The following is a 144179-nucleotide window of genomic DNA, read 5'->3' as shown; positions in this document are numbered from 1 at the left end:
CATATGTATGTCTGGAGAATTTCCCACCATGATGATTCTTAGTGGGAAGTAGAGCTCCCTTCATGATGTAAAATGTGGAAGTGCTAGCTACTTGCTTTCCCAGTCTCCTCTGCAGCTAGTGCTTGGCATTTAGAGGGATACACTACACTTGGTTTGAGGAGCCAGAGACACAAAGACACAGAAGCAATGGAGAAGCCCAATCTGGTGTTAGTGGCCATAGAGGCAGCAATAGTCAGTCTCTGGGGCAGCCCAGGCAGGAGAGCCAGTGGCTGTGCCTAGCATCAGGTGTGAAGTTTTAGCAGGGTTAAAGGGGAGGCTGAAGGGTCTGACATTCTGTGGTTGGGTCATCAGGGTCCTTACCAGACTAGCCCTGTGCTTCTGCCACCCTGATGGCCATTCTCCTTCTCCAGCCTTCCCAGCAATTCTGAAAACTCTCCAGTGTCTATTTCACTGATTCCCCTTCTGCCAAAATCTACCAGAGTTTGTTTCTGTTGCTTGCATTTATGAATTCCAACTGGTGGAAGTTTCCTTGTGTGGAGTGCATCCAAGCTTCACAAGAAACCAGAAAACAGTTAGGGTCCACAGCAGCCATTCTCTGCCTCCCACTCTGATATCTGTTTCTTCCACTCTTTCAGCACATATGCCGTGTCCTTCTCCGTCTCTTTGTCTTAATTCATGAGAAGGTAGCTGTAATCTATTGGTTTGGAAGCACCCACTCTGAGGCCAGAATGCTTGGATTTGAATCCCAGATATATTGCTTTCTAACTGTGAGGCTTTGGTCAAGTTACTGCACCTCTTTCCTGTTCTGTACAGGGAAGATTCTCTGGAGTAAGAAATGGCAACCCATTCCAGTATTCTTGCCTGGAAAATTCCATGGACAGACAAGTCTGGAGGGCTACAGTCTGCACAGTCAAAGAGCCGGACACGACAGAGCGACTGAACACATACACACACACAGTGATCATAGTAGGGGTCTTATTATTTTGAGGACTAAATAAGATAATATATGTACAGCCCTTCCTAAACTACTTGGCTCATAATAGTCATCAATAATTGTTGCTATTGTTATCTTCACCAGCAGCATTATTATCTTCACCAGCAGCACTATTATCATTATCATGATTTGAAGGTCTTATGGTGACTAATTAGAGCAGATGTTATAAATTCCAGTGCCAAAAGGAGCCAGGCAGGCAACAGGAATAAGTGGCATGGATGTGCAATAACACACTGGGGCAAAGTGAGGACTATGGAATATGGAAGAGCATGTGTCCATCTAGAGGGAACTGCCACTTCTCTACAGCAGCCGTTTATTGCTGCATGGAATGTGAACCCAGTGATGCCAAACTTCCACTATTTCAAGAGAAGCCAGAGATCCAGATTTTTATTGGAAACGATGTTTCTAATATTAAAAAACAAAAACACTATGCGGGCTATGTTGCTTCTGCTGCTACTGCTAAGTCACTTCAGTTGTGTCCGACTCTGTGCGACCCCATAGACAGAAGCCCACCAGGCTCCCCTGTCCCTGGGATTCTCCAGGCAGGAACACTGGAGTGGGTTGCCATGACCTCCTCCAGAGGATCTTCCTGACCCAGGGATTGAACCCAAGTCTCTAATGTCTCCTGCAGTTGCATGCGGGTTCTTTACCACTGGCGCTACCTGGAAAGCACGCTATACAGGACATAAACACTATACGGGAAAAATAAGACCACCCCAGGGTCATTATGGGCTGTTGATGCCAGTGTGTGTTTTAAATACAAATCTCTGGGCTCAGTTGAAATTCTCAGGGAGAGAATCTGGTTGCGTTGGCTTTAGTCCACTGACTCCATCAACTATGGCCATGGTCCACTGCTTACCCAGCAGGGAATGTGGTGAGAACTCTCTGAGAAGCAGGTGTGGGCAAGCATGTGGTGATGAGCACATTTCAGAGAAGAGAAGCAGGGATAAGGATGTTCCCCCAAGAGCTGCTTCTCTGTGGATGACAGAGACACTGAAGGCAAATGTATCAGAAATGTGATAAACCCCAGTGACTGCAAATAAGCTTGGTAGACTGCAAATAAGATGGTAGCTTATTTATCTTACGTAAAAATGTGTCTGAAAGAAGCAGAATAAAGCTGGTAGAAAGGCTCAGATAGAGCCACATGATTCCAGATTCCTTCCACTTTTCCATACCTCCATCTCAGCTTGTTGGCTTTCATTTTGAAGCTTGTTACCTCATGGCTGCAAGATGGCTGCAGCTGTGACCATCATGACTGTGTTACAGGCAGAGAGAAAAGGAGTCAAGAAGTGAGGGACAGCTGTCATGTAGGGATTTCCCACAAACACCCAGCATATTTCTTCTTCCGTCTCGTTGGCCAGAACTGACTCACATACCCTTATCTAGCCACAAAGATATTATGAAGGTGAATATTTTTAGCTTGATACATTGCTGCTGCTGCGGCTAAGTTGCTTCAGTCGTGTCCAACTCTATGCGACCCCATAGACGGCAGCCCACCAGGCTCCCCTGTCCCTGGGATTCTCCAGGCAAGAACACTGGAGTGGGTTGCCATTTCCTTCTCCAATGCATGAAAGTGAATAGTGAAAGTGAAGTCACTCAGTCATGTCCAACTCCTAGCGACCCCATGGACTGCAGCCTACCAGGCTCCTCTGTCCATGGGATTTTCCAAGCAAGGGTACTAGAGTGGGGTGCCATTGCCTTCTCCGCAGCCCCAAACAATATCAGGGTTCTGTTAATTAGAAACAAGGAGAAAATAGACCTCAGGTAGGCAATCAGCAACCTCTGCCCCCTCCTCAGAATAGGTATTATGGACCAGACCTTGGCTGAGCATTGGACACAACAGGCTGATTGCCACAGCCTGCTTGGCAGAAAGCTACAGAAGTGGTTGTGAAACCCAGCACAGCTGGGCTGGTTCCAAAGTATGAAAATCAGCCTCTGGTTCCTCGTAGCTCCTCTAGGCCTCCCATCCTTCCTGACCCCTCCTTGGCCCTCCTGCTGTCGGTGTGGCCCCACCAGGGCCCAGGCATGGTGGGAAGAATGTGTGATTAACACCAGTAGCAGTTTCAGGAGGCACCCAAGAGACATTCTAGAGAGAAATATGTAACTGGCGCATCTGGTTTATAATGTATATTAATCCCTGACATGTAATTTGAGTAATATATGTAAAGCAAAAAGTCCAAGTGCTGATTTAGGAGCCTTGTTATTACCCTGTCAGCAGAATTCATGTTCTATTTGCACAGTGCTCTGGGTCCAGCATCTCATCGAGGGCAGCAGGAAGGAGAAGGCTTTCTGATGGATGCCAGCTGATGGCAGAGGCCTCCCGCTGATGGGGCTGGGGCATCAGTCAAGTGCTTGGAGCCCGTAGGAAGGTTGGCAGGAGCTCTTCTTGGCAAGGAGTACTGTGGAACTAGACCAAGTTACAGTTGGAGCTTGGGGCAGATCCATCCCCACCCCTCAAAAAGGAAGAAGCCTAGAAAACTGAGGGCCTTGGGGGTTCAAAACCAGCTCTGCCACTATCTCACCATGTGAATTTGCATAAGTGGCTTCAGCTGTTTGAGCCTCAATTTCCCCCTTTGCAAATAGGAATCATAATAGCACTTATTTAACAGGATTGTTGTGACATTTAAATAAAAACAAAAAATGACAATAAACCAACCAAGTATTGAGCTAATGCTCTGGGCCAGTTAATACTGTGGGCCAGTAATATTCCAAGTGTATTACCTGTATGATCTCATTGAATCCTCACAGCAACCTCATGAGGTAGATACTATTATGACTTTCAATTTACAGTTGAAGAAAATGAAGCTCAGAGAGGTGAAATAACTTGCTCAAGGGCACACAGCTAGTAGGATTCAAACCCAGGCAGTCTGGCCCCTAAGTAAGGCCTTCGAGATGCTTTAACACGGTGCTCTGTTTTGTGTGAAGCACAAAGCAAAGGGTGATTCTTGAGAGTTCTGTGGTAGTCCAAGTGCTTAGGACTTGGCACTTTCACTGCTGTGGCCATGGGTTCTATCCCTGGTCAAGGAAATAAGATCTTGCAAGCTGTGTGGCCAAGAAAAAAAAAAAAGAAAAGTAGGGGGAGTGTAATTCTCTAGACTGTGACCCTCAGTAGATCTTCCTATGATGATGGAAATATTTTCTAATTCTGTGGTGTTGGATACAGTGGCCACTAGCCACAGACGGCTGTTGAGCATTTGAAATGTGGCTAGCTTGATTAAAGATCTGAATTTTAATTGAATTTAATTTTAATTAGTTTAAATTTACTCATTTGCGGCTAGTGGCTACCGTGTGGGACATGTGGTTCTAGGCTCCCCCACCTACTCTCCATCCTGTTGGAGGGGTTTAACCCCTTACATCTGTTAGAAGCACAGGGAGATTAGTGGCTTGCTAGATAGGAGTCCAATCATAGGCTTGATTGGAGCCATAAGCCGAAAAAGGAGGTGACAGTTCAGTTCTTTCCAGTGCCAATTAGAACATGCTCTGGGCATCACCATTCAGAATTCTGCTCCTTTAAGAGAATGGGGGCTCAAGGGAGTTCCCTGGAAGACCAGTGGTTAGCACTAGTGCTTCCACTGCAGGGGTCACAGGTTTTATCCCTGATTTGGGAACTAAGATCCCACATGTCTGGTGGCACAGCTGAAGAAAAAAAAAGGAGAGAGAGAAAATGGGGGCTCAAGATCCCAAGCCTTTCCGAGAACCCCTTAGCTGTAAGCTCCAGGGTCCTAGACACTGCCTCAGTCAGTAAGATTATTTGACAGAACTGGTCCCTACCCTCCTGGAATTGGCAGTCTAGCAGGGGAGAAGGTTATTAAGCAAATGACCACTCAATTAATCATTTAAAAACAATTAATTAAACTCACACCTGAGTGTATGCCAATGTCACAAGGGATAAAATGGCAGTTAGTCAACAGAGAGCAATTAATTGTGTATGGGACTTTAGGAGATGGATGGGTCAGGAAAGCCCCCAAGGGCAGAGAACCTTGAATTTGGTCTTAAGGAGTTGGAGACTGTAAGAATGATGTACACCGGAAGGGCATTCCAGGCAGAAGGAACAGCATGGGCAAAGGCACAGAGGTGTGACAGTACTTCCAGTATTCAGATAAAAAGAACATCATGATTCAAGGGGTGGTGAGAGAGGATGAGCCTGGGCAGATCAGCTGGGAATCACGTTGTGAAATGTCTTCAGTGTCATGCTGGGCTGCTGTTCCTAATCCTGTGGGTGAAAAACTTTTCTAAGTGGGGGCCAACAGATTCGTTTTAAGAGGCAGGTTATGGGACTTCCCTGTTGTTCCAGTGGTTAAGACTCCGAACCTCCAGAGCTTCCAATGCAGAGAGTGTAGGTGCAATCCCTGGTCGGGGAAATAAAATCTCACATGCCGTGCTGTGCAGCCAAAAGATTAAAAAAAAAAAAAAAAGCCCATAGGGACTTCCCTGGAGATCTAGCGTATAAGAATCTGCCTGTCAATGCAGGGGACATGGGATCGATCCCTAGTCCAGGAAGATCACACATACCATGGGGAAACTGAGCCTGTGTGCCACAATTACTGAGCCCAAGTGCTGCAACTACTGAAGCTTTCGCACCCTGGAGCCCATGCTCCGCAACAAGAGAAACCACTATAATAAGAAGCCCGCAAACCACAAAAAAGACCCAGCACAACCAAAAATAGATAAATAAATAAAATTATAAAAAAGAAAACCCCACAAAAGGTAGATTATGCAGCATTGAAGAGTGTGCTATTGAAGAATTCTGCTATTCTCTAGCCAGGTTAAGTCTTTCTGGCTTTTTCAAGTCTCCCTGTGGTCCCTCTAAATCCACTCTCCATACGGCAGCTAGAAGAATCTTTTTTTGTTGTTTGTTTTTCTTGTTTTTCACATGGCTCAAAAGCTGAAAAGGCCAACATTATCAAAATGGATATACTTCTCCCACCTCCTCCCTTCTGCACCCTCCTCTCCCTACCCTCGGGGATTCCTCAGGGAATCACTTGAATTAATTTTGTATGTATCCTTCCAGATTTCTCTATGCAAGCAAACACTCTCTTCTGATCCTTTTTTTCTTTTGCTTAACAGGGAGATCTTATTACAACAGTAAAGGAAACTATTCCATTCTCTCTCTCGTTTAACACAAAACATTCATAGGTACACATGCAAGTATAAGAAATAATACTGAAAGATTCCATGTACCATTTATCCAGTTTCCCCAAATGGTAACATCCTGCAAAACTGTGGTGTGAAACCACCACCAGCATATGGACACTGACGCAGTCAATGTGCAGAACAGTTCCATCCCCACAAGGATCTTGTGTGTTGCCCTTTACAACCACACCACCTCCCCCTCCTTGTCTTTCCTTGCTCCTGGCAACCACTATTCTGTTTCACACATCTACAATTTTGTCATCTGAAGAATGCTATACAAATAGAATCATACAGTATGTAACCTTTTTGGGCTGACCTTTTAACTCAGCCTAATTCCCAGAGGTTCATCCCGGTCATTGCGTGCATCAACAGTCTGATCCTTCGCTGACTAGTATGCCATGACATGGACACACCACAGCTTCTTCTTTTTTGACTATTCACCCACTGAAAGACATCCGGGCTGTTTCTAGTGTGGGACTCTTCCAAACAGTTTGGATTGTATGATAATTGTATATTTAGTTTTGTAAGCAACTACCAAAACAATTTTCAGAGTAGCTGTACCACTTTACATTTCTACCAACAACGTTGATCTGATTTCTCTGCACCCTAACCAGAATTTGCCATTATCACTTTTCTTTTTTTTAATCTTTATTTTTTCAGTTTTTATTTTTGGCTCTGCTGGGTCTTCATCACTATGTGTGGGCTTTTTCTAGCTGCAGTGAGTGGGGACTACTTTCTAGTTGCAATGTGAGGGCTTCTCATTGCAGTGGCTTCTCTTATTGTGGAGCACAGGCTCTAGGCGCATGGACTTCAGTAGTGGGCTCAGTACTTGTGACCCATGGGCTTAGTTACCCTGAAGCACGTTGAATCTTCCCAGACCGGGGATTGAACCTGCATCATTGGCTGGCAGATTCTTAACCACTGGACCACACAGGGAAGTCCACTATTTTTCATTTTAGCTATTCTGATAGGCATGTCTTATTACAGTTTTGACTTACAATTCCCCATGGCTAATGATGTTGAACATCTTTCATGTACTTATTTGCCGTCTGTTTATCTTCTTCGGTGAAATGTCTTTTGCCCATTTCCTAACTGGATTTTTTTTCAATGTTGAGGATTGAAATTCTTATGTATTCTGCATAATCCCTTGTCAGATATGTGAATTGCAACAATTTTCTCCCAGTCTGTAGCTTGTGCCTTCATCTTCTTAGCAAGGTCTTTCCCAGAGCAAGTTTTTAATAAGTCCAGTTTATCTATTTTACCTTTTATGAATCATGCTGTTAGTGTCACATCTAAGATCTCTTTGCTTTGCTCTAGACTCCTGTATTAGTTTGGAAGGGCTGTCACAACAAAGTATCACAGACTGAGTGATTTAAACAATAGAAATTTATTCACAATTCCAGAGGCTAAAGGTATGAGATCAAGGTGTTGGTAGGATTCATTTCTTTTGAGGATTCTCTCCTTGACTCATAGATGGCCTTCTTGTGTCTTCACATATGTGAGCCTGTGTCCTAATCTCCTCTTCTTGTAAGGACTTCAGTTGTATTAAATTAGGACTTATCTTAATGACCTCTTCTAGGGGTTGCTCTTGAAGCCCTGAGCCACTGTGCAAGATGTTTGACTACCCTGAATCTGCCACTCTATAAGGAAGTCCAAGCAATGTAGAGGCGCTATATGTAGGTGCTGTGGTCAAGAGTCCTTACTGATTCCAGCCTTTAAATAATCCCAGTCCAACTCAAACATACTTTTAGCCTTGCCTAACCCTGGTGCTGGGAAAGACTGAAGGCAAAAGAAGAGGGTGGCAGAGGATGAGACAGTGACTGACTCAATGGACATAAATTTTAGCGAACTTCAGAAGATGGAGAAGGACAGGGAAGCCTGGTGTGCTGTAGTGCATGGAGTCACAAAGAGTCAGACACAACTTAACAACTGAACAACAACTTATATTTCTGTTAATCTATTTTTTTGTTTAAATATGTCTTTAAAGAAGAATACTTCGAAGTGTTTTTCTTATGCATATTATAAACAAGTGCTTCTGAAATTTAAAATCATGCTCTTTCACATATCATGAAAAATCATCTCGTGACCCACAAGGGTACATCCCACCTTCTGGGAATCACCGTGCTAAGCTTTTCTGCTGATCACAATGGTCTCTTCTAACTTTTACATTTGAGAATTTATGAAGTTCTCTTTCCCAAGTTGGTGCTGAAAAGTTGCCCTGGGTGGGAGGGATCCTGCTCTCTGAAGGAGTTCACAAACTTTATTCCTGTGTAGAGCTTTGGGACAATTAACATTCATGAGAGATGACTCAAGTCAGGAGCCATGAAGGGTCTATGAATTTGCCCTACCTACAAGCGGTGAAGCTAGACTGCTTCCTAGGTGCTAGGAGAAAGCAAGAGTCCTCGGGCAGAGCCAGGACTGCTGTACTTACAGATTAAGTGTAGCCAGACAGTCAGGCTTACTCTGATTCCCCATGTCTCCCAAGGCCCAAGGAAGTGATACAGGTGGGCCTGCACACACAGGTAAGTTCTGTTACAGGGGAGACTACTGAGCTTGGAGAACCTACCACTTTTATCATCAACAGTAACGAGTCAACTCTTTGGGGAAGAAATTATTTCACTCTCTAAGGTTGCTTCCTACAAACACAATCCTAAGAAATGGCCTGGGTAGAGGGCAGTCAGCACCTTGCATTCTTCGCATATCCAGCAAGAATATGCATGGAGGCATAGGGCCAACAGTGGGTTGCCTCTCCCAACAAACCACATCCATGGATATGCTGGCTTCAAACTCCATGAGCTGGGTCAGATAGGCGAAATTGGGCTGTGAGGTCCCAGGGCTAAAACTCCATCATTCTCTCCCCAACTCGATTCCACTTCCACCAGTAATAATAAAAGGTAAAAGGGTCACTCATGTCAGGAGTTTAAATTTTGTTAGTAAAATAACCCAAATGTCGCCAGTCTTCACTAGTTTTCCAGTTCAAGGGAAATCACACAATGCGTTATATCCATTAGCTATTGCACTGGTAATACCACAGAACTATCAACCTCAAACTCTAGGTGCGATGAAACAGCATTTGGTTTGGGGTTTTGAGTTTCTTGGTAGCTGGGTGACTCTGCCCCATGTTTTTCTCTTTCTCCTCCTTGAACCAGTGGGTTAACCAGAACAGGATTTTCTCCTGATGATGGCTGAATTGTAAGAGAGGGTGTCCAGCTGCACAAGTACACCTCAAACCCTTTGGCCACAGCAAGTCTCATGGCCAAGCCCAAAGCCAAGGGGTAAAGAACTATACTCCATTCATGGAGGTAGAGGGAAAGGGAAGAGATACTACTGAAAACAGTCAATCTTTTCATGTATCAAAAGCCCATGGTGTCTCTTCTCAGCATTTTTTACTCATATAAGACCTCAAACCCTCTTTACAAAGCCTCCTCCATATTTTCCCTTCAATCCCAAAGTATTAAAGAACAATTAAGCCTTAAATGATGACTCTTCACACAATGAACTCCTCCCCTTGCTCCAAGAACAGGGCTTTAGAAAAACTTACACTCATTTTTCTCTATTAACTAACATTTCTTCCCAAGAATAAAAAAAAATAAAATATGGATCCCAAGTTCATTTTTCTAAGCTCCCTCCTCTGCCCACCAGGCTGAGGCCTGCTCTTGGATTGACAAATAACCCCAGTGCTTTATGTTCCAGCTTTTACATGCACATGAGGCCTTCTGTTTGAGAAGCGATATGAATTGTGCCATTCCTCATAGAGAATGGATCTGTTCTAGCTTTTATGGTTATATAAGGTTATAAAAGGTAATAAATTAATTTAGAAATGATTCAGGAAACAGAGAGAGAATAAGAGTCAGAATAATAGCTAAAGTGTATATTTTCTTTGCTGCCTTATAGAGTGAGAGAGAAAACACTGAGGGGCTGGGCATTACAAGGAGGTTAAATAATAAGTACCTGACTCAAGGACTTCCCTGGAGGTTCTGTGGTTGAGAAGCCGCCTTCCAATGCAGGGGATACGGGTTCGATCCCTGGTTGGGGAACTAAGATCCCACATGCCACAGGGCAACTAAGCTCAGCTGTCACAGCTACAGAGAAGCCTGCATGCTGCAATAAACAGCCTGCACACTGAAACAAAGACCCAGCACGACACCCCCCCCAAAAAAAACAGCTATAGACAAAAAATGACCATGATTAGAGAAAATGGATAGAGATAAAAAGAAAGAAAACAGTTTGAAAAAAAAAGTACCTGACTCAAAGAGTGTCGTGTTATAACTCTCTTTTCCTCAAGGCTCTTTTCCCCCTTTATTCCTGGTGTGTGTTTGTGTGTGAGTGTGTGAAAAGAATTACGCAGGGGTATATGTATTCCTAGGAGTCCCCAGAAGGTATTTCCTATGTGCAGTCTCTCTGTGGCTCTTCCTCTCTTGTCCCACCCAGCTCCTGCCTGTGAACATCTGTGGCCTGGAGGCCTTTTGAAGGTTCTTCATCTTTGCTATCACTCAGAATATCTGTGTTAGTCAAAGACTCTTTGTTTGAAGCGATAGAAACTCAACTCTAACTACTTTGAGTGTGAAAAGGGGATGTATTGGCTCACATAACCAAACCATGGACAGTACAGAGTGGAACTGACCCCAGCAAGGACTGGATTTAGACATGCAAACACTGTCAAGCTTTTCTCTCTCTCTTCTCTCTACTGCTCTTTGCTTGTTGGAGTCATTCCTGCCTCTCACAGATGGTCTTTCTCTACTTGGAGGGGAATGTGGCCTCTGGCAACTGCAGCATCATAGCCTTCCAGCTTTAGTAGCTCCTGGAAGATAGAGAACATCTATTTCTCAGCTCTGATAGGAAAAATTCCAGATATCACTAACTGACCTGGCTTGAGTCACATAATCATGGCTCCATTTCCAGAATAAAGATGAGAAGCACTAGGAGGGCCATGGGGAAAATCATTAGGAACCATGAAATCACTTTAAGTCGTGTGAATTATTGTGCTCCTTTTGTTGTTGTTGTTGTTTAATCACTAAGTTGTTGTTTAGTAACTAAGTCATGACTGATTTTGCAGCCCCATGGACTGTAACCTGCCAGGCTCCTATGTCCATGGGATTTTCCAGGCAAGAATACTAGATGGGTTTCCATTTCCTTCTCCAGGGGATCTCCCCGACTCAGGGATTGAACCCATGTCTCCTGCATTGGCAGGCGAGTTCTTTACCACTGAGCTACCAGCTACCCTTTATGCTTCTAATAAGAAATATAAAATTTGTCCCAAGCCTTTTCTCCACTTTGCTCCATAGGAGGTCCATCCGTACAATGACTGGAGGTGGGGTGATCTGACAAAACCTCCCACATAGATGTCCTGTGACCCTGCCATAAAGTCACATACTATTCCAGGAGGCAGCTCCCTCTCACCCCTCTTTGGGAGCTCTCTGAATCTTGTCTCTGTGGGTCAGAGGGTGAGTCAGGTTCAATTCCTCCAGAGCAGCTGGCCTGCGATGTGACACTACACAGCAGTTGCCCACCTTTTTGGAGTAGTGTTGCTGGGGAACATGATCACCCATTGCCCCTGGACTCCGGGAAAGGCTGGTGAGAAGCCAGTTTCACTGCAGTTTTGACCTCATTTAAAGTGTGGGGCATCCTCCTTTGACATGCCTTGGTCTTACAAGCCTCTGGACTTGAAAGTCTTGAGTTCTAGAATTGGCTGTGCCATGCCACTGATCAATTCCCTTCTGTCAGGTCTTGCCTTTCCAAGCTCTCCCCAAGCATATCTGTACTCACTTCTGCACTCAGAAGCCTTAGTGAGCAATGCAAGGTTTTCTGAAGATTAGTTCTGTGTCAAAAAATTGTCACCTAACTGTACATTTACTTATTTTAAATTAGACTAAAGTGTTTTCAACCCTGAATATTCATTGGAAGGACTGATGCTGAAGCTGAAGCTCCGAACCTTGGCCACTTGATGCGAAGAGCTGACTCATTGGAAAAGACACTGATGCTGGGAAAGATTGAAGGCAGGAGGAGAAGGGGACGACAGAGGATGAGATAGTTGGACTCAATGGACATGAGTTTAAGCAAACTCTGGGAGATAGTGAAGGACAGGGAAGCCTGGCATGCTGCAATCCATGATGTCACAAAGAGTTGGACATGACTTGGCGTCTGAACAGAACAACAAAATATTTAAGATATGCATGCATCATATGTTATGATTATCATTAGACCACTAGGGAAGTCCCTGAACTAATATTTTTAATGCACTGATCAAATATCTCTCTTGATAACATGAGATAAAAGAGCTTCTATCATATTTGTTTATTATCTATCATCTCCCAATAAAATATATAATGAAAATGACATTTAAAAAAATATTAAATGGATGATGTCTCAGGGTTCCCTCAGATGCAGATCCTGGGTCCAGATTTGAGACCAACTAGTTTATTTGGTGGTGGGTGGGGGATGATCCCAGGAAGTGCTGATAGTAGAGTGGGGAGTGAGACTGAGAAGGAAAGGCTGCCAATAAAATCAAGTGTGGTCAAATAATTACCACTGAGGTAACTGGAGCCTAATTCCACTGGGGAACTCTGAGAGGCAATTAAGAACACCCCTCAGAGTTATTCTATACAATGGGTGAAGATGCTGGCTGGTCATTGGTTGAAGGGTATTTTTGTGGGCATTACATCAAGTACTACTGCCTTGTCCAGCACCTGTGCCAAGCATGCTCCAGTGGCCAGGTCCTTTGGATTATAGCTGCAGTAATTATCCTTGGAGCATGGCTGGAGTGCTAAGAAGATATGGCTAGGGCTCTGCCAGTTGGCTGCAGTTGGGTTTTCCTTCCCCCAAACCAAGATATCCTAGGGTTTCCACCCTACTGCTAAATCAATGAGGGGTGTGAAGGGTGGTCCACATAGGTCCATGTGCTGTCCCCTGACCTCTTAGGTCACAGTCCAAGGACAGCACAAGGATCCATATGTGTGGACTGGTCAAAACCTATACACTGTCTTGAAAAAAGGAAGGGGGAGAGGCATAGAAAGAGGAACCTTTTACTCAAAAAATACTAACTCATTTGAGACTTTTAAACTGGAAGAGACTAAATTACTATTAATAATCAGGTTCATATTTTGTCTTATTAATAAATAGATGAGGCACAAGAAAATAAAACCTGTCACATAAAAAATAAAGAACCTATACTTTTTTTGTGCCTGTGAGTTGTAGAGGGTAGATTTCCATCCTCGCACAAATACCATCTCCATGAGGACAGGGCCTTTCACCTGCTTTGGTTGTGGTCATATTCATAACTCATAGCACTGTGCCTGGCACATAAAAGATGCTGAACAAATATTTGTTGAATGAACAGGTGTTCTACATTTTCCTATGTGTGGCCCTTTTCCCTGCAAATATTCAAGCCATTTAGTTTCAGTTAGTTTATTGCAGTTTCACCTGGAGCCGGGCAGGAGTGCTGGGTGTTTTCTCTCGGACAATTAAGCACTTTAGTAAAGAGCCAGGGAGTGAGGGGCTGCTCTATGTGCCCCCCACAAGCCCAGCTGGATTCACAGAGGGTGCTGAGGCTGTCAGAGCACTGGCTGGTAACTGATGGCTGGCATGTATCCCTTCAATTTAATGCTCTCTTAATGAATATACTTTGGCCACCTCATGCAAAGAGTTGACTCACTGGAAAAGACTCTGATGCAGGAGGAGAAGGGGACAACAGAGAATGAGATGGCTGGATGGCATCACCAACTCAATGGACATGAGTTTGGGTGAACTCCGATAGTTGGTGATGGACAGGGAGGCCTGGCATGCTGTGATTCATGGGGTCTCAAAGATTTGGACACGACTGTGGTGTTGGAGAAGAATCTTGAGAGTCCCTTGTACCGCAAGGAGATCCAACCAGTCCATTCTAAGGGAGATTGATCCTGGGTGTTCATTGGAAGGACTGATGCTAAAGCTGAAACTGCAATACTTTGGCCACCTCATGCGACGAGTTGACTCACTGGAAAAGACTCTGATGCTGGGAAATGTTGAGGGCGGGAGGAGAAGGGGACGACCGAGAATGAGATGGCTGGATGGCATCACCGACTCTGTGGACATGAGTTTGAGTGAACTCCGGGAGTTGGTGATGGATAGGGAGGCCTGGCGTGCTGTGATTCATGGGGTCACGGAGAGTCGGACACGACTGAGCGACTGAACTGAACTGAACTGAACTGAGTGACTGAACTGAACAGTTAGGTTGTCCTTCACTGCTGATATGTTTCTGTCTCTAAGGCTTATTGCAATCAGGAGTGAACATTGCTCCTCAAACCACTTATGTCCCCACTGTGATGGAGTAGACCGGGATTCCTGGCCCATCGCTGCCCTCTTTTAGTTGGACAAACTTGGGTGAGTTGTGTTTCGTCTCTAAGCCTCAGATTCTTCATCTGGATAAGGCAGCAGCCTTGAGGATAAGTCTAGGCTTTTTTCTCTGCAAAGCCTCGCCTCACAGTGGAAACACATGTGACTCTTCAACATGGCAGGCCACACACTTCTTTACCCACAAGGATTCCCTTCATGATATGGTCTTGAGTTAGGCAGTCCTGGGTCCAAATCCTGGATTCAATTTCACCATCTCTTTTTGGCTGTATGACTATTTTATTTAACTTTATTTTTTAAGATTTTTTAATGTGGACCATTTTTTAAAAAAGTCTTCATTGAGTTTGTTACAACATGGTTTCTGTTTTATGTTTTGGCTTTTTGGCCACGGAGCACGTGGGATCTTAGCTCCTAGACCAGGGATTGAACTTCCACTCCCTGCTTTGGAAGGTGAAGTCTTAACCACTGGACCGCCAGGGAAGTCCCTTGGCTGTACAGCTTTAGGCAAGTCGCTACATGTCTATGAGCTACACACATTTTTTTCTTTGTTTAAAAAACTATTTATTTGGCTGCCTTGGTTGCAGCACGTGGGATCTTTGTTGCATCATGCCTGAACTCTCTAGTTGAGGCACATGGGCTCATAGTTTCAGCTCATAAACTTAGTTATTCCTTGGCATGTGGAATCTTAGTTACCCGACCAGGTATCAAAATTGCATCCCTTGTATTCCTGCTGCTGCTGCTGCTGCGAAGTCGCTTCAGTCGTGTCCGACTCTGTGTGACGCCATAGACGATAGACGGCAGCCCACCAGGCTCCGCCGTCCCTGGGATTCTCCAGGCAAGAACACTGGACTGGGATGCCATTTCCTTCTCCAATGCATGAAAGTGAAAAGTGAAAGTGAAGTCACTCAGTCGTGTCCGACTCTTCTCGACCCCTTGGACTGCAGCCTACCAGGCTCCTCTGTCCATGGGATTTTCCAGGCAAGAGTACTGGGGTGGGTTGCCATTGCCTGCATTCCTAGGAAGATTCTTAAGCCCTGGACTACCAGAGAAGAGCCTCCTGATGAAAGTGAAAGAGGAGAGTGAAAAAGTTGGCTTAAAGCTCAACATTCAGAAAACTAAGATCATGGCATCTGGTCCCATCACTTCATGTCAAATAGATGGGAAAACAGTGGAAACAGTGGCTGACTTTATTTTTCTGGGCTCCAAAATCACTGCAGATGGTTATTGCAGCCATGAAATTAAAAGATGCTTGCTCCTTGGAAGAAAAGCTATGACCAACCTAGACTGCATATTAAAAAGCAGAGACATTACTTTGTCAACAAAGGTCTGTCTAGTCAAGGCTATGGTTTTTCCAGTGGTCATGTATGGATGTGAGAGTTGGACTATAAAGAAAGCTGATCACCGAAGAATTGATGCTTTTGAACCGTGGTGTTGGAGAAGACTCTTGAGAGTCCCTTGTACTGCAAGGAGATCCAACCAGTCCATCCTAAAGGAGATCAGTCCTGGGTGTTCACTGGCAGGACTGATGTTAAAGCTGAAACTCCAATACTTTGGCCACCTGATGGGAAGAGCTGACTCATTTGAAAAGACCCTGATGCTGAGAAAGATTGAGGGCAGGAGGAGAAGGGGAGGACAGAGGATAAGATGGTTCAATGGCATCACTGACTCAATGGACATGGGTTTGGGTGGACTCCAGGGGTTGGTGATAGATAGGGAGGCCTGGCGTGCTGCGGTTCATGGGGTTGCAAAGAGTCGGACACGACTGAGTGACTGAACTAAACTGAACCAGAGAAGTCCCTGCACTCTTTTTTTTTTTTTTTTTAATTAAACACACATACACATGCCAGACACAGTCCCAAGACGGCAGAGTACAAGTCCTGAATCTAGGGCTTGCTAGGTATATGACCTTGCAAATCATTTAATCTCTCTGAATCTGTTTCCTCATCTTTTAAGTGGGAATAAAAGTGTTTTTGTCCAGGGTTGCTGTAAGAAGTAAGTGAGTTAAGATATGTGAAACACTTAGAACTGTGCTAGCAACATAGCAAGCAAGGATAAATGTTTGCTGTGCTAGCAACATAGCAAGCAAGGATAAATGTTTGCTGTTATTATGACTGCCCATCTCGTTGAAACTTTACAACCCACTCTGGGAAGAAGTTTGACTTCCTTCTCTTCTAAACTAAGGGTGATAACACCCACAGCACAAACACCCACTCATGGTTATGATTATGGAAAGTAACACAGGCAAAATAACAATAGCTAATATTTATTATTACAGATATTATATTGTATGAGTCAGAAATGTGCTTGGCAGCAAGTAGCACAGATGAAAATTAACAGTGGCACATACTTTTTATGGAACTTTATTCATTCTCACATGGAAGTCTGGAGGAATCCAGGCTCTTTCTGCTTTCATTCTTTTCAAGTCAGTTTCTGTTCCCAAGATTTCAAGAAGGCTGCTGTACCTCTGTCCATCACATCTGTGTTCCAGGCAGAACATGAAGGTAAGTGCAAAAGGCTGAAGAATATCAGCTGAGTCTGTCTCTTTAAAGAAAAAAGAAGAACTTTTCTGGTAAGTAACATCAAGCGACCCCCACTTGGATATTATTGGCCAGAACTCTATCACCTGCCAGAGACCAGCAGGCTCTGGTAAGGGAGGCATTGGGAGGGAAGATGTGGAATGATTTGCTCCTTACTTAAAGGCCATATTTTAAAGAGGCCAGCCTGTCTATTGTTTTATTAAAAAAAAAAAGAAAACTAATTTGGGGATTTCCCTGGTGGTCCGGTGACTAAGACTAAGGTCCCACGTGCCACAACTAAGACTCAGCACAGCCAAATAAATATTTTTTAAAAACCTAATTTGGAGACCAAGTAGTAAGGTAGAGAGGAGAGACAAGGCTCTGAGGGCTGAGCCAGCGAGAAAGGACACACACACACAACCTTGAGATGACCTTCAAGAGCTTCCTCCATAACCTCGAGCTGTCAGGAGCAGGTGTTCCAAACCTGCCGTCTACTATCATGGGAGTCTCCTCATTCTGTCACATGCACTCCCTTCCCTCCCAGCGAGCATGTCTCAAAGCTGGTGGTCTCACGCCAGTGTGAGTGGGGCCTGAGTTCAGCAGGGCAGCAGGCTGGAGCAGTCTGGAGTAGGGGAAACAGAGCAAGGTTCAGGGAGAGGCAGAGACAGTCACAGCCTGCCAACTCTTCTCTTCTTTCTCTTCCTAACAAAGGGATTTCCTTTGTTCCATTCCAAAGGGAATTTGCTTGAGATACAGAAGATATGGAATCATGTCTTCCAAGAGACCAACCTCAGGGATGATTCTTTTCCGTTTGAGAAGAAGGGCTCTTGTTTTTCATCTTCTTTGTTATCAATAACAATCATTAGAAGACATTACCATTTCTTGAGGAACTTCTATGTGTCGGGGACAATATATACATTATTTCTAGTCTTCCCAGCAAGTGTCAAGGTAAATATAACTTATGCCCATTTTATAGAGGTGCAATTTGGGATTTAGCTTCAGGAGATTGTTCAGTAAGAGACAGGTTTGGGGTTGGAACTGAGTCCTGATTATTTGATTTTTGGTTCTGATGTCAGCAATGACTGAATACTTGGGAGGTCCAGCCTCCTCAGATTTGCCAGCAGGTGCATCCAAAATGAGAAATGTCTTCTCTTCAGGTCTCAGACACCCATATGGGCAAGGATTAAACTTAATACAGTTTTAACCTGTACTAAAGTAGAAATCAAGGTAAGAGCGCTGTAGCCCTAGTTCGGCAACTTTCCTCCTTTCAGTGTACGTGATGTGTGAGTTCCCCTCTCTAGGACTATTGTCCTATCTGTAAAATGGACAAGTGGGACTAAATGTCTCCAAAGGTCAGTTCAGTCCAACCTAACCTGACAGCACTCACTGGGGGTTCCTGTTTGTGCTGGAAGGATGCAAAAGTGGACAAGATAGGCCTCCATCCCCTAGCCAAGCAGAACGCATGCTTTAATAGTTATAAACAAAGGGCAACGAATCTTGGAGTGAATCATTTAGTTTATGCTTAGCAAACGGCAAGTGTGTCTGGCAAAGGAGATAAGATAGGCTTCTTGGAGGAGAGAAATTCTTCTTCCCTTCTCGGACCATACGGTCCCAATGGGCACTGTTATCTCCTTATTCACGCCACCTCCCTATTCATGATAACTGGTTAAAGAGTAGGCACCTGGCTCAAGGTGGGCCAGTCACAGTACCTGGCCCTGCACCCATAGATAACTGGTAAGGATGAGCACCCGTTCATGTTGGACCAATCCAAGTCCTTCCCTTAAGGAAGGCTTAAAATCCTGTCAAGAGCAGAAGCAGAAAGCTTTGGTCTTACTAGTGGAGCAGCTGAGAGTTCTGAGGGCTGAGAGCTGCTGCAGCCAACTGTCCAGCTTTGACGAGGAAAGCTTACACACAGACAAGGACTGGGGAAAGAGTCCTAGTAACATCCAAGTCCCTGATCCCATCATTCAATTCTCTGAGCTTGGTTGTCCGGCCTTCCCATCAGTTCTGGGAGCTCCCCAATACGCTCTTGATAAATTCCTTTTCTCTTTCTGTTAGCCTGAGAACTGAGAACCCTGGCTATATCCTGGGGCTCTGCGGCAATGCTAGTGGGGCTACTCCTCACCCCAGAGGGCTCATTCTCAAGCAGGTGGGCCAGAAGGAGAGTGTCATTCCAGCTGAGAAGTGCATTAGCCTGGGAAGCAGGAATCCCTCCCCGTCACTGAATTTTAGGCAAATCATTGTAACTTTCTGAACTTCAGTTTTCTTATTTGTGAAATGGGACCTGGCATAGAATAGGCACATGTGTGCTAAGTCATTTGTCATGTCTGACTCTGTGCAATGCTATGGACTGCATCCTGCCAGGCTCCTCTGTCCATGGGATTCTCCAGGTAAGAATACTGGAGTAGGTTGCCATGCCCTCCTCCAGGGGATCTTTCTGACCCAGGGATTGAACACATGCCTCTTACATCTCCTGCATTGGCAAGTTCTTTCACCACTAGCACCACTTGGCATAGAATGATGATTCCCAAAGTTGGTTCTGCAACACCCTGTGGAGAGATCACTGTTTAAGGAGGATGGTTGGTGGTTGGGGCAGGGAAGCCTAGAAGGCAGCACTCTGGGTTCCCTGCCCAATCTTCAAACAAAGCCAACTCCCCTTTCTCATTCATTTATGAGGGCTCTGTAGCTTAACAGGTTTAAAGACCCCTGGATAAGATGTCTTTGGAGATCTTTCCTGTTCTACTAGTTTGTGAGTTTATGAGTTATAGGAGAAAGAATAACTTTCACACTGATGATAAAACCATTCTGGGTGTTTTGTTCTATGTCAGGCAGTGAATGCTAAGTGCTCTACATGCATTTATCTTGTTTTAAAAAAATCAGTATAGCAACCCTATGGTGTGGGGAATTTTAAAAAATTATTTATTTACTTGGCTGCACTGAGTCTTAATTGCAGCATGCGGGATCTTTGATCTTTGTTGCAGCATGCGGGATATTGTTCCTTGATCAGGTACTGAACCCAGGCCCCCTGCATGGGGAGCTCAGAGCCTTAGCCACTGGGCCACCAGGGAAGTCCAGGATATAGGGAATTAATTATCCCCACTTTGCAGATAAGAGCCTGGGACTTATTGGTGCAGCCATTATGAAAAACAGTATGGAGGGTCCTCAAAAAACTAAAAACAGGGTTGCCACATGATCCAGCAGTCTCACTCCTGGGCATATATCCAGAGAAAACTACAATTTGAAAAGATATATGCACCCCTATGTTCATAGTAGCACTATTCACAAGATCTGGAAAGAAACTCAATGTCCATTAACAGATAAATGGATAAAGAAGATGTGAGATTTTATATATATTAAAAAGTAAAGGCATTACTTTACTGACAAAGGTCTGTCTAGTCAAAGTTATGGTTTTCCAGTAGTCATGTATGGATGTGAGTTTGGGACGTAGAGAAGGCTGAGTGCCGAAGAACTGATACCTTTGAATTGTGATGCTGGAGAAGATTCTTGAGAGTTCCTTAGACAGCAAAGAGATCAAACCAGTCAATCCTAAAGGAAATCAACCCTGAATATTCATTGGAAGGACTGATGCTAAAGCTCCAATACTTTGGCTACCTGATGCGAAGAGCCAACTCACTGGAGAAGACCCTGATTCTGGGCAAGATTGAAGGCAAAAGGAGAAGAGGGCAGAAGAGGATGAGATGGTTAGATAGCATCACTGCCTCAATAGACATGAATCTGAGCTAACTCTGGTACATAGTGAAGGACAGGGAAGCCTGGTGTGCTGCAGTCCATGTGGTCACAAAGAGTCAGACGTGCTTTAGTGACTGAACAACAACAACAACATATATATATATGAAGGAATATTCAGTTCAGTTCAGTCGCTCAGTCGTGTCCAACTCTTTGCGATCCCATGAATCACAGCCTGCCAAGCCTCAGCCATAAAAAGGAATGAAATAATGCCATTTGCAGCAACATAGATGGACCTAGAGATTATCATACTAAGTGAAGTAAGTCATAAAGAGAAAGACAAGTACCATATGATATTGTTTATATGTAGAATATAAAATATGAAACAAATGAACATACAAAACAGAGACAGACTCACAAATGTAAAGAACAGACTTGTGGTTGCCAATGGGGGTCGGTTGGGGGAGGGAAAGATTGGGAACTTGGGAATAGCAGATGCTAACTATTACATATAGGATGGATAAACAAGGTCCTACAGTATAGCACAGGGAACTCTTTTCAATATTCTGTGATAAACCACAATGAAAAATAATATTAAAAAGAATACATATATGTATAATTGAATCTCTTTGCTGTACAGCTGAAATTAACACAACATTTTAAATCAACTATACTTAAACTTATAAACAATTAAATGAGAGGGGAAAAAAGAACCTGGGACTTGAAAGGTGAAGTAATTTCCTTCAAGTAGTGAATAGGGGTTTGGATCCAAACTGATTAGAAGGTATGAACTGGCAGCCCACAGGCCAAATTCAGCCTTAAGATACGTGTCTTTCGGCCAGCACCATGCTTTTTTTCTTTTTAAAATTTGAATTAGTTTCCAGCATTCAAAAACCAAAAGCTTTTGTGTAAAAACGTGAATTTAGAGCTTATTTTTCTCCTCATACCTGGCAACTGCCCACACTGGGAGCTTATACTCCCACATGAGTTGTAGGTACCTCCTTTAGAAGGGGCATGAACTCCAGGCTTGCTACAGACCCCATGACTCCCGATTATCTTGAACCTGACCACTTTGCTTATTTATGGTGCTTGCCTGGCCCTGTACGTATCTGATCTGGCAACCCCTGTTCTAAACCCAAGCCTGTGTCTGCCTTAATTTCTTCCTTCTTACATCCCTCCATCGCCATCTGTTCCTTCTCCAGGTCCTGCTGACTCTCCTCATCACTTCTCTGTCATCTGCTCCCTCCTCTTCATTCGCCTGCTTTCCTCATCTGCCTTTTTCTTTGCCTCCCACGAAGGCAGAGTCCCTCTACTCTTCCATCCCCTTGAATCCATCTTCCTAATTCAGATCTGGGTCGCTCTACCAATGTCATTGTCAAATCTCTGAAAAAAGATTTGCCCATTCTGGGTGAGCTCAGAGGGCAGAAATTAATTCCAATGGTGGAGACAGGAGGTCATTGACAGCATGAGTTGGGGCTCAGATGGCCCTGGGTTCAAATCTTTGTTCCTTCACCTACCATCTGTGAGACATCGGCCTGCCACATTTCCTCGTCTGTGAGATGGGGACAAAAACAGAACCTAGAGTCAAATCAGATTGCTTTCAAAAGTTCTCCCAACCTTGACACTTCACATTTTAAAGCAACTTCTGCTCAGAACCTTTCAATTATTCCCACTGCCTACAAAGTTGAGTGGAGAAATCTGTTTCTCCAAATACTAGTTCCACCTTCTTTTTAAAATTTATTTATTTATTTGGCTGCACCAGGTCTTAGTTGTGGCCTATGGAATCTTTAGTTGTGGCATGCGGGATCTAGTTCCCTGGCCACTGAACCACCAGGGAAATCTCAGTTTATACCTTGTGTTGCAGAAACCTCAAGCTCTTACATTTCTGCCTTCATACTTGCTAGTCCCTCTGTCTGGAATACCCTCCAGCATTCTGTAAACAAATACCTCATAAAAATCTGAGACATTAATACCTCCACCTGTTGAACCTAACTTATTTGCTTCTGTTAGGAAATCTTTTTCTGTTGTAAGTTAAAAACAAATTCCTACTCAAATTATTCAAACTCTAAAGATACATTGGTGCACAGAAAAGTTCAGAGGTAGGTCAAGCTTCAGGTAGGTCTTTATCAGGTCTCTGGCTCATTTTTTCCAGCAATATTTTCTCCATCCTGCCCTCTTCTGTGTGATGGGTTTTGGTCTCTATTTGACTTCTCTAGTGGTGGCTGTGATGGTTAATTTTTAAAAAAACTTAAAAAAAAGTCTTTACTTGTTACAATATTGCTTGTTTTTTGGATGCAAGACATGTGGGGTCTTATTGGTTCCCCAGCCAGGGATCAAACCCACACCTCCTATATTGGAAGGTGATGTCTTAACCAGGGAAGTCCCTGTGATGGTTAATTTTATATGTTAACTTGATGGGCTAAATTATGCCCAGATAGCTGGTAAAACATTTCTGGGTGTGACTGTGAGGGTGTTTCTGGAAGAGATTAGCATTTCAATTGGTAGGCTAAGTAAAGAAGGGCAATGTGGGTGGGCATCTTACAATCTGTTGAAGCCTGAATAGAACAGAAAGACGGAAGGATGAATTTGCTCCTCTGCTTGAGCTGAGACATCCATTTTCTCTTGCCCAGGACACTGGACATTGGTGCTCCTGGCTCTTGGGCTTCTAGACTTGGACTGAATCATACCATTGACTTTCCTGATTCTCTAGCTTGCAGATGGCAGATCATGGGACTTCTCAAGCCCACGTAACTGCAAACCAATCCCTGTAATAAGTCTCTTCTTCTATATATCTCAACATATCCTATTGGTTCTTTTTCTTTGGAGAACACTAATATAGTGGCTAAGAAAAAATTCTGCCACAACTCTAGGCACCACACTGTTCAGAAGGCAAAAGGTTATCTCATCTTCATGCTTCACCTTTATTAGACAAATGGGGTAGATCTTTAATAATCAGAAGGTAGGCAGTATAGTCGGAGAAGGCAATGGCAAGCCACTCCAGTACTCTTGCCTAGAAAATCCCATGGATGGAGGAGCCTGGTGGGCTGCAGTCCACGGGGTCGCTAAGGGTCAGACAGGACTGAGTGACTTCGCTTTCACTTTTCACTTTCACACATTGGAGAAGGAAATGGCAACCCACTCCAGTGTTCTTGCCTGGAGAATCCCGGGGATGAGGGAGCCTGGTGGGCTTCCGTCTATGGGGTCGCACAGAGTCAGACACGACTGAAGTGACTTAGCAGCAGCAGGCAGTATAGTGACTCAGTGTGAAGGTTCTAAAGTTGGACTCCACCACTCATTAACTGTGTGACCTTGGGAAAGTTAACCTCTTCGCCAGTTTCTGTACAATAGGGATTATAATAGTAACTACCTCATAGGAAGGACTGATGCTGAAGCTGAAACTCCAATACTTTGGCCACCTGATGCGAAGAACGAACTCATTGGAAAAGACCCTGATGCTGGGAAAGATTAAAGGCAGGAGAAGGGGTCGACAGAGGATGAGATGGTTGGATGGCATCACTGATGCAATGGACATGAGTTTGAGTAAGCTCCGGGAGCTGGTGATGGATAGGGAAGCCTGGCGTGCTGCAGTCCATGGGGTTGCAAAGAGTTGGGCTGAACGACTGAACTGAACTGAACATAGGGTTGTTGTGGGAACAAGCTTGAAAAGCACTTAGCAGATTGCCTGGCAACTAGTAAGTGCACCGTGTTAGCTACTGTTGCCAGTATATTTCCTCAGAAACATCTCCCTTTATACGCTAATCTTCAGGGATTCTTCTGGACGACACAGAGTACTCCCAGCATTTGTTGACTTTATAACCATGCATTCAACTAACATTAAATGAGGACCTTTTAGGTTCTGGGGGATGAACAAAACAGACAAAATCCTTGTGGAGATCATGCTGCAGTGAAAGGTAGGGGGTGGGAGAGACAATAAATGTAATATTTCATGTTGTGATAACTGCTACAGAGAAAAATTCACTAAGAAAGGGTGTGCGGAAGTGCAGAGGAGTGGAGTGCTGCTATTTTAAATGTGGGTCATTTCCTCGGGCTTCCCTAAGGAAGTGACATTTGAGCAGAGACCTGAAGGAGGATCCATCCATGCCAGTATCTGGGAAAAGAGCATCTGAGGCAGACACAAGAGCCAGTGCAAAGGACCTAAGGTTAGCAGAATGTTTGGCATGGCCAGAGAACAAGATGGAGGCCAGTGTGGCTGGAATAGAGTGAGATGAGGTGAGAGGAATACAATAGGGGATAAGGCCTGAAGAGTAGGAGGAGGCAGATCACACAGGATTTTATAGGCCATGATCATAATCCTCAGTGCCGGAAGGACACCAGGAGGGAAGATGATGTCGCCAGCACAGAGAAGTTTTATAATTGAGGCCGTGAACAGGAAGGGGTGAGTGCTTCAATTTTCCTGGTGGGGGCTGGTCAGAGAAGACCTCTCAGAGGAGGTCACCCATGAGTTGAGTGTTGAACAGGAGGCATCCAGGCAGAAGGGAAAGAGCAATTCAAGTAGAGAATGTGCTATATCAGAGAGAGCTAAGAGACTGTAGTCTAGTCAAATAAACATGGTAAGGCTAGTACACAGAGAGGGAGGTGAGGCATGAGGGGGCAGCCAGAAACAGAGCAGAGGAGATTGGCAGGGACCAGATTCATTAACTGGTTTTTGATTGACTCATTCATTCCCTCAAGTGTTTTTTGAACACTGGGTTTATGCACTAGATCTAGTGACACAGTGATATACACAACAGTCTAAGATTCCTGACCTCATGGAACTTACCTTCCAGTGCAGAACATGGGCAAAACCATGTAAACTGATCAATAAATGACAAGACTAAGAAATGCCATGAAAGACATGAACAAGAGGCCTGGTTTGGCAAACTAGAGAACATCTTTAAGGTGACTGTTCAGGGAAGATCCTTCTGAGGTTTTTTTTCCAAACTTATTTTTGGGGGGGCTGCACTGGGTCTTAGTCGCTGCATGGGGGATCTTTTGGTGGCAGCATGCGGGAGTTAGTTCCCTGACTAGGGATCAAACTCAGGTCCCTTGCATTGGGAGCACAGAGTCTTAGCCACTGGACCAACAGGGAACTCCCAGGAGGTGATATTTAAGCAGAGACTTGAAGCATAAGAAGAAACCAGAAGTTAGAAGGGGTGGGGGAAGAACACTCTTGGCCTTGGGCTCAGCTGTCTCCATCTCTCTAATTTGATTTCTCTTCCTTCTGAAGCAAGAAACAGAGGTCATTAAACAACACAAGTGTAGCTTTAACTGCTGGTCTGGCAGAATCAGGCAGGATTCATTTCAAACTCTGCTCTGTGCTCAGGATTCCAGTCTCTTAGGCAGGTTCTGGGAGAAGTGATGTGAAAAATCAGTTCAGTCGCTCAGTTGTGTCTAACTCTTTGCAACCCCATGGACTGTAGCACGCTAGGCTTCCCTGTCCATCACCAATTCCCAGAGCCTACTCAAACTCACATCCATCCCATTGGTGATGCCATCCAACCATCTCATCCTCTGTCGTCCCCTTCTCCTCCTGCCTTCAATCTTTCCCAGCATCAGAGTCTTTTCCAATGAGTGGGTCCTTCACATCAGGTGGCCAAAGTATTGGAGCTTCAGCATCAGTCCTTCCAATGAATATTCAGGACTAATTTCCTTTGGGATGGACTGGTTAGATCTCCTTGCAGTCCAAGAGACGCTCAAGGATCTTCTCCAACACCACAGTTCAAAAGCATTAATTCTTTGGCGTTCAGTTCAGTTCAGTCGCTCAGTCGTGTCCGACTCTTAGTGACCCCATGAACCACAGCACGCCAGGCCTCCCTGTCCATCACCAACTCCCGGAGTTCACTCAAACTCATGTCCATCGAGTCGGTGATGCCATCCAGCCATCTCATTCTCTGTCGTCCCCGTCTCCTCCTATCCTCAATCGCTCCCAGCATCAGAGTCTTTTCCAGTGAGTCAACTCGTCGCATGAGGTGGCCAAAGTATTGGAGTTTCAGCTTTAGCATAAGTCCTTCCAATGAACACCCAGGATTGATCTCCTTTAGAATGGACTGGTTGGATCTCCTTGCAGTCCAAGGGACTCTCAAGAGTCTTCTCCAGCACCACAGCTCAAAAGCATCAATTCTTCGGCGATCAGCTTTCTTCACAGTCCAACTCTCACATCCATACACGACCACGGGAAAAACCATAGCCTTGACTAGACAGACCTTGGTTGGCAAAGTAATGTCTCTGCTTTTTAATATGCTATCTAGGTTGGTCATAACTTTCCTTCCAAGGAGCAAGCATCTTTTAATTTCATGGCTGCAATCAGCATCTGCAGTGATTTTGGAGCCCAAAAAATAAAGTCTGACATGGTTTCCACTGTTACTCCATCTATTTCCCAAGAAGTGATGGGACCAGATGCCATGATCTTTGTTTTCTGAATGTTGAGCTTCAAGCCAACCTTTTCACTCTCCTCTTTCACTTTCATCAAGAGGCCTTTGAGTTCCTCTTCACTTTCTGCCATAAGGGTGGTGTCATCTGCATATCTGAGGTTATTGATATTTCTCCCGGCAATCTTGATTCCAGCTTGTGCTTCTTCCAGCCCAGCGTTCCTCATGATGTACTCTGCATATAAGTTAAATAAGCAGGGTGACAATATACAACCTTGACACACTCCGTTTCCTATTTGGAACCAGTCTGTTGTTCCATGTCCAGTTCTAACTGTTGCTTCCTGACCTGCATACAGGTTTCTCAAGAGGCAGGTCAGGTGGTCTGGTATTCCCATCTCTTTCAGAATTTTCCACAGTTTATTGTGATCCACACAGTCAAAGGCTTTGGTATAGTCAATGAAGCAGAAATAGATGTTTTTCTGGAACTCTCTTGCTTTATCTATAATCCAGCGGATGTTGGCAATTTGATCTCTCGTTCCTCTGCCTTTTCTAAAACCTGCTTGAACATCTGGAAGTTCACGATTCACATACTGCTGAATCCTAGCTTGGAGAACTTTGAGCATGACTTTACTAGCGTGTGCGATGAGTGCAATTGTGCGGTAGTTTGAGCATTCTTTGGCATTGCCTTTCTTTGGGATTGGAATGAAGACTGACCTTTTCCAGTCCTGTGGCCACTGCTGAGTTTTCCAAATTTGCTGGCATATTGAGTGCAGCACTTTCACAGCATCATCTTTCAGGATTTGAAATAGCTCAACTGGAATTCCATCACCTCCACTAGCTTTGTTCGTCGTGATGCTCTCTAAGGCCCACTTGACTTCACATTCCAAGAGGTCTGGTTCCAGGTGAGTGATCACGCCATCGTGATTATCTTCATCGTGAACATCTTTCTTGTACAGTACTTCTGTGTATTCTTGCCACCTCTTCTTAATATCTTCTGCTTCTGTTAGGTCCATACCATTTCTGTCCTTTATCGAGCCCATCTTTGCATGAAATGTTCCCTTGATATCTCTAATTTTCTTGAAAAGATCTCTTGTTTTTCCTATTCTGTTGTTTTCCTCTATTTCTTTGCATTGATCGCTGGGGAAGGCTTTCTTATCTCTCCTTGCTATTCTTTGGAACTCTGCATTCAGATGCTTATATCTTTCCTTTCCTCCTTTACTTTTTGCTTCTCTTCTTTTCACAGCTATTTGTAAGGCCTCCTCAGACAGACATTTTGCTTTTTTGCATTTCTTTTCCATGGGGATGGTCTTGGTCCCTGTCTCCTGTACAGTGTCACGAACCTCCATCCAGAGTTCATCAGGCACTCTATCTATCAGATCTAGACCCTTAAATCTATTTCTTACTTCCACTATATAATCATAAGGGATTTGATTTAGGTCATATCTGAATGGTCTAGTGGTTTTCCCTACTTTCTTCAATTTAAGTCTGAATTTGGCAATAAGGAGTTCATGATCTGAGCCACAGTCAGCTCCTGGTCTTGTTTTTGCTAACTGTATACAGCTTCTCCATCTTTGGCTGCAAAGAATATAATCAATCTGATTTCGGTGTTGACCATCTGGTGATGTCCATGTGTAGAGTCTTCTCTTGTGTTGTTGGAAGAGGGTGTTTGCTTCTTTGGCGTTCAGCTTTCTTTATAGTCCAACTCTCACATCCATACATGACTACTGGAAAAACCATAGTTTTGACTAGACAGATCTTTGTTGGTAAAGTAATGTCCCTTTTAATATGCTGTCTAGGTTGGTCATAGCTCTTCTTTCAAAGAGCAAGTGTTTTTTAATTTCATGGCTGCAGTCACCATCAGCAGTGATTTTGGAGACCCCCAAAATAAAGTCTCTCACTGGGATGTGAAAAATACAATCACAGAATCATGAGTCGGACAATGCTTGGAGAATCTTATCTTCCCAGCCTTCAGGGAAGTCTACAGCTGAAGGGCTTACGGTCCTCCCATGCTCTGGGAACCCACCCGGCTGCTCCGTGGAGGTTGCACCACTGATTCAGGTGAGTTTTCGACAGGAGAAATATTCAGGGGGCAGGACAAACATCCAGATCGAGATCCAGTTATAACATTTCCTGCACCCTGGAAAGGGTAAGTTACTGAAATTTAACATTTTTTTTCAGGTGGAAGTGGCACCTCCTCCCGCCCCTCACGGCGGCGTCTCCGCCCAGTCCCAACCAACAGCGTGGACCCTTGGCCCTGTCCGCGCACCAGGCTGCCTTGAAAGTGAAAGGACCTGGCGTTCCTTCCTACTTCGTCTCTTCCGCATCCTCCCGGCACCGCCCACCGGCAACTTGTTTGCGCCCCTTCTCCAGGCTCCGCCCACCTCCAGCCCTCCTCCTGCCCCCCCGCGACCCATCGCCCTCCTTCCGGCTCCTCCTCAAGTGGCCACCTTCGGGTTCCCTCCTCCCGGTTTGGCTTCCGGGCCCGCCTCCTTCGGTCCCGCTTCAGTCTCTCCTCCCTTTAGGCTTTTCTTCAGCCCCCCACCTCCAACACCTTCCCCTAAGGGCCCCTACTTCCCCAAGCTCGCCCGGGCCTCCCTCCACTCTTGACCCCTCCTCTGGGTAGGCCCCGCCCCGCCCACTCCTCCTCTTTTTCATGCCCGGCCTTCCCGGATCTGCGAGGCCGCCACTGCCTTCCATACTTGTCTCGCGCGCCTCTCTTCTCGGCCTTAGCACCCTCTCGGCCCCGCCCCGCCTTACGCTCCGTACTGGTGTAAGAGAGCGTCTCTTCCCGCCCTAGCCCCGCCTCCTCAGGCTCCCACCGCAGGCCTGCCTCCCCGCTAGGCCCCGCCCCGACCCCTCCTTTCTCTTCTCCCCGCCGAAGCTCTGGACCTTTCCAAAGCTGGGTTGAGGGGGTGGGAACAGCAGCTGCGTCTCGGGAGCCAGGCTGTTAGGGCGGGGCTGCGGACGCCGCGCGAGCGTCGCCGGGCTCTGCTCTGGAGACTGAGGCGGGGGCAAGGGGTGGCTGGGCCCAGGCCGGAGCGGCGGGCGGGACCGAGCTGAGAGAAGCCGCTCCGGGCACCCCCACCGCCGCGCGCCTCAGTGGTCCGGGCTAAGGGAAGGACTCGCGGCTGCTGGGCTCGCACCGCTGTCAGTGCGGCTGGGTGCGCGAGCAGCGCGGGCGCAGGGCGGGCTGAGGTGAGAGAAGCCGAGGGGGCCACGGGGGCGACTCCCGCGCGTGTGCTCGGCTCCTCACGCTGCGGCCGGGGCCGCCTTCTTCCTCCCTCCCTCGCTCCCTCCCTTCCGCCCCCGAGTGCGGCGGCACCGCCTCCTTCCGCGCCGCGCGGCTTCCTCCAGACCTCTCAGCGCGGGTGAGTGGGGGCCGCGGGCGTCTCCTTCAAGGTGCGGGGAGGGGGTGCTCCTGGTTCCTTTTCGGTCACCCACCTCTTCGCGCGGGCCTCTGCCTATTTTTAGAAACTCTTTTTTCGGCCCTTCTGGGAGTCCCGGGAGCCGGAGTAACTCCCAGCCCCCTTCCCCCGCACCTTCCCCTCCATTCGGCCCCGCCGCCTTGGGTCGCCGGCCGGGCCCGCCCGCTTCCGCTCCCGGCCGCCCTGGCGTTCCCTGCCCGCCTCCTCTCCGCGGGCCCGGCCTGGGCTAGGAGTTGGCGGGGTGGGCCCGCGCCCGCTCGGAAGTTGGAGTCTTTTGTGCTCGCGTCCCGCCCCGCCCGCCGAGGGGAGGAGGGGGGACTGGAGGCCGCGCCGGGGAGGCCTCGGGCGGGCCCGGCCCCGGCTCCGGCCCAGACCTGGGGCATTTTCCGACTCTCCCTCCCGGGCTGGGTCTGCGGGATCCCCGAGGCGCGCAAAACTGGACCCGCTTGGCTTCCTAAGGACCTGAGCGCCTCCTCGGTCCCCGCCTCTCCCGGTCCTGGGCTCGTGGCACACCTTGGGCTTCTTAGAGGAACAACAGCAGGCCTTCGAGCTGGGGCCGCGCGCTGCACTTCACGCAGCCTTTTCCCGGCCGAGCCTCAGTTTGCCTTTCAGTGGACCGGGAGAAAGAAAGTCGCCTTGCAGGGTATTTTGTGGATTCAGGGAGGAAACCAATGTGTGAGAGAAGTGTTTAATACCAACAGGTAACATTTAACGGACTTGACGCAGGAACTTCGGCAGCTTGTTTCAGAGAATGCTTAAGAAGGCCTTCTGAGGTTGCCCCCATTTACAAAAACAGAAATCAAGCCTCCGAGAGGTTGAAGAATGTATTCCAAATCACAGTGTGTAGCCACCGAAGTGTAAAGCCGTAGTGCTGGTGTCTGTTATTTCTTAGTGTGAGCTTGTGTAATCTCTTAGTGCCGAACGGATTTTGAGTCACATCTTTAGATGAGAGACCTATCTCCGTCCTCCCTGGTTCACGGGCCAGTGTCCACTATGGATGAAATTCCATCCTGGATCTGTGCGAGGTCGGAGGGAAAGGAAGTTCTTACACATTTCTTGCTAATATTGCCCTTTAGAAGTGGATGGATACAGAGGACTCCAGATTTCCAGCACACTAAAGTTCCCTGGGGTTTTTGGCTCAAGGAAGGCGTCGGTCATTTAAAGCAGCGAGGTCCATCTTTTGTTTGTTTATGGCATGTTCCTCCAAATCTTGTCTATTCTATAGTGTTTAAAGGGAGGGGGAGCAGAAAGTGGCTCAAGTCAATTGCTTAGACTCTCCTGTTTTCAACTAGAGATTTATTTCTCTTATTTTCAGATTAGGCCCAGAAGGGTAAAAGTGGACTAAAATTAACTTTGGCAAGTGTTCTAGTTTTCCAGTGTGTTTGATGCCTGGTGTGTAAAAATCAGGCAGGGGTGTTCCTAGGCCAGGTCTTGAGTCTACTGATATTTGCTGTAGTTCTCTGGAGTCTGGAGGATCCCTTTTCCAAGACTGGATTTAAGAGTAGTGGTACATAGGACTGCCAAGGGGTCCTCTCTAGTCTTTTTTTCCTGCCTTTTCCCTCTTTCCCATTAACTGAACCTCGGAAAGAGGAAGTAAGTTGTCTAAATTCACAGACTGCTTTAGTGACAGAATCAGAACTAGGATTTCAGTCTTCTGACTCCCAGTCCAGTAATATTTTTATTTCTACCATAGTTTTCCACCTTTTGAAAGAACACTAAACTAGTTATTCAGGCCTTGAGACCCAGAATCCCGAGTGAAATGAAATCACCAGGAAGTTATTTAGTCCCAACATTAAAAGGAGGCCAGGTTTTGTGCGCTGCAAAACACATCATGCAATATTTGTCCTTTTGTGACTGACAAAGCAGGGACTCTCATAAGTTACCACTTTTGTTACATAGTACTTTCTGTTTTATAGTTCTCTTTTGTAACCATTATCTGATATCATTTCTCATCTAGTTCTGTAAGGTAGCTTTTAGGGTTTGGTTTCTATTTCCTTTTTTACAGCTCTAATTGGGAATTGAAACATAGCAAGGTTTAGGGCACTTGCCTCATTTCAGTTCAGTTCATTTCAGTCCCTCAGTCATGTCCGACTCTTTGCGACCCCATGAATCACAGCACGCCAGGCCTCCCTGTCCATCACCAACTCCCGGAGTTCACTCAGACTCATATCCATCGAGTCAGTGATGCCATCCAGCCATCTCATTCTCTGTTGAACCCTTCTCCTGCCCCCAATCCCTCCCAGCATCAGAGTCTTTTCCAGTGAGTCAACTCTTCGCATGAGGTGGCCAAAGTATTGGAGTTTCAGCTTTAGCCTAACCAAATCAACAAGTGGAGAGGACAGGACATCTCTCCTGGGCAAAGGATTTGATTTGCTGTGGCACCATGAACTTGGCCACTCATTGTGATTCTTTGAGCCTCAGTTTCTTTGTAAACCCTCACAGGGTTGTGTGGGGCCTATGAGAAATGGCTGTGAAAGTGCCTTGTGGCAGTAGGCTAATATTTATTAAGTACTTTCCACGTACTAGTCAGTGGATTAAGGACTTTGTGTGGAGTATCTCATTTAGTTCTCAAGAGCTACTGTGTGAATTAGGTACTATTATTAAACCTGTTTTGCAGAAGAAACAGTTTATATGACATGCTCAGGGTCATGTAATTGATAAGTGCAGACAATATAATTTTAAAGCTGGTATGCTTTTTTTTGGTAAAGGTACACATAAGATAAAATTTTACCATTTCAACCATTTTTACATGTACAGTTCTATGGCATTAAATATATTTACATTGTTGTGTAGCTATCACCATCTGTGTCTAGAACTTTTTCATCTTCTTCAACTGAAACTACATATAAACACTTATTTCCCATTCCTTTCTCCCTCCTAGCAACTATTATTCTATTTTCTGTCTCTGAATTTGACTACTCTTGGTACTTCATATAAATGGAATCATGCAATATTTGTCCTTTTGTGACTGGCAAAGCAGGCACTCTTAGTGCCTCCCTTAAGCCCTGAGTGCTTTGTAAATGCAAAATGATGATTAGGCCTCATCTGCAGTAGGGTGTCGGAGAAGGCAGTGGCACCCCACTCCAGTACTCTTGCCTGGAAAATCCCATGGATGGTGGAGCCTGGTAGGCTGCAGCCCATGGGATCGCTAAGAGTCGGACATGACTGAGCGACTTCCCTTTCACTTTTCACTTTGATGCATTGGAGAAGGAAATGGCACCCCACTCCAGTGTTCTTGCCTGGAGAATCCCAGGGACGAGGGAGTCTGGTGGGCTTCCGTCTATGGGGTCACACAGAATTGGACACCATTGAAGCAATTTAGCAGCAGCAGTAGGGTGTGGCTTGCAGTTCCCCAACAAGAACCCAGGCCTGCTTGTACCCCTTTGGTTAAGCTTCTCTATCCCCTTCCCCCAACTCTGCAGATTAAAGTTCCTTATCACTGAAGCCTTTTTTTTTTGCAGATTTCTGCTTGCCCCTTCTGTATCTTCCAAAGGGAACTCCTGCTTTTGAAATAGAACCCAGGGGACTTCCCAGCGTCTCCTTGTTTGCATCTTCCTTTCTGGCCATCCTGGGTTTGGGCATATGGGGCTGCAGTGATCAAAGATAGCAGTGCTATGACAGCAGCTCAGATCAGAACTACTCAGGATGATTAAATAGATTACCTTTATGAAATGCTCTCTCTCCGTGCCCTCCTCTTTCCATAAAGGCACACAAGAGGGATTAGTTTTTGGGTTTCTAGAGGGTATTTATGGATCCTCCTTGCTTGCAGGTGGTTAAGATGGAATTAAATGCTGCATTTAGTCTTCCAAAATTCCCTTTGGTTTGACTGCTTCTGTGTCTGTGTGTGCTTTGGGGGGTGTGGTGGTAGCATGTGGTGTTTATGTTTGTGAAGTGTAGTTGGAATTTTGTCTTGAAGCCAACAGAGGGTTGGGTTGGGAGGTGTTCCAAAGATGGATAATAGGGCAACAAAAACAGATTTGATCATGTTGTACTTGCCTTAAAAATCTGATGGCCTAATATTGCTTACATATTAAAGCCCAAACCCCTGAGTATGATAATATTAAGTCAGAAAGTACTGAACTGTTTATTGGAGAGAATCTTACAGTTGAGGGACTTAAAGTCATAGACCAGCTGGCCTCCCAGCCAACATTTGAATAGGTTACCTGTTGAGATTCTGTTTCATTGGGAACCTCATTATTGGAAAGTTTTCCATTTACAGAAGTTATTAAGCATCTGCCACACACAGCACTAAGCTTGGGAATTTGGGTGTCTTGGGGAAGACAGGCAAAGAAACAGGCAGTGTGAGAAGTGTTGTGACAGGAACAAGCACCGTCAGATCATGGAGGAAGGAAACTAACCTATCCGTGAATGGTAAGGGTGGGAGTTCCTCGGAGAAATTGTTTAAGCCTAGACTTCAGAGAAAAGACTAAGCCAGGAGGAGAAATCTGGGGAGCTGAGGAGGAGACAGGTAAGACTGTTTTCAGTTCAGTTCAGTCACTCAGACGTGTCCAACTCTTTGCAACCCCATGGACTGCAGGATGCCAGGCTTCCCTGGCCATCACCAACTCCCAGAGCTTGCTCAGACTCATGTCCATCGAATCGGTTGATGCCATCCAACCATCTCATCCTCTGTCATCCCCTACTCCTGCCTTCAATCTTTCCCAGCATCAGGGTCTTTTCTAATGAATCAGTTCTTTGAATCAGATGGTCGAAGTAGTAGGAGCTTTAGCATCAGTCCTTCCAATGAGTATTTAGGACTGATCTCCTTGTAGTCCACGGGAATCTCAAGAGTTCTCCAACAGCACATTTTGAAAGCATCAATTCTTTGGTGCTCAGCTTTCTTTATGGTCCAGCTCTCACATCTGTACACGACTACTGGAAAAACCACAGCTTTGACTAGACGGACCTTTGTTGGCAAAGAAATGTCTCTGCTTTTTAATATGCTGTCTAGGTTGGTCGTAACTTTTCTTCCAAGGAGCAAGTGTCTTTTAATTTCATGTCTGTAGTCACCATCTTCAGTGATTTTGGGGCCCAAGAAAATAAAGTCTTGTTTCCATTGTTTCTGCATATATTTGCCATGATGTGATGGGACCGAATGCCATGATCCTTGTTTTTTTGAATGTTGAATTTTAAGCCAGTGTATCTTTTGGAGAAGTGTTTTCTTTCTTCCTTTCTCTTCCCTTCCCTCCCTTAGGCAGTGGTAGGGGTGTAGAGGTGGAGATAGGGTTTTCACATGAGTGACTGAAAACCTAGTTTTAATTCAATTTTAGCTTTATATATAAAATGTACAACTGGAGGGAGGAAGATGGCAGCGGTAATGTTAGCCTGCTGTCCTGCTGCTGCCCCCTTGGCACTGTGAGGACAATTTGAGACCCACGGTGGGGTGTAGTTCACAGACTCTCAGGACAAGAAAGAAAGGGCAGTGGGTCCGCTGGGAGTCTAGTCGTGGGCCTGCGGATGTCTGGTGTCCTCCCTGGCCACTCATTCAGTGCATGGGGTTGGCCAAGCCCCTTTCCTTCTTATTGCTTCGTGAAATCATCAGAGGGCTGAAGGGTGAGGCCCGGTGACAGAGACAATGTTCTTCTAGTGGGAATAACTGTCGAATAACCTGAGACAGGCATCTGCTCAAGTATTGTTAGTTATCTCTTCTGTTTTTGCAGCCCTTCCATTTTCCTCAGTCTTTCTGTCACTTCATAATGGCCTCCATGTGAATAAATGTGCTCTGCCTCTTGGGAGGAGGGGAGGAAGGATTGGATATTATCCCTAGGTTCTAGTCTGCGTCTCCAAGAAGCCATTCAAACTGTCTGCTTCTCCTGCTCTCTAGGTTGGGGTAGGGGTCAGGAGTTTGTGGTTGAATATTCAGATTTTGTTAGGCTCAGACACATGTATTTCGAGTGTTCCACTGACCGAAGTGCAAATCTGACTGTTCTCCCACCATGCCCAGTGCTGTTCCACTGGGGGAGCGGGGATAGGATTCAGTGGGCTTTTGATATTTGCCAAACTCATGTTAATTGTAATTATCTAATACCCCCTGGATCTCAGTCTTCCTGTCTGTAAAACCCGAGGGTTGGACTGGACAATCTTGGATCATACTTTTACCTCTCAACAGTCTGAATGTCTGGTTTTATGGGAGTAGTTTGAGAATTTATCTCTGAAAGGAGGAAGGGCTTTGTGAGAGTATTGAGAGTATCTCACGGGGTTAAATTCTGGGTTCATAGATATCTTTCAGTATATCAACAGATGGATATTGCTTTTTAGAGTGGACAAATTGCTGAAAAATTGCTTGTGAGATGAATTTACCAAATTATCTGTGTTCCACTATAAACTTGGAGCTGTTATCCCATGGGGCAAACTTGGATCCCATGACTAAAAAGTTATATTTGAAAATGTAGCAAGCTGTTTAAAATCATAGAATAAAAGAAAAGTTGAAAAAACACTAAGATTGCCAAACACAACTAGGACTGGAAAAACACTGGACCAGAAATTTGCATTTCCTTAGAGCTTTGGCTTTATGAGATAACGTCTGCTGAGTTTACCTGGCCCTTAAAATGCCATCTGTAGAGACTGAATAGTTCTGTTTATTTGTCAAGGTAAGAATCATTGCTTTATTCCAAGTAAGTATTCTCATTTAGAGTTGTTGGCCAGGTTTTTGCTTCTAGAGGCATTTATCTGATATTTAGCTATCTCCTGTTTGTTTGTTTTATGAAGGATTTCACTAAGCCTAGTTTAAGATAGTGTTTGCCTGGTTGATCTGTTTTGTCTAGTTTTCCTTTGCAATTCTTTGTGCTAGTGAAAGCAAATGCAGTAGTAGATTTAAAAGAATTGTGTCCATAACTCATTATTTCTCTAGGTCTGCTCTATGTCTGGGTTTCCTTTCTGGAAGGTATGCTCATGCTGCACTGAGAAGTCAAATGTTGTTCTCTGCTTAACACAGACCATATTAAAAGGCTTTGAGACTGTTCTTCCAGATAGCAGTAAGCTGGCTCTGAGAAATGGTGCTCTCAATGTAATAATGATAGCTGTGCCTGAATCAGTTGAACACAAGAATAACTTTTTTCATACCTTGAAGACTCATCCTAAATTGATTTTCACACCAATTAAAATTAACTTTACTAAAATTAGGGTCTTGGGTAGAGTTACCATGATAAGTAGGTTACCTAGCTGCTGTAGCAAGGTTATGTCAGCTGCTTTCCATCCCTAAGTCCAACTATTTGTTCCAGGAATTTGGAGTACCAACTATGAGTTCTTCCTGTGGGGAACATACAAACCAAACAGGACATGATTGCTGCCTTCAGATTACATTCAGATAAATACAGCAGGTCCTAGCTTATAACTTACCTCTGCTGCCTTGGCCTGGATGTTTTGGTTGAGGGTTCAAACTGAAAATAGCAGAATTGATGGATGTAGCTTTAGGCCCGGAGAAGGCAATGGCAAGCCACTCCAGTACTCTTGCCTAGAAAATCCCATGGATGGAGGAGCCTGGTGGGCTGCAGTCCGTGGGGTTGCTAAGGGTCGGACACGATTGAGTGACTTCACTTTCACTTTTCACTTTCATGCATTGAAGAAGGAAATGGCAACCCACTCCAGTGTTCTTGCTTGGAGAATCCCAGGGACGGGGGAGCCTGGTGGGCTGCCGTCTATGGGGTGGCACAGAGTCGGATGTGACTGAAGCGACTGAGCAGCAGCAGCATTGGGCCCAGAGGCCTATTTGACTATCTCGCTTTCAGCGTTTCAGTTTGTTTTTGACCTTCCCTCCCTCTCTTCCTTTCTTCCGCCTGTTATCTAGATTTTCTCCTCTGTTGCTGAGGTGTTTTTCAGCCAGTGTGTAAAGTCAAGAACCTTAGGGTAAGAGGCAACATTGTCCTCCAGATTTGGGGGTGCAGACGTCTGCCTAGTGTGTGCCCTATTCTCACATCAGTTCTTTGACGGTTTCCAGAGTTGATAATGTGTAGCTTCTTATTTAAGGATGAAGAAAATTAAGTTTCAGATTTAATTTTAAGTTTTATATGCAGTTTTAAAATAAGATAGCTCTCTGTTCTGCTTGCAAGTAGAATTGAGGTGTGGTTTCTGGCATTAGTTGTTTTTTGTTTTGATTTTGGCTGCATTGTGCAGCTTGTGGGATCTTAGTTCCCTAACCAGGTATTGAACCCAGGCCTTCAGCAGTAACAGTGAGGAGTCCTCACCACCACACTGTCAGGGAATTCCCATTTGATCCATGTTTGACTTGTTAATTATGACTAATCTGTGGTTTTTGAAACCCATTGCTACTGCCTCTGCCAGCCTTCTTTGAACACTTAGCAGCATGGAGCCCTACGAAATGGAGGAAACATTGAGCTTACCCTATCTTGAAGGGCTCTTCTTCATCTCTTGTCCTTTCCCTCAAAAAAGAAATGTTATTTGGTATGCTGTGTTTTGTTATGATTTCTTCCAAGAATTTAGCATTGCCCGTGAGGTCTGGAAGAAGAGGGAATATGCCTGTGTTCAGTCTCATAGTTTGGGGACAGTATTGAAATCAATTCACCAAACTGTATGGAGCTCACTGAGTGCCCCCCTTGGTGCTGTGAGGGATGTAAATGTGTAACAGTCTCTTGTCTTCAGGGAACCTATGGTCTCTGGGGAGATAAAATAATCATGAAGTTGTAGCTGATAAGACAGTTGGGTTTAGAAGACTAAGATCTTTTGTTTCCTGGGACTAATTAGGTCAGAAAAACTGGAATACATCATTGTCTCCTTTGTGAAACTTCATTTTCTCATCTATTGTTGTTCAGTTGCTAAGCCATGTCTAACTCTTTATGACCCCATAGACTGCTTCACACCAGGCTTCCCTGTCCTTCACTGTCTCCGGAATTTGCTCAAACTCAAGTTCATTGAGTTGGTGATGCTGTCCAACTATTTCATTCTCTGTTGCCCTCTTCTCTTCCTGCCCTCAATCTTTCCCCAGTATCAAGGTCTTTTCCAATGAGTCAGCTCTTTGCATCAGGTGGCCAAAGTATTCAGGATCAGTTGATGAATATTTAGGGTTGGTTTCTTTTAGGATTAACTGCTTTGATCTCCTTGCTGTCTGAGGGACTCCCAAGAGCCTTTTCTAGCACCACAATTCAGAAGCATTTATAAAATAGGGTTAATAATCTATATCTTGCTTTCCTCACAATGTATTGTGAGGAGCAGGTTAGATGTTACTAAAACTGCATTATAAAACCAGATAATACAGTTTATACATGAAGAACCCAAGTTGTTTGTCAGAGGTGATAGGTAAATAGCAGAGTTTTCTATAGAAGAGGAGATCTCTGGACTGGAGTGACCAGGAAGAGTGGTCTGGATCAGCCTTGGGTTGGGAGAAAGAATGCTGGAAGCATTTTAGACAGAGGCAGTGATGGAGCAAAGGACTGTGGGCAGAACTGTTAAGGGGAAACAGTGAGTGTTCTCCAACCACATAATTCAAGTCCATAGAGTTCAGCTTTAGTGGTTATTGACAAGTTTTCAGAGGCAAACCAGATCACACTTATCAGTTGTGCATGAGAAAATTCCTGTTGCTCCGTATCCTTGTCAACACGTAGCATTATCTGTCTTTTTCATTTTTTGTTATTCTGGTCGGTGTGTAGTTACACAAGTGAGTTGTAAGAACCACAGTATGAACTCTTAGCAGTACCATAAAGGGGTAAAGTGATAGGGAAGTTCAGAGGAGAGAGGGATTGCTTCATTTGTGGTGCCTAGGGAACATTATTGGAGAAGCGAGCGTTTATACTGGGCCTTGTAGGATAAAGATAGTGACCGTGTATTATCCAGGACCATCTTAAGTTCTAATATTCCTTCTGGTTGTGCTTATAATATGAAACACCAGTGTTTCTTTGTTTGGGCCAGATGTCCCAGATTACCCAGAAGCAGCACCCAGATACCTTTTCTCACACAGTGCTTCTCTCCTCTTCCCCTTTGTTTCCAGAAAGTATGGTCACAGGTGATTTAGGCTCTGGAGATGGAGAGAGGACACTGTGTGCAATGGGAGCGACTTGAGCAGAAATGGAGATGTGTGACTACTCATAGATCAAGTGGCATCCATATTCATGCTGTTGATCAGAGTGGGGAGGACATGTCCCATAATTTGGAGTGGGTGATACCCTCTCATAGTCTCCTAGAGCAGGTGGAAAAGGTAATAATATTCCTCAGCCAATTTGTATTTAAATTGATAGAAGGATTGGAATGAGCTCTTTGTCTATAATTTTATCATTTCAAGGAAGCAATTAATCCAGCAAACAGTCATACTTGAATTGAAGTATGTTGAAAGAGAGTTTGTCTTCTCTTAAAATATAGGGGGTAGGAAGAAGAGTGCGAAGACCTAAAGAGCTTAGTCTCTCAGCACTCATCTATTACTTGTATATTTGCTCAGGGAAAAATTGCCATTTCTTTGTCAGCCCTTATCCTGCCTGGTGCACCCTAGCTGGGTGTTTATTTTCTATAGTTTTACCAAATCACTTTGAAGGCTGGTGTGAACATTGATCATGTCCTAGAGCCTTTCTTCTTTGTTCTGTCAGCAGATATTAGGAAATGTACCATAAATTACCTGGTTTTGGGAAACAAGGTGGCCCTGCCTGTTCCAGAGAAGCATGTTAAACATTAGTCAGCTCCTGATTCTGTATTAGGTTCTCTGGTATTTGTCAGGAGACACCGGGGATTTTAGAGTTGCCAGTGGGTCATTGACCTGGTCTATCAAGGAGATGTGTCAAATACTTGATTTAAAATCTGGCCTGGGTTCTAGACCTAACTCTGCTGTTTATGTTAACAACAGCTGCCATGATTTGGGTGCCCATTGTATTGAGACACCATATTAGTACCTTGTGTTCGTACTATGTGCTGGACCCTTTGTGTGTATGTTACCTAGCTAATATAAATTTATATATAATCTTAGAGAATTCATATAAGATATTTACATATAAGATTTTAATATATTGTGTATAAATTTTAGATATAATATGTCTAAATATAAAAAATCATTCTCATCTCAACCCTGGAAGTAGGTGCTATTGTTCCTCATCATATAGGTAAGAAACTGAGACACCAGTAGGTTAAGAAATAAGCCCACAGCCATAGTGCTACTAAATGGAGTTGCCAGGATTTAAACCTAACCAAATCTTTATTTTTAATATGGAAAATTTCAAACATATGCCAAGTAGACAGAGTAGGTTAATGAAGCATGTTGTACCTATTATTCAGCTTCGGGAGTTATCTATTCATGGTCAGTATTTCTACTTTTCCTCATCCTGTGCTTTGAAATTTTGCTATCATATTTTGTCCTTAAGTATTTCACAATGTATTCCTTTTTAAAAATTTTTTGAACTTTTTTTTATTGTGGTAAAAAATATATACAATATAAAAGTTACCACTTTAGCCATACAGTGCAGTGGCATTCTGTATGTTCATATCATAGTGCAGCCATCATCACTCCAGATACTTATAAGTTCACTTTTCCCCCTTTATTATTTTTTTAAATATTTTATTTATGTATCTTTGGCTGTGCTGGGTGTTTATTACTGCACAGGCTTTTCTCTAGTTGCAAAGAGCAGGGGCAACTTTCCAATTGTAGCACACGGGCTTCTCATTGTGGTGGCTTCTCTTGTTGCAGGGCATGGACTCTAGGGCACAGGCTCAATAGTTGTGATGCATGGACTTAGTTGCCCTGTAGCATGTGGGATCTTCCCTGATCAGGGATCGAACTCATACCTCCTGCATTGGCAAGTGTATTCTCTACCACTGAGCCACCTGGGAAGCCCTCCCCCCTTTATTTGATGAAGAAACTGGATTGTTTTTCCTGTAGAAATTTTGCTGATTGCCTTATCTGTGGTGTGTTTAATATGTCTCTATACTCTGTATTTCCTGTAAATTGGTGGTTGTATCTAGAGGGCAGTATCTCTTAGAATCCGCATAGCAGCCGTACAAAAATAGACTGAGAAAGGTTGGGTAGTTTGCCCAAGGCCTCACAGCAGCCTTGGATTTCAACAGACCTTCTTGTCTTCAAAGCCTCTGCTCTTTCCTTTTCACCGTTCACCCATTCTGTGACCTTGAGCAAATCATTTTCAGTCCTCTGAGCCTTAGTTTCTTTGTGTGCACTGAGGGCCCTTCCAGGAGTAGCATTCTATGTTCCTGTGACCATTTTAGTGCCCACCATTTGACATTATGATACTGGATGCTGTGGGTGATATTCCTATGAATAACCTTGTTTTCAAGGAGCACATAGTCAACTAGGGACTGAGCACCATAACCTGTTTCAGACATAGAGCCAGTTTTGGCCATTGTGGGGCTATAGGATCATTAATCCCCCTTAGGATTCCTAATTAACTTCCCTGCATCCTGTCTTGCCCTTTTCTAAGCCATGTTTGTCTCTGCCGCCAGGTGCCTTTTCCTAAAAACCATTTTTGTTGTGTTCTCCCTGCTCATAAATCCAGCTTGAGGGATCTGATAAATAAGAAACAAAGTTTTTCCAGCAATAAACCTTCCCTCCTCGGATTGAGTTACTATTTCAAGGGCAGTTAGTCTTTTTTCTTTTCTGTTTGGCAAAGGTGTGTTATTGCTTTTATGGAAATAGAATCTGGAGATGATAGAATAATGATGGAGTGAAGCTTGGGGAATGCCATCTTGATTCAGAGGAGAGCATACATTTAGCATTGTACTGTTTACTTCCAAGGACACCTGACTGTAATGGGGCAATAGTGCTATTTTGCAAAGAAAAGGAACTTTTAGTTGTGGAGTCCAGAGAGAAGTCTTAAAGGTATCCTCTTGAGATACTTTCATCTCATTGCTGAACCTTCATTTTATTGGCTAACCACGTTTTTAAATGAATGTCGTATATAGGAGTGGAGTCCAGCAGAGCAGTATTTTGGGTCTGTAGTAATTTGGGTGGCAGACAGGTGGAACAGGAGTCCAGTTTGATGTACAGCTAATATAGGTAGTAAAGTCAAATTTCAGGAGAAGTATAGTTTAGGGCATTTGTATCATTGGAGTGTCTTGAATATAATAGTTACCCAGGCAAGTTTGGCCTTGGAATACAGAATGAAGCAGGGCAAAGGCTAATAAAGAGTTTTGGCAAGAGAATGTACTGGTCATAGCAAATACCCTCTTCCAATAACACAAGAGAAGACTGCACATGGACATCACCAGATGGTCAATACCCAAATCAGATTGATTATATTCTTTGCAGCCAAAGATGGAGAAGTTCCATACAGTCAGCAAAAACAACAGTGGGAGCTGACTGTGGCACAGATCATGAACTCCTTGTTGCCAAATTCAAACTTAAATTGAAGAAAGTTGGGAAAACCACTAGACCATTCAGGTATGACCTAAATAAATCAAATCCCTTATGATTATACAGTGGAAGTGACAAATATATTCCAGGGATTAGATCTGATAGAGTGCCTGAAGAACTATGGACAGAGGTTCGTGACCTTGTACAGGAGGGAGTGATCAAGACCATCCCCAAGGAAAAAAAATGTAAAAAGGAAAATGGTTGTCTGAGGAGGCCTTACAAATAGCTGTGAACAGGAGAGAATCGAAAGGCAAAGGAGAAAAGGAAAGATAGGCCTATTTGTATGCAGAGTTCCAGAGAATAGCAAGGAGAGGTAAGAAAGCCTTCCTCAGTGATCAATGCAAAGAAATAGAGGAAAACAACAGAATGGCAAGAACTAGAGATCTCTTCAAGAAAATTAGAGATACCAAGGGCAAAGATGGGCTCAATAAAGGACAGAAATGGTATGGACGTAACAGAAGCAGAAGATATTAAGAAGAGGTGGCAAGAATACACAGAAGAACTATACAAAAAAGATCTTCATGACCCAGATAATCACGATGGTGTGATCACCAGCCTAGAGCCAGACACCTGGAATGCCTAGTCAAGTTGGTCTTAGGAAGCATCATTATGAACAGAGCTAGTGGAGGTGATAGAATTCCAGTTGAGCTGTTTCAAATCCAAAAAGATGATGCTGTGAAAGTGCTGCACTCAAAATGCCAGCAAATTTGGAAAACTCAGCAGTGGCCACAGGACTGGAAAATGTCAGTTTTCATTCCAATCCCGAAGAAGGGCAATGCCAAAGAATCCTCAAACTGCTGCACAGTTGCACTCGTCTCATACACTAGTAAAGTAATGCTCAAAATTCTCCAAGTAGTCTTCAACAGTACGTGAACAAGATGTTCAAGCTGGATTTAGAAAAGGCAGAGAAACCAGAGATCAAATTGCCAACATCCACTGGATCATCGAAAAAGCAAGAGAGTTCCAGAAAATAACATCTACTTCTGCTTTATTGACTATGCCAAAGCCTTTGACTGTGTGGATCACCACAAACTGTGGAAAATTCTTCAAGAGAAGGAAATACCAGACCACCTGACCTGCCTCTTGAGAAATCTGTATGCAGGTCAAGAAGCATCAGTTAGGACTGGATGTGGAACAACAGACTCGTTCCTAACAGGGAAAGGAGTATGTCAAGACTGTATATTGTCACCCTGCTCATTTAACTTATATGCAGAGTACATCGTGAGAAACGCTGGGCTGGAAGAAGCACAAGCTGGAATCAAGATTGCCGGGAGAAATATCAATAACCTCAGATATGCAGATGACACCACCCTTATGGCAGAAAGTGAAGAAGAACTAAAGAGCCTCTTCATGAAAGTGAAAGAGGAGAGTGAAAAAGTTGGCTTAAAGCTCAACATTCAGAAAACAAAGTTCATGGCATCTGGTCCCATCACTTCATGGCAAATAGATGGGGAAACAATGGAAATAGCAACAGACTTTATTTTGGGGGGCTCCAAAATCACTGCAGATGGTGATTGCAGCCATGAAATTAAAAGACGCTTACTCTTTGGAAGAAAAGTTATGACCAACCTAGATAGCATATTAAAAAGCAGAGACGTTCCTTTGCCAACAAAAGTCCGTCTAGTCAAGGCTATGGTTTTTCCAGTGGTCATGTATAGATATGAGAGTTGGACTACAAAGAAAACTGAGCGCCAAAGAATTGATGCTTTTGAACTGTGGTGTTGAAGAAGATTCTTGAAATCGGTCCTGAATATTCATTGGAAGAACTGAAGTTTAAGCTGAAGCTCCAATTCTTTGGTTACCTGATGCAAAGAACTGACTCATTTGAAAAGATCCTGATGCTGGGAAAGATTGAGGGCAGGAGGAGAAGGGGACAACAGAGGATGAGATGGTTGAATGGCATCACCAACTCAGTGAACTTGAGTTTGAGTAAACTCTGGGAGTTAGTGATGGACAGGGTGGCCTGGCGTGCTGCAGTCCATGGGTTCGCAAAGAGTCGGACGCGACTGAACTGAACTGAATATATTTTTTAAGTCTTTAAAGAAAATACTTTGACAGTAGATCAAGCCAGAGGAATAAGTGTTAGTTGCTCTGCTGCTGCTAAGTTGCTTCAGTCGTGTCCAACTCTGTGTGACCCCATAGACGGCAGCCCACCAGGCTCTGCCGTCCCTGGAATTCTCCAGGCAAGAATACTGGAGTGTGTTGCCATTTCTTTCTCCAGTGCATGAAAGTGAAAAGTGAAAGTGAAGTCGCTCAGTCAGTCATGTCCGACTCTTTGCGACCCCATGGACTGCAGTCCACCAGGCTCCTCCGTCCATGGGATTCTCCAGGCAAGAGTACTGCAGTGGGGTGCCATTGTCTTCTCCTATATTAAATCCAAATTTGTCTGCACTCCCCAAGGAGGCGGATGGGCGCACGGGGCTGCTGCTGGTACCAAAGCTCTGGTTCCTCTTGGAGTCCAGTCAAAGGAAGTCCACTCTGGGTCCCTTCATGGTCGCCATAAGTGTCAACTAAAAAAGATGTACAGCTTGAGAGCTGTAAGTTTTATCTGCAGCCCGGGAGGCAGCATCTCAGACAGCTTTGTCATGTCCAACTCTTTGGGACCCCGTGGACTGTAGCCCACCAGGCTCCTCTGTCCATTAAATTTTCCAGGCAAGAATACTGGGAGCGGGTAGCCATTTCTTCTCCAGGGGATCTTTGCAACCCAGGGATTGCACTCTGGTCTCCTGCATTGCGAGCGGATTATTTTCTGTCTGATCCACCAGGGACTCCCAAGCCAGAGGAGAAGGCTCTGAAGTCATGAATTGTAAAGCTCAGGATCCAAGTGATTAGGACCCTGGATAACTCCTTGGAAAAAGAGAGGACTCTTAAGTCTTTTCTGTTCTAGATCTTTTCAAAGGATCTTACCTTTTGGATCAGAGTTTGCAGACTGGCAGCATCTTAGATTGTGTCTAGCCTATAGTGTCCAACTCTCACATCCATACATGACCACTGGAAAAACCATAGCCTTGACTAGACAGACCTTTGTTGGCAAAGTAACGTCTCTGCTTTTTAATACGCTATCTAGGTTGGCCATAACTTTCCTTCCAAGGAGTAAGCATCTTTTAATTTCATGGCTGCAGTCACCATCTGCAGTGATTTTGGAGCCCCCCCAAAAAAGTGTGACACTGTTTTCACTGTTTCCCCATCTATTTGCCATGAAGTGATGGGACCGGATGCCATGATCTTACTTTTCTGAATGTTGAGCTTTAAGCCAAATTTTTCACTCCTCTTCACTTTCATGAAGAGGCTCTTTAGTTCTTCTTCACTTTCTGCCATAAGGGTGGTGTCATCTGCATATCTGAGGTTATTGATATTTCTCCCGGCAATCTTGATTCCAGCTTGTGCTTCCTCCAGCCCAGCGTTTCTCATGATGTACTCTGCATATAAGTTAAATAAGCAGGGTGACAATATACAGCCTTGACGTAGTCCTTTTTCTATTTGGAACCAGTCTGTTGTTCCATGTCTAGTTCTAACTGTTGCTTCCTGACCTGCATATAGGTTTCTCAAGAGGCAGGTCAGGTGGTCTGATATTTCCATCTCTTGAAGAATTTTCCACAGTTTGTGGTGATCCACACAGTCAAAGGCTTTGGCGTATTCAATAAAGCAGAAATAGATGTTTTTCTGGAACTCTCTTGCTTTTTCGATAATCCAGTGGATGTTGGCAATTTGATCTCTGGTTCCTCTGCCTTTTCTAAAACCAGCTTGAACATCTGGAAGTTCATGGCTCACGTATTGCTGAAGCCTGGCTTGGAGAATTTTGATCATTACTTTACTAGCGTGTGAGATGAGTGCAATTGTGCGGTAGTTTGGTTTTTCCAGTGGTCATGTATGGATGTGAGAGTTGGACTGTGAAGAAAACTGAGCACTGAAGAATTGATGCTTTTGAACTGTGGTGCTGGAGAAGACTCTTGAGAGTCCCTTGGACTGCAAGGAGATCCAACCAGTCCATCCATCCTAAAGGAGATCTGTCCTGGGTGTTCATTGGAAGGACTGATGCTGAAGCTGAAACTCCAATACTTTGACCACCTCATGCGTAGAGTTGACTCATTGGAAAAGACCCTGATCCTGGGAGGGATTGGGGGCAGGAGGAGAAGGGGATGACAGAGGATGAGATGGTTGGATGGCATCACCGACTCGATGGACATGAGTTTGGGTAAACTCTGGGAGTTGGTGATGGACAGGGAAGCCTGGCATGCTTCGATTCATGGGGTTGCAAAGAGTCGGACACAACAGAGCGACTGAACTGAACTGAGCCTATAGTGTACTTACTATGAGTTGGAACCCCGCCTAGGGGTATTAGGGCTTTCAGTGGAGATACTGTGTATGAGATCAGAGGCCCTGGCATGTGACTCGTTTCTCCTGAAGAGGGAGTAGGACTTTTGAGGAAGTAGCAGGGGCTAGACCCAGATGCTGACCATGAGCATTTTACTGTTTACAGGAGTGGTAAGAGTCCTCAGCTATTCTACAAGGCTTCACTCCCTGAGTCTTCCACCAGGGGCTTCTTATATCATAATTGGTCACATACCATTTTGGCAGAATGCTTGAGTTTATAGAATGATGTTCATCATTTCTCTCTCCCTCATTCCATATTCTGCTTCCTTATTGGCTGTCTCTCTTAGGTAGAGAATATTTATTCTCAAGTTTGTCAAAACCCACACCATTTCCTGTTGTTTCTTTGCTACCCAAGCCCAGTGCCGGTTGCCATTTATCATCAGGCTAGCACTTTTTTCTTTGAAACACTTGGTCAGCTGTACTTATTTTTGCTACCTGCTTGGTCCCTCTGGGCCAACTCAACACTGGATGGAACTCTCTAATTTTGAAGGAACTTCACCCAGTTAAGGGACTAGGTGGATTATCTTCATTTTGCTAGTAACTTTTGGTCCCCCTGACGCCTAGAAAGTCTGTCTCTTGGGTTCTCTTAGGATTTCACAAGGACAGCAAACTCATCAAGGCTCAGTGACCCTTGTCCTTGTAATATTGGCTTTTTTTTTTTTTTGTATCTAACAACTCACAAGCGGGGATGAAATCTGCTGTCTCATGGAAGAAACCACAACATCTAAATACAAAGCACCAGTGTTTTACTTATGAATTAGTTCCTGGTCTTTCCACCGCCACCCCCTGCTAGCTTCAGTGAGAGCAGCTCCTCTGTGTTGAAAGCAGGTGACTTTCTGTGACTGTTCTTGCTGCCTGTTCCCTTTGGTTTCTTGTAATTACTGTAACATCATCATCCAATATGTGGAGCACTATGGTAATTTCCATGACAACTGATCATGATTTCCCAGATAAAGGGAGGAAGCTAATAAGTGTTAGGAACTTGAAAAGGGTATTGGGCTAAGTTTTTATGATGCTAGTAGAATTTGGAACTGGAAAGAACTTTGAGCAGCAACTGCCTAATTAAATCTTCCCCTTTTATAGACAAGGAAACAGGTCTAGAGAAGTTAACTTGCCTTAAGGGGTCCCTCGGTTGTGGAATATACTTGAGATCCTCAGTGTAGTGTTTCTTTGTGCCTCCTGTTCTATATGGCTTCATCCCATTATATACCACTGGACCACGAGCTCCATGAAGGGAGGATCCACACCTATCTTGTTAATTAATGTTTTCCCAGACTATGAACAAAGCTAGTGGAGGTGATGGAATTCCAGTTGAGCTATTTCAAATCCTAAAAGATGATGCTGTGAAAGTGCTGCACTCAATATGCCAGCAAATTTGGAAAACTCAGCAGTGGCCACAGGCCTGGAAAAGTTCAGTTTTCATTCTAATCCCAAAGAAAGGCAATATCAAAGAATTCTCAAACTACCGCACAGTTGCACTCATCTCACATGCTAGTAAAGTCATGCTCAAAATTCTCCAAGCCAGACTTCAGCGATACATGAACCGTGAACTTCCAGATGTTCAAGCTGGTTTTAGAAAAAGCAGAGGAACCAGAGATCAAATTGTCAACATACGCAGGATCATGGAAAAAGCAAGAGAGTTCAAGAAAAACATCTATTTCTGCTTTATTGACAATGCAAAGCCTTTGACTGTGTGGGTCACCACAAACTGGAAAATTCTGAAAGAGATGGGAATACCAGACCACCTGACCTGCCTCTTGAGAAACCTGTATGCAGGTCAGGAAGCAACAGTTAGAACTGGACATGGAACAACAGACTGGTTCCAAATAGAAAAAGGACTACGTCAAGGCTGTACATTGTCACCCTGCTTATTTAACTTATATGCAGAGTACATCGTGAGAAACGCTGGGCTGGAGGAAGCACAAGCTGGAATCAAGATTGCTGGGAGAAATATCAATAACCTCAGATATGCAGATGACACCACCCTTATGGCAGAAAGTGAAGAGGAACTAAAAAGCCTCTTGATGAAAGTGAAAGATGAGAGTGAAAAAGTTCACTTAAAACTCAACATTCAGAAAAGTAAGATCATGGCATCTGGTCCCATCACTTCATGGCAGATAGATGGGGAAACAGTAGGAACAGTGGCTGACTTTATTTTTTGGGCTCCAAAATCACTGCAGATGGTGATTGCAGCCATGAAATTAAAAGACGGTTACTCCTTGGAAGGAAAGTTATGACCAACCTAGACAGCATATTAAAAAGCAGAGACGTTACTTTGCCAACAAAGGTCTGTCTAGTCAAGGCTATGGTTTTTCCAGTGGTCATGTATGGATGTGAGAGTTGGACTATAAAGAAAGCTGAGCACCGAAGAATTGATGCTTTTGAACTGTGGTGCTGGAGAAGACTCTTGAGAGTCCCTTGGACTGCAAGGAGATCCAACCAGTCCATCCTCAAGGAGATCAGTCCTGGGTGTTCATTGGAAGGACTGATGTTGATGCTGAAACTCCAGTATTTTGACCACCTGATGCGAAGAGCTGACTCATTTGAAAAGACCCTGATGCTGGGAAAGATTGAGGGCAGGAGGAGAAGGGGAGGATAGAGATTCAGATGGTTGGATGGCATCACCGACTTGATGGATGTGGGTTTGGGTGGGCTCCAGGAGTTGGTGATGGACAGGGAGGCCTGGCGTGCTGCGGTTCATGGTTGCAGAGTTGGATACGACTGAGTGACTGAACTGAACTGAAGTACTTACCACAGGACCTAAGTATTTTTTAAGTGAATGGATGTACTGTGTTGGAGTTCTCAGACTGGGACGCATGAAATCACGGGATAAGTTTTGGTATGCTCAAATATTTTTTTGTAGCCGGATTAAATATTATTACTCGTTTAAAAGTTTATGCTTATGTTTCATGTTATGAAATGGATGATTGTTGTTGTTTAGTCGCTAAATAGTGTCCAACACTTTTGTGACCCCGTGGACTGTAGCCTGCCAGGCTCCTCTGTGGGATTTCCCAGGCAAGAATAGTGGAGTGGGTTGCCATTTCCTTCTCCAGGGGGTCTTGCTGATCCAGGGATTGAACCCGTGTCTCCTGTATTGGCAAGAAGATTATTTAACACTGAGCCACCAGGGAAGCCCTGAATGGATAATAAGTTAGCATAAATTTTTTAGATTAAGTGAGAAGGCATTAAATAAATTATAGGATTGTAATAGGCCCTTTGACCTTCACCACAGAGGGTCTAGTGTTGCTAGATCTTTGGTATTTTTAAGAGAAGCTAGAAATCTAGTTAGAAAGAAAGAGATCTGATTTTAAATGTTGGCAGTTAACTGTGGTTTTTTTGTTTTGTTTTTTAAACTTGTTTGGGTCAGACAAAACAAATTCTTGGGCCTAAGCATCTTTTTGTGACCTATGAGATAAACAGGTCTGGGCAGGAACAAGTCTTTCATTTCAGTTCAGTCGCTCAGTCGTGTCCGACTCTTGGTGGCCCCATGGACGCCAGGCCTCCCTGTCCATCACCAACTCCCAGAGTTTACTCTTTGGACAGGGCTAAATGGATGATACTGTCAGGGATGGCTGCCGTTCTGAGTCTGGCTTCTTGGCTTCAAACTGGTCATAGCTTGGAGTAGAGAGAATGACGTTAAGACTATCAGATTAGGTTGGGAAAATTCCCACATGAAACATCAGCCTCTGTGGGTAACAGCTTCTGTAATACCTTAGCTCTTGGAGAGCATCACATTTAGTCCCCTTGTTTTTCTGATGAGACTAAAATCCAGAGAATGTAACACAGCTTTCCGCTAGTTTCCTAAGCAGCAAGTCCCCCGCTTCAAACTGCAGACGTTTGTTCGGTGCTTCCTGCCTCATGCTCTGAGGGCATGGACTTGGGGTTTCTGGCATACTTTGGGATCGTTGGTAGAGCTGGGTGAATACCCCTTCTTAGTACAGTGCTATCCTAAGCAAAGGGCGGGTTGAGGTGGCAGTTAGTAATATGCTCAGCCTCATCATGGTGTGGAGGGTCTATTTCTGTTACTAGCATCATGTTGACCTTATTTTTTCTACCTGGAAAGATATAGAGGACAACTCAGCGAAAAAGAGCCTCAGTGCCAAGATAGATCTGTGCCTTCGCTGTCCCTTCCCTTCCTCCTCTTTTACTTCCCTTCCAGCTCTTTCCTCCTTGAGCCCTACTACCTCCCTTCTGTACCCACTTTCTTTTTCTCCCACCGTTGGCCCCTCTCCTCCATGGGAAGTTCTTGTGATGCCACTGCAGTAGGCAGAGCCAGGGATTGGACTTGTTTTTTAGGAGTTTTGGGAGGACTTGCTCTAATGTAGGGCAACTAAATAAGGGAGATTATATGTATTTAAAATATCCCCTCTTCTTCTCCATCTCCACTCCAGGTTGGAAAGGATTAAATTTCAACTGTGGACTTGGCTACAAGGCTCATATAGTCTGGTGCCACCTCACGCTGCTGCCTTCTGTCAGCAGCACAGTGTTTTGACACCCACTGTTTCCCTGTGCTCCTGTTCAGTAGAATGACTTTGTTTTGACTGTTCCCTCTGAGTAGAAACTCTTCATCTCCCTGTCCTCTTTGCCTGAGAAATTCCTACTCATTTTTCATACCAGTTCAAATGCTACCACCTCAGTGAAGCTTTCCCTGGTCACTCCATAAGCAGAGTTAATTTTGATCTTTTCTGTACTTTGCTTGTACTTCCATAGTTGTCCTTTGGTGCTGTGTCACCCCTGAATCTGCTCTCGTTCATGAAATTGAGACCTTGTGGGCCAAGGGACAGTGTGCTATTTATCTCTGTTTCCTTTGTGTCTCTGAAGCAGGCCTGGCACAGGTAGTACTTGCAGAATGAATGACAGAAATATGCGTGGACAGATTCCTGTGGTATAAGGCTGAACGTTAAGTGCTATAGGTGCAATATGACAGAGTGCCCTGGCAGTTTATGGGATTTCTTGAGAGAGAACTTTTTTGAGAGAGAACTTCTGAGAGAAATCTTGGAAACTTCTAAAAGCATTTGACTATTTATTTGAAGACTTAGACTATCAATTGGCAAAGATGGAGGGAAGAACATTCCAGATGGAGGAAATGGTTAGAGGAAAAGCAATGAGGAAGTGCAGAGGTCGGGCTCCACCTACTAATTTCAGTTCAGTTCAGTCGCTCAGTCGTGTCCGACTCTCCGCGACCCCATGAATCACAGCACGCCAGGCCTCCCTGTCCATCACCAACTCCCTGAGTTCACTCAAACTCATGTCCATCGAGTTGGTGATGCCATCCAGCCATCTCATTCTCTGTCATCCCCTTCTCCTCCCACCCCCAATCCCTCCCAGCATCAGAGTCTTTTTCAGTGAGTCAACTCTTCGCATGAGGTGGCCAAAGTATTTACCCATGCCCAAAATTCCAGGCTAGCCTAAAAAGGAAACTCTCTTCTCCTGTCTTCTTCTACCTTCTCCTGTCTTCTTCTACCTTCTTTTTTCTTTCTATTCTCCTTTCCTTCCCTTCTCCCTCTCTCGAGATGCCCTTGTCTTTTATTTTTGGTTTCTTCTCAATCCTTTCCATTTTCCCAATTGTCCAGTCTTTTGTTTTTTCAACTCTGTTTACCTTTTTCTACCTACTTTCTTCTTTCTTGCCCTCTTCCCCAGGCAACCCAGGAAATCCAGGCCTTTGGGTTGAGACCTGAATCAACTACACAATGTTTAACTCCAAATAACACCTCCTCTTGTGAAGCTGAGAAGTAATCATGGCATAATTGCGTCTCATCTGTCTCTTATGTTTTATTGGCATTGATTTTTTTTTTTAACCTCCCACGATGCTGGGGGTGGCGGTATCATTTTATTTTTTTTTAGTAGTTGTCAAAATGTCAGTTTTAATGAGGATTTCTGCAGACAGGCCTGCCCTTAAGTGGTATGAGCCTTCAGGCAAAGCTCGGGCTAGATGAGTCAGAAATGCTCATGGATCTGTTTTTTCATGCATACAGGTGTCTGGGTCACACAGACACACACACACTCCCTTCTATCCCTGTAGGTTTGTATGCTTTGCAACACATAAACACACAATTGAGTTGCAAAGGTGCACATATTTCTTCTCTTCTGTACATATCCATACTTACCTTCCCTTACACCTTGAGGTCATCTTACTTCCTCCTCCTACCATGTACCCACACACTTGTCCCACTGTTTTCTACCTAGATACCCATAATTGTGTGTGCCGTGTAAGTACCTGCAAACCTGTCTTACAGACACCACTCTGCCCTCTCCCTTATGTATCCACGCAAATACTCCCCTGCATACAAACACTGACATCTGCCCATGCCCCAGTGCCACACATTCAATACCACACCGTTTCTCACTATTCCTTAAATCTCCCTCAGTAAGTATATCTAATTTTCATAAGAGACAAATTAGTTTCAGACTAGTTTTGAAAGGAAATGTCTTTGTTGGCAGCCAAGCTAGCAGACCATTAGGAAGTCAGAACCGTTTATGACAGATGCTTTGACTAAGGCCTCTAGAGTAACTGTTACTATGGCAGGTGGGGGAGGGCTAGATCAAACAATAGTGGATTGCTTCTAAATGATACTGTTATGTGCCAGGGTGTATTTCAGTCTAGTTCCAAACTGGATCCTGTGATATCAGGGTTCACTTCTATTGGAAGGTGATCATATACTGGCAAAAGAGCCAGAGCCATTGTGCTGCTGCTGCGTCACTTCAGTCGTGTCCGACTCTTTGTGACCCCAGAGACAGAAGCCCGCTAGGGTCCCCCGTCCCTGGGATTCTCCAGGCAAGATCACTGGAGTGGGTTGAAATTTCCTTCTCCAATGTGTGAAAGTGAAAAGTGAAAGTGAAGTCGCTCAGTCGTGTCCGACCCTTAGCGACCCCACGGACTGCAGCCTACCAGGCTCCTCCATCCATGGGATTTTCTAGGCAAGAGTACTGGAGTGGCTTGCCATTGCCTTCTCCGAGAGCCATTGAAGATGTTCCAAATTAAGACTTTCTAGGGTGGGACTGGGAGAATTGTATTTTTAACAAGTCCCCAGAGTCCTTCTGTTGTGCAGCCAGGCTGGGAAACACTGGTAGAGAGGAAGAACTGGAAGTTTGAAGATCCGCATTACCTTTCTGTACCATCTTGGACAAGTTATCTTTTCGGACATTTGCCTTCTCAACTGTAATATAACAAAGCTCATGCTCACAGAGGATCTTTTCAGCTCTAAAATTTCCTGCTGGTTTATGAAAAGTTCAATCTAGGATACTTTTCTATCACAAAAGTGTCCATTCTCTGTCCACCCTGGGCAGGGCATTTCGGGCTTTGGCCAGAGGCCAGCAGAGGCAGCCTAGGTCCTGACCTTCTGTCAGAAGCTCTGACACAGATCCTAATTAGAAATGGATCGATATGGGCCTGCAGCCAGGCCTGTGGAGCCTGGGAGGAAGCTGGAGGAGTGCTCCTAGCTGGGGAAAATCTGATTACTGTGAAATAGATCTGGTTATACTTGTTGACACAAAGGTCCTGCTGGTATAGCCCTTTTCCCTAAGGACCAACAGGCAGGGCCGTCCTGAGCAAATGGGGAAATGGTTAATGTGTATCCCCCTTTAATATATTTTCCTCACCTTTATAAACTCATGTAATATAGTGCTAAGTACGTAATAGAGGTCCCTTCCTCAGATGGAAAAAATCATTTAGTGTTAATCTTGATAAAGCCTCTTTGTATGTTCATTTCCCCTAACAACTCACCGGGATAGGTTGAAAAGGAAACTGGAGGTCAGAGAATTGAAGTGACTTGGCTGCCCTGTGTCACATAGCATGTTCTCTGTTGTACTGCACTGCAATATTTTTGAGCATCTGTAACTGATTCCAAGTTGATGGAGTTTTTTTCTAAACCAAGCTGATGGACTTTTTTTTTTTTTAAACCAGGGGTGTCCCTTACCCTTCTGTAGACTGAACTGGAGCTGAGACCTTCTCCCTGGAACCCTTCAATTGTTGTTTAGTCAGTAAGTTGTGTGCTAGTCTTGCAGTGCCATGAACTGTAGCCTGCCAGGCCTCCTCTGTCCATGGGATATCCCAGGGAAGAATAGTGGAGTGGGTAGCCATTTCCTCCTCCTGGGGATCTTGCGATCCAGGTATTGAACCCAAGTCTCCGGCTTGGCCGGTGGGTTCTTTACCACTGAGCCACCAGGGAAGCCAGAACCCTTTGAACAGTGGAGGAAATTCCTTAAAACCAGTGGTTGAGAAGATAAGGGGAGATGCTCTGCTTGGTTTGGCTTTCTCATTGCCTTGCCAAGGTCCCTAAGGAGTGAGTAGGCTCTAATGGGAGAGATCAGTCATCATCTGGGATCAGTGGGAGGGCTGAGTCAGGTTTCTGTACTAGCCCTGTGCACAGAGGGAGAAGGGACTCATGACCAGCTATGCCTATGCATTGTAGAACCCAGGGGCTTAGTATGCTCAGCTGCTAATGTGCTCAGACCAAATTCCTCCTAGGAGTTGGTCATCCAACAAATACATCCAACAGGAGTATCTCCTGTGTGTCAGGGTTTGTGCTAGTGCTAAGGATTCCTAGATCAAGACCCAGTCCCTGCCCTGAAAGACCTCACAATCTAACATCAGAGTCAGAGAAACCACAGTATTGTTTGTGTTCCTTAATAGAGGCATATCCAAAGTACTCTGGAAACACAGGGGCATGAAGGTAGGTTTTTTTCTTGGAGGAGATAACTTTAATCTGGTTCTGAAGGAAGAGTAAGAGTAGGGGCACAAGGAGAACACTCCAGACCAGGAAACTAGCACAAAGGAAACCACAAAGATGGGTCAGGAACAGTTGATAAGGTTGGTGGGGGCGGCATTAGAGTAGTGCCCAACATGTAGCCAGCCAGGTTGACAGCTCTGCCCCTTGCTAGACTTAGGACTGTCATAGTAGCCATTCGGTGGTAGTAACACAGGAGCAGGTGGGGAGGAGACAGGTGGGTTTATTAGCAGACACTGCCTGAGACAGTTTCGGAGAGGAAACCTGGGAAGAACGCTGAAGAGCAGCAGCCTCTGCCCTCTGGGCCGAACCTGCAGAGACGCTGGGGGTTCTTGGCAGTGGTTTGGAAGCGCGTCCACCCAGGCACAGGGCTTCACTTCTCTGATGCCAAAATCCTCTGCATGCCTGCCCCTCCTTCCTGTGTTCTTTTAAAAAAAGAAGTTAATGGAATCTGTTCAGAATACCCCTGAAATGAAATTACATTTTTAACTCTAATTACCCTAATTAAAACTTGACAGCTGTAATCCTGGAATGGCAGATATGCTAAGTACCCCATGCCTGTGACAAGCTTACTTACCCAGATGGAATGTTCTGTTCTGGGCTTAGGAGAAAAATTCTTTTGTGTATTTGTTTTGTTTTTCCCTATCGGCCATTAGTCTTTGACCTCACAGCTTCCTCAAGCTTGTGGGCTACAGGACCTCTGAATCTCCATAGTGGTCCCTTTGCATTCAGAGGTGATGCTCCTGATGATTCTTACCACATACCTTTGAGTTCTCACTTCAGTTGAGGTTGGTCTGCATGCCCTGAGCCTGTCCCTGGGTGAAGTCCCCTGCCTTTGGGGGACCTGCACTTGTTAGAGGGCTGCCTGCTGATCTAGGGCTATATCTGTGTCTGGGATCAGTTGATGGCTGGTATTAAGGTTACAGTTTGAGGTCAGGGACAAGGAGCTCTGAAAATAGGATTCCTCTTCTCTTTACATGGATCAGCATAGGCTAGAAGCAACTTAGTGAAATGCCTGGTCTTGACCCCTGTCTTGACTAGTTACCTGGACAGACAAGGAACATGTTGGGGAGGGAGGGAGACAGTCCTTGAAACAGCCTGAAGGCTCTGTTGATGCTGTGGGTAATCTCACGGTTCTATTAGGACCAAAGATCCCCATGTTCTAGTTACTCTCGTAGCCTGGAATCCTGTTCAGTCAGTGGACACTGGGTGTTAAGTACTGCAAAGGATACAGAGTTGAATAAGGCACACTCTGTGCCCCCTGAGAAGCTTAGAATTGTGGGGGGAGTAGGGAGGCAGTAGTGGATGAAGGACAGCCATATAGTGACTAGTTACGTAAGACAGAACAAGGAAAGATTTCCAACAGGTGTTAGCCTTTGAACTTGCCCCAAATTGATAATATTGGCAGAGGAATGGAGAGGGGCATTGCAGGTTTTAGGGAATAGTGTGATGGAAGGTAGAAGTTGCTAGGTGACAGTCTGCTGTGATTGGAATATAGTGAGTAGGGAAGGGTACAATAGAGGATGAGATTAGGGTTTAAGCTATCCTGTAGGTAAAGGGAGTCCGTTGGAGCTGTAGGGCTGTGATAGGAGTATGTGTGGTGGATTGAGAGACAGGGTGATTGGAGAGAGTAGATTAGTTAGATGTCAAGTAAACTGTGGCCTGTGGGCTGAATCAGTCTGCTGCCTCTTTCCATGAAGTTGTACTGGAACACAGCAACACTCATTTGTTCGTCTATGTATGACTGCTTTCATATTACTTTGGCAGAGTCAAATAATATGGAGACTGCTGGCCCTATACAGAAGTTTGCTGATCTCTGAGTTAGTAATTATGAAAGTTCTGTAAGAGGAGATAAATGCCAGGAGTAAGCCTGAAATGAATTGGAGGTGTCAAATTTGATTTAACAGAGAACACCTGCCCTACCTACCTCTCACAACTTTGTAACAGAGTCAACTTTTCTGAAGGTCATCGTGTCACAAAGGACACAGGACATGGGTAAGTCCTGATTTGCCCTTATTAGCTGTGACCTTGGGCAAATCACTTAACTTTCCCAGAAGTTCAGGTGAATGTGTTGAATGAAACAAAGAGAAGAACCAATCGGGTTTTTCCTCATGACACAGAACTCTTAATTCTGCTACTTATCTATGCTTCACCCCCCAGGTTATATCTGGGAAAGACAGATATCCTAGAAAACTTGGAACATAGTTTATAGGTTGAGTTGTGAAGTTGGGGACAGGTGGGCGGAGGTGGTGGGAGAGGGGCTCATGATAGTTTGAGGGCATACTGTGTCCTTGCCCTTTCCCTTCCCTAACTGCTGGCATTTGTTCTGGCCAGATATTTCTTCCCTTCAACTTCCAGAGCATTTAGGTCCCTGCAAAACAAAACGCTGAATTGATTTATTTCTTAGTCACCTTTCAAAGCAGGAAACGACATAAATACCGCTTGGCATCTCTTATGTTCTCCCTACCACTACCCTGAGCCTCCAATGCCTCACTCCCTTTTTCCTAGGACTATGTGTATCTACCCTGGAGGACAGGAAAAATCTCTAGATGGGAGACCACAACGGTGGGTTCCAAACTCCTTTCTCCCTTTAGCTTTCTGTGTGACCTCAGCCAATTTGTTTTGGTCTCTGGCCCTTCAGATGACTTTAGCCACCTCTTGGGATCTGGCCTTTCTTCTGTAAGACTCCACCTTAGGATCACAGTCTTTTTCCTTTTTTGTCCTTTTATCCTGTGTACCCCTCTCCTTTCAGTCTGGAGTATTTGTGTAAGTACACACCTCATTTGCTTCAAATTCACTGCCTTTGATTATGAGGAGAATAGTCATATCATTAGCTGTTTTTATTGGCAAAGTTTCAGGAACTGGCACTCAGTTTAATTACTGGAGTGGAACAGACACTGGAGATCAGGTCCAGCTGACCCTAGAGTTCAGCGAGGCATGGTGTCTCGAGGATGGGCCATCTAGTTCAGTACAGGCAAACATTTGGCCCTGATATCCTTGATAGAGTAGAGGAATAAGGGCCAGGCACTGATCCAGGCAATTTACATTTTTTGTTGTTGTTCTTTCTCATAACTCTGAGATAGGTGGGAACTGAGTTTTAGAGGATCATTCAGTAGACAGTGACTGACTCATTGAGGATACAGAGGAATACCTAAGTATTCCCTCTCCCCAAGTAGGGGAGAATGGTGGAAAAAACAGACATCAAAGTTCAGGAAGGCAGTTAAATAATAATGTCTAAGGATACCCAGTTTAGGTGGCCACATCCAGGGCTCAAACCCAGATCTGTATCCTTGCTATTTCCACTCAGCCATGCTGCCTACCCTGCAGAAGAATGGGGAGAGTGGCAAACTCAAGTACAAGTCTAGGCTGGCCGGCAGTCTCTGAAGAATGGCTGATGGTAGGAAGGCCTAGACTTGGATTCAGAGCTGGGCCTTAGTCCTAGGAGGGCCTTAGGTGTTAGGCAGCTGACGTGAGGCAGGGGTTCTCACATGGTCCTGGGCCTATTTGTGGAATATGGCACATGATTTTGTGTCCATTAGAAGGTGAAGCCTGGTGGACAGCACTGGTAGTGTCCTGGCCTACGACAAGGAGCCCCACAATCAACTCTGTGATACAGGAGAGCAGGGAGGAAGGGTTGATGTCCAGGCACTATGGATAGGGTATGGGAATTAAGTATTTCTTGCCAGGAGTCAGAATTATTTGAGGGCCGATTTTGAGTTGCTGAATCCAACCTGAGGTGATAGAGCTAGGATAGTGAGAGAGAAGGGAAGAGGTTTTAGAGGCTGACAGGAGTTTGTCTTCAGGTTAAAAAAAAAATTAAAAATTTTGTTAAGATTCCAGTTTAAAAACTTGAACCATTTTCTTCTCACCACAGCCTTTGTGCATGCTGGCTCTTTTTCCTGGAGGACCTGTCTTCCTTTTTTTCTGACCATGGCTAAGCAGGCAGGTCATTTCTAGCTTTGAGCCATAGCATCTTTCAGTCTGCTGCTTCACCTTGGGTCTTTCCCTGTGAAACCTCCGATAGTGCTAGATTTGATTTCTTCATCTGTCAGATATGGGGACTGGACTAGCTGACTGAGGTTCTAGTGTTCTGAAGTGGTCCTTTATCCATCAGGCCTGAAATTCATTCTTAAAGTTAGTTCTGACCCCACCCTTGGTATCTACAGTCTTCATGTAACTACACTGAATCTCAGCTAAAATTCACAGATTGTGTTTTTGCCTGTCTACTTTTGGCTTAAAATTTGGGGTAAAATTGGCATTGTCTCTGAGGTCCTGGCCTTCCACCCCAAAGCCCCAGGTGTGGGGCTGAATCCACTTCTGCAGAGCATTGTCATTGCTTTCTAAATACCTATTCAGAAACTTATATGTGAACTTGAAATTTGCATTTTCAAGTTCCACATTGAGGACACCTCCAAAGTTATCTGTACTATAGGAAGTCTGAATGATGTGGGAAGTGCTCTGGTTAGAAGTAAGGAGACTGATTTGGGCCTTGCCACTGCCTGCCTTCCTTCCACCACTTTGGACAGCTCTCTCCTCATTCTGGTCTTAACACCCCTTCTGTAAAATGGTGGGGCCTCTTCCAGCTCTGGTCTCATCAGGGACAAAAAGCCATCTTCTGTACTGTTCATTTGCAGAGCACTCTCTGGCCTCAGCTTTGGTTTGTTGGTTACAGATTGTAAAGCTTTAGATTCTCGCTTCCAGCTCCGGAGGGGGAAGGGGAACCATCCAACTGTCTCATTAGCATGGAGAAAAGAAAACAGTAATTACTTGTGCCTCCCTTGATGATTCCTGCAGGGTTAGTTTTTCGGGGAAGGAAAAGGGGGAAACTGGAGACAGCTTCAGCTGAGGAGGGAGAAATGCTGTTAGCTGCCCAGAAAAGGCAGAGGCAAGAATGATTGTCTTGCATGTCTGTTGTATTCTCTGGACATTCCTCCAGGCAGCCTAGAGACTGCCTGGATTGAGTTTCATCTATTTCTGGCATATATAGTGTTCTCATACATGGACATGAATTGGGCTCGAGAGCCCTAATGTCACCTGTCATTAAGAAAGCAGCTGCCCTCCCAGGCCCCTCTTTGTGATATGCTGTGCATCCTGACACCTGTCTTTATTGGGGAGTAGAAGAGGGTTTTACTGAGCCATTTTGTGACTTGGCTGCATTTTTATTATGTTGTGAGGTCATCTTTTTAACCCCCACAGCAACGCAGCCAGTTGGTTTATTATGCCGGGGCATAGGCAACACATAATAGAGCCAGTCAGAGTCAAGGTCAGGTATTCTTGTCTTTGGAAGGAGTTTGGAACTGCAAGACTATGGGGTTTGGTCCAGGCTGGGAAGAGCTGATCTCACAAAGATTGAGGCAGTTAGGGTTTTGAGGCCAAGACGTTAGGGGGCAGGCTGAACAGAACTAAAATAGATTGGCAGATGTGACTCCTGGGACAAAGACTGTTTGCTCTGTGGCCAGTCTCATACTCCCTGCTGTCTGGGCAGTTGCTCACCTTCATGTGCTGATGGTAGCATAAATGGGTCTGAGAGTGCCTGGCAGGAGAGCTCTGCCTGATTGAACCTGAGGCTGTTATGCTATGATTATGTCCTGTGACTGCTCACTTGTGCCTTGGTTGTCACCCTGGAGGCCTCTATCCCAAGGAAGATGTCACTTCAGAAACACCTTTTTCAGTCAGTCTTCCGGTATTCCCTGGAGTTTGCTCTACTCTAAACATCAGGGATTCTGTAGGGATGTTGTTCTTCAGTCACTAAGTCGTGTCTGACTCTTTGCAGCCCTGTGGACTGCAGCATGCCAGGCTCCTCTGTCCACTGTCTCCCCAAGTTTGCTCAAATTCATGTCTGTTGAGTCAGTGATGCTATGTAACCATCTCATTCTCTGCCCTCCCCTTCTCCTTCTGCCTTTAGTCTTTCCTAGCATCAGGGTCTTTTTCAATAAATCGGCTCTTTGCATCAGGTGGCTGAAGTATTGGAGTTTCAGCTTTAGCATCAGTACTTTGAATGAATATTCAGGGTTGATTTCCTTTAGGATTGACTGGTTTGATCTCCTTGCAGTCCAAGGAGCTCTCAAGAGTCTTCCCCAGCACCACAACTTGAAAGCATTAATTCTTTGGCACTCAGCCTTCTTTATGCCCAACTGTCACACCTGTACAAGATTACTGGGCCTGGCATAAGTGACTCAATGATAGATATTTTTTTTTCCATCTAAGTACCACAAAAGATGAATCAAACAATAAAAAAGACTTGAGGAAGGAAAAATGGACTTTCACTGTTACTTATTATGTGTCATTGGGACTTCCCTGGTGGCTCAGACGGTAAAGAATCTACTGGCAGTGCAAGAGACCAGGGTTTGATCCCTGGATCTGGAAGATACCATGGAGAAGGGAATGGCTGCACCCTTCAGTATTCTGGCCTGGAGAATTACACAGACAGAGGAGCCTGGCAGGCTACAGTCCATGGGGTCAGTTCAGTTCAGTCGCTCAATCTTTCCTAGCATCAGGGTCTTTTCAAATGAGTTATCTCCTTGCATCAGCTGGCCAAAGTATTGGGAGTTTCAGCTTCAATATCAATCCTTCCAGTGAACACCCAGGACTCATCTCCTTTAGGATGGACTGGTTGGATCTCCTTGCTGTCCAAGGGACTCTCAGGAGTCTTCTCCAGCACCACAGTTCAAAAGCATCAATTCTTCGGCGCTCAGCTTTCTTTATAGTCCAACTCTCGCATCCATACATGACCACTGGAAAAACCATAGCCTTGACTAGACGGACCTTTGTTGGCAAAGTACTATCTCTGCTTTTTAGTATGCTGTCTCAGTCAGTTCAGTTCAGTCGCTCAGTTGTGTCCGACTCTTTGCGACCCCATGAATCACAGCACGCCAGGCCTCCCTGTCCATCACCAACTCCCGGAGTTCACTCAAACTCATGTCCATCGAGTCAGTGATGCCATCCAGCCATCTCATTCTCTGTCATCCTCTTCTCCTCCCGCCCCCAATCCCTCCCAGCATCAGACTCTTTTCCAGTGAGTCAACTCGTCGCATGAGGTGGCCTAAGTATTGCGGTTTCAGCTTTAGCATCAGTCCTTCCAATGAACACCCAGGACTGATCTCCTTTAGAATGGACTGCTTGGATCTTCTTGCTGTCCAAGGGACTCTCAAGAGTCTTCTCTAGCACCACAGTTCAAAAGCATCAATTCTTCGGCGCTCAGCTTTCTTTACAGTCCAACTCTCACATCCATACATGACCACTGGAAAAACCATAGACTTGACTAGATGGACCTTTGTTGGCAAAGTAATGTCTCTGCTTTTTAGTATGCTATCTAGGTTGGTCATAACTTTCCTTCCAAGGAGTAAGTGTCTTTTAATTTCATGGCTGCAGTCAACATCGGCAGTGATTTTGGAGCCCCCCAAAATAAAGTCTGACACTGTTTCCACTGTTTCCCCATCTATTTCCCATGAAGTGATGGGACCAGGTGCCATGATCTTAGTTTTCTGAATGTTGAGCTTCAAGCCAACCTTTTCACTCTCCTCTTTCATGTTCATCAAGAGGCTTTTGAGTTCCTCTTCACTTTTTTAAGGGTGGTGTCATCTGCATATCTGAGGTTATTGATATTTCTCCCGGCAATCTTGATTCCAGCTTGTGCTTCTTCCAGCCCAGCGTTCCTCATGATGTACTCTGCATATGAGTTAAATAAGCAGGGTGACAGTATACAGCCTTGACATACTCCTTTTCCTGTTAGGAACCAGTCTGTTGTTCCATGTCCAGTTCTGACTGTTGCCTCCTGACCTGCATACAGGTTTCTCAAGAGGCAGGTCAGGTGGTCTGATATTCCCATCTCTTTCATAATTTTCCACAGTTTGTTGTGATCCACACAGTCAAAGGCTTTGGCATAGTCAATGAAGCAGAAATAGATGGTTTTTTTTGAACTCTCTTGCTTTCTCCATGATCCAGCGGATGTTGGCAATTTGATCTCTGGTTCCTCTGCCTTTTCTAAAACCTGCTTGAACATCTGGGAGTTCACGGTTCACAGATTGCTGAAGCCTGGCTTGGAGAATTTTGAGCATGACTTTACTAGCGTGTGCGATGAGTGCAATTGTGCGGTAGTTTGAGCATTCTTTGGCATTGCCTTTCTTTGGGATTGGAATGAAGACTGACCTTTTCCAGTCCTGTGGCCACTGCTGAGTTTTCCAAATTTGCTGGCATATTGAGTGCAGCACTTTCACAGCATCATCTCTCAAGATTTGAAATAGCTCAACTGGAATTCCATCCCCTCCACTAGCTTTGTTCGTAGTGATGCTTTCTAAGGCCCACTTGACTTCACATTCCAAGATGTCTGGCTCTAGGTCAGTGATCACGTTATCGTGATTATCTTGGTCATGAAGATCTTTTTTGTACAGTTCTTCTGTGTATTCTTTCTACCTCTTCTTAATATCTTCTGCTTCTGTTAGGTCCATACCATTTCTGTCCTTTATCGAGCCCATTTTTGCATGAAATGTTCCCTTGGAATCTCTGATTTTCTTGAAGAGATCTCTTGTTTTTCCTATTCTGTTGTTTTCCTCTATTTCTTTGCATTGATCGCTGAGGAAGGCTTTCTTATCTCTCCTTGCTATTCTTTGGAACTCTGCATTCAGATGCTTATATCTTTCCTTTTCTCCTTTGCTTTTCGCTTCTCTTCTTTTCACAGCTATTTGTAAGGCCTCCTCAGACAGCCATTTTGCTTTTTTGCATTTCTTTTCCATGGGGAAATTTGCTGGCATATTGAGGGCAGCACTTTCACAGCATCATCTTTTAGGATTTGAAAAAGCTCCACTGGAATTCCATCACCTTCACTAGCTTTGTTGGTAGTGATGCTTCCTAAGACCCACTTAACTTCACATTGCAGGATGTCTGACTCTAGGTGAGTGATCACACCATCGTGATAATCTGGGTTGTGAAGATCTTTTTGTATATTTCTTCCCCTCCCTCTCCCCCCATTCAAATCATTGGATTTTGAGGTAGAAAGATCTCCAGAGTTTATCTGGTCTTCCTTTCATATTGCTACATCAGTAAGGCAGATCATGAAGCAAGCACATAGACTTTGGAGTAAAGCAGACCTAGGTTCAAATCCTAACTCTGCTGCTTACCAGCTATTTGACTTTGAATGATACACTTAGCCTCCTCACCCATCTTCAGTTTTAGTCACTAAGTCGTGTCTAGCTCTTTTGTGACCTCATGGCCTGTATCCTGCTAGGCTCCTCTGTCCATGGGATTTCCCAGGCAAGAATACTGGAGTAGGTTCCTTCTCCAGGGGAACTTCCTAACCTAGGGGTTGAACCTGTGTCTCCTGCATTGGCAGGTGGATTCTTTACCACTGAGCCACCAGGGAAGGCCTGTATTCAGTTACCTTGGCTATAAAGTGGGCATTCTATCACTTGCTTCACAGGGTATTAGGATTAGGAGGGTTGCCAACATAACACCTAGTCCAGCAGTAGCCCAGGTCTTTCTGTCACCCTGCATCAAGGCCTGGCCAAAACGTTGCTCAAATGAAGCTTCTGAGGCCACTTCTAGTCAGACTGATTCCCCCCCCCGACCTTTTACAATACATAGCACTCTTGGAACTGTTAGGTTCTGCATAATATTCTTTTTTTTTTTTTAAGTGTATTTGATTTGTAAGGTTGTGTTATTTTGTATTAGTTTCTGGTGTACAACAAAGTGTTTCAGTTATATGAATGTGTATTTTTTGTATTCTTTTCCAATATTATTTATTGTAGGATAATGAATATAGGTTCCTATGCTATACAATAGGACCTTGTTTATTTTATATATAGTTTGTATCTGCTAATTCCAAACTCCTATTTTTCTCACACCACCCCCCTTCCCCTTTGGTAACCATCAGTTTGTTTTCTGTGTCTGTGAAGCTATTTCTATTTTGTAAATATTTTCTGTGTCTGTGAATCTATTCCTATTTTGTAAATATTCATTTGCATCATATTTTGGATTCTACATATAAGTGGTATCATGCAGTAGTTTTCTTTCTGGTTTATTTCACTTAGTGTGATAATCTCTCGGTTCATCCGTGTTACTGCAGATGGCACTGTTTCATTCTTTTTTATGGCTGAGTAATATTCCATTGTAGTTTTATTAATCATTGTAAAGATTCAGTGTTGTCTTGTGCTGACATAACCATATTTTCAAGAGGTGACAGAACTCATACAATGAAGACAGGTCTGGAGTGAGACCATAGTGGGATGAGATCCTTCCAGTTACCTGAGGACTGCTGTACCAGGCTGTGTGTATATGGAGTTCTTCAACCGAGGCCTTCAAGGCAAGTCAGTTATGCCATGGGAGGTAGGGCAGTGGAAGCTGGATCAGTGGAAAACTCGGCGAGCTATTTGTGTTAGATCCATTTTTTAAAACACAGGTCTTCCAAACTTTCTGAAGAAGGCATACTTTCCCTTTGGCCTTATGTTTGGCGCCTGTATCCAACACAACAGACCAGGGATCCAACCTGTGTCATCTGCATTGGCAGGTGAATTCTTACGCAGTGTGTCACCAGGAAAGTTTTGATGGTTGTTCTTTTTGACCTATTTTGGATTTTTAAAAAATAAACAGGAAAAGCAAAAAATAAAAGTTCCTGTGTATGTGTGTGTATACAAGCCACACCTTTCATGTCTTGACTATTGTAAATAGTGTTGCTGTGGACATTGGGGTGTGTGTATCTTTTTAAATTAAGAGTTTTCTCTGGATATATGCCCAAGAGTGGGATCATACAGTAACTCTGTTTTTAGTTTTTAAGAACCTGCATACTGTTTTCCATAGCATGCCTAATATTCTTAGTATATTTGTAAGAAGTTGACACAGTCTTGCCCTGGACTTCTAGGAGCCCAAGGATAAGATTTGTTCTCTTTCATCCCTGCATCTTCTATAATCCCCAACCCAGAGTTGTAACCCTGGCTAACTAGACCCAGGAATTGTTTTTTGATTGATTGGATAGAAGACTTGGGGCTTGCAGCTGACAAAAAGAACTGTTGAAGGTTTGGCTGGGTCTCCCACCTTCACTCTTCCCCTTTCCTCTCCTGTTATAGTATCACATTGATTCTTAAAAAATCCTTGTGTTGTAGACAGGATGGGAATTGTATCCCTGTTTTGTAATTAAGGAATTTGAGGCTCAGATTAAAACTCAGGTCTCTTGTTAGGAGATAGATCCATAGTAAGAGTACTAGAAATTTGAACAGAAATCTCAACTGACTAGGTCTTCATCGTCTGGAAGCAGTAGTAATGTTTACACGGAAGAAAAACGGAGGAACTGTTCTGAAGCCTTAGTGGATGGTGAGGACAGAGCTTGATTGTAGTCACAGCCAGAGGTACTTTCAAGAACACAGCAGAGAGGTGAGGAACGGTTCAGGATAACTTCACCTAATTGCTAGGCCTTGAAGATTAAGATGAATTTGAATATGAATAAACGAAGAGAGTCATTCCAGGTGAGACAGCAACATGGATAAAAGTATGGTAACTGAAAGGCCCACAGTTGTAAGTGATGACCAGACCCGTGGTGTAAGAGTCTAGAGAGCAAGGCTGAGATGATTGGGAGCCATGCCGTTTTTTTGAGCAGGGGAGTGGCATTAGGAGCATGAGTCTAAAACTGTGGGCTCCAATAGTTGGAGTAGAAGGGGCGGGGGAAGACTAGTGAAAGAGAGACCAGGGAAGAGGCTACTCTTAACAGCCTGTCCTTGTCATGTCAGTAAATTCTAAGAAGTATTCCAGCAGTGCAGGCAGGAGATAATGAGATCCTGAACCAAGAGGAAGTTGACACAGTAGGGAATAAAGATGGTTTGGATGTAGAGCTGTTAGGAAAAAAAAAACAAAAAAACCCTTCAAGGACTTGAGGATGAGGGAAGAAGGGGTTGAAGAGCCTGTACATTTTGAAGTCTAAATATGTACTTGAGAGGATTGTTACACTGTTCGCTGAACCATGGGGACTGGGAAATGGGAGAAGGGTTCACAGTTTGTTGACATGTTATTTTATTGGAGGTGCTGATAGTCCTTTCCTGTTACCTCCCACCTCTTAGTGTCTGCACTTTGGGGCTTGCTTTTGGGCTTTAACCCCAGCCTGCAGAGATACTTTAGTTCCTTGTGTTTGCTGCTTTGTTCAGACCTGGAGCCCTGCCCCCAGATCCTTCTACGCAGGTCTTAGAGCAGCTGTCATTCCTTCTCTGAAATAAAATAGTACGTGTAAAGTGCTTAACCCAGTACCTAGACTGTTTCCAAGTGTGTGTTAAATGTTAATGGCAGTTAAATGACTGTTGTGGTGGTGGTGATTATCATAGCTTTGTGCCCACAGTATCCTCTGGAACTATCTGGCTGAAAGACTCAGGAGTCATTCAACTGGTGTTTAGTAAAAAGCCTGGACTGCAAGGAAATGGAGAGTATCCCAGGCTTGGGTATAAATGAGGGCTCTGAGTCATGTTAGCCAGGAGTAGAGCATGCGTTTTCTGTCTTTTTTCCTTCTGTTTTTAATGAGAAGTGGTATACTGTGTGGTTAAGAAGGCAATCCCTGGAGGTTGAACTTCTCAGGTTGAAGTCCCAAGTCTGCCATCTATTAGCTGTGTGACTTGGGGCAAATTTACTTAGCATCTCTGTATCTGTTTTCCCTTAGAAAAAGTGAAGAATGTAATATCACACCAACCTTACAAGAGTTTGTAAAGATTTAATGAGTTAATACAACAAAGGGTTTACAACAAGGCTTGGCACTGTGCCACTATTCTCTTTACCCCAGTCATTTCTACCCCACATTCCAAGTAATATATAGGAGTTTCTCTGTTCCTACACAACAGAGGACGGGGTAAGTGGAGAAAACTGAAGTCAGCCTCATAGTGCTTGGATGTTTGTCCCATCGGGGTTCCAGGTTTTGGAAGCCTGGAGGAACCTCATTCTTTCCATCACTACATTCTAGTTCTGTAGACTTTCTTGTTCCTTAGTGTAACAAGCTTCCTCTTGCCCATTATTGCCTCAGGGCTTTGGTGCTTATTTCCCCTCTCTGAAGCTCTTTTCCTCTGATCTTTGCAGATCTCACCCCCTTACTTGGGTTTCTGTCTAGCGACTGCTTCTTAGAGAAGTCTTCCTTGACTTTTATCTAAAATAGACCTCATTCTCACTCATAATCGTTCTTTCTTTCCTTGCTCTGCTTTATTTTTCTTTATAGCCCTTCGCACAGCCTGAAACTATTTATTAACCTGTTTTTTGCTAGGTTGCAAGACCTATAAGGGCAGGAACTTCAAATGCATGCATTGACCTAAGTTCAGGCCTGTTTTGAGCAAGATCCTGACTGACTTCTCTCTGTTCTAGGTGAACCCTCTTCCCTGAGGCAGTTGGTGCTGACCCTGTAACGCAAAAGAAGAACTTGCCGGCTGAGCTCAGCCTTGTTACTGGTGAGTGAGGGTACCTGGGCAAGCTTGGGCCAAGATACAGGGTGACTAGTTTGGGACTTATTTTTACCTTTAGTACAGATAACTTACAGGTAATTACTCTCCTACTCCATGCCTAAGAGACGGTCATAAGCAGACACTCTGGGATCACTTGCCATGAATAAAGGAAAAGCACGCTCAATTCCTTCTGACTTCTTCCTGCTACTTCCTGCTGCATGGTATCCTGGACCTGGCTAAACCCATTCTCCCACAAGCTCTCTTAACATGACTTCATAGCCCTTTCATAACCCTTAATAGACTTTCCTGATTTCAGTCTTGAGTGTGACCTACCAAGCCCAGAGTCGGTTTTGGGGAATCCTGTGGTTTTATCAGTCCTGCAGAATATGGATCATCAGTGGAGCTGGGGATGGAGTGTTTGTTGGAGTAGGGCTTTGTGAAGGGAAAGTCCAGCAAATTTTAAAAGGAAGACTGCAGATGGTTAAATAGGAAGGGAAATCAACATATTAAGAATCAATTGTGTTATGGATCTCATTTATACTATGTAAAATCCCATTTTATAGATGAGGGAATTAAGGCTTAGGAAACTGAAGTAATATGCCCAGGGTTTACACCTGGAAATCCATAAAGCTGATCTTAGAATCCAGGTCAGTCTGTGAATACCATTGTTCTCTCTGACTTGGCATGCTTTGCTTGGACTGCTAATCTCCTTGGAATCATGAAATTTCTTATAAAATTCAAGAAGACAGACCTTCTTAGGGGTTCAGGAAGGAGGCCTAGTTATTTGAAAGGCCCAGCAAGGCAGGCAAGAGGTGGTGGTCCCTTCTGAGCAAGGACATTTTTAGTGAGGTGGGCCAAAATGCTGGAAGGAAGAACTTCCAAGCAGGTGGAGACCCAGGCTTAAATAATGTTTCCCTATTTTTAAGTTGGAGTGCCTCCATGTCCCTTCACATGTTTATTTTGTGTACACCAACCATATAGGATGTTGTAGAGAATCAAATGGGAAATGCAAGTTGGAAAGCTTTGCGAATTGTGAAAACTGAAGTGAGAGAAGTGAGAAGAAAGCATTATAGGTATCTCTGGCATCTCAGTCCTTGACCTTTAGCCACCGCACTCCCCAAAGGCAAAAGGGAAGGTTTTGCCTTGGAAATCTACACTGTAAATTTTCTCCCATGCCCTTCTCTTCCTCGCCTGCTGCAGGCCCTACCAGAAAAAAGTTGAAAAGTTCCACAAATTCAGTCTTTCCAGGGCACAGAGACAAAACCAGGCAGCAATGGCAGCCATCATTTGCATCATGTAGGCTGCGGAGTACAGGTTTAAATGCACTCTCACAGCCTGGCTCCAGGTCCACTGCCAGTACAGATATTATGGTTGTTTTCAGGAGTCCATCCCCAGCATGTGTCTGTACTCACTGACTGCTTCCATTGGGATGTTGCTTTGTTACCTACGGTTATCTTAGACCAGGAGGGCTATTCCTGTTTTGGCCCTAGGTTCCCTACCTACTGCCACCCCTCACTACTATTAGTGAAAAACTCACGTATAGTGTAGTGCCTCATATCCTATCAGAGCCGTGATCATTTCACTTTTCGCACATTTCTCTCACACTTGGCCAGCGATACAGGTCTTCATACTCTCTTCATACTCTGTAGTAAGGGACATTGTGTTCTTCCTGCTGCCTGCCTGAGGGTGCACAGAGGGATCTGTGCCCCCACCTGAGGCTCCTGGAAATCTGCTTTGGCCAACCTTCCCTCCTCTTTGAAATCTCCAGACACTTGCTGTCATCTCTTTTTGTCTTGGTTAATCTGATGTTCTTTAGCTTCTGGCCTTTACATCCTGGGCATCAAGCTTGGATTTTACTGTTCTTATGACAACTGCCCCACGAAGTAGTTCCATTGTTGATTCTTTTAAAGTATGAATGGTTCCATGTAAAAAACCATAATATACTGATACTCATGTAGTAGCTTATTTATCTAACATCCTCAGTTTTCCAGAATCCAGCTAAAAAACAAAAGGTAGCAAAGCATTGTTATCCTTAAGACCTTGCACAGTGCTAATTTATTCCTATTTTTATGTGTTGTTGTAACAAGCTTAACAATCTGGTTTCTAAACCCCCAGAAGATTAAGAACAGGGCATATAAAGGGGAGGAGGAGCTGCTTTATTAGCAGCAGCTAGAGGTGAGAGCTCTAAGGGAGAGGTAAAAGAAGAGAGCTGTAAGGGAGAGGTAAAAAAGAATGATAAGACAAAAAAGTTAAAATGGGTATGAAGGCCGTACTTTAAGGGCAACAGCCCTGTAGACATCTGTACACGTCAGTAAGGTAGGGCTAGGTAATTTTTAAGGTAGTTCTTGAAGGCCAGTAGTATCAAAGAATGTTTAATTATTTGCAGTGTCTGCTATAGTATCAGATGCTATATTGAATGCTCTACATAAATTGATTTTGTTTGCATCACACCTTGAAAGGTAGGTGGTGATATTCTCATTTTATAAATTATGGAGACTTAGAGAGGGACACACCCACTCCAGTGTTCTTGCCTGGAGAATCCCAGGGACGGCGGAGCCTGGTGGGCTGCCATCTGTAGGGTCGCAGAGTCGGACACGACTGAAGCGACTTAGCAGCAGCAGCAGCAGAGAGGAACACACAGGCAGTGACTGGAAGAGCTAATAAACTTAGAATTTAGAAGAATTTGTCTCTAAAAAGCCAAGTTTTTTCTATTATTCTGCACTGACTCTTCAGCCGTGGCCTAAAACCCCAGTCCTTCTCAGCCTCTTGGGACAGTGGTTCCCCCCAGCCCCAACCCCTGCCTTTATCATTCTCTTGAATATGAATGTCTCTTCCTTTTAAAGATATCCATTCATTCAGTGCCTGATTATTGAGTGTCCACTGTGTGCCAGGCACAGTTTTAAGTGTTTGAAATGTAGCAGTGAAGACAATAGTTTTCTCTCCTGTAGCCTAAATTCTAGTGGAATATAAACAAATGAATATGTATGAAGAAAAATAAAGCAGGAAAAGGGAATAGGGAGGGACCATGTGATGAAAGAAGGCCTCCATGAGAAAATAAAATCTATACAGAAATATGTAGAAGATGAAGTAATGTGAGCTGTGTGTATATCTTGGGGAATAACATGCCAGGCATAGAGTTCAGTAAGTTTGGAGGCCCTAAAACAGGAGCATGCTTAATGTTTTGAGGAACAAAGGAGGTCAGTGTAGCTAGAGATGAATTGAGCAATAGGAGGAGTGGATTATGGAGAAGTCACAAGGGTAGACAAGGACTCAGATCACGTGGGGCTTTATTCTCAGTGAAATAGGAAGCCGCTAGACATTTTTGAGTAGATGAATAACATAATCTAACATCCATTAAAAAAAAAATCCCTCTGCATGATTGTATCGGCCAGGACCTCCAATATGTTGTTGAACAGAATTGGTGAAAACAGACATTCTTACTTTGTTCCCGGTTTTAAAGAGAAGAGATTAGTCTTTCTGAGTACTTAAGTGTGATACCTGTAAGTATGATGTTTGCTGCAGGACTTTTTGGTAGACTTCTATTTATCAGGCTAAGTAAGTTCTCTATTTCTAGTTTATTCGGAGGTTTTATTATGGATGGATGTTGAATTTTGTTTGTGTGGTTTTTTATCCTTTATTCTACTAACATGGCACTATGATAATTGATTTTTGGATATTAAACCAACATCATTCCTAGAATGAATCCCACTTGGCTATAGTGTATAAATCCTTTTTGTGTGGTGTTGGATTTGGTTTACTAACATTTTGTTGAAGATTTTTGCCTGTATTCATGAGAGATGTTGGTCACTAGTTTTCTTATTATATCTTTGGTTTTGGTGTCAGGATAATACTGGTCTCTCAGGCTGGAGAGTCTTCCCTCTGTTTTCTGGGAGAGTTTGTGAAGGATTGTGATTTCTTTTTTGAATTTTTTAGAAATATATTTCTTATTTTAATTATTTTTGGCTGCGCTGGATCTTTGTTGCTGCACTTGGTCTTTGTCTCGTTGTGGTGCACGGGCTTCTTTCTCACTGTGGTGGCTTCTCTCCTTCTGGAGCATAAGCTCAAGGCACATGGGCACAGTAGTTAAGGCTTATGGGCTTAGTGGCCCTGAGGCATGTGGAATCTTTCTGAACCAGGTACTGAACTCAAGTTCCCTGCATTGACAGGCAGATTCTTAACCACTGAACAACCCGGGAAGTCTTCATTTTTAAATGTTTGATAGAACAAGCTATGTGGACCTGAACTTTTCTCTGTTGGAAGATTCTTAATTACTGATTCAAAAATTCTCATGATAGGTCTACTCAGATGTACTGTTTTTGTTTTTTCTTTTGAGTCGATAATTTGTGTGTGTCTAGGAATTTGTCCCCTTCATCTAAGTTGTTTAATTTTGTGGCTTAAAGTTGTTCGTAGTATTGCCCTATAATCTTTTTTTAACTCTAGAAGGTCAGTAATGACAACCCTTTCAGTAGTGATAACCCTTTTTTCATTCCTGATTTTGGCAATTTGTATTTTCTCTGTTTTTCTCTTGGTCAGCCTTGCTAAAGGTTTAATTTTGTTGATTTTTTTTCAAAGAACCAGCTTTTGGTTTCATTGTTTTTTTATTCCACTGATCTCTTACTTTAGTATTTGTCTTTCCTAACTTTAACTTGCTTTGGATTTAGTTTGTTCTTTTTCTAGTTTCTCAAGTCTTAGGTTACTTTTTTAAGGCACTCACATCCGAAATGAAACTCTTCTTCAGGCATGACTGACCTGTGAACTGTCACATGCTCCTGAGTAGTAGTCTCTGGAGAACTTTCTGGAGCTTCAGGGAGGGCCTGACTCAGACACAGTGGGGGAGACAAGTGGTCCGCAGTGTTGCACTGCCAGTAGGAAGGGGGCTAGGGCTTGACCCAAAGCACACGGCAGCCTGGATCCTGCCTGCCCCAGGTGCCCCACCACCACCTGAGATTTGTGTGGGTGGGCCTGAGATCCCTCACCCTCATACAAAGGGTATGTGCCCCCATGCTGGCTGGGGCAGGCCTCAGATGGGGACAGTTTAGTAAGTAGTGAGGTGATACATGGAAAAGCAAGCTTTCTCCACTTTCCTAGGAGCTTTTGCCTGATACAGAGCTATAGGAGACCACTGCCCACCTCACACACTTCAGAGACAGATGGCTTTGGAGGCCTTACCGAGTCCGCTTACAAGTAAGGGTACTTATTTGTGCCTTTAAAAGTTTCCTCAATGTTCAGTTCAGCTGAGTTGCTCAGTCGTGTGCAACTCTTTGCGACCCCATGGACTGCAGCACACCAGGCCTCCCTGTCCGTCGCCAATTCCCGGAGTTTACTCAAACTCATGTCCGTTGAGTCGGTGATGCCATCCAACCATCTTATCCTCTGTCGTCCCCTTCTCTCCTGCCTTCAGTTTTTCCCAGCACAGGGTCTTTTCAAATGAGTGAGCTTTTTTCGCATCAGGTGGCCAAAGTAATAGAGCTTCAGCTTCAACATCAGTCCTTCCAATGAATATTCAGGACTGATTTCCTTTAGGATTGACTGGTTGGATCTCCTTGCTGTCCAAGGGACTCTCAAGAGTCTTTTCCAACACCACAGTTCAAAAGCATCAATTCTTCGGTGTTCAGCTTTCTTTATAGTCCAACTCTCGCATCCATACATGACTACTGGAAAAACCATAGCTTTGACTAGATGGACCTTTGTTGGCAAAGTAGTGTCTCTGCTTTTTAATATGCTGTCTAGGTTGGTCATAACTTTTCTTCCAAGGAGTAAGCGTCTTTTAATTTTGTGGCTGCAGTAACCATCTGCAGTGATTTTGGAGCCCAAGAAAATAGTCTGTCACTGTTTCTGCTGTTTCCCCATGTATTTGCCATGAAGTGATGGGACCAGATCCCATGATCTTAGTTTTCTGAATGTTGAGTTTTAAGCCATCTTTTTCACTCTCCTCTTTCACTTTCCATCAAGAGGCTCTTTAGTTCTTCTTTGCTTTCTGACACAAGGGTGGTGTCATCTGCATATCTGAGGTTATTGATATTTCTCCTGGCAATCTTGATTCCAGCTTGTGCTTCTTCCAGCCCAGCATTTCTCATGATGTACTCTGTATATAAGTTAAATAAGCAGGGTGACAATATAGAGCCTTGACATACTCCTTTCCCTATTTGGAACCAGTCTGTTGTGCCATGTCTAGTCCTAACTGTTGCTTCCTGACCTGCATACAGATTTCTCAAGAGGCAGGTCAGGTGGTCTGGTATTCCCATCTCTTGAAGAATTTTCCACAGTTTATTGTGATCCACACAGTCAAAGACTTTGGCATAGTCAGTAAAGCAGAAATAGATGTTTTTTCTGGAACTCTCTTTTTCGATGAATCAGCAGATGTTGGCAATTTGATCTCTGGTTCCTCTGCCTTTTCTAAATCCAGCTTGAACATCTGGATGTTCATGGTTCACGTACTGCTGAAGCCTGCTTGGAGAATTTTGAGCATTCTTTGTCATTGCCTTTCTTTGGGATTGGAATGAAAACTGACTTTTCCAGTCCTGTGGCCACTGCTGAGTTTTCCAAATTTGCTGGCATATTGAGTGCAGCATTTTCACAGCATCACAGCATTGTCTTTTAGTATTTGAAATAGTTCCACTGGAATTCCATTACCTCCACTAGCTTTGTTCATAATGATGCTTCTTAAGGCCCACTTGACTTCGCATTCCAGGATGTCTGACTCTAGGTGAGTTATCATACCATCGTGATTATCTGAGTTGGGAAGATGCTTTTTGTATAGTTCTTCTGTGTATTCCTGCCACCTCTTCTTAATATCTTCTGCTTCTGTTAGGTCCATACCATTACTGCCCTTCATCAGGCCCATCTTTGCATGAAATGTTCCCTTGGTATCTCTCATTTTCTTGAAGAGATCTCTGGTCTTTCCCATTCTATTGTTTTCCTCTTATTTCTTATTTTCTTATTTCTGATCACTGAGGAAGGCTTTCTTATCTCTCCTTGTTATTCTTTGGAACTCCGCATTCAAATGGGTGTATCTTTCCTTTTCTCCTTTGCTTTTCACGTCTCTTCTTTTCATAGCTATTTGTATGGCCTCTTCAGACAGCCTTTTTGCTTTTTTGCATTTCTTTTTCTTGAGGATGGTCTTTATCCCTCTCTCCTGTGCAGTTTCACGAACCTCCATCCATAGTTCATCAGGCACTCTATCAGATCTAATCCCTTGAATCTATTTCTCTCTTCTTCATCTGTAGACATGAAATAACAATTTCTATCCAGCAGCTGTGAAAGACGCATTTCAAATAAGTGCTGTATGAAACTGTTAGATACTATATGCATGTAAGGGACTATTAATGTTAGTAATTATGGTCCTAGGGACTGGGACAGTCTGAGAAGGAGCAGGAGCAGTGGCAGTACACTATTGCCCTTCAGGGTGTGGGTCATGAACGGCTGACCAAAGTGGACTTTGCAGCTTAATGTAAAGCGGGCGTTCATTGTCTGCCAGTGTAATCATCCAGTGGCTTCCAGGGGTTTCTGTGGAGAAACTCTGAGGGAAGCCCCCAGAGCAGTTCAGCTTAGAAGCAGCTGTCTCTGCTCTCTCCCCATCCAGGAATTTTGCCCACATTTTATTACTTTGGTTCCAGAGGCAGCTGGCTTTCTTGAGGGTTACTGTCATAGGAAACAGGAAGGTCAAGCTCACTTAGAGGGAAGGAGTAGTGTGCAAAAGACTCTGGGTCCCGTTAGGCCCTTTGTCCCCCTCTTTGTCCAGTTTTCATTAAGATTAAAGAGGATCTTTTTGTCCCGCTGGAGCAACAGACTTGACAGAGGAGGGACTGGCAGCTCCTAGAGGGAAGTTTTAAGGCCATTGACTGTGGCAGAGAGGTAGGGTCTGAGCTTAAAAATAAGGCCAAGAGATCAAAAACTCAAGCTGGGAAAGCATGAAACAGGAAGCCAGGGTCCATCAGCAGATATGATGCCGGAATCATGAAATGAGTCGGACGTGGCAAAAGGGGACTTATGACTTAATGGGGCAGATGTGCCAAAACTATTCTACAAAAGGTCACATTAACACAAAAGCAGAAATTGCTTCTTTTGAACTATCCATTATTTTGTGTTATCTGGGTCTCTACTGTTACCCTCTGCCTTCATCTCCCTCCCTATCCCCTCAATTAGCATAGTATGTCAAGAGTTATTTTACTTAAGTGTGTAGGCCAGGAGACAACGTTATCTACATTATAACTGGTCTTCAGGAAGTTTAATTAACTGCATCTTTCCCACTATTGTAAATCTTGAAAATCTCAGGCCACATGCTGCTGGGGAAAGAGAGGAAGCTATAAAGTCAAAGATTTGAATTTGCTGGGACATTCATTTCCTGTGTGACTAACCTCTCTGAGCTGTAGTTTCCTCCTCTGCAAAATGGGAGGAATGCCTATACAGGCATTATTGTGGTGCTAATAGATGATGAAAAAATGCCTGACTTGGATTGGTGTTCAGCCACTGGTGGTTGAAATAAATTCTGATATCATGTGTTCAGTGTCAGATTGTAGTAGAAAGTGAGTATTGTGACCCAGGCTCTTAAGTCTTCTACTAACTCAGCCTTGCGGAAGTATTTATCTCTGAACCTCAGTGTCCTCAGCTCCAAAAAGAGGGAATGAAACAGAAAGGTGTTCTATAATTGCTGGTGTATCTCTTCCAGTTCTGTGCCTCCAAAGGCACTTGGTCTGTGGTTCAAAAAAGGAGTTGGGGGTGGAGCAAAAGAGGAGGCTCACCTTCAGTCCTGCATAAGGCTTCAACAGGGACAGTTAGAGTCATCTGAATATGATGAGAAGTGTCTGGGAGTTGGCTGCAGGGGCAGTAGCCTATCTCTGAATATTTGAGGTGGGGGTAAGAAAACAGTGATAAAATTAGAATGGCCTGGAAGGTTGGAGACTGAGTTGTTATCAAGTATGAGAGAGACCATAAGGCACAGAGCCCAGCTCTATTACCCACTTTCTGGGTGTTGCCAGTAAAGCTGTTTCTCTTTTTTTAGCCTCCATATCCCCATCTGTAAAATGAATTAGGCGGTGTATTCTCCAAGGGCCTTTTAGGGCTTCCTAAAATTTCATTGTCTGCTCTCTTCTGGCTCTCGAGTTGGTTTGTATCCTGCTTGTGCCCTTGGTGTTGAGGATTTCATTTACAGAAGGCTTCTTAACTTGCCAGGCTAGCACTAGAGTAATATTTAGAATGCTCTTGAAACCACTGTTTCAAGCCACTATGAATCATACAACTTTCAAATCCAGAAATGCCTTGGTCCACCTGGTCTGACCCCCTCATTTAACACTGAAAGATGATGCAATAGAGTAGAAAGACTACTAAGGGACTTCCCTGACTGTTCAGTGGATGAGATGCCACATTCCCAATGCAGGGGGCATGAGTTTGATCTCTTGTTGGGCAACTGAGATACTGCATGCTGGCTTTGACTCCCGGCTTTGACAGCACACCTTGAATTCAAATTCCTGCCCGAAATTAACTCAATCTGTCTGAGCCATAGTATCATCATCTGAAAATGAGGGTAGTGATAAGAGAGTAGGCACATAAAGAATTGTTATTATTTGGAAAAGAAAAAAACTGAGGCCTGAGAGGTGATATCACCTGCTCAGAGTCAAACTCAGACCAGAATCTCTGTCTCTTGTCCAGGGCTTTCTTGTCCTCTAGAGCCAAGGTCAGCTACATGTAGTAGCAAAGATTGGAACTGAAAGCATGTCAGCTTTCTTAACATCTCTGCCAACAGTCTTCTCAATTCCCCTGGGGTGTGTGTCAATAACACAGCCCGCACTTGTTTTAGAAACAAGCTCTTCACAAGCACTCCTATTTGATGTGCTTTGGCTGGTACAGGATCCAGATGCTCTTAGAATAGCACAACAGACTCTCCAAATCAGCCCATTCCCATTCTGAGCCACTCACAGCTCTGATCTGCTCCTGGCTGGGGTTTGGCCCCTAGGTTCCGCCTCACCCCCACCTGTCATGTGAATCTCTTCAGTCATCTTTTACTATTGGTTCTTTCCCTCTTGAAGGAATTCATGTGTATTGAGTGCCTACTATATGCCAGGTATTGTGATAGGTGCTTTAAATTAAAACTATCTTTGTTAATCTTAGTAACTCCTTAAGTTATTAATTGCTCCAAAAGGAAAAGCTGAGGCTCAGTGAAGTAAATGAATTTGTCAGAGGTCATCAACCTAGTCCGTGAAAGAACTGGTGTTTGAACTCAGGTCCTCCTGCCTTCATAGACCCCATACATTTAGTACCCTAAGCTCTTTCCTGAGTATCATACTGCCTCTGGCCTGTGCCTTTCCAGGAGGGTAAAGTGTTCATGAGTGCCCAGAAAGGGGGATTCGGTGGCTTTAGAAATTGGCAGTTGGGAATATCTCCATGCCTTCAGTGCATTTTCCCATTTCTTCTGCTCTATCCTGCGTCAGACCAAGTTCTCTAGGATCCATGTGTGTGGCCCAGACGTCCAGTCACTAAGTTAGAGGCCAGGTTTCCGTCTTCAACATGGAACGTGGATTCTCTAGTGAGAAGTGTCCTTGTCATTTTCAAAGTTGAATGAGGGGAATACTCAAGTAATAAGCCCCTTGGATGCCCAGCTCTGAAATGCAGGGGGTGTGAATATCTCAAGTGTGATGAGCTTCCTTCAGGGACCTGGCAAGAGAGGAGGCAGAGGCATACATATATACAAGAGTTAAGAAGAAGATTGCTCTAGTAGGTCTTTGGACCTGTCATCACTTTTCAGTTTACAAAGTGCCTTACTTATAGAGATCCTTCCTTACTTGTATAAGGACACTGAAGGCATCTGCCTTTATTTGGCAGAGATAGTCCACATCCTTTGTCTTGATAAGGTCAGTGAGTCTAAGCCCTCCTGGAAGAGTTCTTGTCCGTGGCCCTGGGTCCCCGTCAGTCTGCATTTGCAGAAGGAGCAGGCCCTTAGTCTCCGCCCTTTTCTGAGAGCCCTCTGCCCCCGGTCCCCTGCCTCACTCCTTCCTGCTCAGCTGCTGGGGCCTTCTTAATGAGACCCTCTTCTAAACGGTACGTTTTTAAGTGTAGCCTCAGAGGAGATATTTTCCTCAAGATCATTTGCCATAAAATGATGGGATTTTATGGCCAGTAGGAAGAGATCTTAACAGTTACCAGTTTTTTTGAGAAGTCCTTTATTTAAACACATAATTCAATGTCTCAAACAGAGCTGCTCTGTTAGAAGTGGCAATGGTGGCCCCAGAGGCCACTGGTCCAGCCTCCCCCTTACCCTCATCAGAAATAGCCTCAGGCATCTGACATCAACCTGCAGGGTTGCAATAAAACAACACTGACCTTGGTCAACTTTCCCATTTTGTAATTGTGAAATTGAGGCCCAGCACAGGGCAGTAATAGGCCCAAGGTTACACAGTGAATTAGTGGCAGGTCTGACTCTCAGCCTTGTGCCCTCTTTGCAACACTAAACTTCATGTCATTTCATAAGTGAACACATGTTCCCTTTCACTAACGTTCTGTGCCTCTATGTCAGTCGTCTTTTACCTCCTGGCATCTGATTCCTGTGAGGTAGGTGGGTAGGCCTATGGATGTGTGTACCATGTCAGGGCATAATTGTCATCCACGTGGTGAGTGTGTGTCAAGTTGTCTTTAACTCATTGTGGAAACTAGCAGAATGAGAATTGCTGACAAACTGGATTTAGGTTGGTAGTGGAAAAAGGATTAAAATGAGGTTGCTAACTGAGATCCAAAATTAATGTCCTAATGAAAAGTAACATTTCATGTTGTCTTCTCTACTTAAAAAAAGTGTACTTTCTCATTTTTCTGTGCATTAACCTGTAACTTGCAGAGTTTTAAAATATTTGGGCCCTGTTTGTGAACAGTAAGTCCGACAAAATTCCCATCTCCAAGAGTATCATGTGACTCTCAGATGCATACTAAAAAAAGTCCTAACATGACTGTAAAGGTCACACAGTTTTCTTTTTGCCTTCCAGTTTTTGAATAATTTTCCTTAACAAAACACCACTGAACATGATCAGAGTCTCTGGCATTAAAGCTGGTCAGAGCTCTTCCAACTCAGAAAGGCATCTTTCTGCTCAGGGCACAGACCCAACTTCTTTCCTGAAGCTTCTGCAGCTGGCAGCATCAGCAGGACCTTAACCTGTCTCCTGCAGCCTTGGTCACTGGCTTAGAGTTTGACCTTTGCTAATCTTAGACTTGCTTCTTCCCCTTCATCCAGTCATGGAGACTTTTTTCCCTGTTCTGGTTACCTCTGGTACCATCTTGGTTGCAAAGAGGTCAGAGTTCCACCTGGAGGAAGTTTGTTTTGAGCAGAGTTTTACTCGGGCAAAGTAGGCGACTGCTTTCATTATGAGTTTTTGTGTCAGCTGTTTTGCTTTTCTCATCCCCAGTGCTATCATTCAAGGCCAGATTTTAATCCTCTCTCACCGACTTTTTAATTGTTAACTAATTTGCCTCCCTGGACTTCCCTCGTGGCTCAATGGTAAAAAATCCACCTGCCAGTGCAGTCTACTTGGTACCTACTGCGTGGGTCAGAAAGATCCCCTGGAGAAGGAAATGGCAACCCACTCCAGTATTCTTGCCTGGAAAATCCCACAGACAGAGAAGCCTGGCAGGCTACAGTTCATGTGGTCACAAAAGGGTGGGACACAACTTAGCAACTCAACAACAACAAACTTGTCTTCGCTAGTGAAATATAACTTCCTTTTTCTTCCTTTCTCTGCTCAAAACAAACTTCCTCCAGGTGGAACTTTGTGACCTCTTTGCATCCAGATGTCCCCGGAGGTAACCTACCTTCAATGTTTGCCCCTGAAATATAGCTTCCTTTTTCGCTCCATAGGTTTTAAGATACATATCTTATTCTTATCAGTTTCCTGCTCATAAAACCTCTGAAATAAAATCCAGTCTGCTTAGCGTAACAGTCAAGGCTCTTTAAATACTATTTCTCTTCTTTCTTTTCAGCTTCTTCTCTAGTCCCATAAGAGTTCATATTAGTGGGTAGAAGTATTAGGGGAAGTATTGCACAACTTCAGGACAATATGAAGGAAGACTGACCTGATCCAGTCTGCCAGTGAAGGTTAAGAAGTGTTAGTTGTGGTGCCATGTTAGCATTCAATATGATAAATATTTGTACCAGGCACAGGGATAGGTCCTTAGGGATAAGGAGAAGGCAAACACATGGTCAAGACCTTTGGAACCCATAGCTGATCAAGGAGAACAGGTAGGTAAAGTAAGTAGGTGGCAGTGATGATCACTATAATGGAAGCATGTGGAGTGCTTTGGAAATATGGGGACTAACTGCCCTGCCCTCCTGATCAAGGAAGTCTTCACGAAAGAGGTGATAACTTGAGTTGGACTTCAAAGATGAGATATTTGTTAGTCTTGAAAGATGAAGTATTTGGCAGTTGAAAAGGGTAGTCTGTAGCTTCCAAGCGAAGAGACCAGTGAGGGCCGAAGGTATAGAAGCCTCCATATATGTCTTAGAGAAGAGTAGTCAGTCCAGTGTAGCCAGAGCATAGCCTTTCAGGAATGGAGTGTGGTTAGGGTTAAAGTTATCAAAGTAAATTGAGACTAAACTGTAAGGTCTCATTTTCCACGTTAAGGAAATCCTGTGTTTCATACCTAGCATTGTTGAATTAAGTGACATACAGTTGTTTATCTGTGCATGAGTGTAGTTGTGTTTTAGGATGTGATTATTATATTTGGAGATGATTTTTGATGACCCTGTGAGGCAAAGCAAATATAAAAAATTGGAGCCAAAAGGATAGGTTAAACTTAAGTTCACCCAGGCTTGAATTTCGAGCTTCTGAGTTCTCTAAGCTCGTAAGTTAATCATAGCGTGCCAGGATTGAAAGAGACCTTAGAGATCAGTAGTTCATACATTGGTCCATTCAACAAGTGCCTGATACTTTTTTTTTTAAGATTTTTTTTTTAATATGGACCATTTTTTAAAGTCTTTATTGAATTTGTTACAATATTGCTTCTGTTTGGTATTTTGTTTTTTGGCCCCTTGGGGGTAAGGTTGGAAAGGGGACAGCTGAGGCCAGATATAGGGCCCTGAGTTCCATTTGGCCCATGGGAAAAATGAGGCTAATATTCAGGGCCATGTAGCAAGTTAGTAGCAAGGCCAGGATTGGTAACTCTCCTGGTGCAGCCTCCCTTCCCTTGCCTCCCTGCTTCCTTGCAGCTATTTATCCAAGGTTAACTTGGATCCCATTTAATTCCTTTATTCTCCTCTCCCTCATTTAGCTCTTTTTCTCTTGGATAAGTTAGTTGACTCAGAGAACAGTTTTCTTATGTGTAAAATGGGGGTGTTAATTATAATTATCTTGAAATTAAAATTTTAAAAATATTTTTAAGCCACTGATCTCATTTTTTCTGTATTATTCTTACTCTTTGCAGATACAGATACCACGTTAAGTTTCAGTATATGCCTATGTTCCAGTTGTTGCTATTTTCTAGCTGTGTAAATTTGGACAAACTGTCTCGGCCTCCCTCTTAGGTATTTTTCCCACCAGAGTCCTAAAATTCCATTTCATAACCATTTGGAAACTTGACTTGTTTACTTTCTCACCCTGGAGTGTGCCACTGTTGATGACTTGCAGTGGCAACTGGGCTGGCCCTGTGTGATGTGAAGAGGATGAGAGGCAAGACAACTGGGTACCTGCTACTGCTAAGTCACTTCAGTTGTGTCCAGCTCTGTGTGACCCCACAGACGGAAGCCCACCAGGCTCCCCTGTCCCTGGGATTCTCCAGGCAAGAACACTAGAGTGGGTTGCCATTTCCTTCTCCAATGCATGAAAGGGAAAAGTGAAAGTGAAATTGCTCAGTCATGTCCTGGGGGGTATTAAATCAAGGATTGGCAACTCCTCATAAGCCAAACGATTTCTGGGGACTTCCCTGGTGGTCCAGTGGTTAAGAATCTGCCTGCCAATGCACTTAGTTGCCATGGGACAACTAAACTCATGTGCCACAACTACTTGAGCTTGTGAGCTGTAACTGCTGAGCCCAAACGCTCTCAAGCTCCTGCTATGCTACAAGAGAAGCTACCGCAATGAGAAGCCACTGCACTGCAGCTAGAGAGTAAACCCTACTCACAGCAACTAGAGAAAACACGCCTGGAGCAACAAAGACCCAGCACAGCCCCCCAAAAAAAAGATTTCTGGGATAGGAGTCTAGGGTTAGTGTCAATGGTGACTTGATTTGGATTATGTTCTGGGAATAAGTGAGGTTGCCAGCTCCACTCAGTGGAAGAACCAGCAGGGCACAGGCACTCTTGCTTGTGCCCTGGAAAAAGATAAGTTTGTTGGTGGCAAGTGTCCAACATGACCTGACTGGCTGCCCACAGGCCATCTCTACCATTCAGGACATCAGCCACTGGCCCTGTCAGCCCTCTGGCAAGGTTGCTGTGATTTGATAGAAAGAGTCCAGTCTCTGGATTTGCACAAGTGAAGTGAAGTGAAAGTCCGACTCTTTGCGACCCCATGGGCTGTAGCCCACCAGGCTCCTCCGTCCATGGGATTCTCCAGGCAAGAATACTTCATTGGGTTGTCATTTCCTTCTCCAGGGGATCTTCCTGACCCAGGGATCGAACCCAGGTCTCCCGCATTGCAGGCAGACGCTTTAACCTCTGAGCCACCAGGGAAGCCCCAAATGTGAGTTCAAATCCCTGTCTGCCAGCTACTGATTGTGTTCCTTGTCTAGTTCTTCAAATAGTTCTATAGTTCTTTAAAATTCTTAGAGCCAGTGTCTTCTGTAAAATAGTGTTGAGGGAATTCCTTTGTGGCCTAGTGGTTAGGATTTTGGGCTTCCAGTGCCACGTCCTGGGTTCAGTCCCTGGTCAGGGAGCTGAGATCCCATCCTATAAGCCTCAAGGCATGGCCAGAAAAAGAAAATAATGCCTTTGATACCAACTTTGGGGGTTATTGTGAGGATTCAAAAATACCTTAGACAAATAGGTCTCACACAATACCTGATACTTAGTTGGATGAATAGCAAGTTGATCTACTGCTGTTAGCTCTTTGAAGACCAGTATCCTTGGGACGTGACATTCAAGTCAGTGCTGCTCTGATTCTCTCACTACCTCCCCACTCACCCCCAGAAGTCGACCTGATCCCTCCTTTCCTTCCTCAAGTTCAGACCCCAGAAATATGAGGCAGTCTTTCTCACCAGGTGGCATATCTATGAGTAAGCAAGATTGTTACATAGCAGACATACAGGGCCAGAGCAAGTCGCTCAGGCAGCAGCTGATGAACAAAAGGCTTCTCTCTGTTCCCAATAAATTGGTCCTTGGGGATCCTAGCTTTGAAATTCTAATTGACACAGGAAGGAAAAGATTCATTAGGCTCTGGACTCATTAAAATGCTCTGCTGCTCACCTACGATTTATTCTTGGCACTTCATCAGGTGGAATTAAGTAAACCAACAGGCTGGGAGGCTGCTGACAGCACAGTTCATGTACTTGGCGCTGGTGCTGCTCATGGGGTGTGGATATGGGGCCTCCCATACTCTGGAGCACACAGCTGGCCTCAGAGGTTTCTCATCCTTAGGACCTAGCATGAGTCTAAGTCTCATCTGTTGTCAGTGCTGAGAGGACCTCTTGAGATCATTCATAGATGGTAGACTCATTCATAGATGGTCCACAGAAGAAGAGGGCTTGCCTGAGATCACTGAACCACAGCAGTGGTGGAGCTAGAATTAGAAACAGTCAATCCTCCTGACTTCCAGGCCAGGAGTCTTTCCCCTGCCATCACCTTTGGATTTCTAGATTCAGTATTTCATTCATTCAACCATCAACAGATACTTTTGTTGATACATGTTATGTGCCTGGGTTCTATGATAAAACAGACAGCGGGTGGAGAGGGAATACCTGAACCAGTATTATGGGTGACTAAAAAGGCCTCCAAATCTGAGGGCTGAATAGGAATTAGCTTGGCAAAGAAGCATATGAAGAGTAATCAAGCTTGAGGGATCACTGCCTACAAAGGCTGGGTGACTCTTCAGTAATGGAAAGTCTTCCTAGGGTGGAGGAATTGAAGGAGGGATGCGAAGATGAGTCAGCCTATGAGGTTGGGGCCACTTTCTCTTAGAAGAACTCTATACCTGGAATTAGTCCTGGATGTTCTAGATGTGTTTCTGCTGCCAGTATTTATTTAGCGTGTTTTTGGTGTGCCAGTGTTGGACACTTGAGATACAAAAATGCATAAAATATATGTAGCTCTGTCCCCTGAGATCTATTAGTTGAATAAGGCTAACAAACTAATAAATAACTCCTATAATAAATGAAAGGAGTAATTACCTTTGTTGGAGGAAGTCAGAGTTGAGCTGTGTTACCATCAAGATTTTCTCTGAGTTTGATGATCTCACCTGTCAATTTAGTGATAACCACTGTCTTGTGTAGTCAATGAGCTGATAGGAAGATAGCTCTGTAATGACTGTTGTTTGTGTGGTATTTGTGAGTTACAAAACACTCTTTCATCATTAATTGAATCTTAAACGTAACCTTATAACTTAGGAAATTTCTCGGCAATTTACAGATGAGGAAACTAAGGCTGAAAGAGGTTGAGGCTTGTTGGTGGTTTTATAGCTTTTGATTAAGAAAAGCTAGGGATTAGAAACCCAAATTTTGTGCTCTCTTTTGCAGTACAGTGGCTCTGAACAGATATTGAAAAGTAGAAAGATGGCAGATGTTCCATACTTGTAAGCCTGGTTTCCCTTTCCCTTCACTTGAAATGCAGAGAATGACTTCACTATGAGAAAAAGCGACTTAAATTGGCTGGGAAGAAAGAAAAAGAGCTTATTTCAAGTCTTTCTCAAATTGGGCTCTGAACTTTTAAAGTCATGTGTTCCAATGTCCTTGTCAGCTCCCACTATTCCATCTCATGCCATTTACAGAGTGCTGTCTCAGCTACTATGTCATTGGCTACAAAAGGCAATTTGTGGGTTAGACAGAGCCTACTTTACAGGTGTGTAAACTGAGGTCCACAGAAATGAAATATTTTGCCCAGAGTCACTGAATTATTCATGCCAGAATGAGGATGGACACCACAGGTGGTCCTAAGTCATAGAAGAAAGCTCCTCTGATTCATTCATTTCACACAATTCTTGAATATACCCTGTGAGCCAGAAATTTTGTTTTATGAGAGAACCTCTGGTTAAGCTCAAACTATCTTGATGCAGTGCCTTCCTCTGAGAGCAGGGACTTTTGCTATTTATTTATCTGTCCCCAGCCAGGGCCTGGTTCCAAGAATGCTTTGCTGTTGATTTTGGCCTTACTCCGCCAGAAGCTGAAGGGAGCAGATGGCCACAGCATTGTGGATTATAGGGTGTGATCCCATTCTGGGCTAGAGGATGAGTGAAGAGCCCTACACCCATCTACTGCTGTTTCTATGCTCAGGTCCCTGCCAAGGTATTTTCCATCCCAGAACAAAGTGAAGCTGGCTAATCCTGCCCCTTCCTCCCCCTATGCACAACATACTTACTAATCTTCTGGATAGATTTCATGCAAAGGATTCTATGATCTGCTGTCCCAAATGACTCTTTGGACCTATTTCCCGAGCATGTTTCATGTTTTAAGGGGAATCTGGCATCTCCTGTATCTACAGATCTCCCAACACTCCCCACCCTCTCCACTGTTTTTACTTCCAACTCCTTAAGCAGATTGACTGCTTAATGTGACTGACAAATAGCCTAAAGAGTAATCAGTACTGAGAAATTGACATGTTTTCTGTTTATCTGAAATCCTAACTGGAAAAAAGGAACACTGTTTTGAGGGAGCAGGACTAGAAGGTGACTGGAGTAAGGACGATTGACTTCATAATGGGAAGCCTGCAAGAACCTCAATTACCTCAAAAAATCATGAAAGGAAATATCAACATTTGTTCACAATATTTCACCTGCCCCTTGTATATTAATATCTTTATATATTACAGAGTGCTTTCATATCTATTATTGCCTTTGAGTGTTAGAGCAACTCTTTGAGGGCAGCAGTGCAAGGATTCCTTTTCTCACTTGACAGTTGTGACCAGGGAAGGTTAGGGAAGATTAGTGGTCAATTGTCTGGTGCTCATGGTGGCAGAACCAAGATTTGGGAGCCAAATAGTCCTAGGTTTGAAATCTGGTGTTCATCATATTCTAGCTGAATGATCTTGCACAGGCTCCTTAATTTCCTCAAGCCTCAGTTTTCTTCTCTGTGATAAGAGGATAATGGTATTTCAGTTCAGTCACTCAGTCGTGTCCGACTCTTTGCAACCCCATGAATCACAGCACGTCAGACCTCCCTGTCCATCACCAACTCCCGGAGTTCACTCAAACTCATGTCCATCAAGTCGGTGATGCCATCCAGCCATCTCATTCTCTGTCGTCCCCTTCTCATCCTGCCCCCAATGCCTCCCAGCATCAGACTCTTTTCCAGTGAGTCAATTCTTTGCATGAGGTGGAGTTTCAGCTTTAGCGTAAGTCCTTCCAATGAACACCCAGGATTGATCTCCTCCAGAATGGACTGGTTGGATCTCCTTGCAGTCCGAGGGACTCTCAAGAGTCTTCTCCAGCACCACAGTTCAAAAGCATCAATTCTTTGGCAATGAGCTTTCTTTACAGTCCAACTCTCACATCCATACATGACCATGGGAAAAAGCATAGCCTTGACTAGACGGACTTTGGTTGGCAGAGTAATGTCTCTGCTTTTTAATATGCTATCTAGGTTGGTCATAACTTCCTGTCTAAGAATTAAAAGATATAATGTATAGAAAAATACCTGCACAGTATGGAACAAGTTTTAGGACCTTAGTAACTGCAGGTTTCCCATCTTAGTGTTTTAAGTGTCTTGTATTCTGAATCTTTGAAAATTATATGTAGCTCATTTACATTTCTATAAGCCAGAGTATCATTTAAGTGCCTCATTGGGTTAAGAGAACTGAATTAGTGGGAATCAGGGGTGCTCCAGGCACTGGCTGAGTACTTCTAATACAAATCACAGTGGGTTAGAGCTGACAGAGACCCTAGAGATCTGTTCCGGTGTGTCTTCCTCAGAAGAGATGTTTATAATCTTGGAAAAGTCATACTGGATAATGCAAAGTGCATTTCTTTAATTTTGACCTCTCAGAGCCTTAGTGTGCATATGACTGGGGTGGGTGGGGAGGAAGGGATGGAGGAGGCCAAGTTTGCTGTTTTTATTTGACCTGGGAGCCCCTAACATCTTGAAGAGGATTGGTTTTTCATGAAAGAGTTCATGCACAACTACTCTGGTTCAGTTCTCCATTTTTTGGATGAGGCAGTTAAGGTCTCAGCCAGGTTTACAGAGCCAGTCCACACTAGAACCAAAACTAGAGTTCAGGGTGCCTGACCCTCTCTTGGGCCACACCACCATTTGTACTCCATTGCTCTTCCTCTTCTAGCCAGCAAATCGTAAAATTACAGAGGATTCTGCAAACCACTAATCAGAGAGCATTGTTAGAGCATCAAGCTTTCTGTTTTGATGTGTTTGTGCCAGTAAGCAGGAAAATGCGGAAACAACAAGCTTAATGGCTGCAAAATGTTTCCAAATAGTTGAAAGACCAGGGATCAGGTAATTTTAGCTCAGTGTCTGGAAAGGTGCCTCTGACCCACAAAATTTTAAGTTTGTTCTTATTTTATGAAGTTTCAGTTGCAACCAAGGGGCTCATCCAAGAGGCCCGTAGTGTAGTTCCCTGTGATGAATGCTGACACCAGTGATTATGGGAAAGATCCTAAGAGGAATTTGAAGAGAATGTGTCAGATTTCTGTTTTTTTCATCACCATCTTCCATGGAATTCAGTGGTTAGGAATGTGCTACTGCTTTCTGTCCAGAACCTGGCAGAGGGAGCTGTCTTTGGCATTTATTTGGTGAGGGCTGTCCTTGCATTTACAAAGCCTTCTAGTAAAAAATACCACCTTTACCTTTGCAAAATTGTGCAGTAAACTTTTCAAAAACATGTCTGATACTCAGAACAATCCTGACATAGAGGTTATCTTCCACATGTCTAATGAGGACACTGAGGCTCAGAGAAAGGGGTAGTGACTTGTCCAGGGTCTGACAGCAAATTAGTGATAAACCTTTATTGTATTACAGGTGCTTGGTGCAATCGTGACATATAGTAGTAGATCCTCAAATATTTATTAATAGAAAAATTAGTAATTTCCCAAGGATGAAATTAGAAGACGCTTACTCTTTGGAAGGAAAGTTATGACCAACCTAGATAGTATATTAAAAAGCGGAGACATTACTTTGCCAACAAAGGTCCGTCTAGTCAAGGCTATGGTTTTTCCAGTGGTCATGTATGGATGTGAGAGTTGGACTGTGAAGAAAGCTGAGCGCTGAAGAATAGATGCATTTGAACTGTGGTGCTGGAGAAGACTCTTGAGAGTCCCTTGGACTGCAAGGAGATCCAACCAGTCCATTCTGGAGGAGATCAATCCTGGGTGTTCATTGGAAGGACTGATGCTAAAGCTGAAACTCCAATACTTTGGCCACCTCATGCGACGAGTTGACTCACTGGAAAAGAGTCTGATGCTGGGAGGGATTGGGGGCGGGAGGAGAAGGGGACAACAGAGAATGAGATGGCTGGATGGCATCACCGACTTGATGGACATGAGTTTGAGTGAACTCCGGGAGTTGGTGATAGACAGGGAGGCCTGGCGTGCTGTGATTCATGGGGTTGTAAAGAGTCGGACACAACTGAGCGACTGAACTGAACTGAAACATTAGTAGATTCTTTGCCCAATAGTTTTTCCATGAAGCCAGCCTAGTGGGGCCCAGTGGTTGGGCTTATCTCAGGGTCAGCAGATTAAATTTAGAGTGTGGACTGGGTCTCCCTTGCTGGGTTGATTTCTGACAAGGATGGCAGTTTCTAGCTGTTGTTGCTCTCTACTTGGTGAGGACCCTCTGCCTCCTTCCTTCCCCAGAGAGCTTTAATTCACCAGTTTCTGGCCTGGAGATTCAGCCTCTCTTTTGAGCCCCTATTCCTTGGAGTCTGCTGAACAAAGACACCTCTGGTTCCCAGCTTCTCACTCTCTCCCTCCTTTGTTTTTCTCTCTCATCACTGTTTTGCCTATCCTTCTGCCCTACTGACGGATGAAGGACTTTGGTTCGACCCATGAACATCAAATACACAGTTCACTCTTAAGGAGCTGCTTTGTCAGGAACATTGGGAAACCATAGACTGAAGCAGTGCCCACCTAGGATTCTGTCACCTATTAGCAGAAATTCACTGAGCATCTACTCGTTGTCCAGGTAGTGCTGGAGGCTGGGATTGCAAAGATTAATAACAGAGTCTCTGCCTCCTAGGAGTTCAGAGTCTAATGGAGAAAGACAGGTAGGTAAATACAAAGGTACAGCAAATGTTGCTGCGACTGAAGTCTGTAGAATGTTCATATCAGGATACAGAGGAGGGGGATGGAAAACAAAGGCTATCCTGAAGAGTTTTCATCAAGGGCATGACATCAGTGGCTTTGTGTACAGAAAAACCTTCTGGCCCCAGCTTCTGTCACCAAATCAGAAATTGGTTCTGGTCCTGTTTTATTGATGAAGTAGTCTTTCTCTTAATCTCACTAAATGTTTTTTTTTGTTTTGTTTTTCACTGAATGTTAAGAGTGTGATATTTGAAGCCATCTATTAAATGGGACCAGTAGTAACAGTAATTTCATTTAGAAAATTCCTGAATGCTTCACTTGCAGGTATATTACCTGACGAAATTCTCACAACCTTATGGGGAATGTACTGTAATACTATTCCCATTTTACAAATGAGAAAGCTAAGACACAGAGGAATTAAGACATTTACCCAGCATGATACAGCTGATACATGCAGAGCTGGGGTTTGAACCCAGAAGTTCTAAAAGAATCTCAGAAAGGACCATTGTGACCTTGATATAATTCTTACCTCAAAGAGTTGTTGTAAGAATGAGAAGTATAATACTTAGTAATGCATCTACCACAAAAATAAAAAATAAATCATAATGATCATTTATTATATTGTAAAACAGTCTTTCCTGAAGGCTGGAGTTGATTGGGCTTTTGCAAAGATGTCTCCTTTCTGTCTCCCAAGTCTTCTGGCTTCATTTTCTGTACTGCCTGCTTCTTTGTTTCTTAACAAGCATGAATGAGGAAGGGAGCGGGGACAGTGGTACATGGAATTCCCATCAGCAGATACTCCTGTGGGCCAGAGTCTATCCTGAAAGGCCAGAGGGATGCTAATATTAAATAGATTGTGGTCCCTGCCATCCAGGAACTCAACAGCCTGGGAGGGAAGATAACACAGAAACAGATCATTTTAACACTGCCTCCTCAAGTGGATCTTAGGCAGTACATCAGACCCTCTTGCCCCCAGGTCATGCCACTATGAGCAGGGCATGAATGAATGGCTGTTTTATTAATTGTTGAAATAATCATCCTGTTAATATCCTTGTCATCATTAAAGCAGATGTTATTAATGTAGAAAGTAGTAACACCTTAGAGAAAGTCAGCAGCTATTCAAAGGAGACTTCTAACACATTCAATTGGAAAAACCTATTTTATTTTTATGGTGGTGGAGGGGTTATGGTGGCACTCCTAAACTGCCAGTAGGGCTGAGGGAGTCCTTGGCTTGAGGAATGTACTGTGGGGAAGGATTTATGTCCCTCAGAGCTCCCCGATGGCCACCCAATATGCTCCTTAGTTATCACATACTCTATAGTCTCTTATGCTATGCTTAGTTACTCAGTTGTGTCCGACTCTTTGAAACCCCACTGAGTAGCCCACTAGGCTCCTCTGTCCATGGGGATTCTCTAGGCAAGAATACTGGAGTGGGTGGCCATGCCCTCCTCCAGGGGATTGTCCCAACCCAGGGATGGAACCCAGGTCTCCTGCGTTGTAGCCAGATTCTTTGCCATCTGAGACACCAGGGAAGCCCAGTTTCTTGTACCCAGGCACTTTTTTTTTTATTTAGCAGAATGAGCAAGAAGAGGAGAGATAGCTTTCTGAGGCAGTGTATCTGCCAGGAGAGGCAGTGACTGAGCTGCTGAGATTGGCAGGTGCTATGCCAGGGCAGTAAGGGTTTCATGAGTATGTATATTATTTCATGAGCTACCTCCAGTGAGTTGATCTGTGAACATTATTGGAGCCCCTGCCATGTGCCTAGCAATGTAATGTGCTCGGGTGATGTGAAAAATACCCCAAAAGTCCTGCACTGCTTGGCAAGAGAAGACGAACATATGAGACAAAAGGAGTTAACACAGATGGGATGCTCTGATTGAGAGTTGACTTGTGTCGTTCAGACACTCAACACCTGTGGGGACTTAGAGTGCCTTCTTATTGAGCACTCTCCTACATGTGCCATAGGACTGGGTCATGACTACCATGATGTCTAAGCTCCTCAAGAGCCCATGACGGCTTTCTGATCTGACCTCTTCCAGGTTCTTTGCTGTCACCTCTTGCAACATCCAGCCTTAGATTCTACACTCTAGCCAAACCATGATGCATGTTACACTATTCACTCCATGTGGAAGCACCGTCCAGCTTCCACAACTTTGCTATGCTATTTCCTCTTTTCTAAATGTTTTCTCTCATCTTACATGTGGGCTAACATCGGCTTGACTTTTTGATGACTCCTTTCTCTGACTTCTTTCTTTTCCTTCCTCCCTGTCCCTTTGGTAAGTTACATGGGTTCCCACATGTTCCTGTCATAGCCCTTATGGAGATGAAAGAGATGAAACACAGTTTCTGGTTTTCCTGAGATCCTCACCACTGGACTGTGTGGATTGTGAATTCATTTGGAGGCAGGGATTATACTTTGTTCATTTCTATACTTTGTACAGTGTCTGACAGAAACAGGTGCTCAATAAATGAATTTTTGATGAATGAGTAAATAAATTTTCAGCATATTATTGCTCTGCCTAAGAACCTACAATAAATAACTTCTTTGGGGCAATCAAAATTCTGTAGATTTACAACTTGGTGTAATAATCGTGGGAGACTGTTATTTTTATGTATATGTGAAAACAATAATGAAGATTTGCTTTCCCTGTTAACTACCCCCCCCGCCCCTCCCCCCCAATACTGTGTATGATTCTGGTGAAGTTGCCATGAAAGTGTCATTCATTGGTGATAGCAGTGTAAATTGTTACAGCACTTTGGACCATAAAAATGTTTGTACACTTTGACATAGTAATTCCAGTTCTGAGACTCTGTCCTAAGGAAATAATCCAGTATACCGAATGAACTTTCCCTCGAATGCTGTTATAATAGTGAGAAATTGGAAGAAGCTTAAATGACCACCTGAACTATGACCAGTCTAAACTAGAATAAACCCACTCATGGGAAAATAGTGGGTTATTAAAAATGATAATATTTTTTAAATGGTGCTTATTGAAAGCTATGCGGCAGTAGGGCAGATATGTTATATATAATGTGTAATAATGTTAATTGAAAAGATTATGTTACAGAAGTGAATGCATGATCTAACTATGTAATCCAAATATAATACACAGAAAAAGCACTGGAAGGAAATATACCAGGATGCTAACAATAGTTATATTCTATAGAGGGGTTGGGGTTTAGGTGATTTACTTATGATAATTCAAAAAATAAACACACAAGAACAGACACCAAAATTAATGGCCAGAAATTTTGAAATAATAAAGCAAAACTTTGATTTTAGGCAATGGAATCATGTAGTGACATTGTGACTGTGTGGAGGATGAATTTGAATGCTAATATGAATGGAGAGAGAAGAGCTGCATTTTAAAAATATTCATGGGGCCAAATCATCTGAGCTTGGTTTTAGTGTGAGAATCAGGAAGTGATTCAGTATGTGGAGGGAAGAAGTATATGTCAGTATACGCCTGGTAAACAGTAGAGAACATTGACTTGAGTTTCATGACTTGTCCAAAGTCACACAATAAGTAAATAAGTGATCTTTGTCTGTCTCTGTCTAGGGCCCATGCTGTTGATCCTGCAGCTGAGACATCTGCAAAAGTTTTGGGGAAATTTTTTTTTTAAACTAGCTATTGCAGTATAGAAACTTGTGTAGTGAGGGGAAAGGGGGCCAGAAAGGGTTAGTGAATTTTAAGAGGGTGATGGAGGGAAAAAAACCATAGACACCACAGCTGCTTCTGTCATCAGTTGAATAAATTAGAAGTTCATTAGGTATTGGGCATGTTATGCTTGTTGGTTGCAGGGCTGGCCTCTCCCACCTCCACCCCCATCCCCACCCCCAAGATGTTGTGATCCATTGGTTTACTTTTATACTTGTGGCCTCCTGAACTTAGTTATGCAAATGTGTACCATATTACAATAAAATGAACATTTTGGTCATTATGCCAAGTTTATCAATCATGCTGTGGGAGTGAGAGTTCAGATTGGCATTTTCCAACAAAGGAAGCTGAAATGAAAGGGTTTGCCTGAGCAATAAATGCCCCATTCCCATACTGCATCATATAGACTAGTCCAAGAAAAGATTATTGTGAATTCAAGTCTATACTTTGGAATCTGATACCTATCCCTTAGGAAAGAAGTCAGTTCATACTGTCTTGCTCAGTGTGTCACCTTGGGCAACTGCTTTTGTCTTTCTGCACTAGGGTTTACTCATCTGTAAAGTGGGTGTGACTTATAAACTCCTAGAGGATTGTTGTGTATGGATTTGGTAACCTTTAACTAGTGAAGGGACTTGTAAACCACGTTGAAGGAGTTGGGCTTGATTCTTGGTGGTGGGAAGCTGCTGAAGGGTCTTAAACAGGAGACAGGGACAGGCTTGCTCAGTGGTTCACTTAAGAGGCAGAGCCTAGTAATATTTGTGAAATTAATGTTACCAGAGGGACAGAGTGGTGTCATTCTCAGTGGTCCTTTTAGGGTCAAACATAAAGCACTGTGGGATGGTGCTTAGAGCCCTGAGTTAAGTATAGATCAGCACCCTGGAGAGAGGTCAACTTTCTTTTTCTGTCTGAATGTGGGAAAATAAATATATATATTTATTATGTCAAATGCATATTCTTTCAGCTGGATCAAGCCTTTGTGAGGCTGTGAGGGGTGGCATTAGGTGTTCTCAAGTAGAAGGATTGGTAATGAGGAAAATATTGATTCCACATGAAAGAATTTTAGTCAACTGCCCTTACACCTGAGGGGCACAGTGCTTGGCTGCAGTGCCAATTTGTGCACCATCCACCGCCTGCTTCCAGCCAGCTGGCTCACTGCCAGGATAACTCTGTCTAGGAAGACGTGCAGGAACTGTCCATCCCAGGGAATATTCCTGTCCACATTTTTGTAGCAATCTCAGGTAACACTGTCCTCCCATATGTTATCTCCTTTGACCTGCAAAACAGCCTGCATTGCGGGTGGGCAAGGCAAGAATTTTTATTCCCATTTTACAGACGAATAGCCTTAAACCTCAGAGAACTGATGGGCCTTCCCGAGTTTGCACAGCTATTGAAAGTGGATTTGGGGACCTGGGACTCCACAGGCAAGCAGCATTTCAAAACTGATAATCCCCTATGACTTTTTTAAAAAGTATACTTCACTGTTTTCTATCCTGTCGTGTTATATTTATCTGGCTGCATCGGATCTTAGTTGCAGCACTCAGGATCTTCATTACATCATGTGGATCTTTTGTTGCAGTGCAAGGCTCAGTAGTTGCGGAATGCAGGCGTAGTTACCCCACACGATCTTAGTTTCGCAACCGGGGATCGAATCTGCATCCCCTGCATTGCAAGGCAGATTCTTAACCACTGGACCACCAGGCAAGTTCCTCCCCTGTTACTATTTTTTTGAATTATGAATCCCCTGTTACTGTTTTAACTTAGGGCAAAACCTTTCTTGGGAGGGGTTAGGCTGCTGTTTCTGTGTTCCTCTGATGTAGTCTGGAAAGTGGGGATATATGCATTACCATGGTACAACCTGCAGCAGCCTTATTCAGAATAGAGTGGCCACAGAATGTGGGTGTTCCTTCGGAAACATGGAACACTGAGCAAGCAGAGGTTTCTTGGAATATCAGCCCTGGGAACCCTGCTCAGAAGGGGAGTCCAACCTGCCTTCTGGATCCTTGAGGTACAAAGAGGCCTCTCTGAGAACCATCACTTAGGGGCCTCTTCCCAACCCCCTTCTCAAGCTGTACTCTCTGGGGACTGCTTTATTCTGTATACTTATTTCTTTATTCATTTAATGCTTAATGAGTGCCTACTCCTGTGATTCCTTTTATGTTCAAGGCACATTTCCAGATACTAAAATTTCTTGCATCACAGTGATAGTATTCTTTGCTTGATCACAGTTCAGTTCTAGATTAATGTTACAGTAGAACTCACCACCTTTCATACTCTTGAGAAAAAAGTTCTTCTGGGTTCCAACAATAACAGTACTAATAACAACAGCATACTTTGTAATGTGCCAGACGTTCTAAATGTGAATTAGGTAGTTTTATTCTCCAACAACCCTTGAGATACGAGTCACTACCCCTATTTTATAGGTGAGATAACAGAAGCATAAAGAACTTCAGACACTTACTGAAAGTCATGTCACACAGCTAGTTCAGTGGCAGAATGTAGGCAATTTGGCTTCAGAGATTACTCTCCTGACTATATTATGTGGCCTCTCACATGGCACTAAACATGTAGGCTTTGGCTTCTGCTTGATGGCAGGCCCTATTCACAGGAGCCAGCCATGCCTCTGTACACTGCATCATATAACCTACTCAACTCTGGGTTGTGCTGAAAAATAGTACTACCCCATTAGTTCAGAACAAAACAAAGTTTTGTACACTGAGAATTTAGCCACGCACCTGGAAGCTTCCCAACACATTGTTATGTCTTGGCACACTGGTGAAAAGCTACTCATCTGCCCCAGCCAGTTATACTCTTGGGTGTACAGTGGCACTCAGGAGTGATCCATGAACCTGATACTCATCTTGCTGTCAGGAAACTCTCTAGAAGGAGAGGGAAGCCATGATAAAAGACTGAAAATTAGAAATACCAAAAAGAAGAGTTACAGCATGCTTCCCCTTCCTGGCTGATTTCTTCATGTCCTCTAGTGTGGGGCGAGAGGGTCTCGGAGTACTAATCCCTTCAGGAATAGACCGCCTGCCTTTCAGATCGCCAGGCTTCAGGGAAGGTGTTAGTCCTCAGTAAGCCTAGATCATCTTGGTTTGCAGGATATACTATGACCTGGAGCAGACGACCAAGATAAATCACCTCCTAAAATATTTGGTGGCAAATCCTTGAACTCATCCCTGATCTTCTCTCTTGAGAAGAAAGAAAAAAAGATCAGAATAGTTTTTTGTAAATTAGTGTAACACCAAAGTTTATAAGAAATCAGCATAAAGGACTCAAAAAAAAAAGAAATAAACTGTACTTTGTTTTGGTTTGCTTTTTATAGAGCTTGACAGAGCTGGGTGAGCTTCAGTTCAGTTCAGTCTCTCGGTTGTGTCTGACTCTGCAACCCCATGGACTGCAGAGCATAGCTTAGAGCTGTGCTATTCAGCTTGCAGCCCAGTGAATAGATGAATACTCGTTCACAAACTTGCCTGTTTGTGATGAGCACAGAAACTGAAAGTGCTTAGAGACTTTACAGTAAGTTGACATTTTTATTGTATTTTACAAACGTATTGGTCTATAATGGATTGGGAGTTTAGAAAGACAAACAACAAAAAACTGGTTCTTTACCACAAGTAGTTTTGAGAAGTACTGGCTTACTTAGTGTGTCAAAGTGAAATAGAGCTTAAGTCTTTTGTCTGTAAAATCAAATTAATAATGCCTACCTCAATTTGTTTTGAGCTACTTGACGTTAAATAATATCTTGGATCCTTTTTATGTGCCTGCCACTGTGCACTGTACATGTATTATCTTACTTAATTCGCACCACAACACTCAAGTTCTGTTACCATCCTAATTTTTCTGGAACTTGGATAGGTTGAGGACTTTTCAGAAGTCCAACTCTGTAGTAAGTGTGTAGTTGGGATGTGAATGGGACCTAGCACTCTTTACTGTTATGCCATGTTCTGTGCAAAGAGCCTGGCACGCAGGAGGGCTCCGTGTCATTCCACTTTCTCGACTTCACTGGAAACTGCTTTCTCATTCCATCACTGACGCTAACTTATTTTGTGACCTTGGTCAGGTCACTTCTTTAAACCTTAATTATCTCATCTACCCTCAGTGGTAGGGAGTACGTCAAGGCTGTATATTGTCACCCTACTTATTTAACTTATATGCAGAGTACATCATGAGAAACGCTGGGCTGGAGAAGCACAAACTGGAATCAAGATTGCTGGGAGAAATATATCAATAACCTCAGATATGCAGATGATACCACCCTTATGGCAGAAAGTGAAGAATTAAAGAGCTTCTTGATGAAAGTGGAAGAGTAGAGTGAACAAGTTGGCCTAAAGCTCAACATTCAGAAAAGTAAGATCATGGCATCCGGTCCCATCACTTCATGGCAAATAGATGGGGAAACAGTGGCCGACTTTATTTTTCTGAGCTCCAAAACCACTGCAGATGGTTATTGCAGCCATGAAGTTAAAAGACGCTTATTCCTTGGAAGGAAAGTTATGACCAACCTAGATAGCATATTAAAAAGCAGAGACGTTACTTTGCCAACAAAGGTCCGTCTAGTCAAGGCTGTGGTGTTTCCAATGGTCATGTATGGATGTGAGAGTTGGACAGTAAAGAAAGCTGATCGCTGAAGAATGGATGCTTTTGAACTGTGGTGTTGGAGAAGACTCTTGAGAGTTCCTTGGACTGCAAGGAGATCCAACCAGTCCATCCTAAAGGAGATCCGTCCTGGGTGTTCATTGGAAGGACTGATGTTGAAGCTGAAACTCCAATACTTAGGCCACCTGATGCGAAGAGCTGACTCATTTGAAAAGACCCTGATGCTGGGAATGATTGAGGGCAGGAGGAGAAGGGGACAGCAGAGGATGAGATGGTTTTACAGCATCACCGACTCGATGGACATGGGTTTGGATGGACTCCGGGAGTTGGTGATAGACAGGGAGGCCTGGCATGCTGCGGTTCATGGGGTCGTAAAGAGTCGGACATGACTGAACTGAACTGAACTGAGCCCTCAATGGTAGGGACTATGTTTTATTATTTTTGGCTCCCCAGCATTTAGCTGGACAGGGCTTAGCATAGAATGGGTATTGAGTACTGAGGCAATTGATTGTACTAGATGATCTCTATGGTTTTTTTAGTCTCTACTCTGAACATCATAGCTGTTTTATCCCCTTCCCCTAGAGCATCATATTTCCTACCTACTCCACCGGCAGCATGACCTTATTTCCTCATGTCTGTCTGTCTCAGGCGGTCTTGATTCTGGGTACTTTGAGACAGCCCACATGATTTTTTGAAATGTGTCTAGGATAAACCCACCAGGGGTAACACAAGTATGGAGTAGAGGGGCTGACTCACAAAGTCGGGAACCTGCTCTTCCTCCGTTCTTAGCCTGTGAAGTCTGGGCCTAGGGCAGCTCTGCTGGCAGTCCTGCCAGGTCTGAGTAATGGCTGCAGCCTGGAGCAGGGTTTTCCATGGACTTCGTCGGGGTCTCTAGTAATTGGAACATGGCACCTTACGCCTTGTAATGGATGGCAGAATGAGAGGGGCATTTGTCACTGCCTGACTTCCCTGCGGGAAAGAGGCTCATAAGTCACAGCTGACAAACCCTTTGATGACTTTTAAACTTCATTTACAGAAAAGAATAGCTATAATCAACCAACTGCAAGCAGTGACTAATCTTGCCACATTATCACTGTGAGGAGTCAGCCCCTTAAGGTGTGAGGAGGGGGAGGAGTCCATCCCCCAGGCTTGCAGTAAGTGCTTGTTGACTCTTGGACTTGAGAGTACGCCCTCAGCAAGGCTTCATGAGTTTCTCCCCAAAGGATCAGAAGATGTTAGAAACTGATGTCTTGGCAAGTACAGTGTACGCTTACAGAAAGCCATTCTGGGCCAAGGTTGAGAGCACTAGCTCTCGTCTCATACAGACCGGTCTCAGCTCTGCCATTTCCTAGCTTGTGTTGGGCTAAGCTCCAGCCCTTAGTTTACTCATTTGTGAAGTGGACACAATAAAAGCCACCACCCACCTCAGCAGAAGACGTTGTTCAACACCGGGTGTGTAGTACGTGCTCAGCAGATACTGGTGATGATTAACCATGGAAGGGCCCTTTGTATCACATGCTCCCAAACTAATGGCTGTGTGGCACATCAGCCACAAAGCCAGGGCCAGTGTTCCCGTTGGGAGGGTGGAGAGAATGACCTCTTTGGCAAAAATAAAGAAGTTGACAGTCATTTGTAGTTCCCCAACTCTTAACTCGGGATTGGTGGGCCAAGTTTGTACCTCCCCACTCTTTGATGCCGTTCTCTCTTCACTGCCTAAGAGATGCACAGAGTATAAGACTAGAGACCTCATGAGGGTGGGACTCAGAGGTGAGTCAGTGGTTCAGCAAGGCCTGGACCTCCTCCCACCAGTGTTCTTTCCTCTCCCAGGCCCATACAGTCATGGGGAAGGGGGCACTCTTACAAAGTTTCTAGGTTTGGTCCAAGGTACTAGGACAGGGGAGAGAGCATGCCCTTACCCCTGATTATCTTATTCTCAGGTTAAGAGCTGGAGCATTGGGAGACAATGTGGGTATCTGGCTTTAGAGCTGGAATGTGGAGGATCCAGACTGCCAGGCTAGATTCATCTCTTCATAGGACATTGGGCATTTGAATTTCTTATGTAAATATCTCCTGGTCACGGCCGTTATACTGGCCACTTGACACATACTGGTCTAATCCTGGGAGGTTGGTACAATTCCCATTTTGCAGTTGAGGAATCTGAGGCCAAGGGAGGATAAAGGACATCACCAAGTTTATATCTTGTAAGTGGTAGGGCTACAGTTGGAACTCAGTCCTCTCTGATTGCAGAGACTGTGCTGTTTCGTTTTTAGGAAACAGTCAAGGAACAGGTACCTGGAGAGAAGGCTCTCTTAAAAAGCAAGTAGAGGACATTGCTGTGGGCACTGTTTCCCAGCACCTAGTGAACGGGTTAGGAGTTCGGTAATAATAGAAATAGTGTAATCCCTTATTTGTCTATAGTATGTTACAGAGGCAATAGAGCACTTTCACATCATATTGGATTTGAAAGGTAATCAGGAAAAAGATTATTTCTGGTTTTGGAATAAGGATGACAAGGCTCTGAGAAATTTCATGACGTGTTGCAGGTTACATGACTGAGCAGTAGAGCCAAGCCTCGTGGACTTGTAACCTAGACCCCTTACACTCCCTCCCATCCCAGGAGCCCTCAGTGTTCAGCTTGATGGGAGCTAGGATTTCTTGTGGGAGTGGGAATGGTCAGGAACTAAAGAGCACTCCTTGGAAAATTAGTCCTGTCTGTCCAGTAATGATCATTTGGGCAGTGATAATGAGCTGAGGCCTGGTGAGTTTAATGAGATTAATAGATGTTCTGTCATCCCTAGCTGCCTAGTAACCAAGGAGGCTCTGGATCAAGGAGGCCCTGGGTACTGATCAGTACAATTGCTTTGCTTTCTCCAGAAATAGTCTCCCAATCACTGATAGCTGCTTTCCTTCAGAGTCACCCAGATGTCTGCAGGTTTATCTAAGGGCAGAGGTCTGGCCACAGGCTGGTATGACCACTCATCTCCAGGCTTGGGAATAGACTGGATTTCTCCAGCAGAACTGGCCCAGACAGAGGCTGTAAGTAGCACTGGGTGGGTGGGGGTGGGTGTGGTGGAGGTAAGGACCATGGGCAGCGGAGATCCAGTGCTGAGGAGGATTTATAGAGTTGGGGAAGGGACTGTTCCGATGGCTGTGTGCCTCAGAGGTCAGGCTGAAGGCTAGGTCCTGATTGGCAGAACTGAGAGGCTTGGTAAGGCAGAGCCAGAGTGCTTAGGCCAGTAGAGACAGTGGCAGGTAGAGTGTCACACAGGAAGCCTGGATTCAAGTCCCGAGCTACTCCCTTCACCAGCAGAAGACCTTAAGTGAATCATGTATCTTTGCTGATCCTCTGCTTTTCCACCTATAAAATGGGACTAACAGAAGGAAACGGTAACCCACTCCAGTATTCTTGCCTGGAGAATCCCATGGACGGAGAAGCCTGGTAGGCTACAGTCCACGGGGTCACAAAGAGTTGGACACGACTGAGCGACGGAACGGAATGGAACGGAACAGTGTCAGGACCAAGAACAGAAACTGGCTTTTCTTCACTAAAATCCTATGCAGATGGGAGGCATTGTAGTAGAAAAGGGAAAGGGGTAAGGACCAAGGAGAGGGTGTGACCGGCTCAGGCTTACACATTCTCACCATGGGAATCAGTACCCAAGGCAGCATCTCTGTGCACAGGTTTTTTGGAGTCAGACCTGGGTACAGGTCTGGTTTTGTTCCGTTAACCAGTTACTTTGTCTCTCTGAGCTTCCTTTCCCTATCTAAATGACCTCCTCATAAGGCTGTTGTGAGAGTTAGGTAAGGTGAGATGTGTAAAGTCTCTTGACAGCTTGCAGTCAGTAATTAGAGGCTATTCTTAATGTGATCCCCCTCTGGGTGGCTCAATTACCCATAGTTCAGGGGTGCAGGTACTTTGTAGGGCTTTTCTGCCTTTGCAAAGCTCTGGCACTTTACCACCTTTAGGCTTGACTCTTCCACAATACAGCTTCCATCTGAAATGTTTCATCTGGGGAAAACAATTTGTTTTTTGCCAAATTTCCTCTGTTCTTATTAGCCTAGAGGAGCGAGCCTGTCCCTTTGAGCTGTAAATTGCATTTCAAAGCCTATGTTCCTGGTGGGTTTTAATTAGCTTAAGGGCCCAGCTTTTATGCAGCAGTTGTTTCAGCAGGTAAAGGTGAAGATGTTTATTTGGGAGCCAGTCTGCAGTTTTCTCAAACATAGCATTTCTATATTGTCTCTTCCAAGCTCCTCATTATCCTGGGGGCTTGTCTCAGCAGCCCAGAAGGAACAATGAAATGTAAGAACCCAAGACGTAGAGTCAGAGGGACCCATGGGGTTCTTGGCCTTGCTGCTCACTGGCTATGGCATCCTGGTCAAGTTCATTCCCCTCTCTTCCTCAGAATAAGGGCATAAGCTCCATGCTCACTAAAGTCCCTGCTGATCTGACATTGCAGAAGACTCTGGGAACAAGGTGGGTTCTTGAATCCATCCCCACCCCCCTAATCTGACCCCCCCACACCTCCAAGAACAATCCCTCTCCCCACCTCTCCTTAGCTCATCGCTAAGCATGGGGCCTCTGGGGCTGCAAACACCTTGCTTTCAATTACACAGCTAATCTGTGAGGCAGAGCTTGGCCCAGGGGGGCGAATAGCTTATCAAATCAAGTAGCTTCTGCTGAATAGGATGTCGGTATTTTCTAGGGCTCCCACTCTTAACCTAGTGGGAAGCCTGGAAGAGCCAAGATAGAATTGTGTGGAGAGGATTGAGCTGGGGATATTGGTGCGTAGACCAGGGTGTTTGTGTCCTAGGCTAGAAACAGGCGCCTGAGAACCTCAGCCTCACGTCGTCTCCCCCTCGTCTTTGCCCCGTTTAAGGGCCACCGCGAGCCCTTCTCACCACCTTCTGGGATATCATCCTCACTGCTTCCTCCTAACAGTCACTGAGCATTTACTGTGCAACTTTGTCAGGCTTGCCTCTGACATTTGCACGGTAGAACAGGAGTACAGATGGAGATCCACGTATCATGTGTCTAAACATTCAAAGGTTATAACTTATAAATGGGGCTAACAAATTGGTATGTTCATAACACCCTGGAAGACCATATCTGAATTTGGGATTTTGTACCCGAACCTAGCAGTTCCAGGAGAGCTAGTCTCAGCACATTTCCTTTTTATTTTGTACCCCCAAAGCCATTCCTCTGAACCCCCAAAGATACCTGCCCCTTGAGATTATGCACAACAGCAGCACAGCCTGCCCTCTGAAGAGTGTGCAGACCTTGAAAGCAGATTGGGAATACAGCCTGGAACATGCTTCAGGCAGTCATTTCTCCTTGACTTTGCAGAGCAGCCACATATGTACATTTCCTAAGTCTCTTCTCTGTGGATCAGAAAACTGACCCCCGTTTGATACTGCTTCTGACCTCTTCTCCTTGGCATTGTACAGAATGTGTTCTAGTGTGACCTTGACTCTCATCTAGAATGAGCCCCCAAATGGCTGTTAGTAGAACAGAGATGTTCCAACTAGTCAGAACAAATCAGAGTAAATTTCTCATATAAAGAGCTTCAGAGTTTGTAAAGTCCTTCTGTATACATTGTCCCAAACCCTAGGTGATGAGAGCAAAGACCGGGTAGAGCCAAACCCAGAGGACTTGGCTCACCAGCCAAGGGATGAATGCTGATCCCGCTATAGCACCAAGCACAGGTGTGCCACAGTGTTTCCTGTTCAGTAGCTGTAGAGGTCATTAACACTGCTGAACAGGAAGAAGTCCGAGGGGACCCAGTGATGGTCCTGTCCCTGCCAGGTAACTGGCAGCAGCATCAGTCACCAGTCGACCTCTGAACTGTCATCCCCCCTTCTCTTCTATCTTGGTCCACACACCTGAGCTGATAGGCTCCCTCCAGCCAAAAGCAGGTGGCATCTCCCTGGACCAAAACTTTATGACTTTGAGCTGAACCAACGGGGAGAGTTATCTGATGCTCATGGAGGAGCCCCACAAATTTCTTATATACTCATGGATGCGCAAGGAGTTAACCTTTGAACCTTGAACCTGGCTTGTCATCTAGGTAGGAGAGGGATTGTCAGAGAACTGTGAGGTGGAACTCACATACACTGAGCGTTTCCTTCTTCATACAAACAGTATGTAAAGTGTTTTCGTGGGCAATCTCTTTTTGTGTCCTTTACTGGTTAGGTTAATAAATATTGATGATTGGATGCAAAGGCAAACTAAGTAACAAGAGTCTGTCTTTCAGGCTAGTTCCAAAGCTGGCACCAGACTCTTCATCAGTAGCAGTGCCCTCTCAGCCCCTCATCTTTCCCTGTGATGATGCACACTTGACCCCAGCATATCCTTGCTACTGTAAAAACTACCATAGGAACAGGTTCTTCTGCAGAATCTCTGAAGCCCAGCTTGTGGTTTCCTTGCAACCAGTGCCATCTGCTGGTCAGAAAGTGCCAACTTTTAAGCTGGGAGGATTGAGGAGAAAGGGCCTTTTACCCTAGTGGGACAAAAGATACAGATCTCCCAGCTTATACTCAGCTCCTCTCTAATTCACTAAAAAGAAGTTCCCTCTTCCCCCCAAATATTAAGTAAATAGGCAGGTGTTTATGGTTAGTTTAAGCTGATTTATGCACACTGGTTGGTGGTTCTTTAGCACTTTATCCAATAGTTTTAGGGTCAGATTCAAGATAGGAGTGTTCCAAAAGGGAGTTGCACCAACCCATGCCACTGAGGAGAACACTGGGCCAGGAATATAAATGCCAAGGCCTTTCCTACTGGAACTGAACCTCCTTTTCCCTTTCCCTTTGGAGCCCGTGCCTAGATTCTAACCTGTCCAGAAAGGGGAATGGTAGAAATTTGTACAACCCTTTGGGATGAAAAACATTGCCTGAGTGTAGAGAGCAAAGAGCAGAGAAAGTATCATCTGTAAGCAAAGAGAACAGAATTTGAATAGCAAGTGTAAAATGAATAACTCCAAAAACAAATTTGTTAAAAACAATTCTCAGATAAATGTGCTGACTTAACTATAGTACAGTCGACCCTTAAACAGTACAAGGTTTAATTCATGTATAATTTACAGTCTGCCTTCTCCGTATCCACAGTTCTTCCACACCTGTGGGTTCAACCAACCACGGGAACCATGGGCCATCGGCAGTATTGTAATACTTAATATTGAAAAACATTTACAGAAAAATGGACCCATGCAGTTGAAACTCGTAATTGGTTCAACTGTATTTAACTTGGATTTAGCACTGGGAAGGAGAGTGATAAATTTGATACAAATGGGCTTTATGGACCAGTGACCTGGGTTTGAATGCCTGGCAGGTTAATGAACTTGCTGGAGTCTTGTTTTTGTAAAATATGAATGCTAATGATACCACTTATGGAGTCTTGTAATTATTCGATATTGCATGCCACCCTTAGTGCTCAGTGAGGTTTAACTCACTTTTTAAAAATGGCTGGTTCCAATAAAGACAGCCATGATCCATGTCTGGATCAGACTATACATAATATGATACTGTTTTAGAGCAAACATTACTTGCAATTACCCTGTGACCTCTTTGCTGTGGTTCTACATTGAAGGAACAGAAGGAAAACTGGAAGATCTTCAAATTTAGATCCTGCAAGCGGTAACATTCAAAATTAGCATTAAAGAAGGAGTGGGTTTGAAAGAATTGAAGTCAATATGATACTTTTGTAAACCAATGTGTAACCTTAATTAAAAAAGAAGAATTGAGTCAAGCAGATAGCGTTCAAATTCCTGTCCTGTTATTCACTGGCATTGTGACCTCTGACTGCATTTCCTCCCATGTAAAATATCCCAGTTCTGCTCATCACGTCAGCACCATATAATAGAACATAGGTAAAGCACCTGTATGAGGTCACCAGCCAGTGAAACAAGCACAGATGGGGAGGTTGGATGTGCTAGGGGCATGTGTGTAGGAAGGAACAAAACCATCCAGTGTAGCCAGGTTTGTGGGTCATGAGCAGCCCATGAACCCAACTCAGATCCCAGCCTCATAGTGGCTTGTTTTCTTCAGGTGGCCAACATGTCCTTGAAGATCCAGACGAGCAACGTAACCAACAAGAATGACCCCAAATCCATCAACTCTCGGGTTTTCATTGGAAACCTCAACACAGCTGTGGTGAAGAAGTCAGATGTGGAGACCATCTTCTCCAAGTATGGCCGTGTGGCTGGCTGTTCTGTGCACAAGGGCTATGCCTTTGTCCAGTATGCCAACGAGCGCCATGCCCGGGCAGCTGTGGTGGGAGAGAATGGGCGAGTGCTGGCTGGCCAGACCCTGGGTAAGCATCTCTTCATGGCCCTGCCCCGGGATTTCTCCTGCTGACCCACGTTCTTTAGCTCCCCTCTTATCCCGTTTTTTGTCTTGTCCCCCATAACCCACTACCCCTGTCTTAGATGTTTTAACTTAAATAATTATTAAGTTAATTATATTTAAGTTATGGCAGTGCCTGTATGGGAGAATTTTAGAAGTTGCAGGTGAACACTTATGTCCCTGCTTTCAGTTTAAAAAAGAAAGGGTTCCAGTTAAAATGCAGATTCATCAGAGAAAGGGGAGAGTGGACTGGCACAGCCTCTTACATTGGGCTGCTTTTGGCTCGGGTTAGAACCCGTTCTGAGAGCCAGGAGGAGGGGAGCATAAGGTGAAGCTTGGTCTTGTGTTACATGCGTGTGATGTGGCCACATTGGAAGCATGTATAGAGTTTGTATATGTTCACTTACTTCTGTGTATTTGTATATGTTTGAGAAGGGATATGTATATGTGTATTGCTAAATATGTGGTATATGGATGCAACTAGTCACGTGGAGAATATGTGGACACACACCTTACTTTCTGGGTATATATGTAGTGCCCAGCCAGCTTTTTTCAAATATCAGAATGTACTTGAGTGTGTGAGCAGATGTACGTATATTCATTTACCAAGTGTTTATTGAGTTCCTGAGATTTGTTGAACTTTTATTTTTTGGGGCTCCAAAATCACTGCAGATGCTGATTGCAGCCATGAAATTAAAAGACGCTTACTCCTTGGAAGGAAAGTTATGACCAACCTAGATAGTATATTAAAAAGCAGAGACATTACTTTGCCAGCCAAGGTCCGTCTAGTCAAGGCTATGGTTTTTCCCATAGTCATGTATGGATGTGAGAGTTGGACTGTGAAGAAAGCTGATCGCCGAAGAATCGATGCTTTTGAACTGTGGTGCTGGAGAAGACTCTTGAGAGTCCCTTGGACTGCAAGGAGATCCAACCAGTCCATTCTAAGGGAGATCGATCCTGGGTGTTCATTGGAAGGACTGATGCTAAAGCTGAAACTCCAATACTTTGACCACCTCATGCAACGAGTTGACTCACTGGAAAAGACTGATGCTGGGAAAGGTTGGGGTTGGGAGGAGAAGGGGACGACAGAGAATGAGATGGCTGGATGGCATCACCGACTCTGGACATGAGTTTGAGTGAACTCCGGGAGTTGGTGATGGACAGGGAGGCCTGGTGTGCTGTAATTCATGGGGTCGCAGAGAGTCGGACACGACTGAGCGACTGAACTGACTGACTGACTCACTCACTCACTCTAGGCATAAAGATGTTCAGTGAAAGGTTGGTGTGAATGTGCACCAGCTTATTTGCATATGGGCAGTTATGTTTAGGATGCTGGAGCCAAGTGCGACTGAAGTTGAGTGTGTGATCTTTTTTCCTGGATACGTGAATATATGTGTGAGGGTGTGTGTTTGATGTCTGTGCTTATGTGAGAGAGCTTGGGAATGCGTATAATTTGATGTACATTGTGTGTGTGTGCATGTGTGATTGTAAGCCTGCATGTGTCTGAATGTTATGAACATGTAAAGTTATGTGTGTGTAATGGATGAGTCTTATTTGTGAAGACCTCTGTTGTCCATGTTAGGGAGTACAGTCCATGTGCATCTTGTGTAAACACTTAAAATTGCTGTACATGTCCTTGGGGGTGATAGGTGTATGGGCACTGATAATATATCAGCATCTGACTGTGCCTTTTCCCTCCATACAGACATCAACATGGCTGGAGAGCCGAAGCCCAACAGACCCAAGGGGCTGAAGAGAGCAGCATCTGCCATATACAGGTGGGGCGCTCTGTCTTGTTTGTCTGTCTCTGTCTAGGTGGGATTGGTCCCTCTTTCCACAGAGGGAGATTTGGTGGTAATGGGATGCCAAGCCTAGAATTTGGGGAGGTGTTTGGAGATGAGGGCCTGTGGAGAGTGGGCTGAGTGGCCATCTCTAAGCCCCGGCCCTCTCCCCTTTGTTTCCCCAGTGGCTACAGCTTTGACTATGATTACTACCGGGACGACTTCTACGACAGGTGAGCGGGGTAGGGGCGTGCCCAGGCATGAAACAGCCAAGCTGGAAGGGTTCTGAGAGATTGCTGGTGCAGCCCACTCAGTCCTCCAAGTGGGAACTGAGGCCCAGAGTTGTGGATACTCATCTTCCCAGGGTTGCTCCACAAGTTGGTGGCAGAGCTGGGATTAGGGTCCAGTTGTGTAGGTGCTCAGGCCAGAGCTCTCCCCAGCCCACACTGTCTCCTAGCTCTCTGACTGCCTCTCCTCCTCCTGATCCTGGGTGAGACTGGATGGGACTGGACAGCCAGGGGACCATATAAATGTAGCAAGTTGGAGTACAGAATCAGGTACAGGACCAGGTGCAGGGAATTTGAGCCCTCAAACTGCTGTGCAGTTTCCTTATTAACTCCCTGAGTGCCCAACCTCAGAACTCAGCCTGAGCCGCTTAGCCTTGTATTTATACCCAGGAGGCCAGCCCTCCTTGGGAAGTCTGAATTAGTGCCTGGTACGCTGGGGTCTGAGTCGGACACGACTGAAGTGACTTGGCAGCAGCAGCAGCAGCAGGCTATGACCTACCCCCAAACCCATCCAGACCCCAACCTCCATGGCACCAGCCACATTCTTGTGGAAATCATGGTGGGGGCTGGCCCAAACTCCTTCCACTTCTCTGTCTCCCTGCCACCCTCTCAGCCTTCCCCAGGCTGTCCAGGAAGAACAGAACCTCTCTGAGCCTCAGTTTTCTCACCTGTGAGAGGATTCAGGGACAGTGCAGTGTGGTAGAAAGCGCCCTTGCCTGGGAGTCAGAAGACCTGGGTGCTAATCTCAGCTCTGCCACTGAATGAATTACATGACTTTGGGCACATCCCCTCCCAGTATGAAATGGGCTTGCATCAAGTGATCCCTCAGGGCTCTTCCAGCTCTGGGATTCTGTGGTTCAGAGATTCTGACCAAGGCCAGAGCCGCCCCCTCCCCTTAGGGGCAGAAATGCAGGGTCCGGGACTGGATCCATTCCCAGAGACTCTCCATCTCCAGCCATCATCACCCCAGGGCAGGAGCTCCCTAAACAAAGGAGTTACCCAGGCATGGGTCATTGCATTGCCTCCTATCGGCAGGATCAGGACAGTGATCCTGCAGGGAGGTGGTAGGAGCAGCAGTGGTGGGAGAAACCCCTGCTCAGCCTCCGGAGCTTCTGCCTGATCAGGAAAAACAGCCCTCCTGGAAGGGCTGGGTGATGCCGCTGGGGGGGCAGCATACTGTCTGGGACAGAGGGTCTGACTCGGCTGCTCAACCCTGATACTCACTCCCCTGGGCCTCCAGCCCCTCCAGCTCCTAAGTGGAATGAGAAGGATATGGTGGTTGGGAACCCAGAATGAGGAAAGGGGCTTGGAGTCCAGCCTCATGCCTCTGACGTCATAGACCCATCGAGTTGAGGGTCTCAGTCTCCTGGCCTTTCACCTATCACACTTTCTAACATGTGTTTTAAACTAAGTTCTCTCATGTTCTATCCTCACAGCAGTCTTATGGGGATGTGGGAGGACAGAATTTGGGGTGGTCATCCTCACTAGGCATGTGGGAAAACTGAGGCTCGGTCAGGCTGAGGAATTGACTCCCACTCCCACATCTCTGTCCAGCCAGGCATTTGTACTGCTTTAGGGAGATTTACAAACTCTGACCAGAGCTTAGGGTGCAGTTGACTGAGCAGAAGGCCAGTCAAGTAGTAGAGCAGGCCTGGTTATTAGAGTGATTAGGAAGTCTGTCTGGGGGCAGTTCTCAGTTTGCTTCTCTGTTGAATGGGGCTGTAAACCCTGTTACCTCCCCTACCCTTACTCAGCCTGGATGATAGGAAAGGTGGATGTAGTAAGGATTCCAGTAGCTGTTGAGGTCCAGAAAGGCCTTCCTCTTCACCCTCAGGACTTACTGGGAGCAGGCAAAGGTATGCAGTGCAGGCTGCCCAGTCCTTCACCAGCCCTACATGTGTTGATCTAAGGCCACAGTGCCCCCTGCTGGCCACAGGCCATGCTGCAGCCTCTGGCCCATTTGCTCTCACAGGCTCTTCGACTATCGGGGCCGCCTGTCACCAGTGCCAGTGCCCAGAGCAGTCCCTGTGAAGCGACCCCGGGTCACCGTCCCCTTGGTCCGACGTGTCAAAACCACCATACCTGTCAAGCTCTTTGCCCGCTCCACAGCCATCACCACCGGCACAGCCAAGATTAAGTGTGAGTGACTCTGTCTTCTTCCTAGATAATTTTCATTTTGTCATTAGCAAAATAATAGAATCACATTTTTTTACATTGGAAAATAGATAAAGGAACAAATCTCCCACAGTTCTGCTGCTCTAATACAACCAAGTGAGTATTTTCATGTATTTCTAAGAGGAAAAGACTGACATTTGTGGAGGTGGGGCTGTGTCCAGTGCTGTGACGTGGAGTTCAGTGAGGAAATGGTGTCATCTTTTAGTCAGGACAAGGACAGGTCCACACAGGCTCGCTACTCCACAGTCATTCTGGTGTGCTCATGTGGTCAGGCAGTCAGGAAATCTGATTGTAAAGCACTCACATTTATACACCTTGAAAGACAGATACCATCCTGTAACATAAGCAGAGAAACATTCTTGCTCAGGTGCACACAGAGGTACACACCACACACCTCCATTTTATCCATCCCTGTCTTTTCATGGGGGTGGGGAGGAAATCCAGGCCGGTCACTGCAGGAATGGCCTCCAAAAAGTCTCAGGGGGTGCCACAGGCAGCTCGGGCCTCTCCCTGGCCAGAAAAAGACCATGGATAAGGATGGTCCTGCCAGTGGCCTGTCTTCCTGCTTGATGGGGTGGGGCTCCGTCGAGTGTGGGTGGCAAGCTCCCAGCCCTCAGTTGATATCCCTGTACTTCCCTCCACTCTCAGTAAAGAGCAGTGAGCTGCAGGCCATCAAGACAGAGCTGACCCAGATCAAGTCCAACATTGACGCCCTGCTGGGGCGCTTGGAGCAGATTGCCGAGGAGCAGAAGGCCAATCCAGGTCAGCTTTAAAGGGTCTTTGCCCAGATCAGGGAGCAGGGGCACAGGGCAGAGCGTGGGGAGGATGGTGCCACAGGGCAGAGAAGGGGCTGTGGCCTCGGATCCCACCTGGACCCACTTGCTGAGGCCTTGGTTCTACCAAGGTGCTACCCTGGGCAGGTGCCCCAGGTTGAGTTTTATTCTCCCTTCCTCATCCCTTCCCCTGAAGATGGCAAAAAGAAGGGCGAGAGTAGCAGTGGCAGCGGCAGTGGTGGTGGCAGCGGCAGCAGTGGTACCAGTGGCAGCAGCCGGCCACCGGCCCCCCCAGAAGACACAGCTTCTGAGGCAGGCACGCCCCAGGGAGAAGCACAGGCTCGAGACGATGGCGATGAGGAGGGACTGCTAACACACAGCGAGGAAGAGCTGGTGAGGGCCTGCCTTGGGGGGTGACTGGGACTGGTCTGTGTACCTCTGGTTGCAGGAGGGCTGCAGGGAGCAGGGGGGACCTCTTGACTGCTTGGCCGCCCTGTGAGCTCCCTCCTTCCTTGCCAGGGGTTCTAATCCTGTGAGGAAGAGGGGGAAATGAACAGAGAGTACTTAGCTCTTTCAGCTGTCAGTCAGAAACCCCACAGAGGACTGTGGTGGACCTTTCTGTATCACAAGGCCCATTCTAGACTCCATCTTCCACATGAGTTGGAGAAGGGAAGAGTCACACGCTCATGATCTGCAGAGTAGGGAACAGGAGAAGGGGATTGCCTGGGGAAGCCACAGGGAGTGCAGGGGTCTGCTCCACCTGAGGATTTTCTAAAAGCCATTGTTGCCTGAGCTTGACACAGGCAGTCTCAGGACGGGCGAGCAGGCTTCCTGTTTGGTATTGGAATTCTTCAGATTGAGGCAAGGAGCTCATCTTAAGCAGAAAGGTCGACCAGATTCTGAAGGCGAGGTGTGCCTGCTACTCATCTACCTCAGACTTAGTGAGCACCAGGCCCTGTAGTTCACAATTTTTAACTTCATTTGACCTTTTTTTTTTTCATTTGACCTTTTTTTTTTTAAACTTCATTTGACCTTAACAGTAGCCCTGAACTGTTCAAATTATTACTCTTGTTACATTTACCACATGAAGAAACTGAGACTCAGAGGTGTCAAGTAGCTTATCCCAGGGCTTTGTGGCTAATAAGGGTGGAGCTAGGATTGGAGCCTGGACTTGAGTGGGTCTTCATGTGGCTGGGTCCTGGTATGAGGATAGATGGGTTTGTGGCCATAACAGTGGAGAGGTCTTCTTCATGCCCAGCCTGTCTCTTCTTATTTGAACCTAGCCAGAGACCCCATTTTACTCTCTTCAGGCATGGTCTCCATAAAGGTCCTAATGAAGGCTTAGATGTTCCTGAGATAGGGAGCTCACCAGTCTACTAGGCTTTCAGTCTGCTCCAGTCTGAGAAGGTCTTTCTATGGAGAATGTGTTCCCTGCCACACCTAGAACTTCCTTGACTGATCCTTTCTCTCTCCTGAGGGGCCCTCAGACTACCCTGTTGGAATTCCATGGCAGCCTTAGACTGGTCCCCTAGTTATTCCCTTTGACTGTCCCTCCCCCTTTCCGAATGTAGTCTCCATATATGCTCAGGGCCCCAGGGCAGGACAGACTTCCTGTGAGTGATGTGTGGTCCTTTGTTGTCTCCTCCTTTCAGGAGCACAGCCAGGACACAGACGCGGAGGATGGGGCCTTGCAGTAAGCAGGTATGGGGGTCCCGGTGGGGAAGGGTGAAGTAGAGGGCCTGCCATGAAGTAGACCTGGCAGGGTAGTACTGTGTCCATCAATGAAGGCTATCTGGTCCCCCGCCATCCTGCCATGCGCATTTGTGGTGGGGCTTGGTGAGTTGTGGAGCAGGAATCGTGGTTGGGCTAGCCAGGTCTACCCAACAGGACTTCCCTCAGCACGTTCCCAGCCTCATTGGCTGTCCCCACTTTTAAGGAGCTCTGAGTCTAGTGGAGGAAAACAGACCATTACCACCCACTGTGAGCAGACTGACAGGGACTGGGGAGGCAGGGGGTGAAAGAGGGGTGCGGTGGAAGAGGTGATGTGTAGCCGAGCCTGTTGAGGACTGAGGGAAAAGCATTTAAGGGGGCACCTTTAGCAGAGACAACGCCTGCCGTCCTTGGTGTGTGGGAAATGGGCCAGTCTCCTGTAGCTGCAGTCCCAACAACTCCGCCCAGTAGGGACAGGGAGCTGCTCGTCCTCAGAGGGTGATGATTATGCCAGACTTAAGAGGCTGAGGTTGGATCCTATCGGGAGGAAATGTCCTGTGTGTCCCAGCCCCACAGGGTTGTGATTGTGCCAGGGTAATAGATGTAGAAACTGACCCACTGAAGAGGGCAGGGAGATAAAGCACATATCCCACAAGATCCCAAGGTGGTCATTGGTGGAGCCTAGATTCTAACCCATTGTGTGGCCTCAAAGCTCACTCTCTGGTTGGTATTTACCACCCTGCTTTGCCCCACCCTAGAGGGAAGCCAGGCCACACCAGCTTTGCCCAGACTCTGCCCCATACTTCTGGGGACCCTTTCCAGGGTATGACAGACTTGGGTGGAGGAAGGTTTCAAACAACAGAGGTATCTTTATGCATGACACACTCGTGCTGTGAGTCTGTATATGCTCTACCACACCTTTAAGTTTAGGCAGTCTTCATGGTTTGTTTTACCTGGGAGGCTAAGTGGTACCTTGTTCAGTCAGTTTGAAGGAGAGGTGCTGGGGACTCAGGTGAGGACATGGAGGCTTAGGGAAGGAGGAGAGTCACCCGAGGTTTCATGGCCAGAAAGTTAGGAAACCAGAGCGAGGGCACAGGCATACCTGTGTCTGCAAACAGCAAGCGCCATTGCACTTTCTAGTCTTCCCAGACTATGTTACCTAGAGCACAAAGGGGCTCTTCCTCTCAGCCTTCGTTCTCTCTTGTCTCTCTCAGTCTGACCGGAGTGATGACCACCAGCAGGAGAAAGGCGTACACTGTACCAGGCCTCAAGCTGGGCACCCACCCCTGGATAGCACCCCCAGTGGGTCCCAGAAGAGAGCTGGCAGCAGGCACCACCTCCCTCATGTGTATCAGCCGGTGGCGCATTCTCTGCAGGTGGAGTTATCAGCATCCCTTCCTCACGTACCCTCCCTGTTGGCACTGCCCAGGCCAGAGGGCAGAGCACAGTCTCCCTACACTCTGCCTCCCCTCCCCAGGACATTCCCAGGCTTGGGGTTTTTCTATAGGTTTGGAGGGGGGTGGGGCCCACAGGGAGGGGACCTTGACAATAAAGAGATTGGATCCCAACTTGCTCTGAGATGGGATGGTTGTGTTTTTTTGTGAAGGAACCCTGGGCCTCCTGTCCAACCAGAAAGCAGGTCTGCTACATACCCTTCTGTTCTCCCCTTCACTCCTCCCTGCCAGAGAGCATTGTCCAGGGTGCCAAATAACTGATCTTCCTGGGTGGTAGTGTCCCTGGCTAAAACGGGGATTAAAATGACCAGTAGTGTTGTTGGGGAGGGTCAAATGTGTCAGTGTCCACAAGAACACCTTCATGGTTGAAGTACCAAACGATTTTTGATCCTCTTGGTCAGGCAGTGGTATGTTCAGGCCTCAGTCTCAGTAAGTCTGGTCTTTCCCATCTCTAAAATGGTTCTACAGTTCACCACTTTCTCCTCTTCTGTGTCCTGGTTTAGGACACTTGTTTTCTCACAGGGATCTTGGGCAGCAAGGGGAGAGAGGCTAGTAGCTGAGGTCATGAGTCAGAGATCCAGACCTGGACTGAAAAGTAACCCTGAGGAACTGGTCAGTCTGGAGAGATGAAGAGGGTGTCCAGAGGAAAGGGTTGCAGGAAGCGCCTCTACCCTTGAAAGGCCCTTGGTGCAGCATAGCACTCTGGTCCTTGAACCTGCAGTCTGTCCTTGCACCCAGAAGGTCAAGCCCAGCTCTTGCTGATGCCCCCTGCACGTCTTCCTCTGTTCAAGGCAGGGAAGTGATGCCCTGGACTGGGACTTGGCAGAGTCTAAAGAAGGGGTTTTGGTGCCTGATGAACATTACATGAAGACTGACTCCATGTTCCTGTGTCCCCAAAGCTTAGTGCTGTGTGTCCATTGCACTGTATATAACACTTCTAGATTTCACAGGGCCTACTCAGTATGCTAGACTGAGGCACTCACTTTTCAGAGCTGCAGGGACAGATAGAACAGCAGGGGCCACATGCTTGCTCAATATGCCAGGCATAGAGGCCACCAAAAGAGCAGAGAAAACCCTTGCCAGGGTTGGAAGCATCTGTCCTACCCAGAGGCCCTGTCTAATCACCCTGGGACCAGGAAATACCCATGGACATGAGTAGGAATGGGATTCCCTACCCTGGCACCCCAGAAAAGCGCCAGAACTATTTCAGCCACTAAGAAAGCCCAGAATTGGGCCCTTGAGTCAGGAGGTTCACATCCACAAAACCCTGCACACACAAGCCTGTATTCCCTGTGTCTGGGACCAGGAGAGCTCCATAGGTTTCATTTTTCTTCCCAACCTTTGAAAGACAAGATTATGAAGAAATGTGATATCTGATTCTGCCCAAAGGACTAACATTCTCTAGATATTTTCAAGATCTTAAAAGTATCAGTTGTGATCCTAGTAGATTCCCATTGCTAGTGGGTTTCCTAGATTGGGAACTAAAGACTCTCCCCGCTGTACTGCTGCGAGTAAGATTTGTGACCATAACAGTTCTTTTTTTTTTGCCGGGTCTCAGTTTACTCATCTGTGTGAGGGGTTGGCCTAGACAGTAAGTGGGCCTTATTTCAGTTGTGTAACAAACCACTCTGAAATTTAGCACCTTTAGTGAACATTAATTTGCTTCTGATTCTGTAGCTGGGCAATTTGGATTGTGAACCATCTGGGTGATTGTTCTGCCTATCTCATCTGGGCTCTCGTGTGGCTGAAGTGAGCTGGCAAATTACTGGAAATGATTGGCCCCAGATAACCACCCACTTGTCACGTGGTTGCACAGTGGGGCCACATACTCCTAGTATTTAGCCAGCAAGACAGGTAAGCACTGATATGTAGGTGCTCATCAAACTCCTTGCTTGTGTTATGCTTGTAACATTCCATTGGCCAACACAAATTGTATGGCTAAACCCAAATTCCTCTTTATGACCATTATTTGTCTTTAACCTATCTCAGGCTTCACTTCACTTGTCAATTCAAAACATTCAGTAGCAGCTGCTAGAGTGCTTTGAGGATTTGGAGCAGTTTTTAAAGACTATTAGGAAATAGTAACATGATAGTTTGGTCATGTTTTTTATGGGCAAGGAACTGAAACATGGGTCTGTGAGTATCAGGTGTTAGCCAACCCTGGCCAGGTCATATCTTGTACCATGTGCTGTGCCTGGTTGCTCAGTCGTGTCCGACTCTTTGCGACCCTACAGACTGTGCCCGCCAGGCTCCTCTGTGTCCATGGGGATCTCCAGGCAAGAATACTGGAGTGGGTTGCCATGCCCTCTTCCAGTGGATCCTCCCAACCCAGGAATCGAACCCAGGTCTCCCACATTGCAGGCAGATTCTTTACCGTCTGAGCCACCAGGGAAGCCCCATAAGGGCACTGTATATGCAGTGGGCCATCTGATGAAACCACAAAAATGCAAACAGCAAAAGATTCTGAGCCAGCTGTTCTGACTTTGAATCCCATTTGGACCATTGATTGGCTTTGGGTAAATCAAAACCCCTCTACCTGTGGCCACAGTCTTCATAAATAATTATTATGTAACAACAGTAAACCACTTCTGAGGGTCTGTTATTAATATAAAAGGCACATTTTACCCTTAGTTAATCTCCACAGCCACTTTTTAGGTGGATGTAGTGTGAACTTGGAAATTCCTCCCCCGATTCATGGGACAAGCCTCTTCCAGCTCTCCTCTACATACTCAAATTTCTTTTGTTGAATCTTCCTCTTATGCTGGCACTTCATTATTTTTCTGTTTGAGTTCCTGGCTCACCAAACCCATAGCTTCAGACTTTACATTCATGCCTCCACCATCTCTAACTCAATCTTCCCCAGAAGTGCCAGGGGACATACACAGAGACCCAGCTGAAAGCTGCACTTTGATGTCCACAAGGACCTCAGTTGAACCCTGCCCTCCCCATCTTTGGGCTTCCCAGGTGGTGCAGTGGTAAAGAATCCACCTGCCAATCCAAGAGAAGAGATACAAGAGACTCAGGTTTCCATTCTTGGGTTGGGAAGATCCCCTGGAGTAGGAAATGGCAACCCACTCCAGTATCCTTGCCTGGAGCCTGGCAGGCTATATATAGTCCATGGGGTTGCAAAGTTGGACATGACTGAGACACACACACACACACGATGTCTTTATTTTCATGAATCCTACATCTTGGAGAATGGTGTATTTGTTTACCCTATTGCTCATGTCGGCATCATGTTAGTTTTTCCAAGTTATAGCTTAGCTCTAACCTGTTTTTTGTCCCACTCCCTTAGTAGGTTAAGCCCTTTTATCTCTTAAAGACTTTTACAATAACCTGACTAGTCTTTCACTTCCCATCAGTCTCCTCTTTCATTTCTGTTCAGTCACTCAGTCATGTCTGATTTTTGTGACCCCTTGGTCTGCAGCACTCCAGGCTTCCCTATCCATCGCTATCTCCTGGAGTTTGCTTAAATTCATATCCATTGTTTCAGCGATGCCATATAACCATCTCGTCCTCTGTCACCCCCTTCTCCTGCTTTCAGTCTTTCCCAGCATCAGGGTCTTTTCCAGTAAGTCAGTTTTTCACATCAGGTGGCTACAGTATTGGAGCTTCACCATGAACATCAGTCCTTCCAATCAATGTTCAGGACTGATCTCCTTTAGGATTGACGAGTTGGATCTCCTTGCAGTCCAAGGGACTCTAAAGAGTCTTCTTCAACACTACAGTTCAAAAGCATCGATTTTTCGCCGCTCAGCTTTCTTTCTGGTCCCAACTCTCACATCCATACATGACTACTGGAAAAATCCTATCTTTGTCTAGGTGGACCTTTGTTGACAAAGCAATGTCTCTGCTTTTTAATATGCTAAGTTGGTCTTGACCTTTAATAGGTTTAGGTTGGTCATAGCTTTTCTTCCAAGGAGCAAGCATCTTTTAATTTCATGACTGCAGTCACTATCTGCAGTGATTTTGGAGCCCAAGAAAATAGTCCATTTCCATTGTTTCTCCATCTGTTTGCCATGAAGTGATGGGACCAGTTGCTGTGATCTGTTTTTTGAATGTTGAGTTTTAAACCGGCTTTTTCATGCCCCTGTCACTTTCATCAAGAGGCTCTTTAGTTCCTGTTCACTTTCTGCTGTAAGGGTGGTGTCATCTGCATATCAGGCTATTGATATTTCTCCTGGCAGTCTTGATTCCAGCTTGTGCTTCACCCCACTGGTTAACCACTATGTATTCTGTATAGCTTAGCTCAGAAGTCACCTTTGCAGACACTTTCCTGGCTTGAGTTAGCACCGGCCCCTCCCCTGTGTGCTACTGTTATTACAGCTCTCACAGAGCACAGGGTCTGAGAGCCCAAATGCCTGGGACCTCATCTTCACTCCCCATTAACCAACTGTGTGGCTTCTTGGGTGAGTTGTCACCATTTCGTCTGTAACATGGAGATAACAGTGTACCTACCCCAGAGGATTGCCGAGCTGATGAAGTGAATATATATAAGCACCTAGAACAGGACCTCACACAAATTAGGGATAGTACTTAGGCAGTGCTAGCTATGTATTATATAAATGATTATTTAGGAAGAACACAAAGGGAATTCCCTGGTAATCCAGTGCTTAGGACTTCACACTTTCACTACTGAAACCTAGGTTTAGTCCCTGTTCGGGGAACTAATCCCACAAGTTATATAGTGCAGAATTAGGGGGAAAAAAAACAACCCAGATTCTGGGCCCTGTGTGAGAGACATCTGTCATAGTGAGCTGGGACTGAAAAGTGAAGCAGTCATAATTCTTGAGGCCAAAACAGTTAATGATAGTGAACTTGTTTCCCAGCATATTAGGTTTGGCCAATATCTCATGTAATATTTTGGCTTTAATTTGGTTCCTGGCTCACTTGAAAGTTCGTGAAAATCTATACAATGAATATAATTTTTAAAATTGCCCATTAAAATGGTGTTCAATAAGAATATCCATTAATGCTTATCCTTTAGAACAGCTGGTTCTCCAGTGGTTTCAAATACTGTGTTTAAAACAGAAGCCACACTTAAAGCAAGGGGCAGTAATTAGAAGGTTCTTGAGTATCTGTTACCAGGGAATGTTTGAAGGGATAGGACTCACAGCAATCACAGGAGACCCAGCAAGTGAATGGTCCTTTCTTTGGAGAGCACCACCATTAATGGGACAAAGCTTGAAGGACTATGCCTCTGTTGTTGCAAACCTTTGGGAGAATGTGATGCTCCTGGAGACAGGTAGCCACCCTGTCTCAAAGCAGAGCAGTTTTTCACAAGGTCAATAAGCCAGTCACCATAAAAATAGGTAAGTAATATCTATAGTCCTCAGGATTTGCACACTTGGCAGAGCAAAGGCAGAGCATCTCTCTTTGGGAAAGGGGATACGCTCACAAGTACTATCAGCCATTGCGTCTCCTCCCCTCTGACCAGGGTAATTCAGCCTGAGGGGAGTACAGAAGGAAGATCGTGCACAGTGCAAGGCAGGCAGGCCTGGGTTAAGCACTTTAAATATAATATTTTATCATCTCTGAAATAGGCATTTTCTCATTTTATGGATGAGAATACAGGATATAATAGAAGGCTGCCAGTCCAGACTGTTCAAGGTCTGTACTCATAGCATTATCAAAATCCATCGTTCAGGGTTACTGACAATAAACTATGGCATACCATGAATAGATTCTTAAGCAGTTTTAAAAAATACTGTACTAACTTGGAAAAATGTTGATATGAAAAGATTCTATGGTGATAGGATTATGGAAATTAAAACTTTGAAATTATAAATTCATCTTAATTAGATAAACACTACCACATGCTATAAAGCCTGACATCTAAAAACACACTGTAAAGTCTGATGTTCTGTTCAAATATGCACTTCGGAGACCAGGTCAGAGCTGGGGCCTCACTTCCAGGCTGCCCAGCCCAGCATTTTTTCTGAACACTTAGTCTACAACATGTCTGGGGGGAGAGGGAGCTAAAAAAACCTGACTTACTACCCACAAGCTAAGTCCTGCTTGCTTTAGGTATGGGGATACATCAAGGAACATGTAAACTCTGCTCTCAGCACTTATGGTGGCCTGAGGGTAAAACAGTTGTTTACATGAAGTAGGCAGGGACCTGTGAAGAGCCAGGAGATCTTAGGAAAAGTTTAAACTTTTCTGTAGATGGGGCTGGGGGCAGGTATGAAGTCAAGAAATATAACTGCATATTTATATGGTTGTGAAAATGCAAATCCACATACAAAAGACTTTCACTTAGGCTTTAGTCATGGAATATGTTTATCTGGTCAAAAAACCCCCCACAACCCCCAGCATAATTAGGAACATCATTTAACAGTTTCTGAAGACACTTTGGAAATGGCGGTCTGATTCCTTTATAGAACAATGCTCTTGATCAGAAACCCTCAATGGCCTTTGCTTTGTCCCTCCATAGAAGATTCCTTCCAGCTGAGCTATGGCTGGTCTGATAGTACAGTAAACAGAAGAGAGGCTGATGCTACTGGGAATGTTAACCTAGGGTAACTCGTCATTTTGAATGGGCCTGCCATTTTGACCAAATGGTACTTCAACAGGGCTATCTTGAAGTCTTGATCAGTCTGGAGAATCTGTTACGGAGAATGGACTTAAGAACTGGGGTTGAAACTGCCAGTAACACTGCCAATCTGTCGCTAAACTAAAATCCCATGTCTCCCGACTAAAGAAATGAACAAAACACACATACATAGGCACAAAAGCGCTAATTACACGAGAGGCACTGATCCTTGGTTTATTCACGCAGTAACAGCTGACATTGGGAATTGTGTGGATATAGATACAAAAGAAGGAAGATGAAATAAACAGCAGTTGAGTTCATCAGGGCAGTGCTGGCAGCTCGGGCAGTGCTGGCAGCTCAGCCAGTGTGTAGTCCCCTCAGGACCTACTGGGTTGAGGGAGTGCTCTGCCCCCTCTACCACTTCTTGACCAAGGCACCTTACAACACCTGGCCTATACTTTGGGTCACAGTGATTAAACACAACATGGTCAAGACACTCAAGGCTGAGTGACTGCTCCTGGAATAGTCTGGCAACAGGAAAGAGTAAGGAGCAGCATTATGCCCTTACCCTCAGCAAGTACGTGCAAGGCAGATCACAGCAGGCATTTAAGAGGATCTTTTCTCTTGTGCTCAGTGGAGAAATACCTTTTTGGGCAAAACCACAGAAGGCAGAAGCAGGCCCCAGAAGTGGAACACAATCAGAATCACCTCTTGGTTTCTCATGATCACATTCAAAATCTACTTTAATACAGAAAATAGAAAAAAAACATTTGTGGTGGGCCATTTTTCAAATCCAGAACTCAAGTTGAGGAAAAAGAAGTGTCCCCTAGCATCATGGTTTGGACTCAAGAGTTCTCTCTACTGCATAAGCCACACCACTTTCTCACCAACAGATGCCCAACTAGGGCTACTGGTGTGCCAGCAAGTTATAAGACATACTCAAAGGCTGTATCTCTAAGCTTCTCTTAGTGGCCAATAAGAAGGAAGATTCGAAGGAAGGTACTTAGCACCTTGTATTCCCTCATATGTTAACAATGGAGGACTCAGCTGTGAGGTAGTGGCAACAATCCCCACATAATGAAAAAGAATTGAAGTCTATATAATTGTTCTCTGGACACCAAAAACAGGCTGTCCTCCCAGATCTCATGTTCCAACCATCATGTGAAGCTGTGTCTACTTCACGCATCCCAAGAAACTGAGAAGGAAAATGACTACCCAGCATAAGGTTCTCAGGACAAGCATAAAGAGATCTCACCAGAGCTGCCCAGGCACAAACTGTTGTGCTGAATTCAGTAAGCATAATTTTTAATAGAAAAGAAAACTGAAGGACAAACCAAATTGAAAGAATCACTGTTATAATAACTTTAATTTATCTTGCATTTTACAGAAGTCTATGAACGATTTTAAAAAAGCACCGCCTTACCCCATCATGTTTCTCTGACAGTTGTTAAAGTAGGCAATGAGTATGTCAACAGCTTCAGCAACGGCATCTTGCAAGAATTTCAGACCAACCAGCCACACGCCAAAGAACTTGGCAGCTTTTCTATCTTGTTTTTAATACAGTGGTATATCCACTCTGATGGTAAACCTGTCCAGCCAAATCTCCACAACACACTTTGCAAAATCAGTGGTGATTAGCAAATTAGTTAGCTTTGGCACGGAGCTGTGCTCGCTTGCCTGTGACAGCCTGGAAGCCAGTTTTGATGCTGGCAACAGAGCATCGAGAATGACAAGTTTCGCACTGTAAGAAATAGAGTCGGGTGTCCTTTTGCAGGATTGTGTCTGGTGATCGGCACGTGTGACAGGTGACGTATTCCTCTGAGGAGAAACAACACACAGAATTACCTGGTAGCCACAGGTTTTTTTTTTTTTTTACCTGAGCCAGAGGTTTTCTTTCCTCTAAAATGCTTCTACTGAACTCTGCAATCCCACACCGGAACCCAAACAGAAAGCTTACCTTAGCTACACCCAGCTATTCTAGAGGTAAGAAAACAAGCTATCTGATGTGATACTTCACAAACTTAACCATGGGTTGAAAAAAGGCTCCCAGTGTCCAAAGAAGCAGTGACACCTGCCAGATGCCTACTCCTGCTTTTGTCTATAGGAGACCCACTCAAGAGAGAACTTAATAGCTTTCTTAGGTGGGAACAGATCTGCCAATTTTAAGTGATTAAGAAGGTAAGAAAACTAGGTCAGAACAGGTCTGAATGCAGATAGATTTCTTTGACTTGGCCTTCAGCCTAGAACCAACCAGCAGCCTTGATCAGCTGGGTCTTCTTAGGAAATCCAAATCCCACCCCCTGACCCTCAACTGGCTACCAAGAACCACCTTCCTGCCCCAGTTCCCCACCACTATCATCCTCCCTCATCTTCTAAGGCCAGTCTGTCTAGCTTCATTAAAAACCAATGGCTGTCACCCAGAATATTTCAGCCCAATGGGAACATTTCAGAGTGATGTGTTAAAAATTATACACTTACTGATATATCTTCTCAAAACATTTTCTATCTGTTTCTGTTGGAATCTTCCTTTAATTACAAGTTGATTATTACCATCTATAGAACCACTATGAAAGAAAACAAAAATATCTTTATTATTGTTTTTTCCTATAAGGAATCATACCAATCAAACATTTTAAATATTAATATTTATTTTTATAATATATAAATATGAAATATTTAAATGTTAAATACTAAAATATATTCAATGACACAGGCAAGTTATAGGGGCAATACTACCTGGTATCTCAAAATTTAAGTAGTTGTGCCTAATGACTTAACCTTATTTCCTAACATTAAATTCAACTTTTAATTACGTCTTCAGCAATAAATGATTTGTAATAGATATTAAGTCTAAAACCAGACTGGTTCAAAATTGGGAAAGGAGTATTGTCAAGGCTATATATTATCACTGCTTATTTAACTTACATGCAGAGTACATCGTGAAAGGCTGGGCTGGATGAATCACAAGCTGGAATCAAGATTGCCGGTAGAAATATCAATAGCCTGATTTGCAGATGACACCACCCTTAGAGCAGAAAGTGAAGAGGAACTAAAAAGCCTCTTGATGAAGGTGAAAAAGGAGAGTGAAAAAGCTGGCTTGGAACTCAACATGAAAAAAACTAAGATGATATGGCCTCTGGCCCCATCACTTCATGCAAACAGATGGGGAAAAGTGGAAACAGTGACAGACTTTATCTTTTTGGGCTCCAAAATTACTGCAGAGTGACTGCAGCCATGAAATTAAAAGATGCTTGCTCCTTGGAAGGAAAGCTATGACCAACCCTAAATAGTGTATTAAAAAGCAAAGACATCACTTTGCCGACCAAGGTCTGTCTAGTTAAAAGCTACGGTTTTTCCAGTAGTCTTGTTACGGATGTGATAGCTATACCATAAAGAAGGCTGAGTGCTGAAGAACTGATGCGTTCAAATTGTAGTGCTGCAGAAGACTCCTGAGAGTCCCTTGGACTGCAAGAAGATCAAACCAGTCAATTGTAAAGGAAATCAACCCCGAATATTCATTGGAAGGACTGATGATAAAGCTCCAATACTTCGACTACCCGATATGCAGCGCCAACATAATGGAAAAGACCCTGATGCTGGGAAAGAGTGAGAAGAGGAGGAGAAGGGAGTGACAGAGGATAAGATTGGTTGGATAATATCACTGACTCAATGGACACTGAGTTCTGGGAGATAGTGCAAAGAGTTGGATTCAGCCATTGAAGGGAAAAAAAAAAAGATTCCTTAACTGTGTGATGACCCATTCACTCAACAAAGGACAATCACACTTTTATTGACTGTATACCACATGCAAAGCAGTGAGGCGCACTATAAATATAAAAACTATGAAAAGAGCTACAGATATCTTTAAAAATTCTAAGACCAAATCTTTTGATCAGTTGCATATAGTTAATGAAAATGTTCTAAAATTGTGGTGAACAAATTAGAAACTACTGGATTATACATTTTTAAATGTGTGAATTGTATCTATAAAGCAGTTTCACCCCCTCCCCAAAAAGGACAGTTTAAATCACAGGCCTCATATTGTCAATGATGCTTAAAGAGAAACTTTTTTAAAAGTAGTTTCTGACAAATAACACTTTTGAGACAGCAAGGCTCTGGGCCAGACATCATTTTTTTAAAAAGTTGATGTAAAAACAAATAAATGAATAAATTTATATGGAATGCACAGGACTGAGAATAGCCAAAATAATGCTGAAAAAGGAGAAAGTTGGGGGACTCATGTTTTCTGGGATCGAAATATATTGCAAAGCCACACTACTCATGTACATCAAGGAAAAAATTGAGAGTCCAAAAATAAACCCTGTTTATTGTCAATTGATTTTTGAAGTACTGTCAAGGTAATTTATTGGAGCAGAGAATAGTTTTTTCAACAAATGGTACAAGATCAACTAGGTTATGTATTTATATGCAAAAGAAACAACTTTGACACTTTTAACATACCAAAAAAATAGCTGCAAAATAAATTGTCGACCTAAAGAGCTAAAATTGTAATCATAGAAGAAAACACAGACGTAAATCTTCATGACCATGTGTTAAGTCAATAGTTTCTTAAATATGACACTGAAAAGCACAAGTGATCAAATAAACACTGATAAATTGGGTTTCATCAAAATTAAGAAGCTTTGGAATTTCAGCCATACAAAAATGTGAAAAGAAAAACCCAGCCAAGCAACATTAAATCTATTGCTTATCTTACTATTAAACTGACTTTTCCAAGAACCTCTCGTATGATTTTCCTCTAACTGTAAGAATTTATTATCATTCTCCATGAACAACAACCCTTAACTTCCAGGCAACGGTGATTCCAGTGCTTTACAGAGAAAATCTTTTTCATTCACTGTCAAAAGAAATTCCGTTTTCTTGATAGCCCTATAATATTTAGCTCATTGACTATAAATTCACTGGTTACAACTTGTTATAATTTACCTCACCTCCACAAAAACTGAGAAGTAGGAAAAACACTGCTACCTTTTGCTCCATCAGTTTATATAATTTAAGTTTGTAACAAATTTACATTTAAAATACAATTCTCCCACAACACAATCCACATATCTACCATTGGTCAAGCAAATTACTCCTTAACCCCACAGCAAATACAGCCAGTTCCAACAAAATGAGTTTCTAGATAGGAAGAGACAAAAACACCTTAATTACCTCCGTACTACCAACAAGGCACAAGATCAAGGCTTTTAAGAGTTAAAAGCTCCCAAGAAACGTAGACCTGAGTTTACATCTTGACTGCAGTTAACTAGCTATGTGACCTAGTGGCTCAGATGGTAAAGAATCTGCCTGCAATGCAGGAGACCCAGGTTCTATCCCTGGGTCAGGGAGATTCCCTGGAGAAGGAAATGGCAATCCACTCCAGTATTCTTGCCTGGAGAAGAATACTGGACAGAGAAGCCTGGCAGCCTTCATGGGTTGCAAAGAGTCGGACACAACTGAATGACTAACACCTTTTCTTTCTCTGTGACCACCTATACAACCTCACTTCACCAAACCTGTTTCCAAATGTGTTAAGACAGAGTAACTACTTTCTAACAGTCCACAGAACTGTTGTAAGGATTGAGATGGTATCCAAAACAGTCTGGCACACAATGGACGCTCAACATGTTAGTCATATTCATTATATCCTTAATTCTACATTACTTATTTTTAAAGGGACATTCAGGTCACTTTGGTATACCTAACAGGCTTGTTCACATATGAGCCACTGTGAATCGTTTTCCTATTCCCAAGTAGCTAACCTCTCCCATAGAAATGAACAAGTTTCCCTCCTTCATTGCCCTAAAAGTTCTTCTGACAATCAGGTGGATGTTTTTTCTCCTAAGTGTATTACATATCTTTTCAAGTTAAAAGAAGTTCTTATAAAATGTCCATTAATACTGTAAGTAACTGTATACAAACGTGAATATAGTTTCTTACCTTGTACCCAATTCAGCCAATAAAAATGCAAGGAGATGTTTAGGCTGACGATGTAATCTAAAAAGAAAGTGGAATAATATAAACCTTCTTTCATGGAAATCTAACCAGATTTCTAAAACCTCACTCTTTACTGTTTCGTAATTACTCAGCTGTTAGGTGAATTTTAGCACAGTTCATCAAACTCTGAAATGAAGATATATATGATACCATTTGTTTACATTTTAAAGCCCATAAAACAATATTACATTTTATTTACAAGTGTATACACACTGGTAAATGTCTACAGACATGGACAGGAAAGGTAAATACCAACTTTAAAGGATAAGATCTTTTTCTAGAAAGGAAAGTAAAAGAGATCAGAAAGATATATATAAAGATGGCCTTAAATTGAATTGTAACTGTAAAGCCCCCCTTTTAAAGTAAAAAGATATGAAGTTAAAGTATCAAGAGGTCAAAACACACCAAATCAAGGCAATAAATTCTTGGGTGTTTGTTATGCGAATTCCTATGTATTTCCTGTTTGGAATTTATTTTTAAAAAGGGAAATATTTCATGGCAGCACAACAACAAATTTAAAACAGCTAAAATATTCACCAACTGGGAAGTGGTTAAATTACAGTACATCCATTCTATCCTGGTTTTAAAATACAGGTCTCTAAATAAAAAAAGCATAAAAGCATAAAATGAAAAAAGCAAATACAGAGTAATGCCACTTAGTACACTTTTTAATTCTATTCACTTGGCACTGTTTGAGTTTGTTCCAATAACTAGGTACTACTATTACAATTTTAAAAAGCTTTTTTCCCAAAAAATGTAATGAGTAAGGGTTGGTGAAATATAATAAAACTGGTAGGTACTTATATTGCTAGTGGGAGTATAAACTGGTATAAACTTGCTGGAAAGCAACTTGCCAATGTTCGCTATAAACAATGTCCATTCCTTTTGACTAGGCAATTCCCTATTGGGAATTTTCGCCCTAAGGCTCTATTCTGAGTTCTGCCAAGATATCAAGATTGTTCCATGAAGCTCTGCCTGATATTGAAAAATTGGGAGCAACCGTGTTCAACCAAAGAACTGTCAGAATATGTTGTATAACTTAAAAACATTTGTAAAGATTATTTAATGATATGGGTAAAAAGTTCACTATATATTGAGAAAAATACGTTAAAAACCAGTATAACACCAATTTATTAAAAAATATTTAGATGCTTAAAAGTAGCAAAGAGGGGCTTCCCTGGTGATCCAGTGGCTGAGACTCTGCACTCACAATGCAGGGGCCCACATCCAATCCCTAGTCAGGGAACTAGATTCCACATGGCACACCTAAGAGTTCACACACTGCAACTAAAGATCCCAAGTGCTGCAACTAAGAGCCGGTGCAGCCAAATAAAAAAAAAAAGAAGTAGCTAAACATAAAAATACTAAACTACGACTACCTATCTCTTAATGATTGACTTAAAACAGATGATTTCTTATTTTTTTTAGCAGGTCTGTATTTTCTCATTTTCTACCTAATTTCTATAGATAGAAATACTGTTATCGCCACCAGCAAAAAAAAAAGTCTAAAACTTTTCAAGTCATGCCTACAAGCAATGAAAAAAATTGGTTACTCTGGTCAGGGAATTTTTAGTGATTACATTATTTTGATTTCCCTGGTGGCTCAGATGGTAAAGCATCTGCCTACAATGTGGGAGACCTGGGTTCGATCCCTGGGATGAGAAGATCACCTGGAGAAGGAAATGGCAACCCATTCCAGACTCTTGCCTGGAAAATCCCAAGGACGAAGGAACCTGGTGGGCTACAGTCCATAGGGTTGCAAAGAGTCGGACACAACTGAGCAACTTCACTTTCTTTTCTTTCTTTCCCTTTTACTGACAAGCCTATATCACTTATGAAATTAAAGAACAAACAGGAGATAAGGTCAGTTGCCCGAAGGAACCTGCCAAAAAAGGTGTAGCTGAAGAAGTCTGAGAAGAGCCAGGCCCAGACAATGACATGGGGGTAAGACAGGCATGGAATGTGATGGTAATTAATGAAGTGGAAATCTCATCAACTGTGTCTTGGCAATAACCAAGGAAGCAGAACATTAAATGTAGCTGAGAAGGCAATGGCAAGCCACTCCAGTACTCTTGCCTAGAAAATCCCATGGATGGAGGAGCCTGGTAGGCTGCAGTCCGTGGGGTCGCTAAGGGTTGGACACGACTGAGCGACTTCACTTTCACTTTTCACTTTCACACATTGGAGAAGGAAATGGCAACCCACTCCAGTGTTCTTGCCTGGAGAATCCCAGGGATGGGGGAGCCTGGTGGGCTTCCGTCTATGGGGTCACACAGAGTCGGACACAACTGAAGTGACTTAGCAGCAGTAGCAGCAGCAGCCTTCCCAAAGCTCACTGCTTGTATTTGCTTGGCAGGCCCACTCCAGCCTGATGAGCTTTTCCATCTGCCTGGGCTCCCCAGGCTTCTTTCTAAGGACTATACTCAGTCTCCTGACTCTTCACTCCATCTGTTTAGAATCCTAAGTCAGCATGAGTTGCCTTCCCTTACTTTTAGATATCTAATAAATCAAGCCTTAAGACTTATGAATTGAAAAAACTGGCGGACTTGAACTGTGACCTCCCTCAACACAACCCTGACACCTGTGCACTGTCTCTTTCTACCAGCAATAACATCCACATTAAGGATATTTAACATATACTCCATTGAGAACCTGGCATTTGGAATGGAGGAGACTCCACATCAACCAACTTACAGTTTACAGATATCTGTAAAGTTGACAAAAGAAGTTTTCTTGGTTCCTACTCGGACGACCTGTGGTGGTTTCATGACAAATTTCCTTTTCTCTCCAGCTACCATATCTGGATTCTTTTCCCTCATGATGTTGAACACTCGATTCAGTAGCTATAGAGATAAAGTGGTATTCATGTACAATCTTATTAATAGCAAGAGTATACAGTTCCCACTTGAGTAACTTGTGCATTTAAGAACGAACTTCTTATCAAATGTACACACTCATCACATGTTCTGGGAGCTCCTTGAAAATAATTCTCAACCCTGAACAGCAACTGGTCCATTATGAAAGCAGAACCGTTCCATATTCAAAGTTAAAGGAATGAACAAGCTCCTACTAATTCTACTGTTACTGTGGGAAAATATGTGGTAACTAGAAAAGTAAAATTCAGACTACCCAGAACAAACGAACTCCAGACTAGCTTGGCCCCATATTAACACTTCCTTTCTCTATTGTCCCCCTCCAGGGGGGCTCCAATAACCTTAGAAGTTCAGGGATTCTGATGATACTATAATGACTGCCTGCCCCATAAGTGGGCATCAGGCAGTGCTGTGTGTTGGCTGTGTGACCTCTCTGGGTCTGTTTCATGTACTTCAATGGCCTTTTCAATTCAGGGGACATTTTATCCTGCTTTTGAGTTCAAGTGAACAGTTTAGCCCCCTTTCACAACAGAATTTGTCTTACCTCTTCATATGTGTAGTCTCTTTCTGAGCCTGCCCAAGCAGGGCCTGTCTGGTTACTGAATGAGATACCATCATCTTTTTTGCTGTCTTCATCTTCTAAAGCTACAGATAACAAAGACTGTAAGAATGAGGGGTAGGGCCTGATACAAGAATAAAAAGGGGAAGGGAGAAGCAGATCTAGAGGACTGAAAGCTTTAGGACATTTGTCTTCCCTCCCACAACTGCATTCATAACAGTCTCAATCATAAAGGCATCAAGGCTCTCAAATAACCCCATATTCCTTAGGGAGATGTTACAACTTTCATAAATCATCCTTTAATAGAGACCTCTCTAATTAGGAATTAATAATGCACTAGGATAATTAGAGGAAAGAATGTCTGTTTTAAAGCACTTAAGAAACAAACACATCCATAAAAACCCGTCTGCTGACTGTACTAAATTCTCCATAGTAGTTATAGTACTTCGAAGCTAATAAACAGCACTTTTTTAACAAAATAGTAAAAAAAAAATAATAATAATAAATTTTAAATCCAGTTACAGTAATTGTCCTGATAGTCTAAATCAGTATGTTATAATGTAATCATAACTGTCAAGTTCTTCCCCCATGAAATCTTTTAAACTTTATCAAGTTAGATTCTGTTTCCTTTTAGCTTCCATTACTAGGTAATGGAAATAAGGGGCCAATAAAAAATAAATAAGGAACCCATTCATGAAAGAGACTAGGCCAAAGGTTTGTGTGAGTCTAGAAATGAGCTGTTAAGATATTACCTTCATCTTTCTCTAGTATTTCATCCTCATCAGGGAACTTGACAACCTTCTTTTTCTTCTTTTTATTGCCAAGCATAATGTCAAGATCTTCCTCTGGTTCAGCTGGTTCCTGAACATCACTTTCAATCTTAAGGTCCTAAGAAAGTGAGATAAGAGTCAACATTTCACTTCTAGAATTATTATTATTTTTATTTTTAAATGATACGGGTTGACATGGCTTTGGAGAAATAACATATTACATATTCAAAACTGAAGTTATAGATCAGAAATCTCTCTCACAGGTGAACCAAATTGGTTCAGAGTGTCACTTAAACTGGAAAAATTTTAAGACACTTAACAAGGATTCTTATATCTCACTGACAATCTTGAGCAGGCATGGGGTTCAAGAATATTTTAAATAAGTTTCTAAGTATTCTGATGCAGTTAGTAGGAGCGCTTTTTCCTCCTGACACCAAATATGTGATGTTTTTCCACACCAGTTTTCCAACTCTGACACTAACTAGATAACATACAAATCAATGTAGTTCTGACACTATCCAGTTACTGACAAACTCCATGGATTTAAGGGCTCAGTCCCATAAGACTGTTTTCATTTCAGAGGCCAATTTCAAGTACAGAGTCCCCAGGTTTCCCACACATATGTCCTACTTAAAGTTCAGGCGTTCCCAGACACCCCTAATTCAATCATTTGCTAGAAGGGCTCAAAGAACTCAGGAAAACACTTACCTTATTATACTTGATATATTTATACACAATATTATATAAAGGATACACCTGGAAACAGCCAAATGGAGAACATGCATAGAGCAAGAACAGGGAGGCGTAAGTGTAGTGCTTCCATGCTCTCTCCAGGTATACCACTCTCAACATCCCAATGTGGTCACCAGCACTGAAGTTCTCCAAAACAGCACCCCAAGGGTTTTTTTTTTTAACTGAGCCCACCCATGAGATTTTTATGGAGGCTTCATTCTGTAGGCATCATTGATGAAATCATTGGCTCTTGGTGATCAAACTCAGATCCAGAGATTCCAACAGTCTTAGGAACTGTATGCCAGGATCAGTAGAAAAGACCAGATATTTTTTTTCTTATACCATTGCCAGCCTGGCACTAGGCTGTAAGGAGGTCTTTGGGCAACACTTCAACAGATGAAATCATGAAAGAGGGAAAGGCAGAACCCATGGAGTATTAGGGTCACATGATGAATGGACAGAGAAGGTAAAGCTTGATCCCAAGATGAGCTGCTATAGTCATGGATGTAAACCAGGCACAACCTTGAAACGAGACACAAAAACCCTAGGAGAGCAGAAAGGGCCAGTTTTAGTTCCAGCCTTCTAATCTCACCTACTTACATCAGTGTATCCAACCTGAAGTGTGCTGTCAACATTACTTATCAATATCTACTTTTGTGCTACTCTGTAAACTTTGCTATAGCATAAGGAGCAAAAAAGCTCAAACAGCCAGGAATAAATAAAGTGCAGCCTTAAGATGCCAAATCCAGCTGTGTTGTCTCAGTGCCACATCTGACCATAAAAGACCAATTAGCCCATGTGTATCAGCTGGATATACCAGACAAGAAACCAGATATTTAACCTAGTCTCTAAGACGACAATCAATAAATGAGAAACTCAGACAGGCTAAATATAAGTTACCACACACCAGTCAGCTTCTGGGGCTGCTAAGTCACTTCAGTCGTGTCCGACTCTGGGTGTCCCCATAGACGGAAGCCCACCAGGCTTCCCCGTCCCTGGGATTCTCCAGACAAGAACACTGGAGTGGGTTGCCATTTCCTTCTCCAATGCATGAAAGTGAAAAGTGAAAATGACGACGCTCAGTCGCATCTGACTCTTAGCGACCCCACGGACTGCAGCCTACCAGGCTCCTTTGTCCATGGGATTTTTCATAATTTTATCCCAGTAAGCTCTATTTCTAACCTGGAGGTTAAGACCCAGTGAAAGGTAGAGAATAGCACAAAGTATTTTTCAAGATTTTTCAAAAGCCCTGTGGTGGTCTGAAAATTCAAATCTTAAAAACACTTCAGCCTCAAGTTAATGTTCATGTCTTGCCTGATAAGGATACTTGAAACTTCTTGTTATGACTTAAGAGCAGAGAAAAAAGTATCCAAGCACTAAAATTAGAGCTTATAAGTGACTCTTCAGGACAAAAGTTACTAGAGAAATTTGTTAACCAAGACTTCCTGTGGCACATCTCTAACATGTCACCTGGTTACCCGGGACATTTACACTTCATTTATTCAGTATTATCTGAACATTTCTCTTTATCAATTTCCCTACACTAGTAGGAAAAGAAGAGAATCTCCAAACAAGGAGAGAATAGAATAAATCCAGGTAAAATCATCTTGTTCTAAAGAACTCCAAATTATCCCTGAACCTCTGAAAATGCAAAGTATCTTACTCGTTTTAGTACCCTAACAATTAGCCCACAATGCCTGACTCACTGTCTTCACTAATACATATCTGCTAAATTAACAAATCATTAAAGAACAGACTTTCAGCTCCTTCCTCCACCCATCCTCCTATCCACCTACTTATCCACCCATCTTTCTACTCCTTATTCAAAGTAACTGAGATATTTATGTTAGAAATCAATGCAGTAATAAGACAAATACAGGGCCTCAAGTCCCCACAAGATCAGAGAATTCCATAAAACCAGCCTGACTGCTCTGGTTCTCCTGTAGGAGAACAGGCCATAGAATCATCAGCCACCAACTACCACAGGCAAGGGTTCATTCTTTTCTGCTCAGAGGTATACACATAAATCTGTGTATCTTCAACATGCTACCAAAAGTTTAACAGAAGAAATCATAGGGATATTTGGCTCTACAGGATTTCTCACAGAAATCTCTCTCCTCAGCCAATCTCAGTATGATTAATGACAAGTAGCATTTTGTTATCATCTTAATGGCACACAATACAATTTGTAAAAGCTAAATTTACATTCCTTTGAACCATAATTCCTTAAAATATCTAGTCAGACACAATGCCAAGAAAACAACCTTAACAGTAGTGACTAAATCCTTAATTAAAAAAGCAAAATAGTAAGAGATAAGACAAAGAGGGAGAAACATCAGCCATTAGCAACCTTTCAAGAGGTCAAATTTTACCTTCAATAAGAAAGCAATACTACCTTTATACCTTCTTCAGCTTCATCAATATCAAATATCTTTTTTGATTTTTTCTTCTTTTTCTTCTGATTAAAGAAATTCAAATCATCTAGATCATCAGAAGCATCTAAAAGATAATTGAGATTATCAATAGCAAAAGGTAAAGCATTGAGTTAAACCAATGTTTCAGCTATTAATCAAGTCACCAGAATTAGACTGGTATTAATTAGCACAGTAATTCCTCCACAACTACAAAGGTTATGGTTCTAAAAACACAATGGCAGGTCAACTCAAAGCTTTGTAGGAAATTACCTGGCTAGGGACCGTATGCTGTGCTCAGTCACTTAGTCTTGTCCAACTCTTTGTGACGCCATGGACTGCAGCCTGCCAGGCTCCTCTGCCCATGGCATTTTTCCAGGCAAGAATACTACAGTAGGATGCCATTTCCTATTCCAGGGGATCTTCCAGATCCAGGGATCGAATCAGGGACCATGTAGGGACTATTTATATAGTAGCTGACCATATGATGCCTCACCGTTCCCAAAAAAAGTCAGGGTTCTAACATAATTTTCCAAGGCTCTGCAGCTTTATCTACTTCTGCTTAGTCTCTCATATTCCACCTTAATTTCTAGTTCCAGGTCAACTGAACTACCTCCACTTCTTAGTGCAGTGTGTGTGGTCTCTCACCTTCAAGCCTTCCTGTGGGCCCTCTCCCACAGCTCTTACCTTCATCTCCCAGGACCTTTGTTAGAAGTTACTTCCACCAAGAAGTCTTCTCTAAGCCTATTTTTCCTATCCCCTAATTGGGTTAGGTATCCTGTAGGTGCTTTGGTAATAGTTTCTGTCACTCCAATAGAGGTGTTTACTTGCTGCTTGTCTATCTTCCAATGAGATAACAAGGGATTATGCCTTTCTCACCTAAATTATTGTGCCTAATCCAACAAGTTATTCAATCAACCAACAAAAGGCCTTGTAAAGTATTTCACGTTCATTAAAATTAGACTACAATATGAACAAAATGAAATTTTATCCACCATTCATGAATAAAAATAGGTTTAGTTCAATAAGTTTTCCATTTGTTCTGTTCTACAGTAGGAATATTTTTAAAAGCCTCTTTTACAAAGTTTTTCAAGGAGCTATTTATGAATTCATAATTAATTCTTATTAAAAGAATGATTTATTTTCCAGCTTTTTTTTTAAACGTTTACAAGATGCTTAGCACACTGCAGATGCTCAATGAATGTCAGTTTTCTCTACCCCAGTACAATGTCTTCTATTCAACAGACACAAACATGTTTACTAAATCATTTAAATGGTGTTTATGTTAGAGCATAAGAGTGAATAACTAATGCTAGCTGTAATTTTAATTTCTTCTATATATTTTCAAACTTGTTAAGATATAAAACAATCTATCTTGGTTCTATTTCTTTCTGCCTACACTCAAATACAACCACTGTTAAAACTGGAAAAGAGACAGGAAAAAAAAAACTGGAAGAGACTTCTGGACAGGCTAGACTGGAAAACCAGCCCTGGAGTGACAAAGTTTTATCATCTTTGTCCTGTGGATTTGGTGGAATCTTCCCTGAAACAAGTCTACAAGAAATCTGGCAAGGTCCCATGTGCCTAGACTGTTCACAGCCTCAGCTTCACTGTAACAGCTTCTCAGGCTGTGAGGGTCATTGTGTGTACAATATTCAAAACACTGATGGAAGAGAACGAGGTCTTCCAAAACAATATTGACTCTCTCATGTTTACCACTTACCTTTTTTCCTACTGTCTTCTTCATCAGCTTCTACATCTTTGTCCTCAGTTGGCTCTGGTTCCACTTCTTTTGTTTCTGAGGGCTGGGTTTCTTCTGTCTGGGCATCCCCTTCCTCATCTAACATAAAAGGCTTCTTCTTCTTCTTTTTCTTCTTGCTCATAGTAGGATCAAAAATCATCTATTTAAAAGATAAGAAGAAAAGAAACTGGGACCATGTGATCATTTTTAATGATGCTCATGTAACAAGCGTGCTGAAGTCTCAAAAGGCATACTCTTAAAAAAACACATGTACTGTTTTTTAATTTATAAATTATCACAAGATAATAGAATTTAGGAAAGGGAGCTTAGCGTTATAATAACCCAAGCTTTGTCCCTTGCTTTATGAATGAGAAAACTAAAGCCCAGACAAGTCATACATGTTTTATTTAAGTTTGGTAACCTGGGTTGCTACACCAGGAGACTTGACCTGATTTTAAAAAAAACTTATGTTTTTTTATCCTGAAATTCAGACAAACCTTTGAAGAAATCCATCATCAACCCTTCATATAACAAATCTCTGTCTGAGTAAAAGAAACTTCTATACAACCTTTTACTCTGCTTTTTTCTTCTAGAACATTAAAAGATAAAATGTTTAAAAGCATAAGTCCAGAACCTAACTGACTGAATTCAAATCCTAATTCTGGTTTTTACTTTTGTTACCCCAGGGAAGTTCTTGCTCTCTCCACGCATCAACTGTAAAGTAGAGATCAGCAGCAGAACCAAAACCAAACCTAAAAAGGTAAATAGGCTTCCCTGGGGGCTCAGACGGTAAAGAATCCACCTGCAATGCAGGAAAACTGAGTTAAATCCCTGGGTTGGGAAGATCCCCTGGAGGAGGGCATGGCAACACACTCCAGTATTTTTGCCTGGAGAATCCCTTGGACAGAGGCCACTTCAGGCTACAGTCCATGGGGTGTAAAGAGTCAGACATGACTGAGCGACTAAGCACACCTCAAAAAAGGTAAATATACATAAAACACTTGGCACAGTTCAGTTCAGTTCAGTCGCTCAGTCATGTCTGACCCTTTGCAACCCCATGAATCTACCTAGTACAGAAGTACTCAATAAATGTTAGCAATTGTTATACAATTTATATATAATGCTTTAGAGTTGACAAAGCATGGTATGTCTTGATTCCTATCACCAAAATCCATCAACTCAGGGTGATCTAATCTTTAAGACATATCATGAAACTCAAAAAATTTCCCAAATTGATTGTAATTAACTTAAACTCCTTTATGTCCCAAGTACATTAAGGAAACTGAGCTACACTGAAACCAATCTATGGTCTGTAATAAGGGAGAGTGGTATAGTATCATCCTCACCCAATGAAGAAGGATCTGCAAGATGTGGAAATTGATACAGCCTCATTTCCAAGTTATCCCCTCCTACTTTAAGAATCAGACACGACTGGGCAACTGAACTGAACTGAACTGTATAAATGATTAATTCCGGAAAGCAGTCAGCCTGAGGAACATAGTTTGGCAAACTTAAGAGTAGTAAACAGAAGAGTCAGGAGGAAGGAGTTCCCCACTGCTGACCTACTGGGTCTTGGGTCACCCTAAATACAGTGTTGTAATCATTCTAAGGAAGAAGCTATAATTCATTCTCATTCCTGAAATATGGAGATTTGGCAAAAGGACAGATAACACTCCAAGCACTATAAATCTGGTTGTCTCGCAGGGCTTACATGCCATTTATTGCTTTTTTTTTTCAGTATCAAGTTTGCCTAGAATATTAATTATCTTTTAACTATTATTCAGCAAAACAGACCAAAGATGAGAGGGACATCCACTGCCCTGTTATCCTTTGAAAAACATTTATATAGGTCCACAGGGAAGCATTTTGGTTGTAGCCTTGAAAAGGGTTATAAACATGCAAGAATTATACACTGACGTAATTAACATCTCTCCCAATTACTGTCTCTGGATGCTGAAGACATATACTCATCCCTTCATTTTATTCACACCACTCAGTGTTTAAAAATATGGAAAACAGGGATTCCTAAACAGTACCCACACTAGACCTCCCTCAAACCACAAGGTCAGTCTTGACTTAAATGTGTTTGTTTTTTAAAGACTTTTATATCTGATTTAACAAAGTGTCACAGTCCAGATGTTTTATGAGACTAGTTGGGATTTGAGAAGCAAATAATTGCTCACAGTGTGCTTATAGAAAATCAGACTCTTTTGAGCTATCTTTTTAAGTCTACAATAAAGTCTTCAAATGTTTTCTCTTTAACTTCCCACACTGGGTTGGGTTGAAGAAAGTGAGGAAAAGGGATACCAACAAAAATTACCCTGACAACAGACTAAAGTGCTTCAGCAAATTGGAAGCCTACTCACATCTATCATACCTTACTCAAGATAACTTTAAGGCCCAGAAGGCACCACACCAAGAAGGCAGGAGTGAGCTGCAAAAGAACCCAGAGAGGCAAGATGAGCAGAACAAATGCCATGTGGTCATCTCTGGGTGACAGGATTCTGGGAAATTTTTATTTGTATTTTTTTCTTCTGTGTTTTGTATACTTCATACAATACACATTCCATTTTTCATTCAGTTTCTTTTGTAAAACACCTTACCATGTTGTGTGAAAACCCAGTATTCAGATACTTTGTGAATGGGGCCCAGTAATAAGCAATAATCTTAGCTACTGACAGTACTTCGATGCCTGCAGATTAGGGAACTTTTCCTCACATGGCAGCACTCCTATTTCTAGAATACTGCTTTTCAGAGGTCAGTTTAAAGTAGATTATGCTATGTGAGTTTTGGGCTTACTTGTCAGGTTTGAAAGGAAGTGTGCAGTTTATGGCAACTATACATTAAAAAATTAAAACAGGAAATGTGAAAAAAGAAATAAATTACTTTTTATTAGTAGATTCTTTAATCTTCTATCCTGGCTACCAGGCAGGACTACTTCTGCTGTAGAACGTCCCTAACAGTTTATCATTTCCACCTACCGATTTTTCAATCGATCCTTACAAGTCTGAAAAGTAGCCAGAAGTTAAGCATTGGCCTAAGAAAACTTCTCTATCCAACAGGATTAGAGGAACCAGAACCTGCACATACCTTCAAAGTGGAAGGCAAAGGTGGTGGGATTCTAGTTCCACTAACTTGCTGTGATGTTGGGCAACTTAGCTTCCCTGGGAAGTAATTTCCAGTTTACAAAATGGATTGGTAGATCTGAGAAATGCAAAGCTTTTTTAATACTTTATTGGCTTTCGAAGTCCTCTGCTGGAATGCTGGTTCTGCCATCTCTGCTTGACAAAATCCTTTTCACCCTTCAGTAATATTCCACTTCTTTCACCATCTAATCCCACCACTAAAACTGAACCCTCCAGCCTTCCAAACTGCAGTTGATGCTCTATTTCTACCTCCTGTACCAACCAATAGTAGATCTCTTACAACACTTGTGAGCACTTTACCACATAAAACACAGAATAGCACCCCAGAGAACTCTGTGCTATATAGGTGCTTATTTGTTAAAGGTAATGAAAAGCTTAAAAATGAGTAGACACAAAACAAGCATGACACAACGCCACTCAGAACTTTTGAGACAATGGTGGATAGCAACGTCTAACCATGACCTCCAAAGCAGGAATCACATACTTCTCTTAGACTCAGTTTCTTTCCTGAGAGTCTGCTAGGCACCAAACGGAGATTTGGAATTCTAAATACAACTGACCCGGTCACTTACTATTTGATCACGGGCATCACACAACTCTCTAGAAGCCTCAGTATTCTCATTTCTGAGAACTGAGAGCTTAGAATCGCCTCCAGAATAAAATCCAAATCCCTTAATTTGTCTTCAAATTCCTCCATGAACTAGCTGCTACCTATATTTTAAGGAATTAACTCTAACCAAGTCGGATGATATTCTACTTCCTTGCTCTGAATCCTTTCCACTACTTGTCAAAGCATTTTCAAGACCCACCTCAAATGACAAAGCTCAAAAAACCTTCGCATTTTTCTCTGCTCTCTGAGGCCCTACTGGCCAATCACTAGAATGTTTACAGAAATTAATTAAAAACTTAAGGGGGGTTTCCAGCGGTAGTTCTCCTCAGAGTGTTAATCAATACCTATGGCTCGTACTTAAAAGTCAAATGTCATTTTAGGCCGTTTGGATTTAAATAAAATGCGATAAACCTGACCAAAAAGGGACTTGAGGAAATTTGCTGAGGTACAAGCAAGACAGTGGAAAAAGACCCAGACAGCTTTGCAGCCCGGACTTCCCGCTGACGTCGCTGAGAGCTATGCTAAGGCAGGCTCAGGGAATCCCGCCCTAAAACTTTCCCAGGCTTAAGGATGTTTTCCTCTTGCCTTCTCCCCCTCTCTCCCGTCTTAAAAAAAAAAAAAAAAAAAAAAAGCTCTAGATAAGAACAAAAGTGGATGCCGGGCAGGACAAGCCAGCCTGCAAAGTTTGAAACGCGGTCGCTCTACTAGAGCCGAAAGACGCTCCTCTCAGTACCACCAGAGCCCAGCGAGGGAGAGTTGGAGCTGCAGTCAAATCGAAAGGAATGCAGGAGTCGCCAGACCTAGTCTCGTTCAGTTAGGGCACGAACCGGGTATTCAAGCCCTCTTCTGGAGGGCAACTCTACGTGCTCTCCATTCCGGAAACGCCGGCCACGGGAGGACGCCGGCCTCAGCGCCGCCGCCCTGAGGAGAGCCGGGAACCGCCAAGCCAGGGCTCCGGAGCCCTCGCCGGCTCTACCGCTCCGGGTCGCCTAGGCCCGGCTGCCCCACATGGCGGCGGCCGGCCGCCAGGCCGCAGGCCCAGTCTCCCATACTGGGGTTGGTCTGGCTCACTGCCTTGGTCCCTAGCAATAGTGCCAGTCTCAGACCCTCACCTCGTCCCCGGACATGGCTGCGGCTCGAGTGGGCTCGGCACGGACGGAAAGTCTGACGGGTCAGCCCCAGGCCCCGGCTTCAGCGGTACTCCAGCCGACACTTCTCCCACCACCGCACTAGGCTCTTGCATCAGCGAAAGGGAACGACACCCCGCCCTCTCCTCCCAGGCGTTATAAATGCGCCTGCGCAGAGACCGCCAATGCGCAGGCGCGCGGAGAAGCCGACCCAGCGCGATCCGACTGGCGCGAGTTACCAGGCGACGCCGTGCGCCGGCAAGCTGGGACTTGTAGTCCGCCCGGAAGAGGCAGAAGCTA

At 44.1% G+C, this 144179-nt stretch overlaps 2 protein-coding genes across 6 annotated transcripts; one reads left to right on the top strand and one right to left on the bottom strand.

The window, feature by feature from the left end:
* Positions 1 to 29934: 29934 nt before the first annotated feature.
* Positions 29935 to 117489, top strand: RALY (RALY heterogeneous nuclear ribonucleoprotein). 5 transcript variants are annotated; one of them, XM_055435849.2, is made up of 11 exons: positions 29935 to 30221; positions 70163 to 70245; positions 85802 to 85889; positions 108899 to 109163; positions 110901 to 110973; positions 111162 to 111209; positions 113236 to 113402; positions 114087 to 114200; positions 114408 to 114604; positions 115864 to 115912; positions 117136 to 117489. In XM_055435849.2, exons 4-10 carry the CDS (start codon positions 108908 to 108910, stop codon positions 115906 to 115908), a joined length of 900 nt encoding a protein of 299 aa, XP_055291824.1. In that variant the 5' UTR covers positions 29935 to 30221; positions 70163 to 70245; positions 85802 to 85889; positions 108899 to 108907; the 3' UTR covers positions 115909 to 115912; positions 117136 to 117489. The 5 variants fall into 5 exon arrangements, with proteins under 5 accessions (XP_055291824.1, XP_055291808.1, XP_055291816.1 ...); XM_055435833.2 differs by having other exon boundaries at positions 29935 to 30394; XM_055435841.2 differs by lacking the exon at positions 85802 to 85889 and having other exon boundaries at positions 29937 to 30221.
* Positions 117490 to 125257: 7768 nt separating this feature from the next.
* Positions 125258 to 144020, bottom strand: EIF2S2 (eukaryotic translation initiation factor 2 subunit beta). The gene is made up of 9 exons (XM_055435794.2): positions 143865 to 144020; positions 138979 to 139156; positions 137240 to 137343; positions 134095 to 134230; positions 133328 to 133428; positions 132605 to 132753; positions 129854 to 129910; positions 126389 to 126474; positions 125258 to 125728 (listed from the first exon to the last, which is right to left on the bottom strand). The coding sequence occupies exons 1-9, from the start codon at positions 143877 to 143879 to the stop codon at positions 125553 to 125555; spliced, it is 1002 nt and encodes a 333-aa protein (XP_055291769.1). The 5' UTR covers positions 143880 to 144020; the 3' UTR covers positions 125258 to 125552.
* Between the last annotated feature and the right edge of the window lie 159 nt (positions 144021 to 144179).

Source organism: Moschus berezovskii, chromosome 15 (assembly GCF_049115385.1).
Source record: "Moschus berezovskii isolate FMDL1 chromosome 15, NW_MosBer_1.0, whole genome shotgun sequence".
NCBI classification, from domain to species: domain Eukaryota; kingdom Metazoa; phylum Chordata; class Mammalia; order Artiodactyla; family Moschidae; genus Moschus; species Moschus berezovskii.
Note: the sequence above shows the minus strand (reverse complement) of the source record. Positions and strands in the feature narration are given on the sequence as shown.

What these genes read in the sequence shown, in the direction of transcription:
- EIF2S2 (XM_055435794.2), bottom strand. An exon ending in AATACTAGAGAAAGATGAAG is followed by an intron (nt 133,429 to 134,094) that starts GTAATATCTTAA and finishes TGTTATCTGTAG; the next exon opens with CTTTAGAAGATGAAGACAGC. An exon ending in GAGACTACACATATGAAGAG is followed by an intron (nt 132,754 to 133,327) that starts GTAAGACAAATT and finishes TTATCTCTATAG; the next exon opens with CTACTGAATCGAGTGTTCAA.
- RALY (XM_055435849.2), top strand. Translation starts at nt 108,908, where the DNA reads ATGTCCTTGAAGATCCAGACGAGCAACGTAACCAACAAGAATGACCCC. An exon ending in GCTGGCTGGCCAGACCCTGG is followed by an intron (nt 109,164 to 110,900) that starts GTAAGCATCTCT and finishes CCCTCCATACAG; the next exon opens with ACATCAACATGGCTGGAGAG. An exon ending in GGAGCAGAAGGCCAATCCAG is followed by an intron (nt 114,201 to 114,407) that starts GTCAGCTTTAAA and finishes CTTCCCCTGAAG; the next exon opens with ATGGCAAAAAGAAGGGCGAG.